General features: G+C 37.9%; 6 protein-coding genes across 7 annotated transcripts; 4 read left to right on the top strand and 2 right to left on the bottom strand.

Annotated features, from left to right (window-relative positions):
• Positions 1-4,254: 4,254 nt before the first annotated feature.
• Positions 4,255-5,288, bottom strand: LOC111890732 (PRA1 family protein B4). The gene has a single exon (XM_023886819.3). The coding sequence runs from the start codon at positions 5,129-5,131 to the stop codon at positions 4,472-4,474; it is 660 nt and encodes a 219-aa protein (XP_023742587.1). The 5' UTR covers positions 5,132-5,288; the 3' UTR covers positions 4,255-4,471.
• Positions 5,289-58,952: 53,664 nt separating this feature from the next.
• Positions 58,953-62,204, top strand: LOC111890751 (probably inactive leucine-rich repeat receptor-like protein kinase IMK2). The gene is made up of 2 exons (XM_023886838.3): positions 58,953-61,328; positions 61,424-62,204. Exons 1-2 carry the CDS (start codon positions 59,501-59,503, stop codon positions 62,047-62,049), a joined length of 2,454 nt encoding a protein of 817 aa, XP_023742606.1. The 5' UTR covers positions 58,953-59,500; the 3' UTR covers positions 62,050-62,204.
• Positions 62,205-86,473: 24,269 nt separating this feature from the next.
• Positions 86,474-92,672, top strand: LOC111890809 (protein BREAST CANCER SUSCEPTIBILITY 2 homolog B). Of its 2 annotated transcripts, none has more exons than XM_023886893.3 (20): positions 86,474-86,708; positions 87,056-88,150; positions 88,238-88,390; positions 88,484-88,648; positions 88,732-89,343; positions 89,421-89,539; positions 89,630-89,778; positions 89,865-89,987; positions 90,073-90,246; positions 90,334-90,415; positions 90,505-90,555; positions 90,647-90,722; positions 90,815-90,926; positions 91,001-91,072; positions 91,148-91,337; positions 91,417-91,605; positions 91,676-91,818; positions 91,903-92,173; positions 92,257-92,430; positions 92,510-92,672. In XM_023886893.3, the coding sequence occupies exons 1-20, from the start codon at positions 86,558-86,560 to the stop codon at positions 92,558-92,560; spliced, it is 4,152 nt and encodes a 1,383-aa protein (XP_023742661.1). In that variant the 5' UTR covers positions 86,474-86,557; the 3' UTR covers positions 92,561-92,672. The 2 variants fall into 2 exon arrangements, with proteins under 2 accessions (XP_023742661.1, XP_042751365.1); XM_042895431.2 differs by having other exon boundaries at positions 88,726-89,343.
• Positions 92,673-94,651: 1,979 nt separating this feature from the next.
• Positions 94,652-95,790, top strand: LOC111890753 (uncharacterized protein At5g01610). The gene is made up of 3 exons (XM_023886840.3): positions 94,652-94,927; positions 95,283-95,337; positions 95,411-95,790. Exons 1-3 carry the CDS (start codon positions 94,856-94,858, stop codon positions 95,779-95,781), a joined length of 498 nt encoding a protein of 165 aa, XP_023742608.1. The 5' UTR covers positions 94,652-94,855; the 3' UTR covers positions 95,782-95,790.
• Positions 95,791-95,941: 151 nt separating this feature from the next.
• LOC111890752 (40S ribosomal protein S4) lies at positions 95,942-97,735 on the bottom strand. The gene is made up of 5 exons (XM_023886839.3): positions 97,579-97,735; positions 97,044-97,121; positions 96,762-96,942; positions 96,582-96,679; positions 95,942-96,498 (listed from the first exon to the last, which is right to left on the bottom strand). Exons 1-5 carry the CDS (start codon positions 97,579-97,581, stop codon positions 96,067-96,069), a joined length of 792 nt encoding a protein of 263 aa, XP_023742607.1. The 5' UTR covers positions 97,582-97,735; the 3' UTR covers positions 95,942-96,066.
• Positions 97,736-131,756: 34,021 nt separating this feature from the next.
• Positions 131,757-133,411, top strand: LOC111890811 (zeatin O-xylosyltransferase). The gene has a single exon (XM_023886894.3). The coding sequence runs from the start codon at positions 131,861-131,863 to the stop codon at positions 133,322-133,324; it is 1,464 nt and encodes a 487-aa protein (XP_023742662.1). The 5' UTR covers positions 131,757-131,860; the 3' UTR covers positions 133,325-133,411.
• Positions 133,412-144,179: the final 10,768 nt, after the last annotated feature.

The raw sequence follows: 144,179 nt of genomic DNA, 5'->3' as shown, positions 1-144,179 counted from the left end.
TTGAATTTTCAAGATTTGATTTTTAGCTTGTTTTACTCTGACCAAAAGGCTAAACAGCAAACCAGTCCAATATAAATAACAAATGATTAATATCATAAGGTGTTCAGAAAACCCAAATGAACTAGAAAAATAGATATTATCAAAATGCACGATATTATTGTAACTTTTGCACCTAAAATATCATAGTCGTAGTGCGCTTCTTAGAGATGCACAGACAGGTTTTTCAAAAAGTATCACACCCGTTTGGAAACCCGATTTGTAGCAATGGTGAAAAAATGGTTCGGAAATATAGGACCACTTTACAAGTTGGTTGACAACCTGATTAAGAAAACTGGTTTGAAAAACCGATATTTTCGTTGTAGTGTGTTTTGCTAGACTGAATTTCAGTGTTGGATCCAGATCAAGATAGTTGACTCGTTTAACTTGGTTAAAATGGTATTGTTTTACTTTTAATTTTCATTTTTTTTAGTATTTTTTAGCATCCAGGATCATTTCAGGGGACAAAGGTTTGCTTTGATGGGAAACCAAACCTTTAGGACCTATGAGCAACAATTTCGATTTATATAAAATATTTTAGCCATTGAGTTTTTTTATGACAGGTTGGTGTTGGTTTAGCTAGTTTACGGTGGCTTTTGCAACTCCGGCAAGATTTCAGTAATCTTCTCCGGCGAGTCTCCGGCAAAAAGTTTGAATAAAAACTATTTTTTTCCATAAGTCGAATCCAAACACAGACACACACACACACATGAACTCGATTTTGTAAGCAAGAACCTCCAAATCTGCTATGCTTCAACGGAAACTCACCGGAAACTCGAAACAACTCCTCCAAATAAGTGATGAACAACAATCATCAAAGGAGATGGGTGTTGCTCCAAGGGTCGAGTGGCGCATATCATGGCATAAACCTACAAATTATTTGAGTTCTTCATCGTGATGTCTATTTTCAGTTCTGATGATGAACATAAACACACACACATGAACGCACACTAATTTCAAGAATCGATTTCATATTCCGGGTGTCCAAAACAAAAGATTTTCAAGAACTGATGGAGAATTCGGATTTGCAGATCTGATTAAGGACTCGGATTTATAGATCTGATGAAATGAAGATTTTCAAGAACCCATTTCATATGGTTGTTTGATTTGCAGAAGTACTCGGATTTCTTGTGTGTGTGCAATAAAAAAACTCATATTTATGTCCTATTTCTTGTACGTGTTTGCATATGGGGTGCGTTTGTGCATATGCATGTGTTTAAAGAACAATCCCATAAAAAGATGAAAAACACAAACACACTCATAAATCATTTATGTGTGTTCTATAAATGCACACAATTTTTGGGTTCATCATAATTTCTAAAGGGTCGTTTGATAGTTACTGATTGGGTTAGTGTTGACTGAGTTAGGGCTGAACAAGTTAGAACTTCTGACTGAGTCTGCATCTGACTGAAACCATGTTGTTTGGTTATATCTCTGACTGACTATGATTAATAATGAAAAATGACCATATTACCCCTTAATGGAAAACTTTATATAGCGTAAAAAATAACAATGAATTTTATTCTTGATTTCAGAAAAGGCAATAAACTTTGATCCAACCATGAATTCACCGTTTAGATATGTTTTGATGGGAGTTTATGATACAACAAACAAATAAATTAATTCAAGAAACATGAATATTGAAGGTATGATCAACCATAAAATGTATATTTTTTTTTGTTCAAAAGGAGCTCATTCAAATGACAATATCATTGAATTGACTATAGTTCATACATAGTTTAAACAACACAACCATTGAGCACAATTTTCTAATAATACAACTATTGAGAATTGTGGTAAACAGAGATGGAATCACAAACCTAGAAAATAATTACAAGTAACATCATCTATCTATCAATTCACATAGCTAATAAAAGGATTCAACCCTCGAGAATCATTTAGGTCTACACCAAATATAGATTGTCAAGAGGAGTGTTTGAGATGTAGTGTTTAAGCTCTGATTGTGAGCTTGATTCAGAGTATAAGTTTACAAGCTTACATATACCCTAAAATCAAATGGCACATCATTACTAAAGAAATGGAATCACAAACCTAGAAAGAATTACTACAAGTAACAACATCCATCCATCAATTCACATAGCTAATAAAAAGATTCAACCCTTGAGAATCATTTAGGTCTACACCAAATATTGATTGTCAAGAGGAGTGTTTGAGCTCTGATTGTGAGCTTGATTTTTTTGGTCAAAATGAGTGTTGAGCCTGATTACACCATCATCGGCCACTTACATCCTTATTCCTCCTTTATAGCCACTACAAAACACCATACCAACACTAACAACACCACCGGTCACCATCAAACCGACAACTATCATCACCATATTACCGCCATAAATAACAACCAAACCACCACCATCTTGATTGACATTCATCACCATTACACACCTTAACCCACCAAAATTCACCACATCTCCTTATCACCCACCACCAGACGCAACATCACCATCTCCGACCAACTTATCAATTGAAGGGAAAGAAGGTGAATATCGAATCTTTTGGGGATTGATTGGAGGACTGGTGTGTTAATTTCTAAGACCACGAAAAAGAAGAGGCTGCGATTTTGAATTTTTTGTTGGGTACCAGACACGCACACAAGTTCATCGATTCCAATACTAATGAAGCGAACACCAAATACCGATTGCAAAAGAAATCTAGACAGAGAAAGAAAATAGATAATACAAACCTAGACGCAGGGCAAATGGGTTTCCTTACTGGTCAGCTACATCTTTTTCACTTACCGGGTCACGAGATTGATCTGCTATTGCTGACCGAGTAAGCCAATTTGGGGCTCTACCAAACGGCCTAACCGGACCGAGTCAGTCAAAATTTACTGACCTGACCCGGTCAGTTCATTATCAAACTACCCCTAAGTTCATCATGATTTCTAATCAAGATAACATGAAACGAGTCGGTGATTTTCATCACAATTCTTTGTCTCATATATGATGCTCTAATAGATTTCAAAAATCCAGATCTATTGTTCGTTTGTTCTTAATCTGAAAATCAAAATATGAATGTGATATGTATTTTAGATCTAAAAATCAAAATCTTGTTTGTGTGTGTGTTACAATTTACCAGGAAAAAAAATGTTGGCCGGAAAAGATGACTGGAGCATCGTTTGGAGAAGATGACTGGAGCCTCACCGAAATTGTTAAATGTGGCAAAAATCAGCTAAACCTCCGATAGCAAGACATAAGGATGTTTTTTGAACAATTCAATGAAAAAATATAGAATCAAAAAATATTTTACCCTTTAAATCATTATCCATTTATTGAACCCATTTTTTAATACCTAGAAGACCGGGATTTTTAAAAGGAAAAAAGCCTAACCAGTTACATGCATAAAATCTCAACCCAGCAGATAAGTTCTTAACAGAATCAGTTGTATAAAACCGGTTTTATCCTAACGCGGCTTTTTTTTCAAAACCGGTTTTCTTGTGTTTTTTGTGCACCCGGCAGCCATCGATAGCTGATTTGCAGGTTGTTTGGCCACATAGACCATCCATGGTCAAAACAAAGTTCACCACCCATCACCTCCTTACAACACCACCATTCACCACATTCAGCAACTCAAAAAATCAATTTAAAAATATAACACGGGAAAAAAATCAATGAACAAAACCAGAAACTCCCTAAACCCTATACCTGCAAAAGAAAATGAATGAACCCTGACCTACAACTCCATGAAAATCCAATTTCAAATACAACTCAAAAAATCTATAACCCTCAACAGAAAAATCCCAACTTCAAAAATCAAGGAAAAAAAAAACCTCTAACACGATAATATTGAATATGCAACAAACCAAAGAAAAGCAAAATACAGGAATCGCATGCTTATTCCACAAGAATCATCCAAACTAAAGTAAAATCCGTTTCAAAAAAATTGAATTACAATTCAATTTACATCGATTTTCACAATATGGTTCCTTCAAGAGTTAACAAAAGTTAGTCGATTTTTTAAACCATTCAATCCGAAAATACAACATATTATTTGGCTTTGGTTGAAACCAGTTATCCGATACATACTATTCAATACAGATTAATAATAAAATAAATATACGTGGAAATATATGTTGATAATTCTGAAGCTAATAAATCTAAAAGACAAATGTTCTCAATCACAATTCAATCAAAATATTTTATCGCCATTTACAATGCAAGCATATGGCTGTTCAAGTTCAATTAGAATGGGATACGAGAATGACAAAGATTGAAAATGTAGATCAAAATATCATGTTTATAACAAAAGTAAGTAAAATACACATCAAAAATATAAACCGAATTGGTAATCAACTAGACACAAATTTTATGAACGATGACTCAGTGCTGCACAATCTAACAATCGATCATAATACAGTTAATCTTTTCAAATTGACAAAACAAAGCATAGTTTGGATCAAACCGATTTAGGGATCGACTCAGACACGAGCAGCAGCAACCACTGGCGCGGCAGAAACGGCCGCACTGGAGGCGGCGCCGCTTAGGAACGAGAGAAATCCGGTGGAAGCACCAGGCTCTTGTTCATCAAGGAATAGATCTTCTGGAGTCCTGAAAGCACCATGAGCAGAAACAACCGCCGTTCCAAGAAGCAACGCGGAGATCAGTACAGATCCGACACTTGTGAGAAAGATCACGACGATGCTCGAGATAATCAACAGGCCTAGGGTTTCACGCTCGGAGAATGTACGGCCGAAGATCACCAACGGCGGATCGGAGGGACGGAAGAGGTAGAGGAAGAGCCAGGCGGCGAGGAGGCCGACGAGGATGATCAGAGAGAAAGGATTTGTGAGGAGCGAGAACCCGAGGACAGCGGCGATGATGGTGATATAGTTAACGCGGAAGTATGAATAGTTCTTTCGGATCCGGCCAGCGGCGTCGGTTATGGAATCAGGTTTGGAGAACGCTGAGCGGTCGACGAGTTCAGACCATGGACGGCGACTGGAGAGTCCAGATCGGACGTTTTCGGTGACGGTGTTGATAAAAGCACGGACTGCAGGGGTGGAAACGGGCGCCTGGGATTCACCGGTGGAAATGGTCTGTTGGTTTGAGATGGGAAGAATCGCCGGTGATGAAGCCATTGTAGCCGGAGATTTAGAGGGAGAATTTGATGCCGAAGATCTGGAGAGATGATTTTGGTTGTAGACGTATGGATTTCTTGGTTTAAGGTATTGAAGAGGGTTTGGAGTCGGTGGATCTGAATTTGATTGTGTATAAAAATTGTAGGTAACGCGTTAGAGAATAGCGATAATGTTATATGACATATTACCTTTTTTATTTTTTTGATTAAACGCGTATTTGTGAACAAAGTTTTATGCTATGTATAATAAAAATTAGGTGTGAGACTCATTTATTATATAAATAAATGGTTTATTTAAAAAAAATTAAATATAAAATTTTAACAATTTGAAAAGTTTGAATTTATAAAAAAAAGAATTTTTTTGAATTATTAAAATTAATGAGACTTTAATGTATTGGATACATTACATATATAAATATTTTTTGTAATAAATATCTTACATATATATTACCTTACATATTAAATATGGAATTTTAATTTAATAAAATGAAAAATACAATAAAATACAAATAGAAAATAAAAAATTTAAAAATTTTAGAAAATATCATGTGTTCAAATGAAGAAGAAGAGGACATGTGGCAAAAAAAACTTTCATTTATTAGAGTAGATTATCTATTTTATAGGTAAAAGTTTAAATAAGACCAACTAAAGGTTAAGACCCTAATTAAGAACCCCAAGAACCCTTTCATTAATAGTATTTATGTCAAAATATATTTCTAACATTACACACGTAATAATTAATCGTAGTAAAATATGACATTTGAGTCAAGAAGTGTATATTGGCGTTAGTCAACCTCTTGGGTTTAGTCTCTTTATATATAACAAGAATTACAACTGATAATCCCTATTCTAAAGGATCTGATAAATACAAAAATCTGATAAACACAACTTATACAAAGCCTATCTATAATTTAAACTACAGCTCTATTTACGTTTATCTTTACATTCCCCCTCAATCTTAACCGGAATCAGGTTCAGATTGTATCATAACTTCTCCAACATACTTCTAGTCATAGGCTTTGTGAAACCATCTGCAACTTGATCATTTGATGATATAATCCGAACATCTAATGCTCCCATTGCTACCTTTTCTCTAACAAAATGAAAGTCGACTTCTATATGTTTTGTACGTGCATGAAAGATTGGATTAGTTGTTAAATAAGTGGCTCCCAGATTATCACACCAAAGTATTGGAGCTCGAGTTTGTTTGACACCTAACTCCTTTAGTATTGCCTGAATCCAAGTTCCTTCTGCTGTACCATTTGCTAAGGCTTTGTATTATGCTTCAGTACTTGACCTTGAGACTGTTGGTTGTTTACGTGAGCTCCATGAAACCAAGTTGGGACCTATAAATACTGCAAATCCTCCTGTAGATCGTCTAGAGTCCAGACATCCTGCCCAATCTGCATTTGTAAACACACTCAATAATGTGGAGGACGATTTTCGAATACGCAGCCCTGTAGTAATTGTTCCTTTAATATACCTCAATATTCTCTTTACAGCCTCAAGATGAATATCAGTAGGTCTAGCCAAAAACTGACAAACCTTGTTGACCGAAAAAAGAAATATCTGGCCTGGGTAGCGTGAGATATTGCAAACCTCCAACCATGCTTCTATACTTGAATGTATCCTCCTCATTCAGAGGTTTTCCATCATCGCTAGATAGGTTATTATTGACCATCATTAGGGTGGTGACAACTTTACAATTCACCGTATTAGTACGATGCAACAAATCAGTCGCATATTTGTACTGAAGTAAGGTAATTCCCCCTGAATTGTGAAGCACCTCAACACCTAAGAAATAGCTAAGCCTTCCTAGATCTTTGATAGGGAAATAGGAGCTCAACGCCTGAATGAGTTTGTCCACCACCCGTTGGGACGATCCCACAATAACTATATCGTCGACATACACCAACATAAATACAGTGACCTGATTGCAATGAAGAATAAACAATGAGGTATCAGCTTTAGAGGATCGAAAACCAAGTTGATGAAGTTGGTCTCTTAACCTAGAAAACCATGCCCTAGGTGATTGTTTGAGGCCATAAAGTGCCTTGCGTAATTTGCACACGTACTGAGGATGAGTGGAGTCTTCAAAGCCAGGTGGTTGGTGCATGTATACTTCTTCGTCCAGAAAACCATGAAGAAACGCGTTGTTAACATCAATTTGGCAAAGATGCCAGCCACGAGAGACTGCAAGAGAAAGGACTAAACGAATAGTGGCAGGCTTTACTACAGGACTGAAGGTACTTGATAATCAATACCATATTGTTGGGTGAAGCCACGAGCAACTAACCGCGCTTTATGCTTATCAGTAGTACCATCCGGATTTTGTTTTAATTTAAAAATCCATTTACACCCAACAATATTAATACCAGTGGGTCTAGGAACAAGAGTCCATGTCTGATTTGTCTTGAGTGCTTTAAATTCTGCTTCCATGGCAGCTCTCCAAGCAGGATCAGTCATAGCAGCTCGATAAGAAGTAGGGGTAATAGCAGAGAAATCTCTTTTAGAAAGATCATAGCAAATAGTGCCATCCGTGAACTGTTTAGGGAAAGTTTTTCCCAAACGAGCACGCGTGGTCATACCTGGTGGAGAAGCTTCTGGAGTGGACTATACAGGTGGCGATAGATCATCAAGTGGAAGTGACATGGACGTTGAGGTGGCTGGTGACACAGGCTCCTGAGGTTCAGCTGCTGGTGCAGTGACTGATGACAAGGTTGTTGTATCTGGCACAGCAGCAGGGCTTGTGGTTGCTGGTGTGGATTCTTCTGTGGGTACATGCAAATGTGATACTGGAACAGTGATTGGTGGAGAAGTGGAAACTTGCGGTATAACAGTGGGTGGTATTGCTGTACCTGCATCATAATTGTTAGCTAACAAAATAGATAAGTCATATATGCTCATGTGATCATTAGTAACTGCCGGTTCAGACTGGGGAAACAGGACTGATTATGAGTTAGAAGGAATAGAAGATAGAGTATGTGTAGGAGTGTATGGAAAACGATTTTCATCAAACACGACATCTCTTGAAATATAAATGCGACCTGTGGACCTATCTAAACATTTATAGCCCTTATGAAGGGAGATATACCCCAGAAAAACACACAATGTGGAACGAAAACTGAGTTTGTGAGTATTATATTTCCGTAAACTAGGCCAACATGCACAACCAAAGACTCTAAGAAATGAATAATCGGGTTTGATTCTTAACAAGCGTGTAAGTGGTGCAATATTGTTAAGAATTTTGGTAGGCATACGATTAATCAAGTAACACGCAGTCAAGAAAGCTTCATCCCAATAACGGAGGGGAAGATATGACTGAGCTAATAGAGCCAGACCAGTTTCCACTATATGGCGATGTTTTTGTTCTGCTATTCCATTTTGTGGGGACGTATGAGGACATGAGACACGATGTGTGATTCCCCCTTTTTGAAAATATCGGTGTAGTTTTTGGTATCCACCCCCCAGTCTGACTAAACACTACGGATTTTGGTGTTTAAGAATCGTTCAACGTGATTTTGGAAGGTATAAAACACTTGCTCAACATCAGATTTGTTTTTAATAAGGTAAATCCAAGTGTATCGACTGTAATCATCTAGAAAGCTATCATAATATTTAAAACCCCCGCTAGACACTTGAGCGGGTCCCCAAACATCAGTATGTATAAGTTCAAGAGGACAAGTAGAGACACGAACAAAAGTATTATATGGTAATTGATGACTTTTTGCACATTGACAAGCATCACATACTAATGAATCATTACTAGGCAAACAACCTAACTTATTTGAATTTAAAATAGTCTTGACAACTACTGAAGTGGGGTGACCAAATCTTCGATGCCGTTGAGATGAAGAAACTTTGACACTTGATAAACCATGACGTTGCGGAAGACTTTTAGAACGACTGATAGGTATAGGGTAGAGACCACCTTTGCTCCTACCTAGTAGTAGAACTTTCTTCGTGGCTATGTCCTTGACACGGAAAACATTAGGATGAAGTTCAATAAACACATGGTTATCAGACATAAGTCTCTGAGCAGATAAAAGATTTTTCTTAATGTGTGGGACATATAAGACATTTTTTAAATGGAGAGGTCTAGTTAAACCGGGAATTACTGAATGACCAACATGAGAAATAGACAAACCTGCTCCATTAGCGACTTGAACTTGATCTTTGCCATGGTAACGATCTTGGACAGTGAGGCGATCAAGCTCATTGGTTAGATGATCAGTTGCTCCACAGTCAACACGGCAGTTTGGATCTGAATTATATCGAGCTGATGTCACACTGTTGGCCCCACGATAGTCCTCTGTCTGGTAAGTATGGTTGAAACGGTTTCTGCAAGTTAGGGCTGTGTGACCAGGTATGCCACATACTTGACAGCGGGGTCCTCCATTGTTCCGACTGCGCCCATGACCTCGTCCACGGTAACCACCTCCTCTGTGGTTTCCTCTCTGATTGAAGTTGTTGTACCCACTTGTATTGTTGCGACGAGGTGCACTGTTGTTACTGTTGTTTTCTTGACGTGTGACGTTATTAGCGGACAGTGAGAACTCCACAGTGCTTCTCATGGAGGTGGCTTGAGCCTCATGTGCTATTAGATAAGAGTAAAATTCTGGAAATGTAACCTTCCGTTCATTGCTGAGAACTGTTATGGCAGTAAACAAATCGCCATGTCCTGGTCCCAATCCAGCCAGCATATAACCTATCACTTCCTCATCAGTCATCGGTTGTCCAATATTCGCCATTGTATCAGCGAATCCAGTCATTTTCTAGTAGTATTCAGCAACACTTAGGTCTCCTTTCTTTGTGGTTGAAAGTTGTGTACGAATCTGAATTGAATTTCCACGGTGCTAAGCAGAGAACATGGTGTGAAGCGTTGTCCACAGCTCCTGAGCAGTGCTGGTGCAGCGAATTAATTGAGGAAGAACTTCCTCTGTCATCGAGGATAGGAGACCGCCAATCACAGCCTGATCTTGAATGACTCAGGCATTATGTTCAGGATTTGGGGATTTTTTCGGGGGCTCAACTTCCTTTGCGATGGTACTCGTCTCTGTAGTTATCACGGCTGAAGGGGATGGTGTAGTGCCATTAAGGTGGCCGAAGAGTTGGACTCCCTTTAGAATAGGGACCACTTGCGCTTTCCATAGGAGGAAGTTGGAGCGAGTTAGCATGCAAGAAATAGCCGTAGCAATGGTAGAGGACTTGACTGGGGCTGACATCGTTGGAGAAAGAAGAGAAATACTCTTTGAAGGGGAATCAAAGAGCCGGATAGAGAACTAGGGGTTCGACTTTGGATCAAAGCTCTGATACCAAGTCAAGAAGTGTATATTGGCGTAAGTCAACCTCTTGGGTTTAGTCTCTTTATATATAACAAGAATTACAACTGATAATCCCTATTCTAAAGGATCTGATAAATACAAGAATCTGATAAACACAACTTATACAAAGCCTATCTATAATTTAAACTACAGCTCTATTTATGTTTATCTTTACAATTTGAACTAAGTCTAGGGTATACTATGTCTATAATATAATGATCATTAATGTAAATAGGCATCCATGTTGCTTCACATTCTTCCCGTACCAAACTAATATCCAAATAAGTAATTTATTGAAATCATTTTTTGTTATTTCTTTATGATTTTTTCTGTAATTTCTTTCAAAATTACTAGTTATACTTCCAAAAATGCACAACCTTAACAAACATTCATCAGATTTTTAAGAATTAGATTATCTCTCTATCTCTTTTTTTCTGGTGATATCCACCATTTTCACTATCACCGACGGCGGACTTCCTCTGGAGAAAACCACCGCCAGCTAGCACTATCGTCTGGCCTATTACCGCTCCTGCCAGGTCGTCGGATTTCAAGAGTCCAGATGTACCTGAACCTCCGATATGTCATGAATTACCAAATCTACCAGATCGTATGATTTTTTTAGATCTAGATTTGGTTGGATTTTCACTAGGATCATCCAGATCCGTTGTCAACGAGCACATACGCCTTCATCGCACCATAACCACAACCTTCTGGTACCACCAACGACGATCGCCACCACCTGCAATCATTCCAGATCTGCATAGGTATGGTCAGATCTGACATTTAGATGCGATCTCATTAAGCCTTTTGTTTTCCGGCGAGCTTCTTTGCTTCAAATCGTTGGGAGAGTCACTAATCGTCATCATCATCTCAGATCTAAAGCCAAATACATACTGATTTATCGGATTTGGCGAGATCGTCTAGTGTATTTTCAAACATAAATCTTACATTTACAAAGCATTTCATGGTGGCCAGTTGTTGTTCCACTACCACCTCAGATCTGAAAACAATGTACACGCAAGGTGTTTGATGAAATGTCTAAACAAGATCTGTAAGTTTTTATATTATAAATAAGTGTTTAAAATTTTGTATTAAGCTGTGAACTAGTGTCTGAAATGTATATTATACTATGAGTTTTGTTTTTCTTATGCATTAGTCTGTGAATTAGTGTCTAAAATGCTGAATTAAAAAACATTGAATTAAACTTTGAATTAATGTCTAAAATATTGAATTAAACTTTGAAATAGTGTGTGAAATGTATTAAACTATGAATTCTAATTTTTTTATCTATATCTGAATTTTATATTTGTAAATGAGTTATAAATGTAATGTATTAAACTGTGAATATGTGTTTTTTATGTATTAACTTGTGAATATATAAGTTATTAAGTTGTGAATGCGTATTTTTTTGATGCACTAAGTTGTGAATTAGTGTCTGAAATATTAAATTAAGCTGCGAATTAGTGTCTGAAATGTTGAATTAAACTGTGAATTCTAATTTTTTTTATGCAGATATGATTTTAGAGGGAAAGATGTTGGCGGTGTTGTCACCGATGGTCGGTGGTCGAGATGGTTGATGGTAGTGGATGTTGGTGGTGGTGGTTGAGTAAGGATCAGGGCCGACCCAATACATGGGCCAGATGGGCCAAGGCCCAGGGCAACATATAAGGAGGGGCATAAATTTAATCCACTAAGTAATATGTATATTATGTTAGCCAAAAAGATTAGTCCACGAGTAAGAAGTTCAATCGATCGTGTGGGAGCGAGGCAAGAGCGAAGGCGTGTTGGTGAGCGCCAAATAATTAAATCACTTTGAGAATTGCAATAGCCATATCGGTAAATTCAATCGGCCCCTAGAAAAACATACGAGTTCGTAGAGACCAAGGTAGGGATGTCAACGGGGGCAAACGGGACCGGGAGTGCCTCCCCCGCCCCCGCCCCTGAAATTTTCCTGTTCCCCCGCCCCCACCCCCAATATTTTCCTGTTCCTACCCCCGCCCCCAATTGATTTCAGGCTGCCTTTTTTTTGGGCTAAAAGAAATTATTTAGGTTAAAAGAAGCTATTTTTTAAGTAACAGATAATTATTTATAGCAGAATCTTACATGTTAAAAATAAAAAAGTTATGGCATCTTAAAAACATTATACTAACAACATAAAAATATGTTTTTTGATAAATTTTGGAAGATCACAATCATGTTATTGTTTAATGTATTCATATAATTAATAAATGTAAATATATGTGTAATTTATTAACGGGGACCCCATGGGGGTTTCGGAGCGGGATTGCCTACCCCTGCCCCCGCCCCCGAAATTAAAACGAGGGTTAACCTTTCCCCCGCCCCCGATTTTTTTAAAAAAATTCCCCAAAACGGGACGGGGACCCCACGAGACTTTTTGACATCCCTAGACCGAGGAGCTGGATCTAAAGTCTAAATCGACTTAACTAATTCATTGATCCCATTTACCATCCTTCTACATCAGATTTCTATTCTTTAGTGTCATTAATTTTTGTCAATTAAACCTACTATTGCACTTAATCGATCATCTCAATAATATCATAGTATTGCGATTTCAGATTTTTTATAGTATTGCGATTTCAGATTTCAGATTTGTGTGCAAGTTGGAGACTTGGAGTTCGATTTTTTTTATTGTGAGTTCGATTTAGGTTATAACCTGAAGCAAACTGCGAGGGCAACGAAAGTAGGAAGGACTTGCTGGATTTTTCGATTTTTGATTTCTCTTCAATTGATCTGGGTAAGTTTTATTTTTCTTAATTTAATACTAATTTCTTTATAAACTTGTTGCCATCAATCATCTCTTAATTTGATTTTTGTGGTTTTTTTCAGAAGTTTGATTTATACCTGAGTCGAGCATTTGGAAAGATTTTTGAAATCGATTTGCTGTTGTTATTCTTACTGTTTGTGTTTCATTTTTTGTGTAATTTCTTTTGTACCGATGGTTTTCATTTCGTTTGAGGTAGTCCTTAAAGCAGAAAGTTGAAATTTGTGGTCACAAATTATTTTCAATAGTTTATTCAATGTTTTATAGTTTTTTCTTATACTTTGTTTCTAATCTAGTGTAAACTTAGAATTTCAATGCTATTTCGACCATGTTTGGAGCTATCCTTTTACGAGGTGGTCTTTTTTGGCTATATTTTAAGAGCTTTGGATGGATGGGGTGATCTATTTTTACTGAAGTATGTGGCTAGAGATTTGGAAAGCTCATTGCTATTCTGAGTATGTTTTAATATGATTTGCTTGATTGTTGTTTACTTCAGCTGGAGATTCGCTACAATTGTAGAAACATGTTTTTACTTTTTACATACTGGTTGTCGGGAGTTTAGTTATGTAACGACCGAAAAATTCCAACCAATTTAAACTTTTCAAAAACACCCCGATTTCATTAATTTATTACAAAAAGGTTTTCATTACAGTTAAATTAAAGTATTCCCAGAATCTCATCACAACATAAACATGAGGAGCGGTACGATCACGCCTTTGCCTTGCCACGGTCTCCTGAAGAACCTGAAAAACATAAAACCACAACTGTAAGACCGAAAGCTTAGTGAGATAAACCCAAAATACCAACCACATATACCATACACGCATAACATGCCATAACATATCCGATCACAGAACAGCCATGCACTTCGGGTCTACTGTGTGACTGGTCCGCCGCACCGGCCAACAGTCCACCTGGTCCACCCTCCGAGTCTAGCCATATACATCGAGTCTATGGTGTGATTGGTCCGCCCGCACCGGGCCTTCAATCCACCCGGTCCACTCTCTGAGTCTACAGTATGACTGGTCCGCCCGCGCCGGGCCTTCAGTCGGCCTGGTCTACTCTCCGAGTCTACAGTATGACTGGTCCGCCCGCGTCGGGCCTTCAGTCGTCCTGGTCCACTCTCCGAGCCTCGGCACGTCTGGTCCGCCCTCTTGGGGCCTGCAGCCTATCCGGACCGCTCACTGGGCCTTCGGGACAACCGGTCCGCCCTGGGTATCTTGGCCTACAGCACAAAGCAGGATCCGCCTCAACCCAAATCCAGTCCAAACAACAATGTGCACATAAAAATACAATCATATAACAATTCACAGTCAACAAACCGATCAAACAGATCACATAACATATCATCATCATAACCAGGATACCGACTTAACCGATCACTAGCATAGCATCACCCTACATCTCAGGATACCGATCCCAACCAGGTCTCTAACATATACCATCCTAGCTACCAGGATGCAACATATCAAAGCAATAACATACAACAAATACCCGGATCTCAATCCGATAAAGGGCCGACCTTGGTGCCTTAGACCCTGTTGATATAGTGAGGATAACTCACCTCGAAACTGCCGACTGAACAGATAACCCAAGCTGCTCCAAACACGAACTCCTCCACTGAACAACACCAAAGCACTGAACTCAATAATCACCAATAATTACCAAAATACCCCTGGAAGACAACAGGTCAACCCTTGGTCAAAGTCAAAGTCAACCCCTAACTGACTCTACTCGCCGAGTCAACCCGATGACTCGCCGAGTCCCCATGCCCAACATTTCCTTCAATCCGCGACCCAACTTGCCGAGTCCAACAATTCTGAGTCCACTCACACACAACTCACCGAGTCATCCCTTGACTCACCGATTCTCGGCTCAACCAGAAAAGATTGGGACTTCTCGACAAGACTCGCCGAGTCCAAGAACAGACTCGTCGAGTTTAAGGCTATCTTCAACCTACTCGCCGAGTTGTTCTTCCAACTTGTCGAGTTCCATGCCATCTTCATCCAACTCGCCGAGTTCCAGCCTATCTTCAAGCAACTCGCCGAGTCCACCCATGTGACTCGCCGAGTACCACCGGGTCTGAATCCATACCGAGGCTTTCCAAGCCATGCAGATGATCCAAACTATAGATCTACCCTTCCTAAGGCCATCCATCACGTAAAGTGGCAAACTTTACGTGAATCCAAGGAGATCTAGGCATTTTCACTCTAGGGTTTGGGTTTGGGACAAGATAGCTCCTTCAATCACTCATAAACAGGGACTTTCATGCATTCTAACCCTTTTCCATTCCAGATCTGAGGTAGCAACCTCATATTTAACCTCTAAACTCCAATACATCAAAAGATATGATCTCTAACACCTCCAAAATGATGAATCTAGATAATAGCAGCTCAAACAATGAAATAATACCTCAAAAGGAAGCTCCAAGAGAAGATTAATCCGGATCCTTGCAAAGCCCTTTGATCCAAGTCTCTTATCCTTCAAGATTTCTTCAACAACCACTTCTCTAAGCTCCAATTGCACTCTAATCCCTCACAATCACGTCTTAGGGCTATTTGGACTTCAACAGAGGGTAAAGAGGCTGGGGAGAGGGCATAATGTTGTTTATATAGGGCTCATCCTCCGGAATTAGGGTTTTCTCCACTCAACGCCTACTCGCCGAGTCCATCCGCTGACTCGCCGAGTCGGCCACTTAACACGCGACCAAAGTCGCGACCCTACTCGCCGAGTCCACCCATGGACTCGCCGAGTTCCCCTTCCCAATTTACTCTTTTAGCCCTTCAACTTTACTCTTGATATTTCGGGATGTTACAATTCTCCCCCACTTAAATTAGGCTTCGCCCTCGAAGCCTGCGGTAACTCAACTCTAGAAATACTCCCGCAACGCGCCACCTGGCATTAACCAGACCAGGTTCCTCAAGGCACAACCATCGAAACTCGAACTCACTTTCTCCTTTCTTACGGTGTCCTGACCACCGTCTTAAGCCGGCCACCGGCTTCACCCTCTGATAACCCCACTTAACAACTGAGTACTACTCATGATGCAACACTGCTCCAAATCACAACCATCACTCGTCCCATATGAGCTAGAAATAACCATGCACCACCGGATTCTCGATCCGAGTCCAACTCTATCCATTCAACTGACAGAAAGACACATTCTTCAGAGCAACTCCCATGAGTTCTCCTCTTGCAATCACATACACATGCTGAACTAGCTCTAGCACCCTCGGGTTGGGAAAACCCGTTACACTGACGACATCTCCAAACATCCCCCAGGATGAACCACTATTACGTACACAATAACCTGATCATAATCACACTGAGAGCCCAAGACTCCCTCCCTGCATCCCCTCCGAGCCCTCTTGGCTCTACACCCGCAGAATTCCTTCCGCGACCTCAGCAGACATCCCAAACCGGATGTGATTCCATTCCACTGCCGCAAACACGCTGCTCAATGACCATACTTGGATTACTCCAAACATAACTCTGTGCTGCTGCTTTCACTTTCATGAATTTGCACTCCCTCTCGGAGTTACACTCCTCTCTCTTTCCTTTACCAGGGAAATCCACTTGGCCGCCTTGTCACTACGACAAGTGCCACGGTGCTCGCCCAATGCTACACCACTCCTTCATAGCGATACCGCTATCCATCCAACACACATGCTCTGACTCTACTCGCAAGGACTCTCGAGTCCATGCACCATCTCCACTAATCAAGATCAATACCCGGGGCCAGACCTTCTAATGCTAACACATCGCAACATACTCAATCCATTTCCTCGAACCGATCTAACAATACTTGCAGAGTCTTCAGAATGACTAGACCGCCTTAACAGGCCTTCCGCCAATCTGGACCACTCTCAGAACCTTCAGCCAATCTGGACCGCCCTCCAGTGCCTTCAGTCTAGCTGGATCGTTCTCCGAGCCTTCGGTCTGACTGGTACGCCTACCGGCCTTCAGTCTATCCAGACCGCTCAACTAACGTTCATCATTCCGAGCTATCTCTTCGGGAAATCCTCCCATGCATACTGTTCTAGCCCTCTAGGGGTTCTGAACTCTATCTCCATCACAAATAATCGATACCGGCCTGATCCCAGGCCCTCCACAATCAAATGCCCTAGGTCTGTATCCCGCCCCACATCCCCGACACTTACTCATACCAGCCTACACTCTGGGCTGACAGATCACTGCGGAATCCCAAACAGATAAGAAACCTCACATGATCATCGATCTTCCGTAGAATTTTCCAATTCTCCCCCACTTATAGCACTGATTATCAACCACCGGTCGCTATCACCGACCTCTCAAAACAACCCTGCACAAAACCAACACTTACACGCGGACTGATTCCCACTAGCACTAACAACCTTCACAAAAATCCCATTTCCACACTGATCATCCCGCTCGAAAGAAACTCAATCTGCAGCTAACCACTCCTCAGAAGGCAGATGCTACCCGACATTCAGACCAACGCCAGATTCCCACTAAAAACCCCATGAATGATAACCAACGAAATTCCCAACACTAACCCATAACCATACCATAATTCTCAAAGAAAAATGAATACCACACCGAAAACCACACAATGAGACTAGCAGATAAACAATACCCACAATAATCACAAGATAATCAAGACATCAAGAAAGAAACATACCCGCGACTGCCTCCGGCACTACTCTGACCTCCTCTGTTGTAAGCTGAAAAGCACGACCCTGAGCCCTTGGGGGCTCCGCTCCACCCTGACCTCCACCCGTGATCCTCAAAGTGGCCGGTGTTGGAGCCTGCACCGGTCCTGTAGCAAGCTGTGGACAATTGACCCTCAAATGTCCAACCTGATGACAATGATAACAAATCCTCAAATCCCGAACCGGCGCTGACTGCCAAAAATCCCTCGCATAGTGCCCCTCCTTTCCGCACTTGCGACATGCACTACCGGACCTACAAACTCCGGTGTGACTCCTCCCACACTTCCCACAAGTGTGGCTACTCAGATCTCCCATCCTAGAATCAATGGTCTTTGACCGTTTCGGCGCCGACTGCGACTGCACCGGAGCCTGCCTCAGCTCACATAACTGCAACTCAATCTCTAACTCACGCCGCCTGGCGGCCTCCTGCAACTCCAACAAAGTCTCGCACCTCTGCATAGACACAAACTGTCTGATATCCCTCTTGAGCATGCTCAGATATCGAGACATCTGAGCCTGCTCCGAAGCGAACTCAGGGCAGAACATCGCCCTCTCAGTGAACATCCTGGTGATCTCAGTCACCGACTCCGAACCCTGCTTCAGCTCAAGGAACTCCTGAGCCAATCTCTCTTTCTCTCAACTCGCGGAACATAACGAGTGCTAAACATCTCTCTGAACTGATCCCATGAAACCGCAGCCCTCTACGCATCCGAATATGACCCCGTGGTCAATCTCCACCAATCCTTCGCCCATAGCCTCAACAGGTTCAGAGCACACCTCACCCTTTGATCAGTAGGGCATGAACACGTGAAGAAACACCCCTCCACGTCCGATAACCATCTCATAGCAATAATCGGGTCCTGAACTCCATCAAAGGTGGGAGGCTTCGTATTATCGAAGTCCCGATAAGGATATGTTCTATTTCTCACTTATCTTCATATTCTTCACCGATTCTTCGATGATTTCAGATAAGTTATCCTCTTTTATTATTCATGTATATGTTTTTTTCTTTTGATGTTTGCTTCTGAAATATGAGATAATTTATTTATGTATTAAACTGTGAATAAGCTTTTTATACCCTAAAATATGATACTCCCTCCGTCCCAAAATTATAGTCCATCTTTTGTTTTTGGTTTGTCCCAAAATAATAGTCCACTTCTAAATATAAATAATATTTTTACCAAAATACCCCTTATTATTACTTAACCAACTAAGCAATTAATGGAACATTAAATGCAAAGTGAGGACAAAACTGTCATTTTATTATATAAAGTTAGTGGTAATTAATGTTTTTTCTTAATTTGTGTGTTTTTTGTCTGTGGACAATAATATTGGGACGGAGGGAGTATTATACTTGTAAATGAGTTGTTAATGCATTATATTAAACGGTGAATTTTATGTATTAAGTTGTAAATTTTATTCACAACTTAATAGAATAATTTCACAATTTAATACACCAATATGCCTCCAAATATGAACGTATAAATGTATGCTTTAAGTTGAGAATATGGTTGTGAATATATAACGTTTGTTTATTAAATTGTGAATTTATTGTATTAAGCTGTGAATTTTGTGTATTAAAATATGAATTAAGTTATGATTTGACTGTAATAAACTATGAATTTTTTGTTTGCTTCTGAAATATGAGAACAATGAATCATTATACACATATATGATTTTCTCTAATTTAAATTAATTGTATAAAAATTAAAGTATGAATATTGTGTAAATTAAACGTTGAATACTAATCTTATATGGCCCCAAACTTTTGAGTATGAATAAAACACCTTTATTCAATCACCATATTGATTACTCATTATTCATTTTATAATGTTTCGGATAATCAACTTATTACTTGAATTATAACAACAGTTGTCCCATGCTCCAAGAATCCACACTATGTTTTCCTATGGTCCATACTTTATGAAATAGATCAATTGAACACATTTCCAATGCTACTCATTTCACAACTCCTAATCCTTGTCATAAGTGTAAGAATACAAAATTCTTGACACTATTAGAATCTGTTAGATTCTAACATTTTATGCAACGATCTTTTCGTAATGTCACAGCACCAAAGCCACCAAGACTTTGCCAATGATATTACAAAGTGCTCTATTTGAGATTTTTACAAAGCAATTCCATAGATATGAAGTCTCACATTCAAAGTACATTCCTTTGAACATCCTTCTTTTATAAAAGTTTCTAATCTAGACATAGATTCTCGATGTCCAACTCCCAATATGGATACATTTCCATATTTGTCATACGACAACTCATTATTAATAGAATCATATCTAATCATAATAATGTCATCATGGTCCATTCGTTACTATACTTCCAACTGCCCACAAGTGACCAATCTTTGGTGAACCTTAGATTGTCCTTGACAGTTGTTTAATTATTTTAGTCAAATCCGAATCTAGTCCTTTTCCTGCTAAATGCCCGAGGAATTTGGAAAATTTAGAACAGTTGAATATTACAACATATGCAATCGATCCTATACCCAAAGCGTATAGGATGCGATACATAATGTCTTACATACAGACATGGTACTTTCCTAGTCTCTTGCTATAATATTGTCATATATAGAATGCCCCTATGTTAAATCTTTTCTACATAACACTCATGTATGTCCTTTGACTAAATTTGATTAAAAATTCTCGATCCAAGCTTTTAGATTTTTTAATGAAGTATAATATTTTCTCCCTTAATTATAGCAAAAAACAACTTTTCAACCCCTGAAATTTTGCAAACTGAAACTTTTGTTTTCTATAATTAATATTGCTAATTTGCAACACTTAAAATAATAATCATGCTCCAACTAACATGATAATTATATTCATACCATCATAACATTTATCCTCCCACTAGCTTTGATATGTATTCAGAAAGCAGTTGGACTTCTAAAAATCAATACTTATTGACTTCCAAAGTTCATATTTCTAATACGATATGCTTCGGTAAGCCTTTATCTAAGCTTCTCAAACTCATAAACCTTTCCTTAGATAGCTCACATGTGTGTCTAAACCATTTTAGAACCTACAACACTAAGTCCCGAATGTTCAGAATTATTGCTATTTCTCACAATTCGAACTATGAATAGGGATGCAGTAATCATAATCGAATTTGAGAATTCAAATATCACAATTGCTATCTTCTTAAAATATCTCTTGGTGAAAGTGTTTCCTCATAATCATTTTCATGAAGCGGAGAGAAAACTTATCACTTAGATTTTATGGTGTATGTGTTCTTATCCATGTGAATTTGTCATAACCATAATACCAAGACAATGTTTGTGACAAATCCAAACTCTTATGGATAGAACTTGTTCATTCTTAATTTTGTGTCATCATGGGTCCCACCATTGTTTCCAAGTTAATTAGCAACTCGCCTATAATGCACTTTCATTGAACAAGGTGCTTGCCTTTATGCAGTCAATTGAGAACTCGTAGAACTCATATGCATAAGTAACTTTACTGGAATGGCATAGAAACGAAATCATGTCAACTAGTGATTAACGATAGGTTTACTCTTGATTAGTTCTTGAAAATTTTCAAGATCTTTAAGACTCCCACTGACCTCTTGACATATAAGATTCTTTTTTCAAGAACCATTTCTTGTCAAATAAATATTCAAGAATTAGTGTAGTTTCTTATCAAGATAAACACCTCACACAATTGGTCCTAGTTGATCTTTGTCTTATCCAAGACATTACAACTTACCAATTTCAAATGTATAAGAGTAAGAGACTTTTCTACTCCACATTTGATGAGTGTTATAAACCTTCTTAAGATGATGTCACTCAAGTCACAATCTTGGAGTACGACTCTAAGACTTGATTTTGGAACGCAGTATGATTCACTTTTTGATTTAACCATTTCAATAATTTTTTATTCTTCTACTTAGCCATACTAGTTAACTAAGATTTACTTAGAGGATCAATTGTGATATGGTTTCATAATCATTAGGATGATCATAAAATATGATACTAAAGTACTCTCCCATCTTTTCAGATTGGAGAAACTTTTATCTTTTTGCCTTATTGATTCTTCTTATTCGTTCTGCCATACATTGAAACTTTTCAATGATTAAGAATTACACTTAATCTTGTAAGTATAACCATATTCATTAAACCTTTAGTAAATCATGACGAATACTCTTATCGTTCTTTGTGGCGGACTTGACCTAGTGCACAATAATGCGTACTAGATCCTTTATTCCTTCACTTGACTCACATACCTATGTGAACAAGGAATTAGTCTTAATTTCCCAAATACTAAGGTTCTCATCCATCATACAATACAAGTTGCATGATTCCAAGTTTCTGTCCAATTGAAACTTGGTTGATGAGAGTCTTCCTTATCTGTAAATTTATGACATTACCACAAATAACATAACTAAGAATCACATATTTTTCAATATTGCTATCAATAGAAACATACAAACATCAATTTTCATAAATGTCATTGCAAGGATATATAAATATGACAAGACAAAATTTATTTTATTTATAAAAGTGCGAAAAACTTGTCCTTACAACGCAAATTCAAATGAAAACTATGCTATTACATATTCCTAAGCAATCTATCATACCTCTAAGCATCAACTCAAAAATCCGATCATCGAACCATGCGATCAAAATCCATTTCTTCGCGATCAGACTCAATTCACTCTTCTTTTAAGCTTCCTTTCTTTTCTTCGATCCTACAACACATCAAAATGCAATCTTATCACATCATGTATTAAGAATCTAAAATAGAAAACTTAATAGAGTTAGATAGTGAATGTTACCTGAAGCAAAGTCATACACTTTGACTCTCCCATCTCTTAGATCTCTCAGGTAGTTAGGGCAGCTTCTTAACCAATGCTCCTTCTCTTGGCAGTAGAAACATATGGACTCTTCTGGAATGGTACACGGGACTATCTCAGACTCAACCTTTCTGTTGCGTAAAGAAAACTTTTCTGGACTTCCAATGTTGCCATTATCCATAGAAGGTTGGGACATTGATTTACCAGACAAATTTGCTTGACCATTCCGCATAATCATTGTTGATTCAACAACTATAAGCAAATAGGTAAGATCAATGAGGGTCACGTCGTCGTCCATCATATAGTACTCTCTAATGAACTCACTATATGAGTCACCATTGTTTTCAAGTAAGTTGATTGAGTCTTTAATAAAACACCCAAATGAGATATTAAGGCTAGGACCTAACACAATATTCTACAACTCGGAAGAGGGATGCCGTAATCTAGTTGCATAACATTTGAAGGTAGGTAAATGACGATTTACCAATTTCCACCATGAAAAACAAAAATGAAAATTAGGTTTTAAATGAATTGAAACTCCTAGATCTTTTCAATGGCATGTTTACATCTTGATCGTGCCCTTCGTGTTTGCGACTGGGATGCCGAGGATCACAAACAAGGTGTGGATAACCATGCAAATCAGCTTGGTACTTTCGAAGATGTATATCACCTAATCAATGTGCCAATTAACCACACATGCTCCGTTGATCTATGATAATCTACGAGCTACACATTGCCATCCTTCATTGGTCCCATATTAGTGTGTCGGTTAACCACACATTCTCCACTAACGACCAACAAGGTGCAATGTGCAATTTCATGGATTGGCACCAACTCCACATTTTAGGAGATTTGGGAATTTATAAGAATGTTTAGTTACTTCGTACTTCATTATACTTATAATGGAAGGTTGTGTCCTATCATACCCATTCGGCTAACGACCCTCCACTAGTCAAGAGTGCGATGGGTAAGAGTGGATACCCATTCAATCACCATTTTATAGGCAATTTCCTTAAACACCCCTTATAGACCAACTTTGTGAATGAGGCCTACTAACGGTAAGACTTACATTTTACTTTTAATTCTATATAATATACGGGTGTATTTTACACTTTTAAAATACTATGAGGTTTAATCTATTAATAAATTAGACTTTTAATTTGATTAACTTAAACCATATAATTATGGATTTATTAATTATATCTTTTAATTAAATTAATAAAATCATAAGGGTGTAATTTGAACTTTTCAAAATACTAGGGTCTTAGAATTTAATATTTCAAAATTAATACCTTTTAATTAAATTTTAAATTTCAAAACTAAAGGACAAATTTGAAACCTTTCAAAATATTAGGGTTTAACTATTTAAATTTCAAAAACTAAAACTTTTAAGTTCAAATTTAAACTATAAAATCTAAAGGGTGTAAATTGAAACTTTTCAAACTTACTAGGTCAAATATTTGACTCATAATAATCTTATATTATCCATATTTAACCAAATCCATTAATTTTGATAAGGATAGTCATTCCAAACATAAAAAATCAATTTTAGGCAAGAAAAACGAGTTTTGGTAATTATCCTTAACAAAATCTGCTAAACAAATCGAAAATCCCAGCGACAGGCCCTTAGACTCGTCGAGGACACTATGGAACTCGTCGGGTAGGACCTACTTTTCGAGTCCATACATGGACTCGGCGAGTCTACCAATCAGAAGGCAAAAAATTCGATTTTCTTGAACTTTGGTAATTCACTTTTGCATCTATTCACTAGAAAAACGACCTAGGATCTGATACAACTGATGGGCTATGAGCATAACATCATTTCTATGGTGTTCATGCAGCCATAATTGCTTTGATCTAGGTTTTTCTACTATGAACACAACAACATTGAATACCAAAGCAATGATCCTATGAACTAGCATATAACAATCAAATTGACATATAAACTAGGGTTTAGATCTTACCTTTCTTTTTATGTAGTAATAACAAGTTCTCCTTGAATATCCTTGATCTTTGAAAGCTTAGTGCCTCAAATGTTGCACCTCTAATGGAGTCACGAACACCACTAGCAACAAGATGACTTAGGAAAGGGAGGAGAGGCACCAAAACGTCCAAGATCCTCTTAGGAATGCTTAGCCACATTTTTGGGAGCCTTAGGGGTCCTTATATAGTTGAGGCTACTAAGGTTTTCAACCTGGAAACCCTAATCTAGTTGCTTAGGCTCTAAGCAGCCCAAAGATCCTTCCAGAAAGCCCCTTGGACGATTTCTATATGGACTCCCATATAGAATTTGTCCATTGCTTCCTTATGGATCTTAAGCCCAACTTTGTAACTATATTAATTATAGTATTGGTCCCCTTTATTTAATTAATCTCTTTTGATCAATATTAATTAAACAATATGATTTCTCTTTTAATATATTATTCACATAATATATTAATAAATCATAATTAATCCTCTTTCTCCTTAATTAATCCTATTAGTTGCTATGGTGAATGAAACCCTAAAGGACCATGCTTATAATCGGGTCAAGTACATACCAAAATAGTTATGGGCTTAGACACCAAATCCAACAGTTTTCCCATATATATATATATATATATATATATATATATATATATATATATATATATGTGTGTGTGTGTGTGTGTGTGTGTGTGTGTGTGTATTTGGGTCCACATATTTACATATTTTTGTATTTTGTCCTTCTGTTTTTAGGGTTTTTCATTTTACCCATTCTCATTTTTTTCGTTTTCTACCCTCAGTATTGGGTTTAGTGAATTATTATATGTGTTTTGTCAGTGGAATGAATTATAGTTCATCGGCTTAACCGATAGATGCTACGTGTTCGTCACCGTCTCTATCGGTCAATATCTATATTCCATTTATTCCTCCTCTTCCTCACCGCTCGATTATACCATTAAATTCTTCTGGTTCATCCCACCATTTCTACCCTCCTCCAGACTACCGCCTCACTACTCCATCCTTGATCGTTTTTACCACAGGGTTACACCTTTTACTTCCTAATCCTTCCACCACCACTCACTGTATCTTCATTCACCATTCCACCATCTTCGATTATCTCTGCTTCTCCAAATTCCCACCGCCTCGATTTCTTTTCCAAGAGATGATATTATCCCCTCTTTTCTTCGGATGCACTCACGCTTATCGTTTTGAATAGTATACTTTACGGTAGGTTTCCACCACCACTCTTTAGGTTGTTCGAATCTTTGTCGATGGTTGCAAATGTAAATCGAGGATTGATTTTTTTAATGGTTGCTTAGGTTTGGCGGAAAGCAGAAAGGAAGATTGGTTCTATATTTTGCTTTCATAAGTAGCTTCAATTTCGAATCTCTGTCGTGTTTGCTACATTTGAAATTTCAGGCCTTTGGTGAAGTTTGTCTTTGTCACTACCGCCTGGTCTGTAAGATTTCCCATAAAGTTTTGATTGCCTTCTTTCTCTCTTTTCTCTTCATCTACCACTTCACTTGCCGAGTAACGAAGTTTCTGTTTTTTTCATAGATTTTAGATTAATGGTGAATGATACATATACATTCTCTCTTTTCGTTGATTTTTCTCTGTTTCTTCTTCTATTCCTCAGAAAACATAGTTGATTTTCTCAGTTATTCACTTATGGTGGTGAATGTGCAAATGCTTTTAAAGAAAATAGGATGTGGTTTGATCAAGTTGGCACTCCAGGTGTTCGTTGAAATGTCATACAAATGCCTTTCTCTTTTGCCTGCCATTGAACATTTTGGTATCCAGTAAGTTTCCATTCGTTTCCTATGTATTTTAAAATATGATGTTTGTGTTATATATTGGCTTTTAGTTGATAAGAACAATTTTTCTATGGGTGAGCATAATAACCGAAAACCGAACCAAAACCAAATTAACTGATATAAGCGAACCATAATAATCAAACCATTTTAAAAACCGTTGGTTCAGTTTCTAATTTTTGTTAATCGATAACTAACGGTTCGGTTATGGTTCTATATGTTAACCGAACCATTATTAACCAAACCGCTAACTTTATATCTTAATATATAAAAATTCTAGATTATATATAAAATAATATAGTCTAACTTATTTAAGACCCATTAAACTTTTGAAAATATAATCCATTAATCCTCACTTATCGGGAGACGAATGAGCAATCAAACCACCAAAGGCTGATCATGCAGACACACACAATCTTCCAATGATGCATTGAGTTAGATTATTGCTTAATGTTTTAATTCCTAATTGGCCAATTCTATAATTTGTAAACATGCAGACACACACAATCTTCCAATGATGCATTGAGTTAGATTATTGATTAATGTTTTAAATCCTAATCGGCCAATTCTATAATTTGTAAATATTATTCACAATTAATTTAATCTTCACACTGATAATCATAATGGAAGGCTTCTCACACCGTTAATCCTAATCAAAGATTGCTTGAACTTTATAGTCATATTCGAAATATATTTTGACTTTATAATCAAGACTTTTAGGCAAGTTAAGTTTTTGGTTCTTTTTGACTCTATGATATATTAAGAATGTATTTTTTTGAATTTTTTGGCTTTTTTTATTTAGTGTTTTTTACTTAATCACATTAAATGTATATGAGTGATTCACTTTTTTTATCCAATAACACATAATATGAATGTTTGGCTCTTTTATTTTATAGTTTTGATTTAATCGTATTGAACGTGTATGAATGTTTGGCTTTATTTTAATATTAATATTAATTATCAATATATGAAATTATTAATGTCAATTTTTTAATGTTTATATTTTTATTGAATGTTTTTTATTTTGAATGTGACTATGTGTTATCTCACTCTAAGTATTAAAGGTACACATTTTATTCTATTACTATAAGTTAGGTTACAAACATCGGCGTCAAGGACTTTTTGGTATTATACTTTCATTTTTTATGTCAATGTACTTTCGTCGTTTATATTATTTGGAACATTATGGTTATCCAATATTAATCATTAACCAAAACCGTTAACCATAACTAATATTAACTATACCCAATGGCTACCAAAATGCATTAACCAATCATAATGGTTATGGTTCAATTTTAACCAATATCGAACCAAACCGCCCCATACACACCCCTAAATTTTTCATCTATATCTTCCATGTTCCAATAAATTTATACCTCATGTTATCCTAATTTTCTCCAAATTAAATTTGTCAAGATTTTAAATGTTGCTACTAAATTTTATTGATGAAATATGTATATGGGAATATATGCAATGAAAGATTTGATAAGTGTAATGTTATACAAGAGAGAATTGGAGCTCACAATGTATGTATGATGGTTTTTGTTATGATTATAGAAAATACTAATTATCCACTATGTCTATTACCCTCTTTTTTCCATCAAGAAGAGTGTTATGAGTCTTTCTGTATTATCATCTGAAGATGTTATTCACAGGGAAAGGAATCTTATTTGGCATAATTTTTATCAAATTACAGTATATATTGGAATAGAAATCTGATATGTATGGCATAAAATTAGATGAATGGTGCAACAGGATGACCAAATATTCATGGATATTGTCACTTTGATCTAGCCTTGCGGGTGCTAAGGACCAATGGATGTGAATTATCCTCTGGTACATTTCTCAAACATATGGCAAGTCATTACATGTATTTGGAAGACAATAACAAGTATATATACTGAAAATCTATTTTTATTATTTTTCAACTATGAAAATGTACTCATATGAAGCTAATTCATATGCATATATTACTTATCTCAATACCCATATCAAAGTTGTCTGGGTCAATTTACAAACAATCGATGCTTGATATGTAAGTTGGCCACGATTTCTTTGGGTTTAATGTTTTTTTTTATATTATACAGTTTACCAAATGAAATTATGTTCCCATTAAATAAAAAATATTTTTTTCCAAAGTTTAGAGGAAGATGAAAATAATCATGTTGTACATGCCATCTCTATTGAAGAGGGTTCTGAGTGTACACATGTTATTACATCTCTACCAAAAGTGAGTGAAATAAGTTTGATCTGATGACATGACAGAAGATAACAAGTTTTTATATCATGTTTAATATGCTGCTAACATGGAAAAAAAATGTCATGTAAGAAGCATTGGTTGAACAAATTTACTAGAAAGACAACCACTTGCTTGCATGGATGCAGTTTACTACATCTAACCAACAAAAGAAAAGTAATTATTATTATCTATATTATATAAAATCAACAGTTGATGCTCACTTAATTGTATTCTTTTATGCCTTTGTTAAATTTACTTACATTTTTTAATACGTTCAATGGTGGGTTGTATTCAATTGTAGGTTGTGCAAAAGAGAAACTCAAGAAACTTGGTGTTGAGTTGATGTGAAAAATATCAATGGCTATTTGGTAATTTTCATTTGAAAAACCTAAAAAATGTGTATGTTATTTTGTAATTGTGTCATTGTTTTAGTTTTCAAGGTATGATTTACTCTTTTCTTTTTACTTATTAATTTTGTAGGATAACTTGTCTGAACCTACACTAGGATTTAATTGTGTTGGTGGTAACGCTGCTTCTTTGGTTCTTAAATTCTTAAGGAGAGATTAGATCTTTTTTTAAATTTCATATCATTTTAAGTTTTATTTCAAATAAAATATGAATAATGGTTTCAGGCAGGGCGGAACAAGGGTAACCAATAGCGGAATTGTAACAACCCAAAATTTCAAGTAAAAATTTTCATTTAAATTAACAATCCATGTTTAATAATTAGAAATTCCCATCATAATTTGTTTCCCAAAATTCGATACATCAACATATTATTCAGAAATATCAAAGTGTCCATAATAACTAATAGGGAAAATGTTGGAGAGTGCACACTGCGCCATCAAGTCGGGCCCTTGCCCTTATAGCTAGAAGTACCTGTAACATCCAACAAAACTATAAGCACACGCTAATGAATTTCCCAAAACACACAAAACATATAACCATATAATTTCATACACACATACATATAAGGTTGCCATGGACTCCCTCCATGGTCATAACTTGGAATGCCATGGGCTATCCCCGTGGTCTTATATCCCCGAGTCATGCGCTCCTCCCATGGTCTTGTCAAATGTCATGGGCTCCCCTATGGTCTTCACATGATTCACACATAGATCAAAAAGCAAGAATTACATATTTCCATGACTAAAAATTTCATATCAGTAAATGGGTTGGCCTTGGTGCCTTCGGCCCATGACTGTAGTGAGAAGACTCACCTCAAATACTGAACGATAGTTGACTAGGTCCCGACTCCAAATATCATATCAACTCAACCCATAAACAAAAACAATTCCTTAAATATAACCCAAAATGCCCTAAAACCCCCCCTTAAAGTCAAACTTGGTCAAAGACAAAAGTCAAATGTCAAAGTCAACGGTCCGAGTTGTCCTTAAACTCGTCGAGTTTGTCCATTAACTGCACAGATCGGGAAAACTCCCATCAACTCGCCAAGATCACTAATGAACTTGCCGAGTTAGCCAGAAATCCAATAGCTTAATGCATTAAGTTGTTTCCATCGAATATAGGAACACCAATTCTCAAATCTCCTTCAAAAAGATGTTTAGAAGGGTAAAGTTTCCAACTTTAACCTGATGAACCATCCAAAACGAGTCAAACCCAAACCCTAGACCCATTAGAGCGAGGCTTAACCCATTAAGCCCTTAAACTCTCAAAACATAGTCCCAAAATACAGATCATACCTCCTAAGGCTGGAAAAACACGTAAAGTTTCCAACTTTACGTCCATGTATGCTAAAAAGAAACCTTAGGACTCAATATGGGCTTAATAAAGGACTTGTTGCATAAATGGGACCTAGGACCTAGTAAAGCTTGCAACTTTAAGCCAAATGAGGCCATAAAATGGCTAGATCTAACATGACAACCCCTGGAACCCTCAATGTCTTGAACAACTCAACCAAAAGTCCAAAATTAAGATAAACCTCCAAATAAAGAGATCTAGATGATAACAAAGCAAGGTATAAGCTTGATACCTCCAAATGGCTGAAATGAATGGGGAGATTTTGGATCTAAGTCTTCCCTCCAAGTTATGCACCTTCTACTTCGAAGATTCACCAACGATGAGCAAAATATATGTCACACCCCCGAACCATACGACGGAAACGTCTGGGGGCTTGATGTGACTTCATCTTTGTAGTATCATTACAGAGTATATAACTGAAACATAACATCATCATCATCACACATGTAATATTTCAACATTCACAGTTTACATCAAGTATTGTATTTCAATTTTACGTGCCATAATAGTTAAAGTATGATGATAACAAAATATCCATGAATTCGTTCTGCCCAACCTGCTCAACGGTTTCCTGAGAATACAAGTTAATTTAAAAAGGTCAACATAAAAATGTTGGTGAGTTCATAAGCACGTTTGAGAAAAGATTTGTATTACTTTGTAAACACCAGAAAATCCTATATTTTTTGAAAGCAATTTGATATATTTGTGTCCGATCTTGTATTAATGCATGTGTGTTATTGTTTACTAGAATGTAAAGAGAGTATGGAGAGAATATCAAAGAGAACATAAAGAGAATATAAAGATAATGTAAAGAGAATGACCCCAGACAACCCGATGTTGTGTGTGAAAGAGAATGCTGGTATCTCAACCCCTGAGGTTGAGTACCAGCGTGAGTATGTTATCGAGTAATCTGAAGAGAAAAGAGAATGGTTTCCTGCAAATTTTATAACGTTAATTCCTCTAAGTGAGTCATTATAACCATACTAAATAATGACAATTTCGCCTATCTTGGCGTTACAGACGCTGATGGAATTAGGTAAGGTTTTTGTCACCCTAGACTGGCCTAGTCTAACTGTAGCGAACACCTTAGGTGTGGGGTGTCATCCCCGTATAGATCTATACATAAACCCCCGCTCTCCCTCCAAGAGACTTTGGTCATAAATACAGGCTACGATTGTACACTCAATATGTGTCAACCAACACGTCTCACTAGATCCTTAATCGAATTTCCACGAAAAGAAACATATAAGGTACATTCCAGGCCCAATGAACATGTAAGTGGACAACTAAGGCCCACTAAGCATGTAAATTATTTCTTGGCTCAAAAGGAATGAAAAAATATATATCCCGGGCCCAATATATATGTAAAAGGACAACTAAGGCCCATTTAATATGTATATTATTTACGGACCCAATAAGCATGTAAGGAGTATCCAAGGTCCGTCGAGCATGTAAATGGGTCAACAAAGCCCAATAAAAATGTAAAGAGTATACAAGACTTATCAAACATATAAATGGGTCATTAAGGCCCAATAAATATGATAGTGGCGTAATTAGTCCATTTGTTATTATATTGCTTACTTTAGCTCAATTATTTACCAAATGATGACATAAAATGCCCACTTTTTGTAAAAATGACATTCTTGGCGCATTAAGCCGAAAATTTACAATTAAGGCACATTTTTTTGTAAAAATAACATTTTAGACCCCTTTTAAGAACAAAACTTGCATTTAAGGCTAGTTTTTGTAAAAATAACATTTTTAACTCCCTTTTTGTCAAAATATCATTTTTGGCTTGATTTTTATGAAAATGTGCATTCTTGGCCCATTTGTAAATAATTTTATCTTTTTGGTCCAAGTTCTAACAATTTCATATTATTAGTTTTTCTTAGCAAAAATTAACATTTTTGACACAACTATGTTGAAAATGACACTTAAGCCCACAAAAGCCCAAAAAGTTACAATTTTAGCCCAAGGCCATAAGAAGCCCAAATAAAGCCCAATTATGAAAAATTTTACATTTTTAGTCCTTGTAGGGTCTCAAATGTCGCAACTAACCATGTTTAGAAAAAATAATCCTTTTTGAACTCCTACTAACCGTGAGTTACATAAATATACCCATTTTGGTCATTTTGTCACTTTTGGCCCTCTTATGCAATTTTCTTAGATTTAAGTAACTTGGATGTATTTTAAAACCATTTCCTTGTAAGATAAGTTGAAATGAGTGTTATGTTCTACATATAGCCTCATCTTTTAGTAGATCTTTAAGTTTATGGAGTTTATAACACATAATCACATATATAACATGAAAAACACACAAAATCATGCATACACATAGATCTACACAAAACAACTTGTATTCTCCTCCAAAACATAGTAAAAACCGAAAATAGGGGGTATGAACTCACTTTGCTTTGAAGATTTTGGTTTTGGAAGAAGATTGGAGAGGTTTTCGGCTTTAACAAGCTTCCTTGGAGAGATTTTCGAGATCTATGAAGTTCTAAGAGCATGGATCATGAAATGATGTGGGTTAAGAAGAGATTTCTAGAGTAAACTTGAATAAAAAGTTATAGAGTTTCACAATAAATTACCAAGAATGAATGAGCTTTGATGGAAGATAAAGGAGAGGATTTCTTGTGCTAGAGAGTGTTTGAATTAACTAGAATTGAGAGTGAAGGTAGTGTAGATGTATCTATGTATACGTACTCATGTAAGTGTAATCATGTAAATGTATTCATTTAAATGTAATCATGTAAATGTACTCATGTAGATGTACTCATGTAGATGTATCTATGTATACATACTCATGTAAGTGTATATATGTAAACATATTCATGTAAATGTACTCATGTAGATGTATCTATGTAATAGTATAGTAATGTACTGTGTGCACTAGCTATAATGTGTGTTCTCTATCTATCTAGCAAGTATTGACTCATGAATGAACTGACTCGTTGTAAGATATCGCGTTCTAGTAATAGTTCTAGTATCTTCCTAAACCACCCATATGGTAGCTTACTAGTAATGTAACTGGCTCGTATGAACATGGAAGTATACCCTTGCTACCCAAGGGTACTGAATGGACTGGAAGAACCTTTATGACCATATATGTACACATGATATATAACTAATATTTAAACGACCTTCGGACGGGTACCCGATATCCCATCAGACCACATCTCAAGCGCGAAAAGGAAATAGGGTGGATAGCCTTCCTAAGTCTTTTAAACATTTCTTATATACCTACACATATATAGGCATGCAATTGATAATATAAAAGCATAAAATAAGTTTTGTAAAACCTTTGAACATAATTATTATCTAAGAAAAGATCGACTTCATGTCAATCTATAAAACGGTTTGAAAGCATGGGTTTGATAAAACAGTTTAAGTATAAAGAAACATTTGTTTGAAACACAATTGTAAATGAGTTTGAAATGAAACATACAGAGTAAAATGTATAGTTTAATAAGGAGTTTTAAACATATAAAGTATTTATGAAAATCATTTGAAGGAAACTGTTTGGTAAAACGGCTAATGAATAGTAAATCATTTGAATGCTGCTTATTAATCACATGTGATTGATATAATAAGTAGCATGATTCTACTTGTATCCCCCCATAAAGCATTTAAAAACATTTAAAACATTGATTAAGGGGTATGAACTCACCTGTAGCAAGTGGATCGGAAGGAAGTGTCGGATAAGTGCTTGGTGTCAAGTGAAGACTTAGACACGCACAAAGATCCTAATAACATATAAAGACATATGTATATAAACAAATAGTCTTTAAACAATTAATAAACAAGTCATGACACTCTAGGACATGACAATAACTTTGTATAAGTGTTATAAGTGCTAATAAGTGCATCTAAGTGTTGTAGGGAAAGGCTAGTATGATTGGGGTTCAAGGAACACTCTTAAAATGAGTTTACTCCCTAAGGACCAACACCCCTTGAGTTTATGGTCGTAAACTCCTAACCTTTTGACCATTTGTTGTTTTGAAATCTTCTAAGCTATTCCAAGCATTCCTACTTCATGCTTTAGCCTTAGGAAGTGTTGTGTGGCATCAAAACACTCCTAAACGGAGTTTACGGTCTAAGAACCATTTCTCCATGAGTTTACTACCTTAAACTCATGAGTTTACTACCTTAAACTCATGAGTTTACTACCTTAAACTCCTAAGTTTGGTATTTGGCGGTTTTCAAGTCCTTAGCTCAAACATGGCAATAGGCTAGGTTAGATTTAGACATAAGGAACCACCGTGGGACATTTATGGGACTTTTACACATCATTTGGGGTGTTTATGGTTATGGGAGATCCCAAAACCGTAAACACATAAAAATGCATGATTTTGGTGTTTTTTGTTTGATAAAATCATCAAGGATGAATCTAGACAAGTCCCTAAGGCATTGTGAAGCATCTAGGCACCCTATCACACCACTTTGGCCCTATTCTTGGTGTTTACGGTTTTGGGACCTCCCAAAACCATGAACACCTTTAACTTGGTGTTCTTGGGACTTTTCTGATATAAATATGTATAGCAAGCTTTAAATGACTCTAGGATAGAAGTACTTACATTGTGGAAGCTTGAAATGAACTTAAAGTCCAAGAACACTAGTGTGTGTTCTTGGTGTTTTTGGAAAACTAGTCAAAACACAAAAATGGATGGATTAAAGGATGTACAATCACAATATTAAGTGATATACTAACTTGAAAGGGCTAGAAACACTTACTAGATTGAAGATCTTGAATAATTTCTAGGATGATACTTGAGAGGATTTTTGGAGTTTACTCTTTTGGTAAATGGGGAGTAAACACAAATGACTAGTTTTTGGGGAGTAAACTCATGCTTAAGGCATGAGTTTAAGTTTTTTGGAAGATTTTTCGACCCAAACATAAAATTTTGGTCGTGAACTTCTAAGACACGAGGTGTTTGCGGTTTTTAAATTTCAAAACCCGAGACGGCACTTTCTTTCACCCGTTTGTTTAAAGAATAATATTAAAATAATCAAACGGACTTTAAATTTGCTAAAATAAGTAATAATGTAATTGACCTATAAATCGAAGTGATTGAATTTTAGGGTTTAACCGAAAGAAAATTTCGAGTTGTCACAGGAACTGATTGATGAACCCTAGAGAGTTTACGGCCAGAGAGACAGAAGAACTATTGTGTGTGTGTGTGTGTGAATCTCTTGTATCCAGATCATCATTCTATTCATTAATACATTGAGATTCATCATCTACTTCTTCTCATTCTCTTCTATTTGATCTGACATCATCCGTTTGATTGGGATTCCGCACCATCAAGCGGATCTGATTGATACACAGGCAAATTAGGGACTTACATATAAACAAACTTTCTATATTAAGTACCTAGCTGAATTTATGATTTTAGAATTGAACAAAAAGTTATTCAATAAAAACATACTTTTTGGATAGCAACTTACGAGATTATAGAAAAATGGAACTATTGAACAATAAAGAAAGGGTAAACAAGAGAAAGGGTGTTTTACTAAATAAGTTGAATAATGTTTTATTAAGAAGAACAAGAAAGCGTGTTTTATTACAATGTCTTCATCCCACATCGATGGTGAGAGTAAACAAGAGAACGTTTCATCTTCTATAAATAGGAAAGGTTGTGAAATGTTTCAAAGGGACCAAACCATGAGAACTTCCTTATGCCTACCTATTTAGGATGTTGAGGGTATTCTTTGGTGATATTGTCTTTATTGGAAACTGTCCATTTAAGTTTTAGAATCCCGAAAATGGCTTTGAACAAGACTTTTTTAGGTTCAAACAGAGTTTCAGTTGAAAAACCGTTATGTAGTTTGGTATATTGAGTTGAATCGGTATAAGTTTGATCAATTTGGACCGATAAAAGAAGCATTTTCCTTTCAGCACATACATTTGAAACTCCCATGATTTCTCAAATTGTTTCTAATAATATTATATATAAGTTACCTAAACATAAAATTATAATTTTTTGACAAATAAATTTGATTAAAAAACACAAAATATATACAAACCGGGTTTCAATAGAAAAAATGTTATTTAGTTTGGTATATTAAGTTGAATCAGTCCGAGTTCGATCAATTTGGACCAATAAATGAAACATTATCCTTTCACCACATACATTTGAAACTCCAATGATTATTCAAATTGTTTATAATAATATTATAAGTTAGATAATGTTATATAAATATAAAGAAAAAATCTACCTAAACATAAAATTATAGTTGTTTGAAAAATCACTTTGATTCAAAAGCACGAAATATATACTCGATTATATTTTATAAATGAATTCATTTTATAATGACATTTTGAATCATGAAAATACATATAAACAAACTTTGTATATTAAGTACCTAACTGAATTTATGATTTTAGGATTTAACAAAAAGTTATTCAATAAAAACTTAATTTTTTATAGCAAGTTACGAGATTACTGAAAAATGGAACTATTGAACAATAAATTTTTTGGATAACATTTTATTTTTATTATTTAATATTTTATTTAACAAAATAAAATTTTGGCAAATGAAGAAATGAGTTTAATTAAAATGTCTTCATCCCACATTGATCGTGAGAGTAAACAAGAGAATGTATTCTCCTCTATAAATAGGAAAGTGTCACACCCCGAAACCCAGGACGGAAACGTTCCGGGGTGGAGGTGACTTCATGTTGAGTATCACAACCAATGTATATAGTAAGCGAAGTAAACAAACATTACATTACATATTAGAATTTACATTTGTTTGGAAACCAAGTATTACAGTTGTTATACATATGTATATAAGAGCAAAAGTAAAGACGCATCTTCTACGCATTCCGTCTTCGCCAAAAAGGATCACTGGGTACCTGTCTAATGTGGACCTGAGAATACAAGCAGTTTGAAAATCAGCATAAAGCTGGTGAGTTCATAAGTGGTTTTGTTTTCTGAAAATGTACAAGTTTCCTTTCTTTTTCTGAAAATGTTACACACCCAAGAAAATCCCGTATTTTATTATATGTAAAGTTTGGTTATCTGTTTCGTTACACAAATCTGGTTATGAACAACTGTTATCCCAGGAAAATCCCATATTTTCCTAAAAATTGGTTACCGACCCGAAATGTAATGTAAAAGATGTATACTGAAAACCTGGTTATCCTTGTGAAATGTATTAATTTTATCATATACATAAAACTAATAAGTGTAAAGTAAACTGATTACTAACCCATTATTACTAACAAGTAAATCTCTGTTATCCAAATAGCGAGTTCCATAACCATACGATAGACTAGATATGGCAATAAGTAGTCCACATCACCTTTTGACTTTCGTCACCCTTGAACCTTTCGGTTCGGCTGTAGCTAGCAGCCAGGTGTGGGGTAGTCATCCCCGTATAGATCTATACACTCAAGTCACGCTCTCCCTCCAGGAGATTCTGGTTACGGGGGCGGTCCTCCACTCGCGTATCTCTGTGGAGTGTTTCCAAGGACGTGTCTCTAATTTATAGGAATAACAAATTTACTAATAATAATACAGAAAGATACTATTACAAACGATGATCCTCCACTCGTGTATCTCTGTGGAGTGTTACCGAGGACAAAACAATGTACTAGGTTTCATGTTCAAAGTTCAAAGGTCATGCTTTTAACTGTTATAATGTGGAAAACCATTTGTGAAAATATAAAATACAACATTTTATAACGTTTTTCACAAATAATATGATAGTGTGTTCTGTAATTTCTAACTGTTATCTTTTAAGATTATCAGTGCTAAAAGCATATGTAATATGGAACGCAACACATGTAAAACAAGTTTTGAGTACAAGTATTCCTTGTACTTTGCTTGTATTCCCCCCTGAAAACACTGAAAAACATTGAAAAAGAGTAGGGGTATGAACTCACAGTTTAACGTAGGGTTCGAGTGTCAACGGATTCCCTGAACGCCAATGGCACCTATTATTCATGTGATGACACATAAATGAGTTAGAACTAAGGTGTTTCATGACTAAACATGATGGGAAAACATCCTTAGGGCTTGGAATTACTAAGAATAAGTGTCTTATGATCCAAACTTAATGATTTATGCAAGTTTAGGGCCAAATATGGGCATTAGAGTGGGTGTATGATCTTGAAAATGAGTGTGCGGTTAGGGAGTGCGGCCAAGAGTGTGTGTGAGGCTGCACACAACAGTGTGCGGCCGTACAGAGGGCGTGTGCGGCCGTACACTCCTCATTTGAGTCCATATGATGATTTTTGAAGTGTATGCTCTTCATACTTGGGAGTTTTAAATGTGTGCTGCCCCCATATGAAGGTGTGCGGTCGTACACCTTCAAGGGACGATGAATATGATGAACATGATGAGTTTTAATCTTGGGATTCAAGTTTTTACCACTATAATCAGCTTGAAGATGGAGTAGATTACGAATATGAAGCCTTCAAAGTGTTCTTGGTTGATGATTTAGAGAGAGAAAGTAGAGAGAAGGAAGAGAAACATCTAAATGAATGAATGAAGGGGTATCCATCCATATATTGGATTGGGTGTGAGGTTGAAGGTGTTTGCGGCTGGGTGTGTGGCCGCACACACCCTATTTGGTGAGTTTGGACCGATTTTGTGATGCTAAACACTCTCCAACCCTTCCTAAGACTCATATCTAGATTATACTAAGTCTAGAGCACCCATATGGAACCACAAGATTTAACAAAAGATAATGAATTCAGGTTTTAGTGCTGATACGTGGATCAATTACATAGGTTAGAAGTTTCGGGTTGTCACATTATCCCCCCGTTAGAGGGAATTTCGTCCCAAAATTCAGAATTAAGATACAAATCATGGATTTGGAAAGAGATGCGGATACTTCTGTCTCATCGAGTCTTCGCGTTCCCAAGTGAATTCCGGTCCCCGCTTGGCATTTCAGCGAACCTTCACTACTGGGATGCGAATTTGTTTCGTACGTTTGATCTCTCGATCCATGATTTCGATTGGTTCTTCCACAAAGTTCAGGTTTTCGTTGATCTCAATTTCATCAAGAGGGATCACAAGGGTTTCATCGGATAAACACTTCTTAAGATTAGAGACGTGGAAAACAGAGGGGATCTTGTGGCGATCTCAAAGGGTCCAATGTACCTCGGATTAAGTTTCCCGTGCTTTCCAAAGCGTACCATGCCTTTCCAGGGCGAGACCTTCAACAGGACATGGTCTCCAACCTGGAACTCCAGAGGTTTCCGTCGGTTATCAGCGTAACTCTTTTGGCGATCTCGTGAAGCTTTCAATCGTTCCCGGATTTGGATGATCTTTTCGGTGGTTTCACGAATGATTTCAGGACCAGTGAGAGCACTATCGGGGAATCGACTCTTGGCTAGTTGCGTGTCCCCTACCTCAGCCCAGCACAGAGGGGATCTGCACTTGCGACCGTAGAGGGCTTCGAATGGGGCAGCCTTGATGCTGGCGTGGTAACTGTTATTATACGAGAACTCGATCAAGGGTAGATGAGTGTCCCACGACTTTCCGAAATCAATGACACACGCTCTCAGCATGTCTTCTAGAGTTTGGATAGTTCTCTCACTCTGTCCATCTGCCTAAGGATGGTAAGTCGTGCTCATGTCTAGTTTAGTTCCAAGAGCCTTCTGGAGAGATTGCCAAAATCTCGATGTAAACCTGCTATCTCGATCGGAGATAATGTACGCAGGTACACCGTGCAATCGAATTACCTCCTGGATGTAGATTCGCGTAAGTCTTTCCATCTTGAATGATTCTTTGATCGGAATGAAGTGAGCGGATTTTGTCAAACGATCAACAATTACCCAAATGGTATCATACACACTCGGAGATTTGGGTAACTTGGTGATGAAATCCATGGTAATCATCTCCCATTTCCACTCGGGTATTTCGGGCTGCTGGAGCAGACCCGAGGGTTTCTGGTACTCAAATTTTACCTTGGCACAAGTCAAGCACTTGCCCACAAAAGTAGCGATATCGGCTTTCATGCTTGGCCACCAGTATTGTTTCTTAAGATCCAGGTACATCTTATCTGAACCTGGGTGAACAGAGTATCTGGTCTTGTGTGCTTCCTCCATGACAATCTCCCTGAATCCTCTGGACTTTGGAATCCATATTCGGTCCATGAAACAGTAGACTCTGTCACCTCTTATCTCAAGTTTGTTGTCCATTCCCCTCAAGGCTTCGCTTGACACGTTCTCAGGTTTAAAGGCTTCTAACTGGGCTTCTCGGATTTGCATGGATAAATGGGAATGGATAGTCAATCAGGGTCTTCACTTTGCGGCTCGAACTTTCCTTTCGGCTAAGGGCATCTGCCACCATATTTGCCTTGCCGGGATGGTAGCGAATCTCGCACTCGTAGTCACTGAGTAGCTCTACCCATCGTTGTTGCCTCATGTTTAAATCTTTCTGATCGGAGATGTGCTGCAGGCTCTTATGGTCAATGAAAATCGTACACTTGGTTCCATAAAGATAATGTCTCCAAATCTTCAGTGCAAAGACTACGGCTCCTAACTCCAGGTCATGAGTGGTATAGTTGACTTCATGTGCCTTCAGCTGTCTCGAGGCATATGCAATCACTTTTCCCCTTTGCATAAGCACACAGCCTAAGCCCTGGTTAGATGCATCACAATAAACAACGAAGTCCTCTGTTCCTTCGGGCAGGGACAGGACCGGTGCGCTACACAAGGCTCGCTTTAACATTTGGAATGCGTTTTCTTGCTTTTCACTCCAACAAAAGGGTACACCTTTCTGTGTCAGACTGGTTAGAGGTTTGGCGATTCTGGAAAAATTTTAGATAAATCTTCGATAATAGCCGGCGAGACCCAAGAATTGACGAATTTCTGTGGGTGACTTCGGTGCCGACCAATTCTCTATCGCTTTGATCTTGGATGGATCCACGTGAATACCCTCTTTGCTTACCACGTGATCAAGGAAAGTTACCTTCCGAATCCAGAATTCACACTTGGAAAATTTCGCGTACAGCTTTTCGGATCTAAGGGTTTCCAATACTGACTTCAAGTGTTGCTTGTAATCTTCTTCACTTCTGGAGTAGACAAGTATGTCGTCAATGAACACGATGACGAACTTGTCTAAGAAAGGACGACACACCCGGTTCATCAGGTCCATGAACACAGCCGGTGCATTGGTTAGACCGAAGGGCATCACTACGAACTCGTAGTGTCCATATCGAGTCCTAAAACCTATTTTGGAAACATCACTTTCATGAACTCGTAGCTGATGGTACCCTGACCTAAGGTCTATCTTTGAGAAGTAGCTAGCTCCCTGAAGTTGGTTGAAGAGGTCATCGATTCGAGGAAGAGGATATCGGTTCTTGACGGTCAACTTATTAAGTTCGCGGTGGTCGATGCACATTCGGAAGGATCCATCTTTCTTCTTCACAAACAAAACCGGAGCTCCCCAGGGTGAGGAACTCGGTCTGATGAATCCTTTGTTGAGTAACTCGTTGAGTTGGTTGGATAACTCCTGCATTTCAGCTGGAGCTAAGCGATATGGAGACTTGGCTACGGGGGTAGCTCCAGGAATTAGGTCAATGCGAAACTCAACTTGACGTTCGGGAGGAATTCCTGGAAGCTCTTCGGGAAAGACATCAAGAAAATTACAGACTTCGGGGATGCTTGCGAGGTCTTTAACTTCCTGTTTCGCGTTAATGACATGGGTGTGACAACCCGATATTTCAACTCTTTGTAATGACCAAAAAGGGTCAAGTATTGTAACTACTTTTGAGTAATAAAATTTACTTTCATAATAAAATGTACAAATAGTTCTATTTAATTTCCTTCTATGTTTAAATGGCTTTGAACCATAATCGTACGTGAAAAGAACGCCCAAATCCGACTTCATATAGCGAAGTTATAATTTTTCCAAGTTCGGCTTAGCAACAGACAGCTAAAAACTCGAATCGGAGATCGAGCGACTTTTGGCCGGAATGACCTAAACGAGAATCGAAGGTCTCGACAATGGTATTCCAGCGGTGAAAAGTCTGGTAAAAACCGACATCAGATAAAGAAGTTATGAATTTTCAAAGAAATTCCTTAAACACGATGAGTTTATAATAAATAATAAAAAAAATAATTTCGTAATTTGCCGATGGAGTCTAAACGAAAGTTGTAGAGCGTAGTCTCACCTACGCGGGGATATAAAGACCATCGAAATCGGAGTTCGTATGAAGAAGATATGAATTTTTGAAGTTTATTAAATAAATTAATTATTTATTTAAATCAAAATTCGGACAATATCCGAAGGGGAGTCAGCGTCCTCATCCGAGGTACGCGCTGCGTACCCCTGTACGCCCTGCGTAACCGAGAGGATTGGCCTCTGATCGTCCACGTCGCCATATCCGAGGAAGCCGACCCGTCCGACCCCCCGTCCCGTACCCAGCAACCCGTCCCATCCGACCCGCGTACCCAGCAACCCGTCCCATCCGAAGCCGAGGCAGTCGAGGCTTCGGTCATGCATGACGTATGCGTACGCGCTGCGTACGAGCGTACGCCCAGCGTACCGAGGCAGACCAGCCTTACTATAAATAGGATGCGAGGGCTTCCAAGGAAAGGGCTCATTTCTCTCCTCTCTCTCACAATCTTACCTCGTTTTCCGTGTCCGTTCAAACCCGAAGCTCTGGTCTTTTTGGCTCAAGTCCCGAGGGTCAATTTTACTCCCGTGAATCCCGAGGAAAAATCCGTTTCCCGAGACGAAACTCTGCCCGGTTTTCCATCTCACTATCTTCAAACTTTCAAGTGAGTTTCATACCCCTTAATCAACCTTTTTAAATATTCTAAATGCTTTTATATGCTTTCAAGGGGGGGATTACAAGTAAAACACACGAGTATTATCGTGTGTTGCATAAAGAAACTCTTTTATATGCTGTTATATATTCAAATCACATGCGATTTATAAACCTTTACGGAACTTATATATATATATATATATATATATATATATATATATATATATATATATATATATATATATATAACATATGTTAAAATAGCATTCTATCTTGGGAAATATAAATTTGTTGTAATGCATATATAAACTAAACTTTTCTTAGATTATTCTTGTCTATCTTAGACTCTACACTAAAAATCTATGCTTTCATAAACAAGTGATCCTTTTTCTAGGTATTTCTAAATAAACAAGACACACTTTTTGAAAACTATAATAGGTATAGTTTTACGAACAGATTTCTAACTCTTATGTACTAGAAACATAAATTTCAAGAAGTTTACTTTCGTATACAAGAACAAACGTAACATTTTAACAAGTAGATCTGTTTTTATACCACGGTTTTGTGAGACACTAACTTCATGTACGTTCGAGTACACATTTCAAGTCCTGTATTATATACCAGAATCCCTTGGAGGGGGAGCATGGTGTTTGTGTATAGATCTATACGGGCTTGACAACCCGCGCCCTGACTGTTAGCTGCAGTCCACCGTTTGGGGTGACAAACGTCATAACATTGCAACGCCTGAAGAACGTTGTGTATAGGCATTCCGAGTCAATAGTATGGTTATAAAACTCACAAGGGGTATTAAAAATGCATTGATTTACAAGGTTTTCAAACTCATTGGTTATTTTACACTTACCTCCATTTTGGAAACAAACATTGGTCTTGAGTGAAGGATACTTTTATACTAGTAGAAAATATAGGATTTTCTAAACACATACAAACAAAGATAAAACATTTCATTTCATTCAGACTTTGTCACTTAAATACTTATGAAATTCACCAGCTTAAATGCTGTTCTACTCTTTCAAAATTACTTGTATGTCCCAGGAAATCAGTAATTTCAGGTATTCATTTCGCTTTTGATGAAGGGATGCTGCGGCGCCAGTTTAATCTCGTATTTTTGACATCATATTGTAATTGAGTTTTGAACATGTAACTTTTGACAAATGTAAACTTTCAGTTATATATATGATGGTTGTATTGCTTTCTTTACTATGTATTCATTTGTTACGTTACCACATGAAGTCATCCGCCCCCGAACGTTTCCGCCGTTCAGGTTTGGGGGTGTGACAGATTGGTATCAGAGCAATGTTTATAGTGAACTAAGTATATCGAACCACATAAGATATACAAACTATAAATGCTTAAGGGACTAATACTCTCTGACAAAACAAATTTTCTTTTTACGCTTAAGCAGCTTTGCGTTCAACTTAAATTGATAGTTCATTTAAGTACAATTACATGCATACCACAAATTATTTTCATGTTATACAACTATACAAGTATTTAGACAAGTTGACACTACGATTGAGACTCGATATATGTAATCAGATTTTGGACAAATATAGCGTGATCAACTATATTTGCCCGAGATTGGACCAACGTATATCGAGGAATGATCGTAATAAGCAACAAGTCAAAACTTAACCAAACCATTACAAGAATCAAGCACAGGAATTTAAATACTATAGGAGTATTTGCTATCTAAACTAGTTTAACTTACATGTTTTGCATGTCCCGACTTTACTCAATTCTTATAACCCTATTTCTCGTACAGTCAAATGGCTGGATTTCACCACCCTGGCGACCCCTACTTTCCCAACCAAGGCAACGGAGGATGGATCGAAGATGATCCCGAAGAGGACGAGGAACCCATAGAAGTGGGTGATGACTCCGGTACCGACTCAGAGCTGGAAGTTATCGATCCACCACCCATTCAACCTCCCGTCTTCGTAAGGAACTTTCAAGGACCGACTCCCGTCTGGGGAAGTCACCTCCACCATTAGAGCCAACAGCAAAACCTACGCCCTCCCTACGGCATGTACGGGGACTTCTATGATGTCCGCGGCGGAGGTTCGGCTGATCGAGCACTCCCGGTAATGGTGGGTAAGTTAGCCAATCAGTCCTATTAGTATGGAGTTCAAGCTAGTCGACTCCGGGATATCAACGTGGAAGTGCAGATTCACACTTCTGACATCCGTAGACTGGACAAGATGCAAGACAACGCTCAATTCCAAACCGAAGCATTTCAAGCGCAAATGATTGCAGCCCTCGCCGAACTAAGGGAGCAACAAGCCGCTTTTGATAGGCGTCTAATGGAGTCAAAGCAATCAGATGCGGAGTCAAGCTCCAAGCGCAACCTTTGACGCAAGTAGTGCTTGTCAAGGACTCAAATTTTGTTATAGCTTAGGACCTCGGCTAAAAGTCTTTAAATTTCTCGAACTTTGTAATCGGAGACCCTTATAGGGGTCAAATTTTCATGATCGTTGTAACAACTTTTATATTAATATAAGTGGCACTATTACCACTATGTTAAGTATTTCGTTCGAACCCTGAATGGTCTTTGTGAACCCAAATACTTGTTTCATACCTTCAGTCTTACAAATAACTTTCATTCTTCTATTTTAAGACTCATACTATCATCTGTTGTTGAACTATAGCGATTTAGTTCATGAGACACATACATTTTCCATTCTATGAAATTCTTATCCTTGTCTTTTCAATCTATAGTTGAAGGATGCCTCCGCGTAGGAATCCAAGGAGAAACAACGGTGAGGAAGCACCTATACCACCACCACCTCCACCACCCCAATTTGATGCTGTTATGTTTCAAGCAGCAGTCACCACAGCGGTGGCAGCTGCCATGTCACAGATCAATAACTCGAGTACTAATGGCTCGGGATCTGGCACACACCTATCCAACCATGGCAAGAGTCATGGACCACCTCGAGAATGCACCTATAAGGACTTCACTAATGCCAAGCCCCGGATGTTTTATGGAACTGGTGGTGTGATGGCCCTGAGGCAGTGGATTGAAAGGACGGAGGCAGTCTTTGAAATCTGCTCCTGTCCCGAGCACAGCAAGGTCAAATTTGCAACTTTCACCCTTCTCGATAAAGCTTTAACTTGGTGGAATGGCCACGTTAAAGTACTTACCCTAATCGTGGCAAACTCCATAAGCTGGGAGAGCCTGAAAGCCATGATGATGAGAGAATACTGCCCACGGGGAGAGATTCAAAAGCTTGAACACGAGCTATGGACTCTCGGAATGGTTGGTACCGACATCGCTACTTATACCAACAGATTCTGCGAGCTGGCAATCCTTTGTCCAGATATGATTGCTCCCGAGAACAAGAAAATAGAAAGGTACATCTGGGGACTAACGCCCCAAATGCGATCAAGCGTGTTAGCTTCTAAACCTGACACCTTTGAAAGTGCTAAGGAACTGGCACAATCTCTGATTGACTACGGAGGTCATCAGAACTCAACCACTTCCGCACCAGCACCACAGAAAGGAAACAACAACAACAACAACAACAATGGCAGAAAGAGAGTGTGGAATAACGGGAAGGGTGGGTCTTCCCAAGAATCCGCAAAGAAACAACTGGTTTCAGTGAATGCTGCCACTGTACCTACTACAGCCCCTACAAATACCTACCCAACAAAGCCTTATATAGGTAACCTCCCAAAGTGCACCAAATGCAATTACCACCACCATGGACCTTGTCGAGAAATGCAGTGCACCAACTGCAACAGGAAAGGACACACAGCCCGTTTCTGCAAGGAACCCGCAAAGCCAATCACTCAAGTTCCCTGTGCGGGTGTAGGGCAGGCTTGCTACGGTTGTGGCGAGGTGGGCCACTACAAGAGGAGCTGTCCTAAGACAGCAGGCACCGGAGGTGTGGGACAAGTTTTGGCAATAGGCCACGACGAAGCTATAGCTGACCCAACTATAGTTGTTGGTACGTTCCTTCTCGATAATTCATACGCATGCATATTATTCGATAGTGGAGCGGAGAGAAGCTTCGTGAGTCAAAACTTTATTCATTTACTTAAACCTAAGCCTAGCAAGTTAGAAAAATCATTCACTGTAGAGATGGCCAATGGAAAAACAGAAAACACAAATTGCATATACATGGGCTGTACGTTAACATTAGACGGCCATTCTTTCCCAATCAATCTCATGCCGGTTCAAATTAAAAGTTTCGACGTCATAGTCGGCATGGATTGGTTGAGTCTTCTTCGCGCCGACATCATGTTCTTTGAGAAAGCAGTCAGTCTTAATCTTCCTAACAACGAAACACTAGTTATCTACGACGACAAATCTAGTACAAACCTTCGCATCATTTCGTGCATCCAAGCTCGAAAGTGCTTGCGGAAGGATTGTCGAGCATTCCTAGCGCACATCGTTAATACAAGTCAAGAACTGAAGGACATCAAGAGCATCTCGGTAGTACGCGACTTTCCCGATATCTTTCCAGAAGAACTACCAGGATTACCACCGCAACGCCAAGTCGAGTTCAGAATCGACTTAGTTCCAGGAGCTACCCCAGTGGCGAAGTCGCCTTATCGTCTTACACCAGCAGAGATGCAGGAACTTTCCAGTCAACTTAATGAACTCCTTCAAAAAGGATTCATAAGACCAAGTTTCTCACCTTGGGGAGCACCGGTCTTGTTTGTAAAGAAGAAAGACGGATCGTTCCGTATGTGCATTGACTACAGAGAGCTGAACAAACTTACTGTCAAGAACCGCTATCCTCTACCCCGTATTGACGACCTATTCGATCAAATTCAAGGAGCTAACTACTTCTCAAAGATAGACCTACGATCCGGATATCACCAACTACGAGTTCTAGAGGGGGACATTCCAAAGACAGTTTTCCGAACTCGTTATGGACACTACGAATTCGTAGTGATGCCGTTCGGATTAACCAATGCACCAGCAGTATTTATGGACCTAATGAATAGAGTATGCCGTCCTTACTTGGATCAGTTCGTCATCGTCTTTATCGATGATATACTTATCTACTCTCGAAGTGAGGAAGAGCATAGTCAGCACCTACGAAGAGTCCTAGAAACACTACGAACGGAGAAACTCTATGCGAAGTTCTCTAAATGCGAATTTTGGATTCGAAGAGTCGAATTTTTAGGCCACGTTGTTAGCGAGAAAGGTATACACGTGGACCCCTCCAAAATTAAGGCTATTGAGAACTGGTCGGCACCAAAGACACCTACAGAAATTCGTCAATTTCTAGGTCTCGCTGGCTACTATCGCAGATTCATAAAGAACTTTTCGAGCATTGCGAAACCTCTTACTACATTAACCCAGAAAGGTGTGGCCTTTGACTGGGAAGCGAAACAAGAGAAGGCATTCCAGACACTGAAGCAGGCCTTGTGCACTGCACCGATACTATCCCTCCCCAAAGCGATAGAAGACTTAGTAGTATATTGCGATGCTTCAAATCAAGGACTTGGTTGTGTTCTTATGCAGAGAGGGAAGGTTATAGCTTATGCCTCCCGACAGCTTAAGACACACGAAGTGAACTATACGACACATGATCTTGAGTTAGGAGCAGTGGTATTTGCTCTGAAGATCTGGAGGCACTACTTATACGGAACAAAGAGTACTATTTTCACCGATCACAAGAGCCTTCAACACATTTTCGATCAGAAGGAACTCAACATGCGACAACGACGATGGGTTGAGTTACTGAATGACTACGAATGCGAAATTCGTTATCATCCTGGCAAGGCCAACGTAGTAGCTGACGCCCTCAGTCGAAAGGAATACACTGGTCGGAGGGTCAAATCTCTTACCATGACCATCCATTCCCACTTATCCACACAAATTAAGGAGGCACAAATGGAAGCTTTGCAACCTGAAAATGTGGCGGGTGAATCCCTGCGAGGAATGGAGAAGAACCTAGAAGTCAAGGGTGGCGGAGCCTACTATCTCATGGACCGAATCTGGACCCCGAAACATGGTGGTTTCAGAAACGTAGTCATGATCGAGGCTCACAACTCAAGATATTCAATTCACCCGGGTTCAGATAAAATGTATCTGGATCTTAAGAAACTGTACTGGTGGCCTAACATGAAAGCAGAAATTGCTACCTTCGTGAGTAAATGTCTTACTTGCGCTAAGGTTAAGGTCGAGTATCAGAAACCGTCAGGATTACTACAACAACCAGAGATACCAAAATGGAAATGAGAGCGGATTACTATGGACTTCATAACCAAGTTACCCAAGACGACAAGTGGACTCGATACCATATGGGTCATTGTCGACAGATTGACCAAATCCGCGCATTTCCTACCAATCAAGGAAACTGACAAAATGGAGAAGCTTACAAGAACTTACTTAAGGGAAGTAGTGCGACTGCATGGTGTTCCGATATCCATTATCTCCGATCGAGATAGTAGATTCACTTCAAGATTCTGGCAGTCACTACAAAGTTCCCTGGGAACTAGGCTAGACATGAGTACAGCCTACCACCCACAAACAGACGGACAAAGTGAGAGAACAATACAAAATTTAGAAGATATGCTGAGAGCCTGTGTGATTGACTTTGGAAAGGCATGGGATATTCATTTACCCCTTGTCGAATTTTCATACAACAATAGTTATCATACAAGCATAAAGGCTGCTCCGTTTGAAGCCCTCTATGGTCGAAAGTGCAGATCCCCTCTGTGCTGGACTGAAGTTGGCGATACCCAGTTAGCTAGAGGAAGAGTTCCTGAAAGCACTCTCACAAGTCCGGAGATCATACGTGAAACGACAGAGAAGATCGTCCAGATTCGTGAACGATTGAAAGCCTCTAGAGACCGGCAGAAAAGCTACGCTGACCAAAGGAGGAAACCTTTGGAATTCCAGGTAGGAGACCACGTCTTATTAAAGGTCTCACCATGGAAGGGTTTAATACGATTTGGAAAGCGTGGGAAACTAAATCCAAGATACATAGGGCCTTTCGAGATTCTTGCCAGAATCGGCCCTGTGGCTTACAAGCTTAACCTACCGCGCGAACTTAGTAACATCCATCCAACCTTCCACGTCTCAAACTTGAAAAAGTGTCTGTCCGACGAGACTCTTGTTATTCCACTCGACAAGATCGAGATCAACGAGAGCCTCAACTTTGTGGAAGAACCAGTAGAAATCATGGACCGAGAGGTCAAACAAACAAAACAAAGTCGCATACCCATCGTGAAGGTTCGCTGGAACGCCAAGCGGGGACCCGAATTCACATGGGAACGCGAAGATCAGATGAAACAAAAGTACCCTCATCTCTTTCATGTTCACTAGTATCTTTACTACATTAAATTTCGGGACGAAATTCTCTCTAACGGGGGGATGATGTGACAACCCGATATTTCAACTATTTGTAATGACCAAAAAGGGTCAAGTATTGTAACCACTTTTGAGTAATAAAATTTACTTTCATAATAAAATGTACAAATAGTTCTATTTAATTTCCTTCTATGTTTAAATGTCTTTGAACCATAATCGTACGTGAAAAGAACGCCCAAATCCGACTTCATATAGCGAAGTTATAATTTTTCCAAGTTCGGCTTAGCAACAGACAGCTAAAAACTCGAATCGGAGATCGAGCGACTTTTGGCCGGAATGACCTAAACGAGAATCGAAGGTCTCGACAATGGTATTCCAGCGGTGAAAAGTCTGGTAAAAACCGACATCAGATAAAGAAGTTATGAATTTTCAAAGAAATTCCTTAAACACGATGAGTTTATAATAAATAATAAAAAAATAATTTCGGAATTTGCCGACGGAGTCTAAACGAAAGTTGTAGAGCGTAGTCTCACCTACGCGTGGATATAAAGACCATCGAAATCGGAGTTCGTATGAAGAAGATATGAATTTTTGAAGTTTATTAAATAAATTAATTATTTATTTAAATCAAAATTCGGACAATATCCGAAGGGGAGTCAGCGTCCTCATCCGAGGTACGCGCTGCGTACCCCTGTACGCCCTGCGTAACCGAGAGGATTGGCCTCTGATCGTCCACGTCGCCATATCCGAGGAAGCCGACCCGTCCGACCCCCCGTCCCGTACCCAGCAACCCGTCCCATCCGACCCGCGTACCCAGCAACCCGTCCCATCCGAAGCCGAGGCAGTCGAGGCTTCGGTCATGCATGACGTACGCGTACGCGCTGCGTACGAGCGTACGCCCAGCGTACCGAGGCAGACCAGCCTTACTATAAATAGGATGCAAGGGCTTCCAAGGAAAGGGCTCATTTCTCTCCTCTCTCTCGCAATCTTACCTCGTTTTCCGTGTCCGTTCAAACCCGAAGCTCTGGTCTTTTTGGCTCAAGTCCCGAGGGTCAATTTTACTCCCGAGAATCCCGAGGAAAAATCCGTTTCCCGAGACGAAACTCTGCCCGGTTTTCCATCTCACTATCTTCAAACTTTCAAGTGAGTTTCATACCCCTTAATCAACCTTTTAAAATATTCTAAATGCTTTTATATGCTTTCAAGGGGGGGATTACAAGTAAAACACACGAGTATTATCGTGTGTTGCATAAAGAAACTCTTTTATATGCTGTTATATATTCAAATCACATGCGATTTATAAACCTTTACGGAACTTTTATATATATATAACATATGTTAAAATAGCATTCTATCTTGGGAAATATAAATTTGTTGTAATGCATATATAAACTAAACTTTTCTTAGATTATTCTTGTCTATCTTAGACTCTACACTAAAAATCTATGCTTTCATAAACAAGTGATCCTTTTTCTAGGTATTTCTAAACAAACAAGACACACTTTTTGAAAACTATAATAGGTATAGTTTTACGAACAGATTTCTAACTCTTATGTACTAGAAACATAAATTTCAAGAAGTTTACTTTCGTATACAAGAACAAACGTAACATTTTAACAAGTAGATCTGTTTTTATACCACGGTTTTGTGAGACACTAACTTCATGTACGTTCGAGTACACATTTCAAGTCCTGTATTATATACCAGAATCCCTTGGAGGGGGAGCATGGTGTTTGTGTATAGATCTATACGGGCTTGACAACCCGCGCCCTGACTGTTAGCTGCAGTCCACCGTTTGGGGTGACAAACGTCATAACATTCCAACGCCTGAAGAACGTTGTGTATAGGCATTCCGAGTCAATAGTATGGTTATAAAACTCACAAGGGGTATTAAAAATGCATTGATTTACAAGGTTTTCAAACTCATTGGTTATTTTACACTTACCTCCATTTTGGAAACAAACATTGGTCTTGAGTGAAGGCTACTTTTATACTAGTAGAAAATATAGGATTTTCTAAACACATACAAACAAAGATAAAACATTTCATTTCATTCAGACTTTGTCACTTAAATACTTATGAAATTCACCAGCTTAAATGCTGTTCTACTCTTTCAAAATTACTTGTATGTCCCAGGAAATCAGTAATTTCAGGTATTCATTTCGCTTTTGATGAAGGGATGCTGCGGCGCCAGTTTAATCTCGTATTTTTGACATCATATTGTAATTGAGTTTTGAACATGTAACTTTTGACAAATGTAAACTTTCAGTTATATATGTGATGGTTGTATTGCTTTCTTTACTATGTATTCATTTGTTACGTTACCACATGAAGTCATCCGCTCCCGAACGTTTCCGCCGTTCAGGTTTGGGGGTGTGACAATGGGCTAGGAATGCTTGGCACTCCTTCCACAGAAGCTTTTGAGCTTCGATGCAGGAAATGATATGAAGATTGGAGCTAAGCTTATCTCCATAGATCATGAGAGTCTGACCAGAGGGGAGGTTGAGACGGATGACTTTTTCGAAGCAAAGGATATCAGCATCAATTTAACTAAAATATTTCTTAAAGATATTTTTATAATCATTAAAAGTTTTCAAATAAGTAGCTTAAAATAACTTACAATAACAATAGTTAAAAATAACTATATATAAATGATTATATTGTTACCTTTAAAATCAAAAAACAATATTTGATGTTTTAAATAATTATAATGATAGAAATTAAAACATTAAGCAAATAAATTTTAAAAACTTTATTAACAATAACAATAACTATAAATAACATTAAACCTTATATTATATTTTTTTTTATGTGTAACTCGCGAGTAGAAGTCATTCAAACGATTGAGATAATGCAGTTATAATAAATGTATATATTATCATATAATTCAAAATAATCAATATATTATATCAATTTAGTATACAAATTATTATATCAAATTTAATACCAACATTATTGTTATATATATATATATATATATATATATATATATATATATATATATATATATATATATATATATATATATATATATATTGTAACGACGTCAACTATATAGGTGTTTCTGCGCAATGCGCGGACATTCGCCTAGTATTATCATAAAATTATGATTTTGACATCAAATTTTTTTTCCTGCAATTTTGTCACTATATTTAAAATTTTGTTGTAATATCAACCAAAATGATCGGTTTTACTTGTTTTTCCGGTAACCATTTTTTCTGAATTGCAATAGAGTCACTATGTTTACCAAAATTGTGATTTTGACACTGTGTTTTTTTCTCAATTATGTCACTATATTTACAGTTTTGTTGCAATATCAACCAAATGACTGTTATCATCAATCTAGTATGTTACCAAATAAATGACATGACAATATTGTGACATGGAAGTCACATCACACCTCTATTTGTTGTGGCGTATTTTATTAAATGCATCTGACTCCACACCTCCAACATTGCGAGGCAAAAACCTCCCCATAAAAGGAGGGTCACACCTCCTCATTTCTTCCTACCAATTCTTCTAACTCTCTCTCTCTCTCTCTCTCTCTCTCCCTCTTGAGATTTTGATGTATCGTGATTCGACTTCTCGTTCTATAATCTAGTTATCGAAGCTCTGGAAAATTTGGAAGGATAACTAAGGAAAGGAAGTAGACATTGAAGTTCTGCTCACAACTATTTGGACCTCCTCAAATCGAGTAAGTTACACTTACTCTTATCTATCCTACTTAGTTGTTTCAAAAATATCCAGGTATATTAGTCTATTTATGTAACTCTATTCCAATAGTCCTCACATTCTAGCATATAAAGGACATATACTGCCACACATATTATAGTGATATAACTCACATGAATATGGGACGAAGGTAGTAGTTGAAATGTAATTAGTATGTGTGTAGGAGGGGTCATCGTATACGATGTAAGATAAATATTTATCTAAAATGATATTAACCACATATATGTATCTGATAAAATCTTTAAATTCTATTTATCTTTACATCTGACGAAAGTCTCGAAGATAAATAAAAAAACCACAACACATTTCTTTCTCTTTAGTAATATTTGTCATATTATTGGTATGTCATATTTTTCTATTGTATTTTAGATGTTGAGCTAATTCATGTAAACATGTTTTCTTGTGTTTTAACATTATAAGGCCCATCTCTTTCGAAAAAATATGGTCCATATATAATACATAGATACTATTGGATGTGTTGTTGATGTTGGTTAAATCAACATGTTGATACTATTAGTATAAAATAGGTTATTATGATATTTTGTTTGATTTTATGATGATAACTATAATTGATAGATGATATGTATTGTGATAGATATATTTATAATTAATTGTGTATATTTAGATTATATCTAATGTTTTCATGTTGTTATATGATATGTATTATGATGATATATTTATAATTAATTATGCATATTTAGATTATATCTAATTTTTTCATGTTGTTATATGATATGTCAATATTCGTTACCAAATATTTGTATTCATACGCAATTGTCGAGCATACATGTAATTATTATATCAATGGTTAAATAGTTTTATTTATTAAGTTTGACATAAACCAAATCCATAAAGAAGCCTTTCCAAAAATACATTTTTTTGTAAGTTTGAAGTTATTTCAACGTATTTCACAAAAGTTAGTAAAACCACATGGACTATTTGGCATTTTTCTCTAAAAAAAATTCAACACCCGACAAAAACTATTCATCATTGTTTTCATAAACATATACAAGAAGACAAAATTCACAGGATTATGTTATTTTGTTTTCACTATCTATTGTGTACATGTATGATTGATTCTGAACCAATCATTTTAGTTATTTTAAGAAAATAATTAATGCATATTACATGTTGAAGATATAATGTATATTAATTACATCTTCAACATGTAATATGCATTAATTATTTTCTTAAAATAACTAAAATGATTGGTACATAATCAATCATACATGCACACAATAGATACTGAAAACATTTGAACCTAACTCAGAATTCACAAACAAATATGATCTGGTGCTACACAAACCTAACTTTTTTCGATTTGGATCATTTTCAAAACTGGATTAAATTTCGATCGTCATAATAGTCTTCAATTATTTTCAATAAATTATTACTTAAGATATATTATTTTAGTTATATAGAATTATAATTGTTGATTCAAATAAATATGTGAAGTTATATCACCTTATAATCAATATTGATTTTATTTTATTTTTTAACTTAATGTTATTAATTTAATATAATTAAAATGAAAAATTTTAAAATTTAAAATTTAAAATGAAGAATCAATTATTAATTTAATATAATTAAAGTTGAAATTTAAAATTTGAAATTGATAATTAATAATTTAACAAGTGACATGATATGTTACATATAGTTATTAATGAACAGTTTTAATAGTATGACACTTGTCAATAGGAGAATAAATCTATTCATTTATTAGAATAGGAATATATATATATATATATATATATATATATATATATATATATATATATACACACACACACACACACACTAGACGAATTCTCGTATGTTGCGCAGCACAGGTTAAAAATATATTGTTAGAATATAGTTTTCAAACACCTTCTAGTTAATTCAATTCATCAATTTAGGTTCTTTTATTATTATTATATTTAATGTTTTCCTTTTAACTATGTTAAAAAATATATATTGAATTTTTTTAAACATTATTTGATATTTTACTTTAGGTTTTAAATTTTACACTAAAATTTAAGCTTATTTGATATATTAATGTAGGTTGTTTATTTAACTATATATTGAAGTTAAAAATTAAGTATATCATAGGGATAAGTCACAAATTCTTCCATTTATGATAATGTTTACAACTAAAAGCGTATTTAAGTTAATAAATTAAGTATATTGTATGCAAATATGAAAAGTTTGGAGTTTCAAATGAATGTGGTGAAAGAAAAAATGTTTCCTTTATAATATAGTATGATATAATGATTGTAGTTTTAATTTGTAAGTCATTGTGATATATACAATTATTTGATAATTTTATAAACCGTTTGAAATTGTATAAATTATATATCAAATGTATGATAATCTATATATAACGGGTAACAAAATGTATGAACAAAAATATTAACTACAACTTTTAGTAACATAAAAATACAAAAACATCTATTATAACATTTATATTAAAAAAGATATATATACAGCGAATAATAAAAAAAATATGAAAAATAAACACTACAACTTTTAATAACATAAAAACACTAAAACATTTATTATAACATTTATATTAACTTTTCATATTTAAATCACAAGTCTCTTCAAATACATTAATGTTTTTAATGAGCAAAACTTTACAACTTTATAAAAGAAAGGAAAATAAAAAGTTATTAGTGATTAATAATCATAAGTTAAAAACTCTTGAGTTGTAACTAATAAATATACATAAATTAGAAAACTCTTGAGTTGTAGTGTGAGTTTCAAATGAATACGGTACTTAAAAATGTGTATTTATTATTATTGTTGTTGTTATTATTATTATTATTATTATTATTATTATTGGTTTTGCTGCATCATTTTAATCCCTTCAATTATTAAACATAAAAATATTTAATTATAAATTTATAACATACATAAGTGCATATATATGTTAAACAAATAACATATAATATATATTTTTGTAAATGTTAGATGTAATTTTTGTCATACTAATATGGATAAATTACTTTCATATGAAGAACATATCATGATAAGTCATCATAATTACATATCAAATGTTAAAAATTATATTATCTTTTAAATATTGTCTTGTAAATATGTTGTATAGGATAACCCAACAAAAAATAATAGAAAATAAACATAATCAAAATAGAAAAACTACAATCAAATAAATAAGAACATTAGGTGGTTTAATATATAAATAAAAATGTTACAAAAATATACGTTTAAATCAAAAGAAAAAACTAAAATTCGTCTACTTTGCTCAAACAAAAAAAAAAACTTATATCCATTTTCTGAATCTTCTTTATTTATTTAACATCATTCAGCCATAGAAACTTGATGCCAATTCTTCACTAACCTACAATCAAAATGTTTTTCTTGAAAAAAAAAAGAATGAGAAAGATCTTCCAAGCAAAACATTGATGTTTGGAGAGTTACATTCAAGATTGAGTAATACATACAAATCACATATAAAGATCAAATGAGAAATTGAATATAAAGAAATAATAGAAAAGCTTCATTTGTTTTGGTTGAAAGAAAAAAAATCATACTTCGTATTACAATTACCATCGATGCGACATAACTCTTTTCTTCAAATCATCATATTTGGATCGTGAATGCTTCAACTATATGAAAACTTTTGAATCATAAAATTTTCAACCAAATGACGACTTTTGTAAGCAAAATGTACTAATATAACTACATATATAATGAAGGTGAAAGGGTGTGGGAGTTTCAAATGCATGAGGTGTTGAACTTATAGAGTGTGTGATTTTCTTAAAATGAGATTATGTGTGATTAATTACTTTGAAGGTGAAAAGGTGTGGGGGTTTCAAATGGATGAGATGTTGGCAAATTTTTATGGAGGTTTCAAATGCATGAGATTTAAGAAAAAAATGTTAGCTTTATAAGTATATATATATATATATATATATATATATATATATATATATATATATATATATATATATATTAACTCACAAGAAATTCTGGTAAATTTTTAAGTAAAAAGAAAAAACCAGAGAGTGTATGTATTACAAGTAAGTGAGTTTTCATTCATAATGGAATCCTATGATTCAATACAGTGTTTTTCTAATTTTAATTTTTATAAAAAGTGTTTATGTGACATAATGGATAATAATACAAAAGGGTGGAAATTCGAATTAGGAAACCTGTAAAACTTTTGGGAAAATGACTTGTGAGGGTAATTAACTTTTCAGAAAGTTCACATCTAGGTAACTATTTTTTTTTTTTACACATCTAGGTAACAAACTTGTTAGAAGTGTTCACATATGACCATTATAACCGATTGTAGCAGGTTACATCCTAGATGCGAACACTTTCAACAAGTTCGTTACCTAGATGTGTCCAAAAAAATTAGTTACCCAAATATAAACAAAACAAAAAATAAGAGTAAATTACACAGATGGTCCATACTGTTTATTTTGTTGTGTGTTTGGTCCTTGTCTTATCTAAAAAGATTATTAGCTTCAAACCGGTTTTTTGTGTACCTCAAATATGATCGACATCTTTTGATGCAACCAAATAAGTTATATTCACAACAAAATTTGATACATTTCTTGGATTTGTTTTATTTTATAACTAAAAAAAAGTAGATTTAATTGGAAAAAAGAAACGGATATATGAAGTAGAATTAAATATCAAATTATGTAGATTTTGATAAAACATTACACTTTTTTATGAAAATGATTGATAAGGGGTACAAGACTACAAGTTGAAGAACAAAGGCATAACGTGAGTGAGGGCTACAAAGAATATAGCCGTTGGAGACGGTCAAAGCATCTGTATATGGTGCATGTGCGGTGCGACCATAATTTCTCACTAGCCGTTGCCCCCTTCTACCCTCAACGTAAACCCAGGACTTCTTCTGAAAATGGCATCTTCTGCCCCTTTTGTCTTCGATCTCCTCTAAAACCCTAAAATAATACTCGCATCACCTCTTTCACCTACACTCTCTCTATTAAATATCCACCTCTTTCGTTGCTCAGTTTTTCATCAATTCTCTCTCACCTTCTCTCTCTGTTTCTTATCTGGGTTTGGAAGATCGATATCTAAAATAGTTTGATTTATCACGAATCGAAGAGAATTGCGTTCATCTTTTTAGTCATTAATACCCAGTTTTTTTTTTATCAATCTATTTTAGTATCAATCTGAAGAAAAAAGGAAACATTTTCAAATAAGGAATAGATTTTGGTTTTGATTTTACCAAGTGTTTGTTTTCTGATTTTCGATGTTTCTCTGCATGGAAACTCGAAAGGGCTCATTGAGTCATTTTCGCAAACACTTGGACTACATAAACGAGCTAAAATCCGTTTGTTTCAACAGGAATTCAGCCAACATTAGTGCACTCTTTTTGCTTACTCTTCTTATTCTCTCTTCTCATCTCGTTTCAGGTAAGTCGTCCGATGAAGTGGTAGCCGTCACACTTTCAGATTATTCAGCTCTCCAATCCATCAAACAGGATCTCGTTGACTTCAGAGGAGTCTTGAGGACCTGGAAAGACAGAAATGGCGTTTGTTCAGGTGGATGGGTAGGCATCAAGTGTGATCAAGGTCAAGTCATCGCGATACAGCTTCCATGGAAGGGATTAGGCGGCACGATCTCGTCAAAACTGGGTAATCTCCAATCACTCCGAAGAATCAGCCTCCATGACAACTTATTAACAGGCCCTATTCCGCAATCTCTATGGCTATTACCAAATCTACGAGGCGTTTATCTCTTCAACAATCGGCTTTCAGGTTCAATCCCACAATCTATTGCTCGATCACCATCGTTGCAGAATCTCGATTTGAGCAACAATAAGCTCAATGGTAGCATCCCTCATATTTTCTCGAATTCGAGTAAAATTTACAGATTTAACCTCAGTTACAATGCCTTTTCTGGCTCCATACCTTCAAGTTTTACCCTTTTGCCTTCACTCACATTCCTAGCTCTCGAACACAACAATCTCTCTGGTTCCATTCCTGAAGCCTGGAGCTCTGGTCAACTCACATCTTTGACTCTCGATCATAATTTTCTCACCGGAAAGATTCCAACTTCATTGAGTAAGATGGGTGATCTCGAAAAGATTAATCTTAGCCATAATCACATTGATGGGATTATACCAAATGCACTTGCTAATCTCTCTAAGCTTCAAATCTTGGATTTGTCAAACAACGCCATTAATGGAAGCTTTCCTTCTTTTCCTTCTTCTAATCTTTCGGTTCTGATATTGGATAACAACAGATTGAATGGTCCAATCCCTGATACCATTGGAAACCTTTCTTTTCTCACCAAACTCAGCTTATCCCACAACAATTTCAATGGCGAAATCCCTAAATCCGTTGATAATTTAAAGAAACTTGATTCTTTGAATCTTTCTTACAACTCTCTTTCCGGGGCTGTTCCTTCTTCACTTTCAAAGAAATTCAATTCAAGTTCTTTCGTGGGTAATCTCCAGTTATGTGGATACAGCATTTCCACACAATGCCCTTCTTCCACCATTTCACCTTCTCCATCTTCTCCACTTGTTCTTCCTTCAAACAAAAACAAAAAAGGCCGAAAACTTAGCACAAAAGATATCATCCTCATAGCAGCAGGAGCCCTTTTGCTTGTTTTGCTTCTCTTATGCTGCTCACTTCTCTGTTGCCTAATCCGAAAGAAAGCAGCAAGATCCAAATCCAAGAAGGGCAAAACCGACATTTCAATGCCAGTAACAGTTCCATCCGGGGGTGAAGTAGTTGAAACAGGAGAAACCGGGGGTAAACTGGTCCATTTTTCAGGCGCTTTTGTGTTCACTGCTGATGATTTGTTATGTGCAACTGCTGAAATAATGGGAAAGAGTACATATGGAACATCTTATAAGGCCACATTAGAAGATGGTAATATGGTTGCTGTTAAAAGATTAAGAGAAAAAGTCACCAAAGCACAGAAAGAATTTGAGAGTGAAGTTTCTGAGCTTGGAAAGATTCGACATGCGAATGTTTTGGCCCTTAGAGCATATTATATGGGACCTAAAGGAGAGAAGCTTCTTGTGTTTGATTACATGCCACGTGGCAGTCTTGCTTCCTTCCTTCATGGTATGTTTGCTTATTTATATAACCTTTAATCCAAATTGTGACAATCATGATGAATATCTTCTGATCGAAGTTTATTTTTGAATCTATTGTTACAGCTCGTGGGCCTGAAAGTGTGATAAACTGGTCAACAAGATTGAACATAATCGTGGGTATAACAAAAGGTCTTGTGTTCCTCCATAGCCAAGAGAATATAATCCATGGAAACCTAACTTCAAGCAACGTGTTACTCGATGAACAGACAAACCCCGCAATTGCAGATGTGGGTTTATCGAGATTGATGACAAACGCAGCCAACACAAACGTGATTGCAACCGCCGGAACCCTAGGTTACAGAGCGCCGGAGCTTTCAAAGCTGAAGAAATCAAACACGAAAACCGATGTATACAGTTTGGGTGTGATTATGTTGGAGATCTTGACCGGAAAATCTCCCAGCGAAGCAACAGATGGACTGGATTTGCCTCAGTGGGTGGCGTCGATTGTGAAGGAAGAGTGGACGAATGAAGTTTTTGATTTGGAACTTATGGGGGATCCGGCGAATGTTGGTGGTGATGAGTTGTTGAGTACTTTGAAATTGGCTATGCACTGTGTGGATCCTTCGCCGGAGGAAAGGCCGGAAGCAAAACAAGTTCTTGAAAAGCTTGAGGAGATTAAACCGGAGGTTGGTCAGACTTCTGATGATGCTGCTGTGGAGGTCGCCGGAGTTGCATCAAAAAGTGAATGAAGGATAGAGATTATGGACAAGAAGCTAAATTATTCTTTTGTAAGATATATACGTATATGATTTTGATTGTATAAGTTATAAAGTGTGTAGATACATTGAATTCGTTGATTCTTTTCGTAACAATAAAACATCATTCAGTTTGAATGTTTTTTCAACATATCCTCTTAATTATTCATTACATAGGAAACTAGTGGTTTACATATAGTTTCATATGTAATAAAAATGTGAATCTATCAATAAGCATGACAATGTGAACCTACCATACAAGCATAACCATAAAACTTAACCATTTAGTATTTAAATGGTTCAAATATCTTAATGGTTCAAAGAAGAGTTCCTTAACCGTTCAGAAGCTTTTGATTTGTTCAAAGATCATTCAACGACTCTACAAGACATTCAACAATGCTAACTGATTCAAAATATACGTGTTGGGAACCGATCAGGTGGAATGCACAATATGGAAAATCTATGATGCTTAGGATGGATAGCGTCGAAAACAATCTATTTAGTAAAAGATTTGTTTCGGATGCTATCCCTCCTGAGCTTCATGGACTTCTTCCACATACAAAGATGATAAATTGATATGAAAGATCCGATGATATGAGGTGAGAGTGATGATAGAGAAACAAAGTTATGTATTTATAGATGCCAATGGGAGGAACCTAATGAACATGTTATGTATTCCACTCTTTGACCCTATGCCATCATACAAAATTATTTCCTTCTCAGTTTCATGCTTTGTGTGTGCCCACATAACTTATACAAGGTAATATAATACAAATTGTTGAGTAGTTATATGTGAGTTCAAGATACAATAAATAATAAATTTTACGTGTTTTAGCATGGTTAATTTGTGTAAAACATATTCATTATCGATACAATAAATAATAAATGTTAGATGTTCTAACCGATCAACATAACTTTTGATTATTTAATAATGGTTTTAAATAGGAGACGTATATCTTATATTCTTATACATAAAGTTAGTATCTTGGTTTATATTTTTATAACTTTTGATTATTTAATACTAGTAATGGTTTTAAATAGGAGCCGTATATCTTATATTCTTATACATAAAGTTAGTATCTTGGTTTATATTTTGGAGTAAGATATTGTGTGATGGATAATGAGGGTCAATCATGTTGTCATGGTAGACAACGCTATAGGAGAAGTTTGGTGAGAGCAATTGTTAAGCATGTTTCTGACAATTGGGTATTATTATTAGATTTTGTGAGATTTTGTTAATAAATGTAATATAGGGAAAAAAAATTGTGTATACCAATTTTGTGTGAGATAGATAACATGTAAAAACGAATTAATATTTTATAAATGGTGTGTTTGGCAAAACTAGTCGATAACGGATAAAGGTTAACAAGTATCTGGTAGCATTTTGTTAAACGCTACGTGAGGTAGCTTTTAGATTTAGAGCGTTTTGTTTAACCTAAACGCTAGAAGCTTGTATTGTCAAACAATACTTTTTGTTCAAAACAAAATATTTTGTCAAATGCTAAAAGCTAGAAGCTCTCAAACGCTTTAACCGCTCCATGCGGAACACACCCAAAGTGTGCAAAGTGATAGACCATACATCATATCTATATGGATGCAAACTTTGTGATGCAAGTGAGGTTGATGATTTTATCTTAAAAAATGAATCGGTTAACGACCCGTTTCAAAATCGATTTTATGAACCTTTAGTTAGTAAATATTAGGAAATTAGGATATTTTTTCCCCGTCGTGCGCTGTAACGGTGCAAATCCGTTTTGTAAGTTGAATTTTGATAATTGTATTGATAAAAGTTAGATATTGTTGCATTTGTTAGTTGATAAATATACAAAGTCAATACTACTGGCTAAAAAATAGGGAAACATACATAAAATAAGCACGATAACGTAAAGGAACTGGAAGTTATACTGATACGTACATAAAAATAAGTAAGTGAGTTTTTTTAATTAATAAACGGAAATTTAAATCATAAAAAACGTATTATATATGATCCAACTCATACGTAGGAAACATACATAAAAATAAGCACGAAATGGATCTCAATCTAATAAGTGTCTAGGAAAACGCTATGCATAAGATGAACAAGTGCTAGGTCAGACAACCATATTGAGGGTTGGACCCTGATATAGCTCTATGATGCCTAAGTTATATTGCAAATCTTAGTGTTGTCTTAATGATATATATACTGTATTTTTTGCCTTATCTTGTTCCTTCGTGGATATCATATGTTTGGGGTATTTATAGGTCACTCGTTGTTAGAAAGGTTTATAGTTCTGTATGGTCCTTCATCTATTATCCAGTCTATAGGCAGCCACGTCTCTTGTCCATTTCTTTTTTTTATTGTTACGTATCATCTATTTTGCATGTTTTTTGGGATATGGTTCTGAGCCTTGTGTACGGTTTATTCGATTTTTTTTTCAACGTCATAAAATTATTAAAAAAAAAACTAGCAAAGAGCTAGAAAGAATCCATTACAACATAATAGAAGCTAAAATGGGATTATGGAGCCAAGGGGTCCAACCTAACTTAGCTTTACTACTTCTATTAGAAATTTAGAAAAACGATATATCAATAATATCATCAAAAAGAATGGATTTCCTAGGATTAGCCGTTCCAAAAACTATGGAATTACGAAAATTCCACAAACACCAAAAAGTCGTTAAAATAGTTGCATCCAAAGCCTTGCGTTGACCTTCCTTCATTTTAATCGAATCAGCCCAAGAACAAAGAGAATGTGGTCAATCGTATTCACGACATCGTGACAAACTGGACAGAGGATCGACTCCACATCAATACCTTGTGCGATAATCTCTCCCATATAGGAATACCAAGATAATTGATTCTCCATATAAAATATTAATCTTAATGGGGACCCAATGATTGATTCTCGATATAAGAATATTAATCTTAACGGTTTATTCGAATTTAGATTCATTCGCGACAGATTATGGTGTTTTCATTGCCAACTTGGTAAGTATCGAGTCAATAATGGATTCTCTCGGGCTACTGGCTTGGTACACCATTAAGCACCCCAGTCTAAAGAGTGAAAGAATATTACCAAAATATTTTTTCTGTTCAGACTTGAAGGTCCGCCTTGGGTACCGAAACGTCCGTCACATGGGGCGCATTAAATGCTTGCTCCGTCGGAAGCCATTTCTCTTACTTTGATTAGACTGCCCTTAATAAATGTTTTAACCGGTCTCTCTTGTTATTTAGTTGATAAGCTTGGTTTGTTTAGAAGCTTCTTTATCTTTTATCCTCTTTTTGACTCTCACATTATGACTGCCATGGGTGATGACATGTTGACAGTTGTGTCCGAAGTGGACAATTGTATGCTTGATCGATACACGTAGGTATATCACTTGTCTCCCATACTTGGTTTCCAAATTCCATCTTCGTTGTCATCTGTTCTTGATGCCCCGTTTGGTAAGGTTGGGTTTTATCTTAGTCATCTTGTTTGCGGTTTAAGGTTAACTTCGTCTTCCTTCTTTTTGGAAGTTTTTCGTTTTTATAAAGTTCATCTCGTGCAACTGTTCCCTAATGCAATATCGAAGGTGCTTACTTTTGAAGTTTTTTGTGTTGCTCACGAAATACCACTCGATGTTACTTTGTTTTGCTACTTTTATCGTCTGAAGAGATATGGTGATTGGCATTCTTTTAGTAGTCGTCATTTCCCCCCCCCCCCCTCTCTCTCCCAATATATCGTGTTCCAATGCTAACTGGAAGATTAGGTTTTGTTGGGTAGGTGTGCACAACTTATGTTTTCCTATCACTCCGTGTTATGTCCCGCTTGGAGATGATTTAGTATCTTTGTTTGACGACTTACTTTCATTTCGTACCCTTGTTTTCCCATTTTTACGTAAAAAGTTTGTTCTTATCAGAAGTTGTACTTACTTTGTCTCATATGATCCCCTTTTGGAAAGCTCAATGTCAACTTCCAATGTTATCTATGTGTCCTACAAGTTTGTCTAACTATTGTATCTTTTTACTGGATCTGGCATAATTTCTTATTTACTTTGTCTTATGTAATCTCCTAATATAAATGCTGCCTTCGGATGTTTTCTTTTTGCTCATTTATTGTTGTATATGGAAGTAAATGATCCTTTCAGTTGACGTCATATTTGGTTGGTGACATTTCTCTTGAATCTATTATGTTGGATGATGTAATTCTAGACCGAGATGTAGACCCAGTGATTGTGGTTCCTGAATCTCCTATTAGACTTTCGGGGTTTGGACCGGATGCTTTTTCTATTGATCAACTTATGGATACTTCTTTTCCTTTGATTGGTCCTTCGCACGATGGTTCTCCAACTTAGTGGAAGGTGTGTCCACATATGTTTTCTCTCCTAGTTGGAAGTGTAAGCAACTTCTCACGCCTTATTAGTTCGAGAAACTTTTACATGAGGTTTCCCAAGTGGGCCTTCAATGTGCATCCCCTCTGTCTTTGGGTCATACCACTCCTAAATTGGTTGGTATGTAAACATTTTCCTTTCTTTGTAGGCATCCCGTTGTCATATGCATGTATATTTGTGTTTTTGGCTTCGTTATGGTAGTTTTTGTAATGTTGATGTTATTTTCCTGTTTCATGTAGATGGGTGCCTTTCTTGCATTCTATTTGAGGATGAATTGGACGAGGCATGCCGTTTTATAGCCCGTGCTAAAAACATCATTTCTACCGTGCTCATGCGATATCTTAAGTTTTGTGATGGGTTGTTGACCTTAAGAGATCGGTTTTTAGTTACCGATGAGAATCTACGGGTTGTCGAGGGTATGAAGCTTGTGAGTGAAGAGATGTTGGTGAGTTTATGTCGACCTATTGATTCGTCGTCGAGACGTTGTGGCCAAGGTTGCCTTGCTAGAAAATCAGAAGTCTTTTGTTCAAGATAACTGCGAAACTTGTCTTTAGGAGAATGATGTACTTCATGCTTAGCTTGTCCCTATATCCTGATGGTGTTGTAGGTGTGTGTAACATCCCAAAATTTAAGACCAAAATTTTCATTTATAATTAAGTTAATATACAACCAACAGTATAAAAACATTCATAATAACATCCCATGTCAAAACCAAAGTGTCAATAATCAAAACATGTTATCATAAAACAATATCAGAGTGTAATCCCAAAGATCTCATGTGCGGAAAACATAATGTGATGCGTTGCGATCGCCGACTCCTTTCCTTTGAAAACGAAGTACCTGAAACCAAACTGAAAACCGTAAGCACAAAGCTTAGTGAGTTCTCCAAATACCACATACCATACATATCAACATACTGCCTAACATATCTTGGTGTTGGCCTACCCCTTCGGTCTCTTTCAACTGGATACTATCATAAATATATGTGAGCCATACATATCATTCATATATCATAATCAAATAAAATGCTATGTGCCAAAACCTAGTCTTTCCATTATGTCACAGACCGCCACGTGGTCTTTCTTGCCATGTCGGGGGCCACCCCCTTCGGTCTTACAGACAAATGCCAAGAGCCACCTCCTGGTCTTCCATGCAAGCATCACAAATATAACTAGCATACATATTGTTCTACTTAGCTAATCAGCATACAGTATGCCAGGAGCCACCTCCTGGTCTTTCATACATATCGCCTAGGGGTTTAACCCCCGGGTCGTCCTACCATACATAATAGCATATAGTGTGCCATGAGCCACCTCCTGGTCATTCACACATGATGCCTAGGGCGAACCCCCGAATCTTCCTACCATACATAATAGCATACAGTGTGCTAGGAGCCGACTCCTGGACTTTCATACATGATGCCGAGGGCTAACCCCCGGGTCTTCCTACCACACATAAACTAAATGGGCCGACATTGGTGCCTTAGACCCATACAAACAGTGAGGAGACTCACCTCGCACTGTTGGAGTCCCACGAATAAATCTCTGGCTGTTGGCTGACAAACCTCTAAACTGTCAATCATCAAAACAACACCCATTTAATAATTGGGTTTTAATACATAACCATAAGTACACACTTAGGGTAAAATGACCATTTTACCCCTAACCTGGCTTGGTCCAAGACCAAAGACCAAACTCATACTTTAAGGCCCAAAAGCCAAATAATCAACCAAGGCCCATTTATGGCCCAATTTTCCAAATTGAGCCCAAACTTCCTTCCATGGGCCTTACCCTAAAGCCCATTCAAAATCCTAGTCCATACAAATAGCATTTCGATGGTCCAATATCTCATAATCATTTAGGCTCAATTATGGCCCATCTATGGCCCAATTTTCCAAATTGGGCCCAATCCTTTCCAATGGGCCGTATCCTAAAGCCCAATAACTTCCTTAGTCCACAAAATTGTTCCCATTTAGCCCACAAAGGCCCACCACAACCTAGTCCAATAAATTTCCCAACAAGAACCCAAACCCAATTAGGGCTTTTCACATAAAATGTCGATTAGGGTTAAGTGTTCCTACCTAACCCATTAAGGACTTAATCCATTAAGTCCACCACTCAAGTAGTCCAAACATATAATGTGGGTGGGTGTAATTCGAAATTCCAAATCCAATGGTCCAAACGCGGGTCCCGACAAATCCAAAACTCACATTTCCAAAATTAGGGTTTTCTAAACCCTAATTAGGGTTTCTAACCCAATCGAGTGCCAATTAATCTATTGGTTAAGTTTTTAGATCAATTAGCGTTTCATTAGGTCGAGCACCACCCACTACCACCTCGGGCGATGGTGGTCGACGGCGGCTCACAACGGCAGCCACCACCTTGTGGTGGTGGTGGTTATGATTTTAAACCAAAACTTGTCCAAACATCTTAAAAAAACAATTTAATCACACATGAATGTACACCGCCGCCCAACATGGCGGTTGGTGGCGGCAGAGGGAGGCAGCCACCACCTCATGGTGGTGGTGGTGGTGGGTTTTCCTTGATTAATCTGGCCATACAATATACATACATCATAACACCACAAATCTCACACAATTTACAATAAACACACACACATACAGTCACCCATACACGGTGGCTGAAAAGAAAAAGTGGCGGCAACCTCCATGGTTGGAAGCCATGGTGCTTTTTCTCGTTCTCCGGCCAACAACACCCATCGAGGATACTAGAACACACGTACACACGAGCAGAAATACCCACCGCGTAACTGCACAACGGTCTTGAAGGAGGACGGCGACGGAAACGGCTGCAGCGGCGACGTCGGCGACTGCTAGGCAGAAAGGATGGAGGAGGCGCGTCCGAGAATGTCAGGACACATCTAGACCTGACAATGGGTCGGGTTTGGAGCGAATCTGTGACATCCCCAATCTTACGACCAGAAAAGACCGATTTGTTTATGCTTTGTTTTAAAATCAGAGTTATCTTTTAAAGAAAGCAGTTGCGGAATTTGTTCCCAAAACAAAATATGATAAAAATTATCAAAGCATTTCTTTAAAGAAATGTATTTTCATTATATAACAAAATCTCGGGATGTCATGTTCAATACAGACCAAAGGCATAAACAGAACAAAATAGACCTTACAACAGTTATTTATAACTATTGATCTATAATCCGAAATCTCTCGTCAAGTCCACCAACTTATACTCTTGTGTCATTACCTGTAATGCAACGAAAATTGAGTGGGTCAGGCTTGGGAGCCTGGTGAGCATATAGGGTTTTCAACCCATAATAATATAATTATTATAATTAATTATCAAACAATCAACTCAATTTCCCATCCCCATTATCTTCCTTACTCTTAAGGGTTTACCCTAAGAGTTATCTATTCGTTTACTCCGTATTAGGCACTAAGACAATAGCTGTCAAGGTTCCTTCATAAAGCACTAATTTCATAGCTGCTATGGTTCATTCATCGGGTACTAAATCCATAGCTACTAGTGTAGGTACTAAGTCCATAGCTACCAACGTTTATCTAACAGTACTATATCCATAGCTACCAGCGTTCGTCTTTACGGTACTAAATCCATAGCTACCAAGATTTGTCTATACGGTACTAAATCCATAGCTACCAAGGTTTGTCTATACGGTACTAAATCCATAGCTACCAAGGTTTGTCTATACGGTACTAAATCCATAGCTACCAAGGTTTGTCTATACGGTACTAAATCCATAGCTACCAAGGTTTGTCTATACGATACTAAATCCATAGCTACCAAGGTTTGTCTATACGTCTCATCCTCAAGCTCATCCGTCATCACACACCAACTAATTTGTCTACTCATGTTCTACCCAACGTATTTGTAGATATAACATACATATACAGTTTAGATCATTTAAAAACCTGTATAAAACAATCATTAAACAACCATCTCAAGTAAACCAACAACATATAAACACATAGCACGTATTTCATAGCAAATACTTCATATCTATGTGGTAGAAGAAAGTAACCACACACTCACACATATAAACAACAATATACTTAATACATTCAATCAATACTTGTATTATTATCGTGTTTATGAAAGGGACTATACACTCACTTGATCAGAAGATGATCGGACAGCACTACGGCTTGTAGAAGTAGTATTCTTTGGTGAAACCAGGATCACTTCACACACCGGGTTTCTCGCGGGCAGAGCTTCGGCTCGGAAACTCTTTTCTTCTCGGGATCTTCGGGTTTTGAAACTTGATTCGGGTCTCGGGGTTGATATCGGGGCTTCGGGGGGTTAAAATAGGGCTTAGAGGGTGTATCGGGAGTGGGAGAGAAGGGATGGAGCAACCATAGTCAGCTGGCCCTTCAAATCTATTTATAGGGCAAATTGGCCCTTGCCACGTCGTGGGATCCTTTTTCCACGTTGTGGGCTTGGTCGTCATTGCATACGTCATTGCAAGTTGCATCTGGGGGACTCCCGGAGGTGTCAGGAGACTTGCCACGTCGTGGTCTCTGACAGTTTTGGGGTTTCGCGCCCCGAACTTCAGAAATTCATAACTTTCGCATACGAACTCCGTTTTCGACGTTCTTTATATCGATGCGAAGGTGAGATTATGCTCTACAACTCTTGTTTAGACTCTATTGGCTAATTTTGACTTTATTTTTAATATATTATAAATATATTACTTATATATTATCTTTAGTAGGCCGGGACAGGAAAACTCCGTTCGAAATTCATAACTCCTTCATCTGAACTCCGTTTTCGTCCGTCTTTCCGTCATTGCACTAATATAGATAAGATCTTCAATTCTCATTTAGATCAATAAGGATAGATATATATCTACCTTAAATTCACTATTTACGTCGCGCTGGGTCGTGCCGGTTCTGTCGCGAAACTTCGACAAGTCATAACTTCTTCGTTATAACTCGAATTTTGGCGTTCTTTATATGCACGGAAACCCTGTGACATATACTACAACTTGGTTAAGATTAATCCTTATAAATAATCTTCCATTAAAAAGTCATTTTTGATGCTTATTGTCTCTAATTTGACTAGCCCGGATCTACGGGCGTTACAATTATCTCCCCCTTAGGATGATTACGTCCTGGAATCATCAACGAAATAGGGCTTGCATAATGATTCCACATGTTATCCCTTCATCCTAGGTAATAACCATAACTTCTATGTTTCCTCGAAAGAGTATTTAACTCTATGGCTTTCTTGACCGCAGACGATGCCCAATCTTGCATCTGCTTATCGTACTATGTTGTACTTTCAATCATAACTTCCAAGTTACAAAATAAGTCCTTATTATGGAATCCTTCTTCTTCTCAGGATAAATACTTTTATTTATATATTGTAACAAACCGATGGGTCGTGTTCTAATGACCTCTCATCGTATGATGCAACGCTTAGACTAAAGTCTCTTAGAGTCAAATTCCAAAATGGAATATACCTTCATATTCTAACGTGATATAATCACATTTTTACATGTAGCATTTCTAGCTACAAGCTTCCTTAACAACGAGCGCGATGCTATCGATCGCATTGATTTCAATCTTTTGACTTAGGTCAGATGTTACATCGAACTTGGTTCCATGAACCACTTAACAAACTCCTCGTAGTAGGACTCAATTTGATATGACCACTAGGGTCAGAATAACAACCATCTTACTAGTAATTACCGAAACAAGGGTAATGACATATCCAAATAAAACGGAATCAATCACTAGCTTCTTGGTAACCTTGTGACTTTCCCTGATCCAAGTGTGAGTCCTATGCTTCCGGTAGTATATGCATCTAATACCTTTCACACATACTCATACTCGTCCCAAGTATTGTCTCTCAGTCGAACCAAGTCACTATACAAAAATCACACAATCATTTAACACATAATGTATTAAAACCATAAATATCAAAACCAGGGTTTTACATTATAACTTGAAATGATTACACAAAAGTTCAAGTTCACCCTATACTATGCCTTTAATTAGCTACATCATAAGTTGATCCTTGGATATAAATTCCTCATCCTTGATTCGCTTCATTAAGGATCATGTGGAATGCCCTTGGCTTTTGCGGTGCCTCTAGCCTTGTTGCTTCATTTTTCTTTGGGCAGTCTCTATGTGCCCCTTGCCTCCGCATCCGTAGCACACCTTATCATTGTGTGTACAGTTCTTAGAATAGTGGCCGCTCCTTCCACATTTGTAACATGTTACTTCTTCATTGCACGTTCCAAAGTGCTTCTTCTTGCACTTTTCACACCACTTGGGTCCATACCTTTGGTCATCTAGGTTAGACTTTGCGAATTTCCCCTTAGTATCAGGTCTTGAGGATCCTTCAAGCTTCCTCTTTTCTCCAATTTCAACTTTCTCCAGACCCCGTTCCTTATGTTGGGTCTCTACATTCTTAGCTGCTCGAACAGCTATTTTCAGAGTGGTTGCCATCTTGACTGTTGGGCCAAAGTCGGCCGACAGTCTATTCGCGAACCTCTCAATCTTGGAGAGTTCAGTTGGCACTAGGTATGGAAATAACTTCATCTTTTCGGTAAATGCAGTAGCATAATCACCAATGCTCATTTTACCTTTCTGCAGGTTCTGGAATTCATTATTCAGATCAATCAGATCTATCTCTGAGCAATACTGCATCTTTAACTGCTCTAAGAATGATTCCCAAGACATCCTTAGTGCTTCCCCTCGGGGCATCGTATATGCTAGCAACTTCCACCAGCTCAATACTCCAGTCTTTAGTTGTCTAACTGCAAAGACAGTCCTTTGCTTGTTGCTACAGTCGCAACTTTCAAACACCATCTCCATTTCAGAGATCCAGTCCATAATCTCTACGGGCTTTAGGCTCCCAGAAAGACTTGGTGGTTTGGCGCACAAGAAATTCTTATACATTCGCCCATCCTTGTAGTTTCCCCTTTCCGGGTCATTCCTTCGTTCTTCTTGAGTCTCAACTTTACTCATAATGCGACTATCGTTCCCTTCCTCTGATTGCTCGGGACTCAGTTTGGGTTCCTCAGTGAGTATGATAGGTTCGTCCCTATTTTCATGCAACATCTGTCGCATTTCATCCCTTTGTTCGGCTAGCATAGCCCGAATCATGGCTTGCACTCCAGCCATGGTGACCTGTTCTGGTGCAGCAGCTTCAACAGCTATTTGTTCAATCACAGGTGGTTGATTCCTGTTTTCATCAGCATTTCCAACTTCACTTCTTGTTCTCACCATTTTTGATCTACACACCCAATAAGGTGAAATTAGATCCTTATTCACGATAGATATTCAAATCATCCTTATCACTCCGAAACGTTTACATGCTAGTTCTAATATCGTAGACGTACACTTAGAATCCTACACACATAAGGTTTCCAGATCCGGTTGACAACAGACCATAGATCCAAACAAATAATATCATATATGACAAACATATAACATTTAGCACATAAAAGCATTTTAGGCAATTTTCCTAAAATAAACCAGTGCTCGTGTCAATTTAGGTGTACTACCTAACATATTTTAGACTCACTCCTCACAATCATTACTTAGCATTCTAAGTTTAAGTCTATAAATTTTCTACAATTTCCTAGTTCGCTTAAACTAATGCTCTGATACCAACTGTGACATCCCTAATTTTACGGTCAGAAAAGACCGATTTGTTTATGCTTTGTTTTAAAATCAGAGTTATCTTTGAAAGAAAGCAGTTGCGGAATTTGTTCCCAAAACAAAATATGATAAAAATTATCAAAGCATTTCTTTAAAGAAATGTATTTTCATTATATAACAAAATCTCGGGATGTCATGTTCAATACATACCAAAAGCATAAACAGAACAAAATAGACCTTACAAAAGTTATTTATAACTATTGATCTATAATCCGAAATCTCTCGTCAAGTCCACCAACTTATACTCTTGTGTCATTACCTGTAATGCAAAGAAAACTGAGTGGGTCAGGCTTGGGAGCCTGATGAGCATATAGGGTTTTCAACCCACAATAATATAATTATTATAATTAATTATCAAACAATCAACTCAATTTCCCATCCCCATTATCTTCCTTACTCTTAAGGGTTTACCCTAAGAGTTATCTATTCGTTTACTCTGTATTAGGCACTAAGACAATAGTTGCCAAGGTTCCTTCGTAAAGCACTAATTTCATAGCTGCTATGGTTCATTCATCGGGTACTAAATCCATAGCTACTAGTGTAGGTACTAAGTCCATAGCTACCAACGTTTATCTAACAATACTATATCCATAGCTACCAAGGTTTGTCTATACGGTACTAAATCCATAGCTACCAAGGTTTGTCTATACGTCTCATCCTCAAGCTCATCCGTCATCACACACCAACTAATTTGTCTACCCATGTTCTACCCAACGTATTTGTAGATATAACATACATATACAGTTTAGATCATTTAAAAACCTGTATAAAACAATCATTAAACAACCATCTCAAGTAAACCAACAACATATAAACACATAACACGTATTTCATAGCAAATACTTCATATCTATGTGGTAGAAGAAAGTAACCACACACTCACACATATAAACAACAATATACTTAATACATTCAATCAGTACTTGTATTATTATCGTGTTTATGAAAGGGACTATACACTCACTTGATCAGAAGATGATCGGACAACACTACGGCTTGTAGAAGTAGTATTCTTCGGTGAAACCGGGATCACTTCACACACCGGGTTTCTCGCGGGCAGAGCTTCGGCTCGGAAACTCTTTTCTTCTCGGGATCTTCGGGTTTCGGAACTTGCTTCGGGTCTTGGGGTTGATATCGGGGCTTCGGGGGGTTAAAATAGGGCTTAGAGGGTGTATCGGGAGTGGGAGAGAAGGGATGGAGCAACCATAGTCGGCTGGCCCTTCAAATCTATTTATAGGGCAAATTTGGCCCTTGCCACGTCGTGGGATCCTTTTTCCACGTCATGGGCTTGGTCGTCATTGCATACGTCATTTAAAGTTGCATCTAGGAGGTGTCAGGAGACTTGCCACGTCGTGGCACTGCTTGCCACGTCGTGGTCTCTGACAGTTTTGGGGTTTCGCGCCCCGAACTTCAGAAATTCATAACTTTTGCATACGAACTCCGTTTTCGACGTTCTTTATATCGACGCGAAGGTGAGATTATGTTCTACAACTCTCGTTTAGATTCCTTTGGCTAATTTTGACTTTATTTTTAATATATTATAAATATATTACTTATATATATTATCTTTAGTAGGCCGGGACAGAAAAACTCCGTTCGAAATTCATAACTCCTTCATCTGAACTCCGTTTTCGTCCGTATTTCCGTCGTTGCACTACTATAGACAAGATATTCAATTCTCATTTAGATCACTAAGTAAAGATATATATCTACCTTAAATTCACTATTTACGTCTCGCTGGGTCGTGTCGGTTCTGTCGCGAAACTTCGACAGGTCATAACTTCTTCGTTATAACTCGGATTTTGGCGTTCTTTATATGCACGGAAACCTTGTGACATATACTACAACTTGGTTAAGATTAATCCTTCTAAATAATCTTCCATAAAAAAAATCATTTTTGATGCTTATTGTCTCTAATTTGACTAGTCCAGATCTACGGGCGTTACAGAATCGACCTTGATCCAAACCCTTTTAATAAATTTCAAAACCTAATCCAAACCCGCTCCATAACCTACAGGGTTTTGAATAATCTAACCCATACCCTTATCCACTGAATCAACAGATGTCCAAACCCGCCCCGTAACCCGTATGTTTTTTGAATAATCAAAAACATTTTACTTAAGTCATAAAATCACAGTAGTTAAATAAAACAAATGTTGATTTAGAAAACACATTAAATAAAACAAATGTTGTTAAATAAAATCACAAATGGTTTTTGACCATCAATTGCATTGATAGAGAATAACTATTACAAACTTTCTTCCAGTTGATAAATGAATTTATTGATTTATAAACGAAATTGGTGTTTACATGATGAAATATAAATGAAATGACATCATGATTCTTAGGAGAATACTGGAAGTCTAGAAGTTGAGTCCCCGAGTCCTATGTATAAATAGTTTAGTCTTTGGTCTTTTCTCTTTGGACTTTCGATTGGAATTTAAAGTAAAATTTAGGCAGTATAAAATATATCTGTATAATTCTAAAATTTATATTGGGCGGGTTATAAATGGAGTGGATCGGTGATGATCCATACCTGACCCTTTTAATAAAAGGGTTAGCGGGTACGGATCGTTAACGGGTAAATGGATCAAAAACTATGCTCCAAACCCATATAATTGTTAAGGGTTTGGATCGGATCAGGGTCAAAACCCGCTCCATTTTCAGGCCTACACACAACCACGGCATCGTCTTCAACGACCTTGTCTTCGTCAGCAGCACCTGCGGTGGCAATGACTGGTGGTTTGCGGCCTCAACAGCGGGGGGTGGCGGCTTCGGTCGTCTACTTCCGACCTCCCTAACAGGCGCAACTTCAACTCGATGCTCACTCCGTCAGCTGAGGAAGATGCGGTAGTTCACGGTGGCAGCTATGGAAGGGACGGCGGCTAGAGACAAGGCGGGAATGGTGGTGGATGAAATGGTAGAAGTATGGTTAAGGTTTACATCCTTCAAACGAGAGGGAAAGAAAACACGGGTTAAATCACGCTTCCATACACTCTTCATACAATTGGACACTTCCAGTCCCTCCTAATCACAGTCTTCTCAACTTAAGTACCAATAATTACCATGTAACCCCTGCCCTCATAAATCTTTACAAATTGAATCCGGATTTTACCTTTTAGCCCTTGCTTCCTAAAAATCTATTCACAATAAGTCCATAATTTACCAAACACACCCTTACTTCTAAAATCATTTTCAAATTAAATCCATAATTTACTAACAACACTCAACCTTCAAAATTCTTTACAAACTAATTCGTAAATTACATTTTAACCCCCAAACTCTCAATTATGGCTTTTAACTCCCGAAGACCAGCACCCCACTAAGATATTACGGATTTAGGGATACAATAAATTATATTATATATCTTGGGGTTTAAGGTTGATTAATTATTTACTTATTTATTTAATTTAAACGGAACGTTACAATTCTCCCCCACTTAAATTAAATTTCGTCCTTGAAAACATTCCTTACCATTCCTGTCACACCAACAACTTGAGCAACATGGCCACAATCCCGAGCATACCCTAACCTTCCAAAGCCAACCAGAACCAACCCGAAGATGAACAAATTCCTTACATCACTATCACATTACTCAATCTGAAATTTGAAGTCTCAAGATGGTCTGACTCCCTGACATACCGACCATATAAAATCATTATTTTCAAACCCAATCTACTTAGCTCCTAACTAACCATTCAACTTCTGATAGCTGGAGGTTCCCATTTGAAAATAGCATCACAGACCCAATTATCCATGTATATCACTTATACTTGACAGAAGGCTCAGATAATCCTTCGAGTAGGAGACTCATCCCTGCATGAGCTGCACAACAGGGTCAAATCAATTACTTTGAGATTATTTAATCCCAATCATAGTCTTCTCAACTTAAGTCCCAATAATTACCATGCAACCCCTGCCCTAAAAATTCTTTACAAATTGAATCTGAATTTTACCTTTTAGCCCTTGCTTCCCAAAAATCTATTCACAATAAGTCCATAATTTACCAAAGACACCCTGACTTCTGAAATCATTTTCAAATTAAATCCATAATTTACTAAACAACCCTCAACCTTCAAAATTATTTACAAACTAATCCGAAAATTACATTTTAACCCCCAAACTCTCAATTATGGCTTTTAACTCCTGAAGACCAGCGCCCCGCTAAGATATTATGGAGTTAGAGCTACAATAAAATATATTATATAACTTGGGGTTTAGGGTTAATTATTTATTGACTTATTTATTTAATTTAAACAGAACATTACATAGTGGATCAATTATGCTCTCTTGCTGGTTTTTTAGCAAACATAAATTTTGTGTATTGCTTGTGTTCCTAACCAATTCCTATCATGTAATTGGTCTTTTTTGGACAATAGTGTTTACTGTATGAAGTGTCATTGTGTTATGTGACTGTTATCGTCGATGGTTGTTGGTGGTGGAAATCTTTAATTTAGTGATGGATTTGGATGAGTACAAACTTTGTGGTTAACTAGTTGGGTTGTGTACCTCATAAATGTATTCTTGGGTCGGACAGGTAGAATATGTCGGAATATTGATATTCGATGTATTCAATGATGTAGTATGCAGGCCAGAATACATGTGTATAAAGAGTAAGTGTATTTTTTTGGCTAAGCAAGTAGCCTGTGTCGAAGTAATGATACTCGACATATGCATGGATGTAGTCGGTGGCCGAGCTACATGTTGTATAAAGAATAAGTTTATTCTTTGGATAAGCGGGTAGTCGGTGTCGGAGTAATGATACTACGCATATGTGTAACACCCCGATCTCCAGGTATGAAAATTATTCCATTTTGCATGATTTTCTTCCGAAACACGGTGTGGTGAAGCCTCACCACGGCGTGTTGAGGAACTTTTAGACCACATGTTTTTATAGACCAACATGGCGTGTTAGTGGGCAAACACAACCTATTGGCGGCTGGATGAGAAAAATCCTAACTTTGGGGTTTTACACCTTATATAATCTACTTAAGTCCCATGGGGTGGTCTTTTATAAACATCTAACTCCGCATATCGACTCTTGAGAACCCTAATCATCTTTCCCTTTTATTTGTGAGCTAGTGTGGTGTTTGTGGGGCCAAAGAAGGAAGAAGTTGGAAGAAAGAAGTAAGGATCCAACAAGCAAGCCCTCATCTTTGAGTTTGGCACTCTTCTGGACCTTTATAAGTGTCCAAGATCCAATTATTATTCCTTTATGTTGTTGGATCTTGAGTTTTGTCCCTTTTTCTTGTTGTTCTTGAGTGAGGGAATGGTCGGATCCCATAAATTTAGCAACTTTATGGATCTCCAGGTCTAAGTGACCCTGTCGACTCTTTGATCTGACCTATAGTTGAGTTTTGATGCCATACATGGAGAGTAGGTCATAAATCCCCATTTTTGACCTATTTTGGGTTCAATACATGCATTGGTCATGCATGTCTATAAAGCACCGACTTTTAGGATGGTTTTGGTGCCAGAATATCTTATAGAAATGATGGGTTTCAAACTTCAAGGATTTAGTGCTTATTAGTTAAGCCCTTGAACCTTCAAGCCTTGTGGATGGGTTTTGGGACCCTTGGAGTAGTTCAAAAGGATAAAGTTGGAAGCTTTATCCTTTTTGATAGTATTTGGTTCTAGATCTAAGCCTTGGAGTCCCTAGAATCGAAGAAAACAGCTGAATGTATTAAGCTGCTAGAGCTCGGGCAAACACGGCGTGTTGGCTAGAGTTTTCCCGATCGTCTGGATGCTATCGAAGCACAATGTGTTTTCTAGTAACCACGGCGTGCTGGGTCAACATGGACTATTGACCTTGATCTTTGACTTTGAATTTGACCTTAAGGGTATTTTGGGTATTGCTTGGATTTCGATGGAATTGGTCATTTGATGGTTGTAGGCATTTGAGTTGAGAGCTGAGATTTGGAGTCAGACTTTATTAGTTTCATGCTGCTTGTGAGGTGAGTTTTCCTCACTATACTTTCGGGTCAAAGGCACCAAGGCCGACCCATTGGTTTGATAATCTAATATTGTTGATATGCCGAGTATGGAATATATATGCATGCTAGTTTTGATATACTACATTAAGAGACCGACGGTGATCCTTGATTGGAAGACGAAAACCTTGAGGAACAAGGTTGTGGGATTGCTGAAGGTACAACGGCAGCACCAGAAGGATTCTTAGTGGACATGGGATCCTGAGGAAGATATGAGGGAGCATTACCCATGATTATTTGTGGCAATTGACTTCGTGGATGAAGTATGATTCAAGTGGGGGGGGGGGATTGTAGCACCCGATTTGGCAGGTAAAACTCTTAATCATATATCTCATTATTTTTGTCCTAGGTAGTATGCTTGCATACACGAGGTACGCACAATGTACTCTTATGCATGTGCAAAGCGGGGATGTCCCCTACTTACGTTGGACGTACGAGCCAGGTACGCCGCACGTCCGTCCGTCTGTGGGCCTTTGGAGTTTTGGGTTCGGGGTTAGTTGGGCTTTTTCTTTGATTGAGTTTGGGCCTTAGGCCTTTTGTGATATCAGGTCATTTGTGGGCTTTAGGTCATCATGGAGCTCGTGGGCCTATGTTGTGCCTTAAGGTCTTGTTTGTTGGACTTGGAATACCTTTTTGGACTCGTTTGGATTTAGGCCTTGGTGGGTTAGGCCCAAAAAGGCAAGGATTAAGCATCCTTTATGCCCTTAAAGTCAGGATTAGGGTTTGGACTCTTGAGTTGGGTTAACGACCTAATTTCCAATTAAGGTTTTATCACTTATGATTTAGTGAGAGGTTTTCGCGAGTCAGCAACTCGAGTATGATTTGATACCTTTGGTCTTAGGTGAGTTTCCTTCACTGTACTTGTGGGTCGGAGGCACCAATGTCGGCCCATTAGATTATGTTGGTAGGATGATAGATGTCTTCGTGACACTTCCATGTTATGTATGTTTATGCTTGTTATCTTCATGATTGTTGCTGATATGATTGTATGTTTAGTTGTAGGGGTGATAGAGGACCAATATCGACTGAAAGATACCGAAGGGGATGAAATAGACATAGTACTGGTTCAAAGATACCGAAGGGGGTGAAATAGACCTAGTACCGATTGAAAGATATGTATGTATGGTATGGGGTATTTTGGGGGAGCTCACTAATCTTTGTGCTTATAGGTTTAAGTTTATGTTTTAGGTACTTCAAGCTCGAAAGGGAAGGGCCTAGACTGACCGCTGCATCTGCCCATATTTTCCACATTATGTGATTTTGGGATTTGTACTCTGATATTATTACGCTATGATGAACTTTTGGTTGTTTTGACATGTTTAATAGACATTTTGGAATGAATTAAAAATGAAATTTTTATCTGTAAATTTTGGGATGTTACAGAATGTCTCGGTCAAATTAGAAGATGTTATGAAGGTGTTTAAACATTCACTTAATGAGTTATAGAACGAGAATACGGACCATGTATGTCTTCTATACCTGTTATAGAAGGGTTTCAATGAGCGGTTGGCTAAACAGCCTATTATAGAAGGGGGTGAAATAGACATGATATCGGTTGAAAGATACCGAAAGAGGTGAAATAGATCCAATACAGGTTGAAGTTCATAGGGCACCTTCCCTAACACCATCACCCAAAAAATCTCCTACCCATAAGCATCAAGAAAAAAAGGCATGAATAGAAAATCCATCTCACCCGCTACCACCACCACCGCCGACCGCTGACCCATCAGCTGACAAGGACCGAATTATTAGTGACTTGCAAAACGAGGTCCGTTAATTAAAAAATGAGATCGGTGAATGTTGCGAGCAGTTGCGGTCTCAGGATGAGCGTTTAGTAGAACATGATGCTACTTTAGCCATGGTTATGAAACTTATCAATAAGACTCTCGTAGATGACGTTGGTACCTCGAAGGGGATGGATGTATATTTTTAATTATTTTATCGTTTATGGTCATTATGTTTATGCATCGTTTACAAGTATACATTATTGAACCGTACATGGATACTACAATGACAATGAGTTATGGGAGCATGATTATGTCTTAACCACCCTCGAACAACCGCTGAATGACGACCTTGAACAACCGCTGAATGACGGTTGTGAGCAGCCGTCTCTGGTTATTCAATCGTCAAATGTAAAAGAAATTATGCGGGATGAATACAAAACAACGTCACCAACACCTCTTAGGTGTTCTAAGTATCGAAAAGTTATGTTCATATGGTATAAGTCGCCATGGATACAAATGAAGAGGAAATGTGTCACACGACAACAACCAACACCGTTGGACAATATTTTAGAGCCTACCATACACAATGTATATAAAGAACGTGATGGTTCATTGTTGTTTGGTCATAATTATTTGACCGGTTTTACTACGCTTGAGTTTTGGACACGATTATATGCGGATAGTCATGGAGGATGGTTGTCATGTAATGTAAGTAATATAATTATTTGCTCATTACATACTACACTTTTAATAATAATAGTTCCTTTACTACAAAAAAAATGGCAGCACATTATGACGTGGATCTCATTGCTGCTAGAACGTAGAGCGGATGATGTCGGTGGACAATTGTGTCGCCGACTTTCATTACTGATACATTTCACTGGAATGGCATGGCTGACGCAGTGGTGGAGCTACATGGGGCGGTGGGGGTACTGCAGTATCCCCAAAAAATTATTTTATATATATACAAAATTATTTGTATACATGTTTTATGTTATTGTATCCCCCAACTAAAACGATTGTACCATGTTTTTTTAATGCAAGGGATAACTACATGAAATATATCTTGATAATGTTTGTACACTCATATCAAAATTTATGGTTCCGCCACTAGGCTGACAAATCCGTTTACCTAGCTTGGGCAGAATGTGATACGGTATAATTTTGTTTGGATTACATTATCTGAGTATTTATATACTAATTAATTATTTATAACTTTTTTTTGTAGCTTTACATCCCAATCAATATACCACATGCTCACTGGTTTTTGGGTGTTTTGGATTTGAAAACATTCAAGATGACTATATACGATAATCATTGGAAGGGCGACTACTGTTTGGAAAACGAGGATTGGTTTATAGGTATGAGAGACCGCGTCCACATACTACTAGTGGGAGTACACTACTAGGGTACTGAACCAACTTATTCAATCTCGCTTGAGAGCTTAAGATACCATCGCAAAGCCCCAGACGTACCATAACATATTGGCAATAGAGGATATTGTAGTGTGTTTTTGTGTTCGTTCCTGAATGCGTTGATCATCGGAAAATTGATTTTTATAGAGGTTAAAACCACCAGTCCATGGGTTATGGGTTATCGAAAACGACTACAGAATTTTTTTGGGGTACAATGACAAAGATGTTTCAGAGCAACTAGAAAGAGATTCTTTAACTAGAAAGAATTTGGTTCGGATGTAGGACACCTATCCAGAAGTTTTCGCAACTCAATCATAGATGATGGAATCATCAAAGATTTAACCTTTTCGAACTTTGTCTGTAACTCACTAGAGGCCTCGAAAACAAAGAGAAGACGTGTACAAACGAGATATGCAGCAACAAGAAGAAGGAAAAGGATTGCATAAAGGAACTCTTGAACATTTGTCAGATGTGTCGATATCAATGGTGACTCATTATTTTGATGAATCATTTCTTCGGACAGAATAAGATTATGCAAACACTTACTCGAAATCTTGAGCATTGTATTTGTAATATGACCTACATATACATCATTTATTTAATTTATGTATTTATTAGTTGTTTGTTGATTTTAATTGCATTTTATATTTTATAAAACCAAAAGTTATAAATTTTATGAAAGCAAAACTTATAAATTATATAAAACCAAAACTTATACTAAACGAAAAACCACATGTACATGCAAAAAAAATAAAAAATAAAAAAACAAGTCAAATGCATTCCGAAACTATGGTTCGAAATCGTACTTCGGAATTTAAAAGTCGGATCCGGAACGATGTGTTTCGAAAAATATGGTTACTTACAAAAAAAAATGATCATTTTTGTCGCTTATAAACGTTAGATTATTCATTTTTCCTTGTTATAAATTTAAAATTGCCAAAAATACATCATGACAGATTCAAACTTGAGGGATACGTTGCCGACAAGATAGCGGCCTCCTTCCTGTCGGTACGGTGGGCGTTTGGCTTCAAAATCATTGGTCATTAACCCTCTAGTCTTCTTTCTATAATCCTCGTCTTTACTATCATAATCGCAAGGTTTACATACATTGTCATTTTGTCAGTTAGCTTTCTTAATTATTTTTATTTCACTTTGTATAAATTAACCTTTTTTTTTTAATTATTTTTATACCATTTTGCATAAATTAACTATTATTTTTATAAGACTATAGTCACTATACTGATAATTGACAACGTTAAGGTTGCCTATTTACGATTACATTATATCTTATTTGTATAAAAAGAAAAAGACATGTTTACATTATATCTTATATGTATAAAAAGAAAAAGACATGTTTTGTTAACCGTAATCTTTTTTTTTTTTTTTTCCAAATATTTGAATAAAATATCAACATTTTCCGAAATAACCACAAGTTTCATGGACATCACCCATCAAACAATGATGAAATATATAACAAGGATACAAAGGATTACTCAATGTCAAATCAAGCTAAAGATGAATTTTAGGCTTGGGGTGAGTGTGGTAGAAGATGTATTTTTTTTTGCCACATCGGCTTGGAATGCTGCCTCCTCCCTGTGGTTTTGGTGCGACTATGACACTCCAAGGGAGCACCCATCTCTTCCTATTACTATTCTAATTGATTGTTGATCGGTCAGATTTAAAAAAAAAAGTTCTTTTTTTTTTCTTTTTAAACATTTTAAATTGAACGTGACACCACTCATTGGGTGTGACATGAAACCACACTTTTGTGGTAATGGTTGAAGTGTTGCCTACGTGACAGTGAAGGAAGTGTAACTTTTGTGGTACCACTCCCTTCAGTCTTATTTATTTGAGCTAAACCTAAATATCACATGTTTTTTTTTTTCTTTTTAAACATTTTAAATTGAATGTGACACCACTCATTGGGTGTGGCATGAAACCACACTTTTGTAGTAATGACTGAGGTTTTGTCTACGTGACAGTGAAGGAAGTGCAACTTTTGTGGTATGGGTACCACTCCCTTCAGTCTTAGTTATTTGAGCTAAACCTAAATATCACATGTCATTGGTCACGTCGACTTGTTTATATCCTTACGTCTGCTTTATCGTCTCCTTCAATTCATACCCTTATATATCAATATAATTAGAGGTATAAAAATCGGTTTTTTATACTGAACTAGAGGGGTTTGAAACAATTTGTATTTTTTTTTCAAGAATGGCAAAACCAATTCAAATTTAAACCAGCTTGGGGAAAAAATGTTCGTACATATAAAACTGGTTAAGAGTTGGATGAAAAATGTTTTATGAAAATCGATAACCTATACTTTCAACATTTTTGCAAACTTGATTTGGGTGTTAGCATTTAATGGAATTTTCATTGTTGATAAAAACAACTAAATAAGGGAAAATGGGTTTTCAATGATGGAAGATGTTTTCGTTCACTCGAAATCGTTTAGGGATTCAAAACGATATTTTTGTTCTTTTAGTTATTTAAAAAGTGTTGGGCACCCAAAATCGTATAAAGGGTCAAAACGGTATTGAGAACTTCAAAATTTTGTATCCACAACAAAATGATGGATGAAAGCAATATTTTTTTAAGGATTTAAACATGTTTTTAAAATCACCACTAGGCCTGTCAAATCGAGCAATTATGTTGTGTTTTTGTCTGACACGACAATCTTTTGTGTAATACGAACACGACGCAACACGATGTCGTGTGTTTTCTCACTAATACGAAAACGAACCAATTAAAATATGACAACACGACAAGACACGACACGAAAAAGATAATATTACATAACTATTAGTTTATTTAATCATATATAACACGACAAAAATGACAAACATGACAAACACATGCTTAATCGTGTCACTTTCGTGTGTATTTGTAAACACGAACACGACATGACATCGTGGTTTTTAAACTTGACACGAATATGAATTCGAATTTTGATTTCATCCTGATTTTGTTTCATCCCGATTTTGACACCCCTAATCACCAGTCTAACCAAAACTAATTATGTCTAATATCTTAAATGGCAGTAGACCGGTGATTGATTTCAAACTGAATCAGTTTGTACCAAAGTGCATTTTCCATAAACCGGATTAGTTTGTTTTCATTTCTTTCCGAACAATAGTAGTAGTTGTTGTTGTTTTTTTTAGTGCAAAATGCAGTTCAATTTTACCAAAAGTGTAAATAGAATGAGACACGAGGGTTATATTTGAAACTTTACCAAATGAAACTTCCCGCCTTCTTATTGTTCTCTCCGTTTTTAGCTCAAAATTAGATGAACAAAAAATATCGTCTGTTTGGATGATTTTACCCTCGGAAAATTCACATATCGGCCGCTCACCGTTAGATGTCTACGTGGCAAATCTTCTCAGACGCCGGGAATAGTTTCCGGTGGCAATGCTCCCACGTCAAGCTCTCAAGTGAACCACAAAAAGCCCTAATTCAGAAACCTAGCTCTCCTCACCATCTTCCATCTATCGCCGATCTCTTGGTTCAAGGTATTATCTTCATAAATCGCAAGTTCACATCTAAAAGTCCAATATTTTTTGTTTAGCTTTGGCGACTAAATTTAAAATAGGAGGGAAATGATGGAGTTTAGCTTGCAATAAGTATCATAAGTGTAGGATGAATACTAAACACTGAATTTATACATATGAAACCGAATGAACACATACATATCTATGTAAATTGGCGTCTACAAGAACTACCTCAATCTAAGAGTCTGTTCAAGTATTTGTATACAGATATACCTAGTAATTGAGTTGAGTAGGTGACTATGTAAATTAATGGAATGAGCACACATAGTAGGTGTTGAGTGATAGATTATTGTTTGTTTCCAAAACAGGATTCTCAAAGCTATACGAGGATCAAAATGATGAAATTGAGACCCCTCCTTCTTTCCAAACTGGATTGAGGAAACCGGTTGTTGTGAAGCAATCTTCCTTGGTAAAAGCATCATCTATTCTTGGAGATCACGATGATGAAGTCACTGTTCTTCCCAAATCAAATCAAAGTGGTGAGATTGAGACCCCTCCGACTTTCCGAACTGGATTGGGGAAACCGGTTGTTGTGAAGCAATCTTCCTTGGTGAAAGCATCATCTATTCTTGGAGAGCAAGATGATGGAGCCACTGTTCTTTCTAAATCAGGATATTCAAAGCTGTACAAGAATAAAAGTGGTGAGATTGATACCCCTCCTTCTTTCCGAACTGGATTGGGGAAACCAGTTGTTGTGAAACAATCTTCCTTGGTGCAAGCATCAGCCATTCTTGGAGATCAAGATGATGGAGCCACTGTTGGATATTCAAAGCTACATGAGAATCAAAGTGGTGAAACTGAGACCCCTCCGACTTTCCGAACTGGATTGGGGAAACCAGTTGTTGTAAAGCAATCTTCCTTGGTGAAAGCTTCATCCATTCTTGGAGATGAAGATGATAGAGACATTTTTCCTTTCAAATCAGGATATTCAAAGCTACATGAGAATCAAAATAGTGAAATCGAAACCCCTCCAACTTTCCGAACCGGATTGGGGAAACCGGTTGTTATAAAGCAATCATCATTGATGAAAGCATCAACCATTTTTGGAGATGAAGATGATGGAGCCATTGTTTCTTCCAAATCAGGATACTCAAAGCTACATGGAAATCAAAGTGATGAAGTTAAGACCCCTCCGTCTGTCCTAACTGGATTTGGGAAACCAGTTGTTGTGAAGCAATCTTCCTCATTGAAAGCATCATATGTTCTTGGAGATCAAAATGGTGGAGCCTCTGTTCTTTCCAAATCAGGATATTCAAATCCATATGGGAATCAAAGTGATGAAGTTGAAACCCCTCCAGCTTTCCGAACTGGATTGGGGAAATTGGTTGCTGTGAAGCAATCTTCCTTGGTGAAAGCATCATCTATTCTTGGAGATCAAGATGATGGAGCCATTGCAGATACAGGTTACCTTGTTTGTAGTCTCCTTGTAAGAATTATATACTGAATGAATTTTAGCATTGAGTGATGGAATATTAATTTTTATGAAACAGGATTGGTAAACCGAGAGGAAAATTCAAAAATAGGTGGCACCCCCTTCACATTTCGTACTGGATCTGGGAAATCAGTTGCTATAAAGCAGTCTTCCATGGCAAAAGCACTATCTATGTTTGGATGCCAAGATGATGATGCATTTGTAGACACAGGTCTGTCTATTATCTACTTATTTAAGTTTCCAAAGAATCTTGTATGTCCAAATCATTGTTATGTATATCTTTTCTTATAATACTATTTTACAGGTCGAGATGATGGAACCAGTTGCTCGAATTCCATGTTCCAAACAGGGTCAGGGAAAGCTGTAAACATATGCTCAACAGGTCTTATGAAAGCAAGAACATTGTTAGGATTGGAAGAAAATTCTGATCATAATGAGGTTTCTAAAGGCCTTGAACATGCGAATACAGGTGAATTCTTCTTCACACATTTCAATCTTCTTTGAGTTTCCAGATGACTAGTGCTAGAACTAATTTAGGGTTTCAAGATGTAGGTGAAATCAGGGAGGTTGCTCGAGGGTCTATTCTTTCTTCTTCTAGACCACCACCTATCAAGTTTCAAACAGCTGGTGGAAGATCTGTGAAAGTTTATGGTGATGCATTGAAACGAGCAAGGAGCCTTCTAGGAGATCCTGATGTAGGGAATTTGTTAAAGGAAGGGGATGCATGTTATCCTGCATTTTCATCTAATAAGAAATTGGGGAATAACATGTTGAACAAAGAAAATAATGTGTGTAATTCTTTTAGTGATGGCATACCAAACGCAAAGCAAAAGTCTAATAACTTCATATTCCCTGTAAAATCAGTTTTATCTGATAAGAAGACTGTATCCAGGTTAGAAAATATAGGTTTGAGAAGTAATTTGATCAAAGAATTTGATGCAGCTGAACATGATATCACTACCAAGGAGTATAATAATCATATCCCTTTGGTGGATATTTCAAATACTATTGGTTTGAATGGAACTGGAGAAAAGAGGAAACCATCAAGTCGAATATATCCATCTCCATTCAAGAAGCCGCGAAATTCCAAATTCGTCCCTCCATTGAACAAAAAGTCAACATTCATCCCTCCATTGAACAAAAGCTCAACAGTAGTCTCTAATGGTAATTTCAAATACAGTTTATAACTTCTCAAAAGCTCTTTTATTTTGTTATGATTATGAAGTATATGTTTGCATTAGGTACAATGCCCAAAATGCCTGAAGGATCATGCTGCAAAAAAAAGGTTTCCACTCGATACCCTTTTCAGTTTCCTCGCAAGTACATCAAGGAATACTTTGTAGAGCCTCCATATAATATGGTCAGTATACAACAACTACATTCTTTCAAATTTTGGTATATGTTTTAGTTTCAGCATTTGACACAATTTGTAATGTATTTATGTGAATAGTTTGAGAACATACCTGAATGGTTAAGAAAGATAAACCCAGAAAATGCAGACAAACACATGTTTGAAGATGAATGTGGTTTAAAATGCATTGGTGTGGATACCTTCTGTCACATGTTGACTCAATCAGGATGTTCAGCTCTTTCAAAAGAGTAAGTAACATATGGTTTTATTATCATAATAACATTTTCTCTTATGTTTGTCTTTGAGATTTAATCCTTTTTTTTTGTCACTGTAGGTGGATTGCAAATCACTACAGATGGATAATCTGGAAACTTGCATGCTATGAGAGATGTTATCCTGCTAAATTTTCTGGGAAACTTTTGACTGTTTCCAATGTGGTAGAGGAATTGAAATATAGGTAGTTTCAGTTTCACTGATTGGATTTCTTATTGAGTGACTTAATAGAAGCAAGTAAAGAATTATTTATATATGTCTTTTTGTAGATATGAAAGAGAATATAACAATGGTCACAGATCAGCTCTGAAGAGAATTCTAGAGGGAGATGCTCCTCCTTCTTCCCATTTGGTACTTTGCATAGCATCTATAAAGTTAAAGTGTAATGAAGAACAAGATGCAGAGGCTCCTTCTACATCAAATATAGAACTAACAGATGGATGGTAAAGAGAAGTTAAGATATAGTAGATTTGAATCTGTATTCTGTGCTCTTTGTCGATGTTTAAATTCTTGTTCTTTTTTTTATATAGGTACTCAGTGAAAGGTCTCTTGGATGATTTACTTTTAAAGCAACTTCTTGCTGGAAAATTGTTTGTTGGACAAAAACTAAGGGTAACTTGGTCATTTCCCTAACTAGAATTCTCTTGTTCACCACAATATTCTTTCTGCTAACTATTAATAAATAATAATCCTTTTTGAAGATTTGTGGAGCTGGTTTAAGCGGTTGGAATGCACCTGTTTCACCCCTTGAGGTTTGTCCCAATCTAATCTTTGACCCTTAACCATGTTTATAATTATTGTAAATTTTATATAAAAAAAAAAAAAAAAACTTATTTTTACCAGGCATCAAGTATGATTAGCTTATGCTTGCACATGAATGGGACATATAAAGCTCATTGGGCTGAACGCTTGGGGTTCTGTAAGAATTAGTTACATTTATAATTTATTTGCTATCTTCTCTTCTTCTGTTGTCAACTTCTCATGCATGGTTGTTGTGTTTTTTTGTTTCAGGTAAAAGTGGTTGTGTTCCATTAGCCCTTAAATGCATTAAAGGTTCTGGAGGTGTAGTTCCCAGCACATTAGTTGGAGTCACACGTATATACCCTGTTCTATACAGGGAAAGGTATGTTGAAGCTTATTATAAAGTATAGTCTTGTGACAAGTAATTGATACGTATTTGTTGTTTTTCAAATTCAGGTTAAGTGAGGGAGGCTTTGTGGTGAGATCAGAGAGGATGGAAAGCAAAAGAATGCAACTGTATGACTACAGGTAAATAAATTTACACCAATGACTTTCTGTATATATGGTTTTAAATGAATATTGAGATAATTGGGTATTTTGTAGACGTTCAAGCATTGTGGAGGGGGTTATGTCGGAGTTTGAAAGAGGATCCAAAAGTTTTGAAACTGATGATGATGATGAAGGGGAGAGGATTTCACATCTACTAGAAAAAGCTGCAGAACCAGAAGTTTTAATGGCTGAGATGACTTCAGAACAACTCACTTCCTTTGCTTCTTATCAAGCAAAAATCGAGGTAACCTAATCTCTTGTCTTTACTGTGTGTGTGGAAAAAGATGTGAATGCCCTTCTCATCTCAGTTTTTGTAATTGTAGGCAAGTAGACAATCAGAGATGCAGAAATCAATCAAAAAGGCATTAGATGAAGCTGGATTAAGTAGGAATGAAGTGAACACGCTTATGAGGGTTAGAGTCGTTGGTTTAACTAGTAAAATTCACAATCACAAGGCATCCCCACAACCACAACAAGCCTTGATAACAATATGGAACCCAACTGAGAAACAGGTTTGAAATTTGTTTTTGTTATTCAGACATTGGGATTTGAAAAATTCTTACCATTGTAATTGCATTGCAGCAATCAGAGTTGGTGGAGGGGCAAGCATATACTGTTTCAGGTCTTACACCGATTAACTCTGATTCATGTACTATTTATATGCGTGCAAGTGGATCTACAAACAAATGGCGTCTGTTATCTCCATCATCAACTCAACACTTTCTGTAAGCCACACATATACGGAATCTACTTTTCGATATTGGGATGCGTATTTATATATGTAAAGGAAAAAAAATGTTTTTTTTCAGGCCGTTTTTTAGTCCTCGAAAACCGGTGTTGTTATCGGAAATGGGTGAAGTTGGAATTTCGAGTGAATTTGATGTTGCTGCATTTGTGGTGTATGTGGGTGAGGTGCATAAGTTTGGTGATGAGAAGAGGCAATGGGTTTTTGTAACAGATGGCACTACCACTACACATGACCTCTCTCTCTCGGATTCATTGCTTGCAATCAGTTTCTTTTCACCATCTGTTGACTGTGATTCCATTGTACCTATCAACTACAACCTTGTAGGATCAACGGTATGTATATTTATTTGTTTTTATTAAAATATAAAAATTGACAAAAAGGAAATAAAAATTGAATTTGATTTGGATTGCATTAGGTTGGGTTTTGTAATCTGATAAAGAGGGCCAAGGACCAAATGAATCGTATATGGGTGGCTGACGCCACTGAAAACTCTACTTACTTTTTAAGTTATGATGGTGGGAATTCAAAACACTTGAAGGATGCAGCTGCTTCTGCTGATCGATGGGCGAAAGCAAAAGCCTCTACTCTGGTATCAATTTCGAAATTTACTTTTCTCACCCTCATACATACAGGTATAATGATAATAATGTAAGTTTTCAAACATGCAGATAATTGAGAAGCTAAAGGGAAAAATATCGTCTATGGTTGCTAGAAACTAGAAAAGTATAGTTTTCATCTTTTCATCAAATGTGGTGTATATCACATTCTTTTGTAACAAATATTATTTGTGTACAGTAGATAAAATGAAAGCTCCATTTTCTTTCTCTCTTATGACTATGACTTTTATGCTTGAAAAAAATTATAAAGGTGTTGATTCTATAACGCTCAAAATAATATTATACTATAAGACAAAAACTTTCATTGGTTTCAATAGATGAGTTATAAATAACATTATACATTTTTGTCAAATTATATTAAAGCTGGTGTAACAATATTTACTATAGAAAAGACTTCAATCTTTTTATTTTAATTGTGTTGTTTACAATTTTATTTTATTATATATATTTTTTAGTCTTTTGATCCATACATAAATTTGTTAAGTATCTTGCATACAAATTCATTATTTAGTAAATCTTAGGGTGTGTTTGGGGTTCCTTTTTTAAGTTAAAAGTCCTTTTGTAAAAATAACTTTTCTTAGAACTTTTTTTAAAAGAAAGTATTTAAAATGTGTTTGGATGGACTTTTAAAACTTTTAAGAGATAAAAGTCAAAAGTCACAAAAAGATGAGATTTTATGACTTTTTAAAAAGCTTCTTTTTAGGCATGGTTAAAAGTTAATTTAAAAGGACTTTTCTATTTTGGCAAACATTTTTTGGACTTTTTTAATTTTTTGAAAAAATTAAAAGTCCAAAAGTTGTTTTAAAAGCAAAGCCAAACACCCTCTAATTGAGATCTTTAATAATAATAAAATTTTCATCATCGTCAAACCCACAAACAATCCCATATGACACAAGCGGTATACACGTGGAAATAAAGACGACCCCAACAATACCACGCAAAGAAGTTCAAAAAACAGCTACAAGTAATATAAGAGGGGGACAAATTATACGCTCTAAAAAGTTATGTTATATTCTATTAGAAATATTGATATTGACCTAAAAGAACAAATTATGTATATATACCATCTTAAAAAATGCAGATAACAGCACCTTTGGCAATATGATTTCAACTTTTAAAACAAAACTAATAGTGGAGGGGAGCATAAGGTTGATAATGACAAATTTTTTAAAAAAATTGCAAACCATCTCAATCTCCTTGTATCAACAACCTTCTCTATCAAGTATCAATAGTTGAGTGAAATGTTAAAATCCCGATGATTTCAGCCACATCATTTGCAAAGACAAGGCGTTTCTGTATTTTAAACAAATGATGAACCATCTTTAGGGAGCCTATTGTAAATATGAATGCCCATTTTTTTAAAATAAAATAAATATTAATAATATCCATTACTTGTAATATTCGGAATGTATTGTGCCGTACTTATCTAATAATATAATATGTTAAAATCTACAAATAATAATAATAATAATAATAATAATAATAATAATAACAAATAAAATAAATAAATAATTTAGTTTATAACTTGGTAAGTGTGTAGAACAAATAAAAAAATCTCCAATTTCCATATTATCCATTACAGATGGTTATATGCTATCTTCGGTTTCCTTTATATTATTTGATTTTTTTTGTTGTTATATGGTAGCTCATGAACCTGTACTAGTAGCTTGTATGATTTTAGACTATAGTACTGTAATAAAACTTACATTGGATTACAAAAATAGAAAAAACCAAAGCCGCAAAAGCAAAGCTAAGATAAGAGGAAATCCTAGATGGCCAAATGCCATCTGCGATTTCATCATTTTATAAATAAAAGGAAAAAAAATATAAAGTTGGCCGAAGTTGAAGATGAGGCCATTAAACCGCAGCCCAGCAGACAAATTCAAAGACATGTTTATCCGGATTTGACAAAACTAAAGTTGAGTACAAGAAATCGCGGATGAGCTTCCGTCATATGTGAAGCTCATCCGCAGTTTCTGACTATTTTATGAAAACTCTTAATTTTTGGCTGTTTTATAAAAAAAAAACATTAAAAAAATTATGCTAAATTTGTAATTACCTCCAAATTAAATTATTAACTTATAAGGGCAAAATATAAAATAAACAATGCCAAAGAATGTGAATGAAACATGGACCAAAAAAAGATGGAGGTTTATTTGCACCCTTATTAAATTAATAACATCTCAACTCTTAAAAGGCTAAAGCAAAAATAAAAATTGGAGGGAGTATGAAATCGATAACAGCTGAAAACTCGCTGAAATGTAAATCATCATCATAATCTCTCAAATTTCAACCCAAAACCCAACATTCTCTCTCAAAACTTGAAACTTGGGAGAGAAATTAAAAAAAAAATCCAAAACCATATTCATATCCAGAACTTGATCAAGAAAACAAAACATGGATTCGCTTATGGGTTTTTGGTTTAATAGCCAAGCCAAAGAGATAAGTAACGTCGGCAAAGATATCAATGTAACTTCTTCTTTTAATCTCTCTCTACACATAATTCATTTCCATTTTATGTATCCATGTAAAACGAAACCAATGATTGTATTTCACGATTTGGATTAGAATTTATGATTGAATTCCATAATTATTTAAATAATAATTATCATCTGATTTTCGATTCTGGATGTACATTCAATTGCTATCTAATTCAATCTCTTCTATGAATGAATCTGTAATAATCTTTCTTTTATTTTATGAATCAAAATGAGGTTTCCATATACACGGAAATAATATTAATAATACTCAACAGATTTTATGAATTTGATTACAATTTATTTCTTAGCCTCAAATACTAAAAGCTTTCCTGTTTTCTGGTTAGGATGTGCCAAAAAATATGGGTAAAGGAGCAAAGAAGATAGTGAAAAATGCGACAGGTTTGTCTCAATGACAATTAGGGTTTTTTTTTTTCTTTTGTAATTTTGAATTATGATTTGCAATTGCATACAGAAAAGAAGCAAAAGCCATTGCCTGAAGTGCTAAAAGAGTATGATTTACCCTCTGGTTTATTCCCTAGAGAAGTGAAAAAATATGAATTGGACGAAGCAACAAAAAAGCTTACAGTTACACTCCCTAAATTCTGTGAAGTCACTTACAGAGACTCGTCTATTTTAAGGTTCTCAAACAGCGTCACAGCTCATCTTGAGAAAGCAAAACTAAGCGAAATTGAAGGACTCAAGACTAAAGGAATGTTATGGGTCAAAGTCACATGCATTGCACGTGAAGATACAAAGCTTCATTTCACTGCAGGGTTAGGAAAAACCAGGGAAACTAAAGTTTATGAAATGGTTAGAGATGGAATCCCTGTAGACAAATTCTAAAACCATCATCTTCTGTTATACATCAACACCATGTATTCATGTAACATATACAACGCATTCTAAAATGTACTATATGTATATTGTATATCATTAATCATTAATTAATTAATCTACTTCATTTCATTTATGTCATGGAATTAGAAACATACCAAAACAAAGGTAGCAAAATTCAACACTTCCATAACAAAAATTGTACCAAATGCAATTGAAAAAAGTTTAACAATGATAATTATAACATAACAAAAACTATGAAAAGCAATAAAATCTCGAAAATCATTAAAAGATCTAAGCAGTTGCAGCAACAGCAGCTTGCCTCTTCCTAGCTTCCTCAATGATGGTCAACTTAATACCCTTGCCCTTGGGGAGAGACACCCATGGCTTTGTTCCCTTTCCAAGGGTGAACACATTGCCCAAACGAGTAGCAAATTCATGACCTGTTGAATCTTGAATGTGAACAGTTTCAAAGCTTCCCTTATGTTTTTCCCTGTTCTTCAAGATTCCAACACGCCCTGTGTTTCTTCCTCCAGTCACCATCACAACATTTCCCACATCAAATTTGATGAAATCAACAATCTTGTTGGAATCCAGATCAAGTTTAATGGTGTCATTAGCTTTGATTAAAGGGTCAGGGTAACGGATTGTTCTTCCATCGTATGTGTTGATGTATGGAATCCCCTTTGACCCAAATTGGACTGATCTTACCTTGCACAATTTAAACTGCAAAAAAGAAATATCTTTTTAGACAAAAAAAAACTTTTACTTTGATCAGATAATGTAATCTGAAAAAAAAAAAAACAAACCTTGGATTCTTCATCCCTGACTGAGTGGAGTCTGAATCTTCCTTTGGTGTCATAAAGAAGACGGAAGTTCTCATTTGTTTTGGGAATGGAGACAACATCTATTGTGTTAAGAAAAGCAAAGAATTTCTAATCAGTGTCTGTATCCATTCAGTTGTATAAAGCTGTGAATAGTCTACTCACCCATGAAACCAGCAGGGTAAGTTTTGTCAGTCCTGACCTTGTTGTCAACAAGCACATGCCTTTGCATCAGAATAGATTGAACCTCACGATAAGTCAAAGCATATTTCAACCTGTTACGAAGGATCAGGATCAAGGGCAAGCATTCCCTTGATTTGTGTGGTCCAGATGAAGGTTTGGGAGCCTTGAATACAACAAGTAAGAAGATTAAATAACATGTAATCACCAATGAGAAAATCAATTACAGAAATGACAAGAACTAAGAGTTCAGAAAGAGTAACTTACGAAAGCACCACCAAGTTTATCGAGCATCCAATGCTTAGGCGCATTGAGCCTCTTCATGTGCTTCTTCAAACCCCTCGCCTTTAATAGAGAACAAAACAATGTCAGTAAACATATTCTAAGAGTTCAAATGGCATAAATCCCAATACACGACCTACAAATCCATAAATGTCAACTTCACTTCGAGTAGAAAGATGTTTTAACACAAACATCGCATTTGTTTTAAGTAACAGACTCGGCTAATTTCAAGACAAACTATCATAAAACCTAACAGATTCACGATGGATACGAAACTACGTAAAGTGTATAGTTGAAGGCCTCGAAGTCCAACAGTATGCCAAACAAAACCAAAACTGTTTGTAGATCGCATAACATTTTCATAATCGAACGATAAACGGATCATCAAGATCAAATAACTTGCAGATTACAAATAATGGATAAATTTCATGAACTGGACATAAGAGCAGAAGCCATCAAATTCAAAATGGCATTCGAATGAATGTTTCTGTAAGTAAGATACAGAAGAGAAGGAGCATACCATGGTTGCGTTGTAGTGACGACTTGGAGATCTCCGGTAGTCTCGTCCGGTTGAACTGCGCCTCTCCTCCTCACTCGCAGCCGCACACCCTCTTCGATGATCTCTTTTTATTGAACCCTAAAACATATGTTTATATAAGTTGCAGAACCTATTTCAGATGGTGGAATTTGAATGGGCTTGAATCATATACGGACTGGGCCTGGTTTAATAAGGGTACTAAAATTTATATGTATTTTACTTTAATCCATCACATAAATGGATTGTCTATGTAACTATGTAAGAGACGATAAGGTTTTCTTGATTTATTTATGATGTTATTTTACAACTTCAATTTTTTTTTTCAGAATAATATAGTTCAATACATATTGATGGAAGGCAAACGGGCAATAAGTTGCGCCACTAGCCCTTTCTGGATGACAAAACTAATTCATTTGAAAACAACATTTGTGAATCTAGGAGATATGACATTAGAATTAATGACCTGTTGGACTCTGTTGAGGAGCTCCATCGCCTCTGATGCGAGAAAACCAAATGTATCAAATGCAAAAGGTACAAACACATGTTGATTTTCTATACATGCATTCTCGTGCTTTGCCACTTTGCACGCATCGGCTTTCAAAGCAGCGTGCCCTGCTGTGAAACCCCTACTCCTCAAATCGACGAGAGGAGAGACCCCAGTAAGATCCACACATGTGTGCTTCCCTCCTACCCATCTAAAGACCAAAATGTCAGCCGATTTAAGTGTGGATCTTTCATCTTGTGGGTCCGTCAAAAAGTTCGTTGGCGCTTCTTTCTTCGTAGAAATACCAGCACACCGACAAGCATCAAAGAGAACATCCCTAACCACATCATGTCTGTATTTGAAACCAGGGAACTCTCTACAATGAACTGTATGTTTCATAAAGGTGTCCAAACATGCATTGTGGCAAATTGGGCATATCTTGTCAATTGAGAATAGAGGAATCATGAGGCAGTAACGAAGGATAGTTCGGTACTCCACAAGAGACATATGCTGGTCAAGGGAATCAATGAGGATAGTTAGCAGAAAATCCTGAGCATGAGGTGCTCGAAGACACTCAAAACTACTTTCTGTCTAACAGTCATGTCGAAGTCGATTTCTATATCTTTGACGATTTTGCTAAAAAGGGCACACGCCAATGCTTTTTGGGATTTAGGGGACGATGTCCTTATTAGTGAAACCGCTACAGTCGAATCTCGGAATCGTATCGCGCAGACGAGTCATAACACATAGGTAATCAGATTCCATACCACATATGCCATTGTTACGTAAGATGTGGTCTTGTAATGCCCAAGATTGGACCTTCAAGACTACAAATGCGTAGGAGGAAACATCGTATGCCAAGGACAAACCCAAACCACCGAAACGAATAGGTAAGGAAGCCAGAATCCATTGGATGTCTCCAAAGAAGGGGCCTCCACATACCACCATATCCTCGATAGACCTGTGCAATCCGTTGTCAAAGAACAAAGTTGCCTCTTCTATGTGCACCGAATGACATGTCCTTAAACCAAAGAAAAGTTTTGCAATGCCCATACATGATCGAAGCAAAAGGAGTTCACTTTGCGGGTCACATAGTTGTGGAAAAAAACCCATCAAATCAACAACATTGACCGCTCTCTTCATGGCCAGCCCGCTAATAAACCATGTGTCTCTGCTAACAGCCCCCCAAGGAGCTTCGCCCCCAAAGAAGGTCTCCCTATATCCGTTGGGAATAAATCGGCACGAAGCTTCCTACCATCTCAAAAGGGCCAAAAAAATCTTCATTTGCTTGATGTTAAACTCAAGACCCAAGCCTGGACCGTTCACCCGAATAACGTTCAACACTTTAGCCACCTTCTCTGAATCCCCAATAACAGTCCCATTATATAGATACCAAGCATGGAGAAGGAGCTTACAGTTGTCTCTAATCTTGTGCACAAGTGAGTGCAAAACGAGGGCAAAAAGAAGAAGGCCTAAGGGGTCGCCTTGTTGCACCTCAGTGGCAGACCATATATGTTGGTCTCCGATATAACGTCTCGTTGCTTGCCCGTACAAGAAATTCACCCACAAAGAAATAGAAGAGCACATCCTCTTAACCTCATGGAACAATATTGATCTATCCACTAGGTTAAAAGGCATTCGAGAAATCCATTGTCAGCATTGCAAGAGACCCATCAACATGGTGTCGACTCAACACCCTATTGGCATTGTGTAACACAACCTCAGCACCCCCGGACACACCAACCCCGAACCGAGAATCATTAAGGTACTTGTCTATTTCTTTACCCACACCTTTCATGGCAACCTTGGAAACCAGACGTCTCCTTATAGTGCCTATTGCAATTGGACGGATCTCATTGTCAGGTTTAAGCAGGGGCGTGAGAGGAGCGGATGCAACAAACTCTGCCAAAATGGCCGAATATCTCAAAAATCTTTTTACGAAACTGTCTTTTCATTTTTGAAAACTTTTCATCCGACCCCTCAGTTTGAGTTCAGGTACACCCGAGAGCATGCCCGAAACCCTCAAACCAAGGCTCTGATACCAACTTGTAACGTCCCAAAATTCAAGACTAAAAATTTCTTTTAATAAAACATTACATTAAGCAAATTCATCATTTCAAAACATAAACAAAGTATTAGTTTCCAAAATACATATTCGTTATCAGAGTAAATATTCCTAGGCTGTCTAAACTATGGTGTGTGCCATGCGATCACCCCGAGCTCTTCCCTCCGCTACTGGAAGTACCTGAAAACAAAACTGAAAACTATAAGCACGAAGCTTAGTGAGTTCCTTACCCTACCACATACCATGCATAACCACATACTGCACATACCGGGCCACGCCCGCTATCCTGGGCCTCGCCCCCTACCTCGGGTCTCGCCCGCTACAACGGCCCCGCCACCCCAGGCCCCGCCTGGCTTCGAGCCCCGCTCGGATACATATCTGTTTCACTTAGGCCTCGCCTGTCACAGGGCCCCGCCCACTGACATATAATAGCACATACACATATCACATAACATCACATAAGCTAAACATATACTAACGACTCTTGTTCTAAGGCCTCGCCTATCTCTGGGCCCCGCCCTTGTCCTGCTACTGATGAGTCATGGAACCCCGTCCATACTCCTGATGATAGTGAGGTACGAGCCCAGCCCACCCTCACTCCTTCCCTAACTTGGGCCTCGCCCCTGCTATGCTGCTACTGAGATATGGAACACCATCCACACTCTGCTATTGGTGAGGTACGGGACCTCGCCCACACTCACCTCCCTACCAGGCACATACAAGTATCACACAGACAACAAGTATAAACTATCATTTAAACCATTCCTTGGGCACCCGCCCTCTATCATTGGACCTCGTCCCGAATATCATACTAGCATACTGTGCCTAGGGCTAACCCCTGGGTCTTCTACTCATAACTACATGGGCCGACATTGTGGCCTTAGACCCATTCACACAAAGGGAAACTCACCTGATACCGCTGAACTGTTGCTGCTAATTCCTTTGACCGCTACCTGACCACTAACTCCGAACTGCTGCTCCACTAGCTCCCCGAGCTACCAATATCAACATAACACTTAGTCTAACTATCCTTCAAAGGTCAACTAAGTCAACTCTTGTCAAAGTCAAAGTCCTGGTCAAAGTCAACCTTCCAGGTCAACCCTACTCGTCGAGTCCACTTACTGACTCGCCGAGTTCTTATGCTCAAAGTCCTTCCAATCGCGACTTGACTCGCCGAGTCAGCCCCTGACTCGCCGAGTCTACTGATTCCCGAATCCTATCCTGTCCAACTCACTGAGTCCTTGCTCGACTCGCTGACTCGAGTCTTAACTCAAAAGGTTTGGGACTACGCGACCTGACTCGCCGAGTCTAAGAACAGACTCGCCGAGCACAAGGTAATCTTCATCCAACTCGCCGAGTTGTTCATCCAACTCGTCGAGTTCATGCCCATCTTCATCTGACTCGACGAGCTGTTCATCCCACTCGTCGAGTTCCTCCTCATCTTCAAGCTACTCGTCGAGTCCACTCGAAGGACTCGTCGAGTCCATTGAGATCTACATACATGCATAGGACTTTCGAGTCATGCATGGACTCCAAACTATAGATCTACCCTTCCCAAGCCTATCCCCCACGTAAAGTTGCAAACTTTACGTGTAGAGAGGGAGATCTAGGCAAAAAGCACCATAAACTAGGGTTTAAGGCCAAGGGGCTTCAAAATCGACTCAAGGGCTGATACTTTATGCTTCTCCAGTCCATAACACACTTGGATCTGAAGTAGCAACTCCAGATCTGTAACACCCAAGATTTTGAAAGCCAAGAAAGTAAAGGAAACCCTAAATTTAAGAGGGACTCGACGAGTCAAAGGAAGGACTCGGCGAGTCGGAGCGGGATCCGGGTCGATAAGAAAGTGACCAACTCGACGAGTCGGCTAAGTGGACTCGGCGAGTCTGGTCTGTGCGAGGAAAACCCTAAATCCGGGGCTTGGAGCCTATTTAAGCATCTTAATCTTCTTCCTAGGGCTCCTTTACAGCCTCTTGCACCCAGAACGCCGCACTTTAAGCCCCCATTGTGTTCATTCAAGCTTTTAGCCATTTTGAGTGGTTTTAAGGAAGAAGAAGGAGTGGGAATCTTGGAGGCATCAAGGAGTGGCCTTGGATCTGAAGTTTGGGGAACATTTCAGAGCATTGGAAGGTATCAATTCGTTTCCTTCCTTTAGATCTTCTTTGGTTATGAGTTGTGGGGCTTTTAAGCCATGTTTAAGACCAATCTTGAGCTTGAGGTCCAGATCTGAGGTTGCTACCTCAGATCCATGTTTATTTTGGTATGTAATCCCATAAAGTATCAGCCATTGAGTGGAAATTGGAGTCTCTTGGTCCAAAACCCTAGCTATGGGTGTATTTTGCCTAGATCTCATTCTCTACACGTAAAGTTTGCAACTTTACGTGGGAAATAGGCTTGGGGAGGGTAGATCTATAGTTTGGAGCTCATGCATGACTCGGAAGTCCTCTGCATGTAAGTGGATCTTAGTGGACTCGACGAGTCCTTCGAGTGGACTCGGCGAGTAGCTTGAAGATGAGGAGGAACTCGACGAGTGGGATGAACAGCTCGTCAAGTCGGATGAAGATGGGCATGAACTCGGCGAGTTGGATGAACAACTCGTCGAGTTGGATGAAGTTTGTCGTGTGCTCGGCGAGTCTGTTCTTAGACTCGGCGGGTCAAGTCGAGTGGTCCCAAACCCTTCGAGTTAAGACTCGAGTCAGCGAGTCGAGCCAGGACTCAGTGAGTTGGTCAGGACAGGAATCGGGAATCGGTAAACTCGGCGAGTCAGGGGCTGACTCGGCGAGTAGAGTCACGAGTGGAAGGACTTTGGATTTATGAACTCGGCGAGTCAGTGGGGTGACTCGGCGAGTAGGGTTGACCTGGAAGGTTGACTTTGACCAGAGTTGACTTAGTTGACGGTCAAACTAAGTGTTATATGTATATTGATAGCTCGGAGAGCTAGAGGAGCAGCGGTTCAGGGGATTGTCGAGTAGCAGCCAGAGGTTTATCAGCAGGGCTCAGCAGTTCAGGTGAGTTTCCTTCCAGTAGGAACGGGTCTAAGGCCACAATGCCGGCCCGTTTAGCTAGCAGTAGTTTCGGATGTTGATCTGATACAGCAGTTAGTATGTTTGATGCCTTCGTGGCTCAAACAGGAATTATGTGTTATGTGTTCCGGGCTACGGCCCGATGTAGTATGCAGTATATGTGAGTTTATGCCAGTTGATATGCTATGATATGCTGTAGTCAGTTAGCTTCGGACTTCGGTCCGATGCCAGCTTCGGACTTCGGTCCGATGGAGGGGACAAGGTCCCAGATAGTCAGCTTCGGACTTCGGTCCGATGGAGGGGGCAAGGCCCCAGTCAGTTAGCTTCGGACTTCGGTCCGATGTCAGCTTCGGACTTCGGTCCGATGGAGGGGACAAGGTCCCGGATGGTCAGCTTCGGACTTCGGTCCGATGGAGGGGGCAAGACCCCAGTCAGTTAGCTTCGGACTTCGGTCCGATGCCAGCTTCGGACTTCGGTTCGATGTAGGGGGCAAGGCCCCGTTAGTCCGGACTTCGGTCCGATGCAGTGGGCAAGGCCCAATATGTGTTTATATGTTTTGTGTGTTATGTGGTAGATTGGGGGAGCTCACTAAGCTTCGTGCTTACGATTTTCAGTTTTGGTTTCAGGTACTCGGTTTTCAAAAGAGGAGCTCGGGAAGATTGCAGAGCACACACCATAGTCAGTTAGCCTGGGAATGTTTGACTCTGATAATAATATTATGTTTTGAATTTAATACTCGAAAGTTATGTTTGACTTATGATACGTTATATAAATCCAGTTTTAGTAATGTTTTAAAAGAAATTTTTAGTCGTGATTTTTGGGTCGTTACAAGTTGGTATCAGAGCCTTGGTTTGAGGGATTCGGGCGCACTCCTGAGTGTGTCTGAACTCAAACTAAGGAAGTGGTATTTAGTTTCAAAAGAAAAATCGTAATTACAAAAGAATTTTGAGAAAAGAAAACAATTTTAGAAAAAGCAAAAAGAGTTTTGAAAAGAGAAAAGGGTGTGGTGCATGCAATCAGCCGAGCTCAAGTAAGTACTCCCAATTTACCCATACAAGTTATATTATGATTATCAGTATCAGTTTCAGTTTCAGTTTCGGTTCCAGCTTCAGTAGAACAGCATGCTAGAATAGGACTAAGGATCTAGGATGATGCCTTATGTGCCTGCTTTATGTGTTCAGCTTTATGAGAATTGCATGCTAGTATTGAGTAGACAGCAGTAGGATAGCCTGTGTAGGTTATGCCTGATAGCATGAGCTTAGCATTGTATGCTAGTGCAGTTTCTTGTTATGAGAATTGTTTTGCCTGAGTATGTTTCCTTTATCCGAATGCTGCTTGCTTTGTGCTTTGTGGGACTCTGAGCGATGGGAGTTAGCCATTAGGTGAATACATCACATCACATGTGATCAGGGTCGAATAATCTCAGAGTGCTGGATTTGGCCCTATTGCGCAGCTCTTGTCTGAGTCCAACCGTTGTAGGGACAAGACTTTTACTCGAAGGATTATCCGAGCCTCGTTATATGTGATGGTATTCAGGTGGTGGCTAATTGGCATTACAAGGAGGCCTTCAGCAGCTGAGGACTGTTTGGGTAGAATCGGAGGTTCCCTAGGGCAAGCCTAGGATGAGAGTAGCAGAGATCAGTAGAAGAGTAAAGGGGACTGGGTGGAGTTGAGGTAACTCTTGAGGAAAGTATGGATAGATGTGGAAGGTAGTAGGGGCCCATACTACTGAAAGCAGAGGATCCGTACTCGATTCAAGAGGGGCCAAGACGAAACCTGGAATGGGGTAGTGAGTGAGAAATTCCTCAGCAGTAGTATGTAAATTGATCAGGATTTTGTTATATTTTCAGCATGGTGACGTTGCGCGAGATACCAGTTAGCGGTTCAGGTGTCGAGGAGGGGTCTGGCTCGGGCTTTAGAGCCGGGCAGCTTGATGATAAGATGAGGGATTTCATTTCCACAGAAATTGTACGCAGCATCATTGATCAGACTCCAGTGATTTTTGGTTCAGTTAGAGAGGCCATCGTGGAGCTTATGGACAGTCATCTTGAGGCCTCTAGGCCCGAGATAATTTCAGGGCAGTTTGGGGCTCGTCTAGAGCCCGGTTCTTATGGAGATCGGAGATCCATCCGAGGGGGGGATTCCATTTCTGACTTTTGCCATCAGGGGTCAGGAGTGAGTGGGGCACCCTGCCTCCGGGAGAGACCCTTGCATGATTGGGTATCTAATGAGGTTTCGCTAGTCATTCGTGAGGAGTTACCCAACATCATCGAGCGGGTCACTAGTCGTATGGCCGTTAAGTTCCAGGGACAACCAGCTGCTCGTCATGCGGTTGATGGAGTAGTCGGGGTCACTCAGGAGCAGGAGATTGGTTTGGTTGGGCAACTCGGAAAAAGGAAGCGAGCATGTGCCGCAGGGAGATTGGGGAGAAGTGTGGAGTCCTACTCAGCTGACTTGGGCGCTGAAGGTCAAGAGGATCTAGAGGTGTGTGGTAAGTGTGGAGGAACTCATGGGTTTGCTTGTCACAAGTTCAGGTGTTTCAAGTGCGGGGAAAGGGGGCATGTTTATCGGGATTGTAAGCAGGATCAGAGATGTTTTCATTGTCATCAGCCGGGTCATTTCAGGTCTCGCTGTCCCGTCTTGGTGGTGGAGAGAGTTCAGGGGCAGGCACCCATCGTTTCACAGGAAGTCAAGATCGAGCCACACTAGATCTTAGGTATGATGTTGAATTCCTTCCTTTGTAGTAACTCTATGGTTATGGTATTGCATCGATGTTAGTAAGCATGTATCTATGAGTATTATGCTACCTGCTGGTGAATGAGTTATATGCCTTTTGCATACCTTGATTTTAGATTAATAGTCAGCGGTTGCTCCCCAATAGAACGGGTTATCTAGGTTGCGGTAAGTGTAGCATGCTTGGAAGGGATTTGGTGCGTCTCGCTAGTTCGGAGTGGCATAGTGTTAGAGATGGATTGGTTAGATCCCTAGCTATGGCAGGCCTGGGTTCCTTAGCAGAATGATTATAGAATGGCAGCAAAGATCGGGATCTCTTTTGAGTGTGAAGCAACAAGGGGTAAGCAGGATCGAAGTGGGGGAGAACCCTCCGGGGATACATGGATAAGAGTCTCGTAGACTCAGGATGAGTGTGCGGCCTCTGAGAAGAAATGGTAGTAGCACAGTTTTGGATGGATTGAGAAGTTCAGAATTTGGGGAGTTCGAGAACTTTTCCCAGCAGTTAGTTCATGTAATCGAGATGGTTAGAAGCTGGTTGGGAATCCAGGATTGGAGGACCACCTGTCGGACGCATGAGAGTCGGAATGAAGATCCTGAACGGGTAACAAGAGATGTTTTCGTATTAGTAGCCAGTGTCTGAGGCAGCATGCAGGTTGCGTAGATTCAGGACTTGGGAGGTTGGAAACTTCCCAACAATAGCTTCTTGTATCCGGATTAGTAGACGGTTGGTTTGGGAACCAAGCCGAAGGATTCCTCGACGAAGCGCTAAGTATATCAAGGATATAAGATGTCGAGGATGATGCAGAATTCAAAGTCTAAGGACTGTTTTTTTCGAAATCGGGATGAGGAATCACTAGCGGGACTAGGGATAGTCAGGATGTTCTTGAGTCAGTAGTAGTGTTGTAAGTCTGCGGGGGTAGCCGTAGCATTCACTAGCAGTCAGATGGTAGTAGTGGTGTTGTAAGTCTGCGGGGGTAGCCGTAGCATTCACTAGCAGCCAGGTAGCATCAGAGAGTTGTAAGTCCGCGAGCGTAGTCGCAGTCTTTTATTGGTAGGTAGCATGAGCGCGTGTTAGACGCGGGGAAGCAGTAGTACTCACCAGTTCGGGTGCAGCAGTGAGGATATGGGAATCCACGGGTTAGCTTTCGGATTTCCCCAAAGGGATCAATTATGGCTAAGTCAGCAATTTGGGCTATAGATCGTCACATCAGTTATGAGATCAGAGTAGCAGTGGACCGTTGGGGGTTCGGGTATATCGCGGGCTACCGTCAGTCTGAGAGCCATCATGATTTTTGTCGTGGAATTGATGATGTCAGGATGTGACGTATGGACCCGATCGGTTGGATCGGAAGGTTGCTAGAGCCGCAGTGACAGAATAGCTAGTGGAAACTAGTCCTAGAGGAAGATTTCGTTCAGAAGTCGTGGAAGCGACTAAGGGAGGAGTCCCTTGACTCCACAGTTGGGTTGGAGTTCAGTGTTTCCGGTAGCTCAATGTTTCAGTCAGTTCAGTGTTTCAGGCCGTTCAGCGTCTCAGTCGGTTCAGCGTTTCGGGCAGTTTAGTGTTTCAGGCATGTTCAGTATTGCAGGAAGTTCAGTGTTTGGAAGGTTTCAGGGTTCTGGGTCAGTATTGTTTTTGCGTTGGAATGCAAGTGCTGACGGTATAGTTGGTTGATTTGGAATTGGCAAGTCCCTCTCAGCAAGATCAGTTGAGCCTTCTGCCAAGCGTAAGTGATCTATAAGGATAGCTAGGCAGGTAGCTTTTCTTTCAGGATGGAAGGCTTGAGTTAGTAGGAGTTGAGTAATCAGATGGGAGATAAGCAAGTTGGTTCCAGCAGCATCGTTTCAGTATGAGCGGCAGAATGGATAGAACAGTTATAGATAGTCGAAGTATCTTCAGGAGTCGCTGGAAGCGACTAGGAGATAGTGATGGAGTGTAGTGACCGGTGGGAGTCCGGTAACTCAGATATCGGTGGATTAATTGGACCGGGTGGAAGACCAGCGCAGGTAGGCGGCTGGTGTTGGGTATTGGAGGCAGATCGCAGGCGGTGGGCCATAGTAAACTTCGAGGACGAAGTTCAGTTTAAGTGGGGGAGAGTTGTAACACCCAAGATTTTGAAAGCCAAGAAAGTAAAGGAAACCCTAAATTTAAGAGGGACTCGACGAGTCAAAGGAAGGACTCGGCGAGTCGGAGCGGGATCCGGGTCGATAAGAAAGTGACCAACTCGACGAGTCGGCTAAGTGGACTCGGCGAGTCTGGTCTGTGCGAGGAAAACCCTAAATCCGGGGCTTGGAGCCTATTTAAGCATCTTAATCTTCTTCCTAGGGCTCCTTTACAGCCTCTTGCACCCAGAACGCCGCACTTTAAGCCCCCATTGTGTTCATTCAAGCTTTTAGCCATTTTGAGTGGTTTTAAGGAAGAAGAAGGAGTGGGAATCTTGGAGGCATCAAGGAGTGGCCTTGGATCTGAAGTTTGGGGAACATTTCAGAGCATTGGAAGGTATCAATTCGTTTCCTTCCTTTAGATCTTCTTTGGTTATGAGTTGTGGGGCTTTTAAGCCATGTTTAAGACCAATCTTGAGCTTGAGGTCCAGATCTGAGGTTGCTACCTCAGATCCATGTTTATTTTGGTATGTAATCCCATAAAGTATCAGCCATTGAGTGGAAATTGGAGTCTCTTGGTCCAAAACCCTAGCTATGGGTGTATTTTGCCTAGATCTCATTCTCTACACGTAAAGTTTGCAACTTTACGTGGGAAATAGGCTTGGGGAGGGTAGATCTATAGTTTGGAGCTCATGCATGACTCGGAAGTCCTCTGCATGTAAGTGGATCTTAGTGGACTCGACGAGTCCTTCGAGTGGACTCGGCGAGTAGCTTGAAGATGAGGAGGAACTCGACGAGTGGGATGAACAGCTCGTCGAGTCGGATGAAGATGGGCATGAACTCGGCGAGTTGGATGAACAACTCGTCGAGTTGGATGAAGTTTGTCGTGTGCTCGGCGAGTCTGTTCTTAGACTCGGCGGGTCAAGTCGAGTGGTCCCAAACCCTTCGAGTTAAGACTCGAGTCAGCGAGTCGAGCCAGGACTCAGTGAGTTGGTCAGGACAGGAATCGGGAATCGGTAAACTCGGCGAGTCAGGGGCTGACTCGGCGAGTAGAGTCGCGAGTGGAAGGACTTTGGATTTATGAACTCGGCGAGTCAGTGGGGTGACTCGGCGAGTAGGGTTGACCTGGAAGGTTGACTTTGACCAGAGTTGACTTAGTTGACGGTCAGACTAAGTGTTATATGTATATTGATAGCTCGGAGAGCTAGAGGAGCAGCGGTTCAGGGGATTGTCGAGTAGCAGCCAGAGGTTTATCAGCAGGGCTCAGCAGTTCAGGTGAGTTTCCTTCCAGTAGGAACGGGTCTAAGGCCACAATGCCGGCCCGTTTAGCTAGCAGTAGTTTCGGATGTTGATCTGATACAGCAGTTAGTATGTTTGATGCCTTCGTGGCTCAAACAGGAATTATGTGTTATGTGTTCCGGGCTACGGCCCGATGTAGTATGCAGTATATGTGAGTTTATGCCAGTTGATATGCTATGATATGCTGTAGTCAGTTAGCTTCGGACTTCGGTCCGATGCCAGCTTCGGACTTCGGTCCGATGGAGGGGACAAGGTCCCAGATAGTCAGCTTCGGACTTCGGTCCGATGGAGGGGGCAAGGCCCCAGTCAGTTAGCTTCGGACTTCGGTCCGATGTCAGCTTCGGACTTCGGTCCGATGGAGGGGACAAGGTCCCGGATGGTCAGCTTCGGACTTCGGTCCGATGGAGGGGGCAAGGCCCCAGTCAGTTAGCTTCGGACTTCGGTCCGATGCCAGCTTCGGACTTCGGTTCGATGTAGGGGGCAAGGCCCCGTTAGTCCGGACTTCGGTCCGATGCAGTGGGCAAGGCCCAATATGTGTTTATATGTTTTGTGTGTTATGTGGTAGATTGGGGGAGCTCACTAAGCTTCGTGCTTACGATTTTCAGTTTTGGTTTCAGGTACTCGGTTTTCAAAAGAGGAGCTCGGGAAGATTGCAGAGCACACACCATAGTCAGTTAGCCTGGGAATGTTTGACTCTGATAATAATATTATGTTTTGAATTTAATACTCGAAAGTTATGTTTGACTTATGATACGTTATATAAATCCAGTTTTAGTAATGTTTTAAAAGAAATTTTTAGTCGTGATTTTTGGGTCGTTACAAGATCCGACTCCTAACTCAAAATAATATCATTATGGCTAAAGAGCCCCAACAACCACACATAAATCTAGATGCAAAACGGGTCCAGGAACTAGTTTATACCTCCAAAAGCTCAGAAATGTCTTCCCAATCCCGGATCTACTGCCACCTTCTTGTACTCTCAAGATTCTTCTTCTTTCTCCAAGCTTAATGCACTCTTGAAGGCAATCAATGGCTCAAATAGAGGATATGGCGGCTAGGGTTTGATATCCAGGGCTTAAGAGGCAGTAAGGAACCCTAGGAAGAAGATTAAGACGTTTATATAGGCTCCAAGTCCCGAATTTAAGATTTTCCATGCACAGACCAGACTCGCCGAGTCACCTTGGCTGACTCGCCGAGCCGGTCACTTACTCCTCGACCCGGATCCCGCTCTGACTCGCCGAGTTCCTCCTTGGACTCGCCGAGTCGCCCCTTAACATTAAGTTTTTCCTTTCTTTTCTTGACCTTCAAAACTTTGGGTGTTACATATATATATATATATATATATATATATATATATATATATATATATATATGTATATATATATATATATATATATATATATATATATATATATGTGTGTGTGTGTGTGTATGTATGTATGTATGTATGTATGAGAGTGTGTGATTTCAGAACTCACGTATATATAATGTGTGTTGTGTATTATAAACCTATTGTATGTTTAAAAAAATGTTTGTTGTTTATATAAATAATCAACCCAAACTGATAAATAAGTTACATATGGTTGATGTTGGTAAAATCTATTTTTATTCATCTTCAAATTTCAAATTATAAGGAAAAGTTTTTTTTTACAATGACCATTTTTGTAAAAAAGCAAAAAAAAATGTACCACAAATAAACCGAACTGCACGGTTTCTAAACTTCAAAAACCAATGTTGCAGTTTTCAGCTATGTTTCAGCCAAAAACCGCATTGAACCACATTATGTTCACTCTCAAAAATTACTATTATATCATATGGTACGAGGGTGTTAAGGTGGCGTTATGGCTAAGGTGTTGAAGACAACGACGTTATGGCTGAGGTGTTGACGATAACGACGTTATAACGCCATGAATAGCCCCCTCCCCCTTTATTGTTAAGGGAGGCATTGTGGAGTCTCTCATTGTGAGGAAGACGGGGTGAAACGCGTACTCTGATTGTCTGTTGCTTTTTTGAATGTTGCACTCCACTAATTTTAAAAAAATTAATAAATATTTTTTTACCTATAAATACCTAAGCAATTATCTTAGTTGAAATTACAATAGCGTTTACGTGCCGCTACTTGAAATTGCGGTATCGATGTGGTATAACGGTGGTATAACTTTTTTTAATATTATGTACAATTTATATTATACTAGAAGTATACAAGCGCGATGCGGCGTCAGCTATTAGTTTCATTTCGAAAATTAGTTTCTAGGAAACGATTAGTTTCATTTTGGGAATTAGTTACCAGATGTAGATGAGTTTCTAACAAACACGTTATGCATATCCAAATATCAATTACCATTAAAATATATCTATAATACCTATTGTTTTTGGTTGAAAATAAGTGGTTTGGGTGTTAAAAATACAAATATGGTTGAAAATAAGTGGTTTGGGTGCTAACAAGACGTGCGATGTTAAACAAAAATCGTGAGGAAGGACCATAACGTCTATATCGCGATTACTTTGCGGATAATTATGTCTACGAGTCAAAGGATTTCAAAAGAATATTTCGTTTAAGTAGGAATGTATTTCTACGGATAGCCAACGCCTTGGAAAACAAATATTGTTTCTTTAATTTTAATACATATTTACTATATATTTATACAAAATTAATACATTTTTTTACATAATTAATATATGTTTAAGTATAGATTTTTCTAATTGATATATGATGTTGGAGGTATGCAAGGATTCGCATTGTTGCAGAAATGTGTTGTGACCATTCGTTTGATGGTTATAGGGGAGTCATCCGATACCATGAATGATTATATGAAAATGTCTGAATGAACTGTAAGGGAAAGTTTGTATATACTGTCAAAAGGTGTTGTTGAAACATTCTGTGACGTTTATTTGCGGAAACCTTCATTACATGATATGCAAGAAATGTACGAGACATGTGAAAAGAAGACATGGATTTCCCGAAATGCTTGAAAGCATTGATTGCACCCACTAGAAATGGAAATGAAAAAATTGTCCAGTGGCATGAAAAGGGAAATATGCAAGTGGTCATCATAGTGCACCTTCGTTGGTATTAGAGGTTGTTGCTTCTCACGATTTATCGATTTGGCATGCTTTTTCGGGTTTGCGGGTTCCAAATACAACGTCAATGTTCTTGATCACTCACCAATATTCGACGATCTTTTGTCAGGAGAGGCTCTATATGCTCCTTTCATAATGAATGCAAACGAATATAAGTTTGGGTATTACCTTACAAATGAAATATAGCCTGTGTATTCCACATTCGTGAAGACATTCTGACACCGATGGAACTAAGAGAAAAATTATTCAAAATAAGACAAGAAGGAGCACGTAAGGATATGAAACATGTTTTTGGAATTCCAAAGTCAAAGCGAGACATAGTAAAACATGTGACAAGACCATTGTACTTAGATCTATGATATATTATGTATGCATATTGCATGTATTATAATGAATAACATGGTAGTAAAAGATAAATGACAAAATATGGAACATTATATCCCAACGGAGTCCTGACACGTTCAATTTCAACCAGGAACATCAAAATATTATATTTGCACAGAGTAGTTGATATTCAAGATGCATAAAAACCTAGGCAACTTCAAGAAGACTTGACAGATTATATCTACGACGGTAACGATGATGATGAATAATGTTATTTAGGAAAAAATGTATTTTTTGCTTTAAATTTAAATGTTATGTTTAATTTAAATGTTATGTTTATGTAACATCCCCCTCTGGCACGTATCACAACATTGTCCGCTTTGGGTTCCCGGAGAGAAAACTTCTTAGGGGGTCACCCAGTCCTGGATTTCTCTCGCCTAGGCACGCTTAACTGCAAAGTTCTTATGGGATCTGCTGCCCCACGACTTTCAAACGCGTTGTGACGGGGAGGGTATTCACACCCCTTTTAAAGAATGCTTAGTTCGTCTTCCCAGCCGATGTGAGATTAGGTGCAACCTACCTTCACCCCCCCCCCCCCCCCCCCCATTATAGGGTTCAACGTCCCCGTCGAACACATCAATCCGTGTCCTAGCTCTGATACCATTTGTAACATCCCCCTCTGGCACATATCACAATATTGTCCGCTTTGGAGGCCCGGAGAGAAAAATTCACAGGGGGTCATCCATCCCTAGATTGATCTCGCCCGGGCACGCTTAACTGCACATTTCTTATGGGATCTGCTGCCCTCACGAATTTAAAATGCGTCGTGACAGGGAAAGTGATAGGTTTTAAACAATCTTATGTGTGCATGCAACCCTAATTAGGATCTATGTTTTCACAATTAGATACAAAACATTATGAACACATGAAGAACCCTAGCATGCTCCTAGGTATTTCGAAATCTAGGTAGTATAAGGGATTACATACTTCTTGTTGTTATATTGTAATAACAACTCAAATCTTCAATCTTCTTGTCTTTGAAAGCAAGTACCACAAGTGTAGTACCTCTAATGGCTCACAAACACCATGAGCAAATGGAGAGGCAAGAGAGAGAGAGAGAGGGGAGAGGTAGAAAATTGGCTCTAGGATATTCTAGGATCAAGTGGCCGATTTTCCTAAGCCAAGGGGTCCTTATATAAGTGTAGGGATTAGGGTTTCAGTCCTTATCCTTATCTGATTACTTGCCCACCAAGCAGTCCAAAGGATAACCCTATAAACCTTAATTATCATGGTCGAATTCTAGGGCCTTATCTCCTTGAATTCGTCCACCCTATCCATAGGGCATCCATTGCCCTACTTTGCAACTATCACATAATTACAATTCAGCCCCCTAGTTTAGTTAACTTCTTTTAATCACAAAATTTATTCTTAATTAAATTTTGACCAATGTCAACTAAATAAATATGATTTCTCTTTTAATATATTATTCTTATAATATATTAATAAACCATAATAACCTATTTCTCTATCATTTCTCCAGTCAAGTTGCTTTGGTGAAGGCAACTCAAAAGGACCATGCACAACCGGGTCAAATACTTACCAAATATGGTTACAGGCTTAGACACTAATCCAACAGTCTCCTACTTGGGTAAGTCTAGTAACCATAAATGCAAGCACAACTAGATAAGCAATCGTAGCTCTCAAAGACGCTGTCGAACTCTGATCTTATTAGCAACCTGCCCTTTAGATAAGGGAACGCATGATCCTCTGTTATAGATATCGTGTGGACAATCACATGGAACATAGTCATACTTATTGTCCAGCAGTTTTTTTTTTCTCGATCTCAGATCCGTTTGACATAGAACTTAATTGAACACATCAATTTAGTCCTGACCGGGCCCGACACATAAGTTAAATCAAATCATCGAGGGGCCCTGATATCGCTTTTGCCCTCTTAGGATAAAAGGAACAAATAAACTTTGACTTATATGCATTTACTATTCACTAATCAAACCATACACAACAATGCGTTTTATAACATCAAGTTACTGATGCGTTTTCGCATTATCAATGCATAACCAATTAGCAAACAATAAACCATATATCTAGGTTGTAAGACCATATGATATTATCGTCTTGCGATCACTCGTGATAAATTCCATGAAGTGATTCCAGCAAGCGTGGGTTTATTCTAATGCTCAAAACTTGTTCATAAGCACTCATGAACGTTGTAGCAAAAATTTGTTGTGTCTAATACCTTTCATACAATCTACACACTAATTCATGACAGTCTTCATTCATACCTACTTCCAACATATGAACGACTATGGACCGTTCGAATAATTCGACTATTCTTAAATAACTCAATTATTCAGGAAGTCAAAACATGCAAAGTGAAACAATAGTTAAACAATTAACATAAGACAGTAAATAATACTCCTTTATTTAATCATCAAATGTCAATTACATTTATCTATTACACGTTTCTAAACTATCTAATCTAAACTAATATCGTCCTTCAGCCCAATGCTCCTAGCGTGCTGCAAGTGCTTAACCCTACTCAGTCCCTTTGTAAGTGGATCTGTTGGGTTATCCTCTGACGACACCCTCTTTACTACGAGGAGTCCTTCTACCCGATGTCGAATAAAATGATTTTTTTTGTCGATAGGTCGAGATCTACCATGATCCCTCGGTTCCTTGGTCAAGGCAACCGCTCCTTCATTATCACAAAAAATTTCCATAGGCTCATGTATGGCTGGCACAACTCCAAGGTCTCCAATGAAATTCTTCATCCATATTGCCTCTTTTGATGATTCGCTCGTTGCAATGTACTCTGATTCGCATGTTGAATCAGCTACTGTCTCTTGCTTGGAACTTTTCCAAGTCACGACTCTTCCATTAAGGGTAAAGACCCAACCCGACTGTGAACGGTAGTTATCCCTGTCGGTCTGAAAACTGGCGTCACTATACCCTTGCACTTTTAAGTCATCACTCCCACCGAGGACTAGAAACCATTCATTGGTCCTCCGAAGGTACTTAAGAATATTCTTGACTGCGGTCCAATGTGCTTTGCCAGGGTTCCGTTGATATCTGCTGACCATACTCAAAGCGAAGGCCACATCAGGGCGAGTACAAGTCATAACATACATGATCGAGCCAACTACGGAAGCGTAAGGTACTCGGCTCATCTCTGCTATCTCGGCTTCGGTACTCGGACTTTGAGTCTTACTCAACTTGGCATTACTTTGGATTGGTAACTCCCCTTTCTTGGAATTCTCCATACTAAAACGTTTTAGTACCTTGTCAAAGTAAGTATTCTGACTAAGTCCTATTAGTCTTGTACTCCTATTTCTCACTATCCTTATTCCCAGAATATATGCATCTTTTCCAAGGTCCTTCATAGCGAAGCACTTCCCGAGCCAGGATTTAACTTACTGCAGTGTCGGGATGTCGTTTCCTATGAGCAGTATGTCATCGAAATACAATACGAGGAAGATCGTTATACTCCCACTGGCTTTGACATATACACATGATTCATCCTCGCTTCGTAGAAAACCAAACTCTTTGATTTTCTCGTCAAAACAAAGATTCCACCTGCGAGACACTTGCTTAAGTCCATAAATGGACTTCTCAAGCTTGCACACTCTATTGGGATGATTTGCATTGGCAAAACCCTCTGGCTGGGTCATGTTAACATCATCAGCCAACTTCCCATTAAGAAAAGTGGTTTTGACATCCATCTGCCATATTTCATAATCATGAAATACAACAATGGCCAGCATCACCCTTATAGAATTTATCTTCGCAACCGGTGAGAGGGTCTCATCATAGTCAACTCCGGGAGTTTGAGTAAAGCCCTTCACAACCAATCATACCTTATATGTGTGCACATTCCCATCCATGTCGATATTCTTCTTGAAGATCCATTTGCACCCGACCGTCTTACGTCCGGGCACATGGTCAACCAAATTCCAAACTTGGTTGTCATACATAGACTGAATCTCGTTGTCCATCACCTCTTTCCATTTCGCAGACTCTGGGCCTGCCATAGCTTCCTTATAGCTGTTAGGTTCGTCCAAATTCACTAGTGTGCTATCACTAATGAACGTATCCCCTTCTACAGTAATATGAAAACCATAAAACTGGGGTCGAAACCTAACTCTATCAGAATGTCTAAGAGGTAAGGACCTGTCAATTGGCTCAACCGGAGTTTCCTCCTCAGGTTGAGTGCCAGTGTAAGAGATTCCTTCATCGCTCGACTCTTGAATCTCTTCAAGATTGATTTGCCTACCACTGTCCCCTTGGCTTATGAGTTCTCTCTCTCAGAAAAACCCATCTCCCCGCAAAAAAGACAACATTGTCACTTGATCTATAGAAGAGATATCCAAAGGACTTCTGTAGGTAGCCGATGAAAATACACCGCTCACTACGAGGTTCGAGCTTGTCGTGAGCCTCTCGTCTTACAAAAGCCTCGCAGCCCCAAACCTTGATATGTGCCAACGATGGAGCTTTCCCTGTCCACATCTCGTGAGGTGTTTTGGCAACCTTCTTCGTAGGGACTAAGTTAAGGATATGGGCGGCAGTCTGTAAGGCATACCCCCAGAATGAGATAGGCAGTGAAGCACGACTCATCATGGAATGAACCATGTCCAGCAAGGTTCGATTACACCTCTCAGCTACACCATTCAATTGTGGTGTCCTCGGTGGCGTCAATTGCGAAACTATTCTGCATTCCTTTAGGTAGTCGTGGAATTCAAGACTTAGGTACTCTCCTCCTCAATCAGATCGAAGCATCTTGATTTTCCTGCCCAATTGATTCTCCACTTCTTGTTTAAACTCTTTGAACTTTTCAAAGGCTTCTGACTTGTGCTTGATTAAGTAGATATACCCATGTTTGTTATAGTCGTCAGTGAAAGTCACATAGAAGCGGTTCACATCCCTTGTGGTGGATCTAAAGGACCCACACACATCGGTGTGTATGAGATCCAATAAACCCTCACCCCTCTCATAAGTGCCAGTGAAGGGTGACTTGGTCATATTTCTAAGTAAACAAGACTCACACACGTCATCGTCCCTAAGGTCGAATGACTCCAACACTCCATCCTTTTAGAGTTGGGCTATGCGTTTCTTGTTGACATGTCCAAGACGACAATGCCATAATCATGATTTATCCATACTATTGGAAGAATCGATACACAATACATCATTTCCTAGGTTATCTACAACCATCAAAGTTTCATAAATTCCATTACAAGGCAATGCTTCAAAATATAAAACACCATTTAGATAAGCATAAATAGAACCTTTCTCATTATTAAATGAATATCTAAATCCTTGTCTAAACAAACCATGAAATGAAATGATGTTTCTTGCCATATTTGGCGAATAGCAAAAATTATTTAAATCTAATCCTAATCCATTACTAAGCGCTAGAGAATACACTCCAATCTTGGTGACAGGCGACAATCTTCTGTTCCCCATGGTTAGATTTATTCTTCCACGCTCCACATCCTTATCTCTTCTTAGACCCTGCAAATCATAACATATGTGAAAACCACATCATGTATCAAGAACCCAAGAAATAGCATGTGATTAATCATTAGATTTAATCATGTAAATACCTGAAAAATATGGCTTGATCTTCTCTTCCAATGCCCTATCTTGTGGCAGTGGTGACACTCTGCCTCCTTCGGGTTAGAGTTAGGCTTAGCAGAACCAACTTTGGTTCCACTAGAAGAGGTACCATCTTGGGATTTTCCCTTGTGGTGACTCATTGAAGGAGCCTTCCTCTTCTTGCCCTTCCCTTGACCTATTGCCAAGACAGGCGCAACAGTGGGAGTGGGATTTGATGCAACAGACTTGTCCTTGAGATTGCTCTCAGCAGTCCGCAACAAGCCTTGGAGCTTGCTCAAGGTGACCTATTCCTTATTCATGTGGTAGGTCATGCGGAACTGGTTGTAGCAGGGAGGCAAAGAGTGAAGGATAATGTCAATTGCCAGCTCTTCATCGAAGTTAACATTCAACTTCAGCAGGCGATCAACATATCTCTGCATCTTTTGCAGATGAGCGGTAAGGGACTCTCCACTACCCATTTTGGCAGTGATCATCGAAGTGATGATCTCATACCTTTCTTGCCTCGCACTTTGGTGGTAACGGTCCACCAAGTCTTGATGCATCTCGTAGGGATAGTAGTCCTCATAGGACTTTTGCAGTTCAACAGTCATGGTCGCTAGCATGATGCAATGGACTTTCGTGGCATCACACTTATGGGCCTCAAAGGCAGCGATTTGTTCAGGAGTAGCAGTGTTGATGTTCACCTTCTTCAGCTCCTTATCGATGACATACTCTTTGTCCTCGTAACGAGTGACCATTCGGATGTTACCGATCCAATCATTGAAATTGGACCCGTCAAAGATCACTCTCCCACACAAATTCATGAGTGAGAACGAGCCGGAGGAGTTCGAGCCGGAAGCATTGTTGTTGTTTGAGTTCGACATCTGAAATAGAAAAGAACAAAGTTGATTAGAAATGAATCCCTTATTAAACACCCAAAATGAGAAATTAGGGCTAGGATCCAACAACAGTATTTACACATTAGAAAAGGGATGTCGTAATCTAACATGCAAATAATTTGAAGGTAAGTGAATGACGATTCACTAATTCTCCACCACGAAAAACATAAAAGGCTTAAGTTTTAAATGCATTAAAAATTCCTAGATTCCTTTGAGATTCATTGAACTTTTCATTGGCATGTTTAAATCTCGATATGCCCCTCTAGTTTGTGACTGGGATGCCGAGGATCACAAAGTGGGTGTGAATAACTATGCAAATGTACATGGTGCCCTCATTGTTACACTCACCTATTTGATGTGTCGGTTAACCACATGCACTCCATCGAACTATGACAAACAATAAGTCACCATTTGCCACCTTTCCTTAGAACCAATTAGCATGCCGGTTAACGACACATGCTCCACTAATTTTTTAGCAAGGGTACAAAGTGTAATTTCATGGGATTGCATCAATTCACTTTTCCTAAAGTAACTAAGATTGGGAATTGTTGAAAAAACATTTAGTTACTTGTATAATTCATTATACTTTTAATGAGGAAGAGTTTGCTCTATCCTACCCGTTCGGCTAACGACCCTCTACCAATCAAGGAAGCGGTGGGTGAGAATGGACACCCATTAAATGACCATTTTATAGGTCATAACCTTATACCTCCTTATAGATTGACTTCGTGAATGAGGCCTACTAACAGTAAGACTAGCATTTTAGTTATATATATATATATATATATATTAATATTGTAATAATATAATAGTATAGGGTGTATTTTAAACATTTCAAAATACTAGGGTTTTAATTTCAATTTTAAAATTTTCGAAATTTAAAACTTTCAAAATTTAAAATTTTAAATATTAAAACTCTTAATTTAATAATTATCCTTAAATTAAACAAATAATTTAAATTATCAAATCTAGAAGGATTATCTTTTAAATTAAGCAATTAATTTAACCTAATCCCTTAAAATTCAAAAATATGGGATGGGATAATTCAAAATCTTTAATTACAAGATATGAGATTATCCAAATCCCTAAAATTTAGGATCTTATCTTGGGGAGGAGGCACATTTCGAAAAACCCTAGGGTTTGCAAACCCTAGATTTCGAAATCTTGGGGGCTAAGAAAAGGGTTTGAAAACCCTTATCAAATTTTCGAAAACCAGGGTTCAAGAACCCTAATTTCGAAATCCTTGTGTCCTAGGGTTTATTGGCCATAAACCCTAAAGTGTCAAATTCATACAATTGTATAATTCTAATTGAAAACAAAAAACCATATGCTCTGATACCACTGATAGGTTTTATATAAACAATGCTATGTGTGCATGCAACCCTAATTAGGATCTATGTTTTTACTATTAGATACACAACATTATGAACACATGAAGAACCCTAGCATGTTCCTAGGTATTTAGAAATCTAGATATTAGAAGGGATTACATACCTCTTGTTGTTATATTGTAATAACAACTCAAACCTTCAATCTTCTTGTCTTTGAAAGCAAGTACCACAAGTGTAATACCTCTAATGGCTCACAAACACCAAGAGCAAATGGAGAGGCAAGAGAGAGAGAGAGAGAGAGAGAGAGAGGGGAGAGGTAAAAAATTGGCTCTAGGATATTCTAGGATCAAGTGGCCAATTTTCCTAAGTCAAGGGATCCTCATATAGGTGTAGGGATTAGGGTTTCAGTCCTTATCCTTATCTGATTACCTGCCCACCAAGCAGTCCAAAGGATAACCCTAGAAACCTTATCATGGACGAATTCTAGGGCCTTATCTCCTTGAATTCTTCCACCCTATCCATTGCCCTACTTTGCAACTATCATATAATTACAATTCAGCCCCCCCCCCCCCCCCCCCCCCGAGTTTAGTTAACTTCTTTTAATCACAAAATTAATTATTGACCAATGTCAACTAAATAAATATGATTTCTCTTTTAATATATTATTCTTATAATATATTAATAAACCATAATAACCTATTTCTCTATTATTTCTCCAATCAAGTTGCTTTGGTGAAGGCAACTCAAAAGGACCATGCACAACCGGGTCAAATACTTACCAAATATGGTTACATGCTTAGACACTAATCCAACAGTCTCCTACTTGGATAAGTCTAGTAACCATAAATGCAAGCACAACTAGATAAGCAATCATAGCTCTCAAAGACGCTGTCGAACTCTGATCTTATTAGCAACCTGTCCTTTAGATAAGGGAACGTATGATCCTCTGTTATAGATATCGTGTGGACAATCACATGGAACATAGTCATACTTATTGTCCAGCAGTTTTTTTCTCGATCTCAGATCCGTTTGACATAGAACTTAATTGAACACACCAATTTAGTCCTGACCGGGCCCGACACATAAGTTAAATTAAATCATCGAGGGGCCCAGATATCGCTTTTGCCCTCTTAGGATAAAAGGAACAAATAAACTTTGGAGAAGGCAATTTAGTCCAGTCAAGTTGCTTTGGAGAAGGCAACCCAAAAGGAACATGCACAATCGGGTTAAATACTTACCAAATATGGTTACATGCTTAGACACTAATCCAACAAAAAGTATCCACACCCATTTTAAAGAATGCTTAGTTCTCCTTACCAGCCGAGTGGAATTAGGTGCAACCCACCACAACTTGTGAGATCCCAATATTCAAGGCCAAAAATTTCATTTTTACATAAGTTATAATAAAACCAGCAGTGTAAGAAACACATCCATAATAACATATCATGTCAAAACCAATACATCAATAATTAAAACATGTCATCATAAAATAATATCAGAGTATAATCCCAAAGATCTCATGTGCGGAAAACATAGTGTGATGCGCTACGATCGCCGACTCCTTTCCTTTGAAAACGAAGTACCTGAAACCAAAACTAAAAACCGTACGCACGAAGCTTAGTGATTTTCCCCCATCATACCACATACCATATAATTCACATACTGTCAGGTGATTATAGGGTGCTTGACCTATCCTGCCAGGCAATTTGGGGTGCCCGACTTACCCTTGTCAAGCCATTCTGGGGTGCTCGACCTACCCATGTCAATCCATTCTCGCGTGCTTGACTTACCCTTCGGTTTATCTCAACCAGCTACGTGGACTATTTTACCCCTACCATTACCACATAATAACATAACATAAACATGCTGTCAGACATTTCTGGGTACCCGGCCTACCCATGTCAAGCCATTCTGGGGTGCTTGACCTACCGTGTCGGGCCATTTTGGGGTGCCCGATCTACCTTGCTGGTTAGTCATAACTAGACCCGAGGATTCGTCCCCTACTACCACTAACACGTATAACAGAGAACCCTAGCACATAAAGTATATCAAATAGTGGCAAACCAGACAATTATCACAAAGACAATCATCTCATACATAATCACCTACTGGTGGGCCGACATTGGTGCCTTAGACCCACCTCTACTGGAAGGTAACTCGCCTTGCACTGCTAAAGTCCCGTAGATACAATCCCAGCTGCTGGATGACATATTCCCGAACTGTCAATATTAAAACATCACCCAATTAATAATTGGGTCCCAACACATAACCATAAGTTCTTGGAGTAGCAGGCTACATTACCCAATCTTGGCTTGATTCAAGCCCAAGGCCCAATCCAAAGGCCCAAAAGTCAAACTAGGTATCAAAGCCCAACATATGGCCTAATTTTCCAAATTGGGCCCAAACCCTTAAATGGTCTTACCCTAAGGCCCAACCATTTATTTCAGTCCAAACATGTGGCATTACAATGGTCCAATATCTCATAACCATCAAGGCCCAATTATGGCCCAATTTTAAAAGTGGGCCTAAATCCCTTACATGGGCCCTACCCTTCAAGCCCATTAAATCACTCTAGTCCATTTGCTTGTTCTTGGATGACCCATTAATAACCCAATCACCAAAGCCCAATATAAAGGCCCAATAAAAATTAGGGTTTCACATAAAGTGACTATTAGGGTTAAGTATTCTTACTTAACCCATTAAAGACTTAATCCAATAGCTATTAAATAGATATTATCTTAATTCACACAACTTAATTAGTCGGTAAACTCATATTATAAATAATTAAACCACCACCTATCTATATAATATTTTCCATGATTTGAAATCTTAATAATCAAGCAATTGGATTTAATTAGCCCATATAACCATGCCTCCTACATATTAACATTCATATAGCCCAATCAACCCTAAATCGATAGTCATAATTATGAAGCCCACTAAGTCAAGCCTAAATTCAAAAATAGGGAATAGAGAGTCAAACAGCCGAATATCTCTTAACATCAGCGTCACACCTGAGCTTTTTCATGTGCACAAACTCTTCCTCCACCGGTGTCTGCCCTTCTCTAGTGCAACCTTCTTCTCGCCGACACACCTTTTCTGGTAGGGTGGCAATTGATGACACGACACGACAAAAATACACGAAACGAAATGAAATTGAGACGAAATTGAAATTCGAAATTTGTGTTCGTGTTCAAAAAATTGACACGATTTAACATTTTTTTGTCGTGTTTTTCCTGTTTTTCGTGTTATGTACGAATAAATGTTAATTAAATACATTAATTTTTATTTCATGTTACGTGTCTGTCGTTTTTTAATCGGTTCGTTTTCATGTTAGTTAAAAAAAACACGAGATCGTGTCGTGTTGTGTTCGTGTTACATAAAACCTTGTCGTGTCGTGTCGTGTCAGACAAAAACACGACACGATGGCCCGATTTGCCACCCTTGTTTTTTGGTGACACCTCTCTTCCTAATGACTATGACGCCTCCAAGTTTCCCGCTTAGCACCCCGATGTCTCCACAGGTGACTGATTAACCCTCGATTGTTCCTCAAACTCCGATATCGTTTCTTTCTTTCAAAATCGACCCAGCACAGTTCGAGTTTCGTCGTACTAGAGGCAAAACGAAACTAAAATGAAGATATGCTGGGGAGGATTTGTTCACCGAGAACATCATCAGGAACAAACAACATCACAACTCTATATCTTTTCTACAACAATCTCTAATTCTTACTGTCTCGATCTCTATTTCTTTCTCTATAAGATGGCGAGTGAATTCATACATGAACGATTGTTGGAGACGACTGAGAGTACCATCGGATCACACACACACTCTCACACACACACATCTCAGCCTCTCTTGCGACTCCCTCTCTCACTCTCCCCAAACCCTAATACCTTGAATGCTAGTATTTATATCGATAATTTTGGTTGAGTTGGATGCCCTTCGGGTCGAGTTCTTACAGGTCCGAGAGAGAAAGTGGGGAAGAGCGACATGCTGCGCTTCTGTGATGGTTAACCAGAAGAAGACAATGAAGTTTTGAAACTTGGCAAGTCTAGTCCCGAGGATTACGCATAATGACAGAATCTACCATAAATTCAACTTAATATAACTCAAGTGGTTTTCTGAAATAAGAATTTGCACCCTAGACATTCAAGTATACATTTAATCAACATACTCTAGTTTATTTAATTAATCACTAATAGTAATATTTATTATTATTATTATTATTATTATTATTATTATTATTATTATATATCACTGTTATTATTATTTATCCGAATAGATAATTACTTTACCATTAGGTTGTAAAATCCTATAATTATATTTTGAATCAATTAAAAGCGAAAGACTCCTAGTTTCAATATAATTAATTATTCTAATATTTACACATCGGGATAAAATAATACTTGCAAATTAAGTCCGGATTTTACACTTTTAACCCCTAATCTCTAAAACAGTGACAATTAGCTCATCGAGACCAACACCTTGCTATATAATTATTCATTTTTAGGCCTACTATACGATCATTAATTTATTTATTCATTTAATAAACGGGGTGTTACAACTATCCCCCACTTAGATTAGATTTCATCCTCGAAATCATTCCTTACCATTCCTTACGCGCCAAACCACTCAAGTAACATGGTCACCATCCTGGGCATACCCTAGCCTTCTCAGGGTAGCCGTGATCAATCTTTGCAAAGCCCTAAAATTCGCAAGTGCGTGAATTCCTCGCAACAAGATCACATCTACTCGTCTGAAATCTGCTGTCTCGAGGTGGTCTAACTCCCTGACAGATCGCTCATACTTAATCAGTATCGTTGATCCCAGTCCACTTATCCCTCAACTGACTACTCAACTTCTGATAACTCGAGGTTCCCACTATAAACAGGATCACCAACCCAAGTATCCCTGCTGGTCACTTATACTTGGCCAAGGCTCAGCTAATCCCGCTATGAGTGACTTGTCACTTCCCAATCAACCAGCTATTCCGACCGTACTTGCAACCTAAAACACAAATACTAACGCTACCCAAATGCTAAACTGCCTGAAGCAGTATGATGCCACATAGCTGCTTTCCAAAATCTACCGAGATCTTCCTGGTCCCAATTCTTTCGTCAGTCCTCGAAAATACTGGGTTCCGGCCCGGCTGCGGAGCCAAAGGGCTCCCACCTAGTCGTCTCACACGAATTCTGAACGAAATCCTTCTCTGGAACAAGTTGCCACTGCGACCGATGGTAACCTTATATCACAAACGATCGGGTCCATGCGTCGAATGCTGACGTCACCAATTCCAAGGCCAAAAGTGATTGCTACATGACTGATGGTAGCCTCATATCACAAACGACCTCATATGATACATTGCTTATTCGTTCCAATAATTGTAGTGGCGTTCCTACGGTTGTATCACTGGTTCAACCAAATCTAATCCATCTGGGGAAATTCATAAACCAAACTGCGGATTTGCCACGCCCTCACTGCTACACCCGACTCGTAGGTACTAGTGTTCCTTCCGCGTCCTAACAACGCACTCATGCTATCTATTAACCTAGTGAATGCTACGGCTACACCCGCAGACTTACAACACTCTATCACTATCTGCCAACCCCATGAATGCTATGACTACACCTGTAGACTTACAACATCCTAGCACTATCTGACCGCTAGTGAATGCTATGGCTACCCCCGTAGTCTTAGAGCACTTTCCATGCTAACTGACTGTTAGTGAATGCTACGGCTACACCTGTACTCTTACAACACTATCCATACTGGGTCGAACACGCACTCGACCTAACACTCAACTGAACTTGAGTCCTAACTGGAGCTCTAACCTGGTTCCTGAAACCTGCTAGCACGTGACCCCACTGAATCAGTACCGCACCCATGCCCGTGATTGAAGCGTCATGGTAAACCACGAAATCATCTATACCCACTGGCAGGGTGAGAATCGGTGCCTCGTACAACCGCTATCTGAGAGTCTCGAAGGCTGCCTGCTGCTCAGGCCCCCAACAACAGGCCACCAACTTCTTGGTCAGTCGGGTCAAAGGAACTGCAATCTCGGAGAAGTCCCATATAAATCTCCAATAATGACCCGCTAGACCCAGGAAACTCCGAATCTCAGTTGGAGACCTCGGAATCTCCCACTGCATCACGACCTCTTTCTTGGCCGGATCGACCAGAATACCCTTCTGGTTGACAAGGTGCCTAAGAGATTGCACCTCGTGCAACCAGAACTCACATTTGGAGAACTTTACAGAAAGTCTCTCCCTCATTAGATTCGACTAGGTCTTCAAGGTACGTGAGAATCGAAGGATTCCCCATCCTTCTTACTTCCTAACAGTCCACTGCCGACAATCTGAGCTTACCAATTCTAACGATTAATCACTAGTCAAACCTTAAGATCGTTCATCCTATGAAATCGTGAAGAGTACTCTTGAAATCTGGTCAAGTCTGACACCTCAGTCCATCTCCCGTGCTGTTAACTGAAGGCCTTAATCTTCACTCTGGCTGACGAATCCTCATTCCCACTTCCAATCTTATAGCACCACTGAACTCTATCCGAATACAACCCATGCGAGAATTACAATTCTCTTGAACATTCAATAACCGAACACCTATGTGCCTAACACTCGGAACTAACTCCACTATCTTGATGCTACTAGTCCTTCCCTAGCAACGGTAGTGCCTTGAACTCCAAAGTTCATCCATAGACAATTGTCGACCATACCTGAACCATGATAGAACCACTGAACGCTGACTTCACTGGAGAGCTATTACTCTAACCCTTACCGAGCATCCTCTAAATAATACTCCTACACAGATCCCAACAAAGATCCAGAATGATAACAGTCCATGTGGGACCCACTCTGCAAGTTGCGTGCCTCTGTGGGTTCATCAAGGACTTTTCGGCATGTAGGATGACATATATGATCCTTGATAACCCGGGCACTAGTAGAAACCGACCCGAGATATGACTTATCCCAACTCACTCACAATTCCAAAGCGATGCATACTCCCAAAATCCACCTAATAGCAGTAGAAGATGACATACCCGCAACATCTAGAAGAATCCTGATCACCTTCTGCTGACATGACCAACCCCTCTACCCTATAGCAGCCTAAACCCTTGGAGCGACAAACTCACTTGTGCACTATCATGTACGTGCTGCACTGACTCCGGCCCTGCTAGCCTTTCGCCCAATGATCAGAAGTCATGGGTCTCTTCCCGAGACCCTCTATTATACGCACCCAACATGACCCGTTCTTTTCAAAGTACTCCAAATCGATCTCGCATCCTCGGACTTAAAAGTCATATCCTCCAGGGTCTGACACCATGTCACGCTCACTAGCTTACTTGCCAATGGCTGAGCTGCAACAGCTGGAATATCCTTTGTCCCTAAACCGGGTCATAATCTCCTCCCCGAAGCTTCTCAGATTCTCCAAGACTCTCACTAATTCGAGTATGGATCCTGTGCTTTCAGTAGTACGGTCCCAATACTACCTTCCACACCTATCCATACTTTCCTCAGCAATCCTCCCGAACCCGAATCCTCCAAGTTACTTCCTCAAACTGATACAACCAGTCTCACTAAACCTCACTACTAACCCACTGAAGTATATCCTAGGCTTTCTTAGGTTCCCGAACCCACCCAGTCCTTAGCTATTGAAAGATTCCTAGTAATGTCAACTAGTTACCTCATGAATATAGCCACATGCAACAGAGATTAGATAATCCTTCGAGTAAGAGACCCATCCCTAGAAGGGTTGAACTCAGATAAGAGTTGTGCAATAGGGTCAAGTCCATCACTCCGAGATTATCTGGCCTGTGTCCCATGTGACTTAGCATATTCACTTAGTAGCTAACCCACATCACCAAAAGTCCCACAAAGCACAAAGCAAACAACATTCAGATAATGGAAAATCTAACCATCATAATCCAATCAAACCATTCTATCCTCTAATCAAGAATCTATACATGCAATTCAAAGGCTCATACAATCAGGCATAACCAAAACAGGCCATCCTATCACTGACAGGTCAATACTAGCATGCAAGTCTACAAGCACATACAATAGGCGTATAAGGTATCCTCCTAGATCCTCAACCCTAATCTAGCATGCAATTCTCATAACCATATCATAACATAACATATCGTAACATGTATGAGTATCTTGGGGAAAACTTACTTGAGCTCGGCTGATTGCACGCATCACGTACCGTGTTCTTTTCACTTTTCAAACTACTTTTTATAAATTGATTTTACTTTTGAAATTTTTTCATACCAAGTCCTTAGTTTGAGTCCAGACACACCCGAAGGTATGTCCGAACCCCTCAAACCTGGCTCTGATACCAATTTGTGAAATCCCAATATTTAAGGCCAAAAATTTCATTTTTACATAAGTTATAATAAAACCAACAGTATAAGAAACACATCCATAATAACATATCATGTCAAAACCAATACATCAATAATCAAAACATGTCATCATAAAACAATATCAGAGTATAATCCCAAAGATCTCATGTGTGGAAAACATAGTGTGATGTGTTGCGATCTTCGGCTCCTTTCCTTTGAAAACGAAGTACTTGAAACCAAAACTGAAAACTGTAAGCACGAAGCTTAGTGATTTCCCCCATCATACCACATACCATACAATTCACATACTATCAGGCGATTATGGGGCGCCTGACCTACCCTGCCAGGCAATTTGGGGTGCCCAACCTACCCTTATCAAGCCATTCTGGGGTGCTCGACCTACCCATGTCAAGCCATTCTGGGGTGCTTAACTTACCCTCCGGTTTATCTCAACCAGCTACGTGGACTATTTCACCCCTACCACTACCACATAATAACATAACATAAACATATTGTCAGACATTTCTGGGTGCCCGGCCTACCCATGTCCAGCCATTTTGGGGTGCTTGACCTACCCTGCTGGGCCATTCTGGGGTGCCCGACCTACCTTGTTGGTTAGTCACAACTAGACCCGGGGACTCGTCCCCTACTACCACTAACACATATAACAGAGCACCCTAGCACATAAAGTATATCAGATAGTGGCAAACCAGACAATTATCACAAATACAATCATCTCATAGATAATCACTTATTGGTGGGCCGACATTGGTGCCTTAGACCCACCTCTACTGGAAGGTAACTCACCTCGCACTGCTAAAGTCCCGTAGACACAATCCCAGCTGCTGGATGACGGATTCCCGAACTGTCAATATCAAAACATCACCTAATTAATAATTGGGTCCCAACACATAACCATAAGTTCTTGGAGTAGCAGGCTACATTACCCCATCTTGGCTTGATTCAAGCTCAAGGCCCAATCCAAAGGCCCAAAAGTCAAACTAGGTATCAAAGCCCAACATATAACCTAATTTTCCAAATTGGGCCCAAACCCTTACATGGTCTTACCCTAAGGCCCAACCATTTATTTCAGTCCAAACATGTGGCATTACAATGGTCCAATATCTCATAATCATCAAGGCCTAATTACGGCCCATTTATGGCCCAATTTTCCAAATTGGGCCTAAACCCCTTACATGGGCCCTACCCTTAAGCCCATTAAATCATTCTAGTCCATTTGCTTCTTCTTGGATGGCCTATTAATAACCCAATCACCAAAGCCCAATATAAAGGCCCAAGAAAAATTAGGGTTTTTACATAAAGTGACTATTAGGGTTAAGTATTCTTACTTAACCCATTAAAGACTTAATCCAATAGCTATCAAATAGATATTATCTTAATTCACACATCTTAATTAGTCGGTAAACTCATATTATAAATAATTAAAACACCACCTATCTATATAATATTTTCCATGATTTGAAATCTTAATAATCAAGCAATTGGATTTAATTAGCCTATATAATCATGCCTCCTACAAATTAATATTTACATATTAACATTCATATAGCCCAATCAACCCAAAATCATGCCCATATAATCATGCCCACTAAGTCAAACCTAAATTCAAAAATAGGGAATGGAGAGTCAAACAGCCGAATACCTCTTAACATCGGCGTCACACATGAGCTTCTTCATGTGCACAAACTCTTCCTCCACCGGTGACTGCCCTTCTCTAGCGCAACCTTCTTCTCGCCGACACGCCTTTTCTGGTGACACCTCGCTTCTTAATGACTACGGCCATTCCAAGTTTCCCGCTTAGCACCCCATTGATGTCTCCATAGGTGACTGAAACTCCGACATCGTTTCTTTCTTTCAAAATCGACCCATCACAGGTCGAGTTTCGTCATACTGGAGGCAAAACGAAACTAAAATGAAGATATGCTGGGGGGGGGGGGGGGGTCTGCAACAATCTCTAATTCTTACTGTCTCGATCTCTCTTTCTTTCTCTATAAGATGGCGAGTGAATTCACACACGAACAATTGTTGGAGACGACTAAGAGTACCATTGGAGCACACACACATCACAACCCGTCTTGCGACTCCCTCTCTCACTCTCCCCAAACCCTAATGCCTTATTATTATACATTTAATCAACCTACTCTAATTTATTTAATTATTCACTAATAATACTTATTATTATTATTATTATTATTATTATTATTATTATTATTATCTATCCGAATAGATAACTACTTGACCATTAGGTTGCAAAATCCTATAATTATATTTTGAATCAATTAAACGCGAAAGACTTCTAGTTTCAATATAATTAATTATTCTAATATTTACATATTGGGATAAAATAATACTTACAAATTAAGTCCGGATTTTACACTTTTAACCCCTAATCTCTAAAACCGTGATAATTAGCTCCTCGAGACCAACACCTTACTATATAATTATTGATTTTTGGGGCTACTATACGATCATTAATTAATTTATTTATTTAATAAACGGGGTGTTACAGTTTAATTTAAATAATATGTTTAAAATTATATTTGTTTTAATAATTATTAAAAAAACACACACAAAAAAAAAACGAATGCTTAAACTTTAATAAATAAGTAAAAATAAAGATACATGAAAATCATTAACCGTAGTTACATATAAATTAACCTTAGTTATATATGGTTATAGAATATTAGTCTTGGACTCTTGGTCATAAATGTGGATAGGTCACAATTCTATGTGTTTCTCAAAGATGGTGAAGAGACGAGCTAGTGGTCAAGTTGAGTTCGGCCAGATGCTAAGATTTTTTTTTCTTTTTCTTTTTGACGATTTAATAATATTTTAAGATGAAAGAGATCTTTTTGTGTAACATTATGTCTGGATATAAGATATTGTAAAGTTATTGTTTTTTTTAAGATTTCAAGAAATTAAGACGTCATTGATGATGTCTTCAATTCCTTTGATATATAAAATATCTCACTCAACTAAGTACACAATTGACAATCTAACTATTAAGATGGAAAAGAAAGACGTGGTGGTGTTAGTGGTGCCTTTTGTGCTACAAGGTCATCTCAATCAACTCCTCCACTTCTCCGGTCTCCTATCTTCCTATAATCTACCGATTCATGTCGTCGTCACAACCACCCACAGCCGTCAAGCAAAGCTTCGTGTCCACGGTTGGGATCCCACCACCGCCACAAATACCCATTTCCATGAATTTGAGACACCCAAATTCGAATCCCCTCCTCCAGATCCTAATGCTCCCGACAAATTCCCTTCACACCTTCTTCCATCGTTTCAAGTACCATCTCATCTTCGCGAACCTTTTGCAAAACTATTGGCTGATATTGCTCCCACGACCAGTCGAGTCATCGTCATTCATGACTATCTAATGAGCTCAGTCGTTCAAGATGTAGTTGCATATGAAAACGCAGAAGCTTATGTCTTCTATGGTGCTTCGGCTTTTACGACGTTCTCGTACCTTTGGGAACAGAAAGGAAGGCCATGTTTAGATGATGCTGAATCCTATATGCAACTTACAAAGATCCCTGCTTTTGAAGGCTCTATACCAGCAGAAATATTAGAATCTGTTGCGTGTCATAATGTCTGTCAAACGTTTAATTCAGGCAATATTCATGACACATGCAACGTTTTCGATGGGAAATTCATTGACTTTCTTGCGAAAGAAGGACTAACTGGAAGTAGAAAGCAATGGGCTATGGGCCCTTTCAATCCGGTGGCCATAAGCGATAACGAAGACCTTGGAAGACGTCACATGTCGCTAGAATGGCTTGACAAACAAGCTAAAGACTCGGTGATATATGTTTCATTTGGCACAACAACTTCATTATCCGATGACGAGATCCGAGAACTTGCTAATGGATTAGAGAATAGTCAACATAAGTTTATTTGGGTTCTACGAGATGCTGATAAAGGAGATATCTTCGATGGCGAAGTTAGGAGAGTTGAATTGCCAAAAGGGTTTGAAGAGAGACTTGGAGCACAAGGATTGGTGGTGAGAGAATGGGCACCACAGTTAGAGATACTAGCTCACCCTGCAACAGGCGGATTTATGAGTCACTGTGGTTGGAATTCGAGTATGGAGAGCATCACCATGGGAGTTCCTATAACTGCATGGCCAATGCATTCAGATCAACCAAGAAATGCTACGCTAGTAACAGAGGTGCTAAAGACTGGTATAAGCGTAAGGGATTGGGAGAGTCGTGGTGAGCTAGTAACGTCTTCAACTATTGAAACAAGTATTCGGAAATTGATGGCTTCTGATGAGGGAGATGCGATGAGGAAGAGAGCTGCTAAACTTGGTGATGATGTTAGGCGGTCTGTAGAAAAAGGTGGGGCGACACGCACGGAGATAGATTCCTTTATTGCTCATATTACTAGATAGGATAGGATTCGTGTATTTACCTTTAAAAAAGGTTGGCACCGATGTTGTAGGAGACAAAAATAATACTATAATTTAGCTTAAATTTCATATTACAATATCTTAATAAGGAAAAGTTTGAAATTATAGTGTTGTAGGAGACAAAAATAAAAGTGATATCCTATTATAATCAAGCATCTGATATGGTCACATGAGTGAAGAGGCCATCAGTGTTTGGGATCGCTTATCCCAAACATTTTTTTTAAAATGTTTAATCGAAGGATAACAAATAAGAAAAACTTATTTGTTTATTATTTCATTTTGTTCGGCTAATTTAAACGAATGAACATTAACAACCCTGTTCGTGTAATTCGGTTCGTTTATAATTCTATATATATATATATATATATATATATATATATATATATATATATATATATATATATATATATATATATATATATATATATATATATATATATATCTTTTTTCAACTTATAAGTTCATTAAAAAGTAACTATAATCTATTGAGAAAATTACACATAAATATGTTTTATAAACTAAAAAATTAAACATACGTTATTGGACAATTGGATCTTTTAATCGATGATCGGCTCTCGGTTTTATATGAAAAGAAAGTAGTCGCAATGGTGGATCCTAATAGATTAGGAAGTTGAAAAGTGAAGCAATACTGCAAATTAAGAACACAATATATTTACAATAATCAAGAACAATATATTTACACTAGTCATTTTTTCACATAAAAGGGCTTGAGCTAAATGGATATGGATAAAGAAAATGGTACAAGAATCAACTTAGGGGTTGTTTAGGATTTCTCATTTAATATATATAAACAAGTTTATTAGCTTATGGTATCTCATATTATTAATAATTTTTTTTAGTGTTTGAATAAATTAAGATTAAGAGGCTTATTTATTTAAATAAAGAGATCTTGAACGGTGGGTTTAACGTATCGAAAATAATTAATAACTTATTAAATATATAATTAAAACATAGTATTCTTATGAACAACGGTTTCAATAAAATAAATTAGGGTGGAGCTCAACGTCGTCTTCTTCTTGACAATGGTGTCCTCCACTGTTTTTATTCCCAATTAAATTACTCCACCACACCACCACCGACTTCAGTCCGATGTTTGGTCCACTGACTTTCCTTTATCTCTATTTCCTCGTATACGTATTCTCATGCGAAGATGCTTGTAACGTCCCAAATAAAAGACCCAAAAAGGTCCATTTTTAATTTAATAAAATCAGTATACCAAATACATTATCATTACAATCCAAATAATCAAGTGTATCAATTGCCATATGAAATCAGAGTAAATCACAAAACGTGGAACGAGATGGTGTGTGTTCTGCAATCATCCTGAACTTTTCTATTTGAAAACCGAAGTACCTGAAACATATATTGAAAACCGTAAGCATAAAGCTTAGTGAGTTTCCCAAGATGTCACATACCATATATATCATATAATGGGCCCTCGCCCGACATCGAGTCCACCTCGGATTACAGATCTGTCATTCATTAGGCCCCGCCTGGCTTCGGGCCTCGCCCGGTACACACATAATCATATAGTCATATAATCATACAAATACATGCGATAATCACAAAGACAATAGCATACCATACAGTCATCGAGCCCCGCCCGACATTGTGCCTTGCCCGGTAAGCATAAAACACATACTGAGAACTAGCATACAATATACTCATCAGGCCCCACCTAGCATCAGACCTTGCTTGGTAAACATATAGTCCATAAAACCCATGCAAGAGTCACACAGACATCTTTCATCCTAAGCATAACAATCATGGGTTGGCATTGGTGCCTTGGACCCGCTAGACATAGTGAGAAAACTCACTTCGCACTGCCGAATCTCACTGAAAGAATCTTCGGCTATTGGCCCGCAAGAATCCCTGCGCTATCAATCACAAGTTAATCATCCATCAATAATCGGATCCGACCCACATCAAGTGTCCAAACTAGGGTAAAAGACCTTTTTACCCTCTTCATAACTTGACCCAAATCCAAGGCCCAATTCAACAATCCAAAAGCCCAAAATTCCAATCCTAAGGCCCAAATATGACCCAATTTTCCAAATTGAGCCCAAATCCCATAGCAGGCCTTTCAAAATAATTACCAATTCAAAACCTGATGGCCAACAGGGCCTAAAGCATCTAAGCCCAAAGGTTAGCCCAAAACGAAGCCCAAACACCGAAATCTATTCCTGCTGAGTACACGGGGCGTACTCAGCTTGTATGCTAAGCGTACTGGTTTAAGGGCTTCTCCAATACTTAAAATCACTATTTCAAAGTACTCGTGAATATTGTAGCAATTACAATTGTAATGTATTAACCTCAACTGATAATCTACAATCAATTCATGACAATCTTAATTCACTACTTACTTCCAAAAGTATGAACGACTGTAGAATTTTGTATAATATTAAAACTACTCAGGGATATAAGACATGCAAAGTGAAACACATTAATAAATTAATTAACTATGACATAATACCCATTGATTAAAATTAAATACCTATTATTTAATCACCATAAAAGTTACAAATTTATTTATTGTATAATGTTTATTTATTGTATAATGTTTCTAATAATCAACTAACCACTTGAATTAGTTGACATCAATCATGCATACTATGCCTCTCGATGGTTCTTCCTTTGTGAATAGATCGATTAGACATTAGTCCAACGATGCTCAATTTAAGATTCAAATTCTTATCACTATCTAAGATGTAGTGGAATTTCATATTTACATACATTGTCTTTCTGTGATATCAAGGTTCTTAAGTCACAAAGAACGAGCCTTCGACATTACCAGAATGTTCCAGTGGAACTTGTTACTAGAAACAATTCCATGGTTATGAAGTTTCAAATTCAAGCCACACTCCTTGAACACTTTTTTTCATTAATGTTTCCAATTCACATGTAGATTTTACAAACATCTCCCATTATGGAAACATTTCCATATTCCTACATGACCATCAATTCTGACAAAGAATCATCTCAATCCAAAATGTTTCACTATGGTCCTTCCCAAATAATGTCATACTTCTAACTGGCCACAAGCAACCAATCTTCGGTAAAACTAGAATGTTCTTGATAGTTGTTTAACAACCTTAGTCACACGCAATCTTAATCCTTTTCACACAACGCTCTAGGCATTTGAAAAATAGAATAATCGAATATTATAGCATATGTAATCGATCCTATATCCAAATCATATGAGACTTGACTCATTATTACAAGGGTCTAATATATGTTCAATTCTTTGCTATAATATTTACATATATAGAATATCGAATATCAAAACATTTCAACATGCTATTCATATATGCCTTGACTAGGTTTTATTAAACTATACAAACTAAACTTTTAGATTCGTAACGAAGTAGGAGTGCCCTCTCCGTAAGTCCACTATAGCAAAATAGTTCCCAACTTTTATAATGTAATGTCTGGTTCCTGGTATGTATTTGATTTATTTAATTATTCAATTTATAAGGGCAACTCGACGAGTTGGAATCCCCAAACTCATCGAGTAGAGATCATATGGGCCGCGTGATTTAAGTAACCTACTCTACGAGTTGAGAGGCCTAAACTCGACGAGTAGGTGGGTAGAGGAGAACGCTAATTTCCAGGATTTGCACCCTCTTTATGTTGGATTAATGTCTAAGTCCATAACTATATTTGGTAAGACTTGACCCGACCCGGCATGGTCCATTTGGGTTGCATACCATCATGCACTTGAATGAGAGAAATAAGACACTTATGGTTATTAATATATTATAAGTTCTAGTATATTAATAATAAGAATAATAAGATTATTTAATTAATATTGATCAAGAATTAATCTAGGATTAATTAAGTGATCAAAAGAAGACTAATTAAATATATGTGTTGATTGTGTAAATCATCCATACTTGTATAGTGGGCTAATGCTCCATGGATAATCAAGTTGGGCTAAAATCCATAGGATGGTCCATGGATGCTCCATGGTGTATTTGTACCCATGGATCCAAGGAAATGGAAAGCCATGACAATTAAGAGTTTACCCTAATTGTGTAACTATATAAGCATCTTATTATTGAGGAAAAATCGGCCACTAGAGATAGTGAAGAAAGGGCTAGCCGATTTTGAAGAATGTAGAATTCTCTCAAGTCATTCCAAGTGTTTTGATGATTGTGATTCCATTTGAGGTGTCACACTTGGGGCACTAGGCACTCAAGCTACATGAAGATTGTCTACACCAAAGAGGTATGTATTCTATCTTGCTATAGTTATTGTTTTGTATGCTAGATTAGAATAATACCTTGGAAGTTCTTATTTGCATGTATAATAGAGAAAACATAGATCCAAGGTATTTAGGGTTGCATGTACACTTAGGAAGTGTTAGAATGCTCAAAACCCAACAGTGGTATCAGAGCCAGGTTGTTTTTTTTTGTTATATTGATGCAAATATTTTATTTTCAAAGTTGGAAAAAAAAAACACATGAAGTTTGTCAAATTTTAAGATAATTACTTGTTCTTGTGAAAAACTAATTATTTGTAAAATTTGAATAATTTGCTTTATGAGTTGAATTAGGTCAAATTTAATAAAAGATAAAATAATATGATTATTTTATTAGTTTTAAAAGTTTGATCTAAAGAGTTTTATTTTTTTTGAAACCTCCATAAGTTATGGATCACCAAAAGTTTTTTGTGTTAGCTTGTTTTATGAGTGAATTTAGATTAATGAATAAAATTATGTGATAGTTGGTTTTAATCCAAATTAATCTAAGAATTGATTCTAAAATGTGTTTTTGTAACTTGTCCTCAAGTTATATGAAAAGTCACATTTAAGAATCATAAAACTCATAAAAATTGGCAAAGGTTACAAAAATGAAGAGTCTAGTTCTAATTAAATGGTTTTATGACTCCATAACTTGTCCTCAAGTTATGGAGGACCAAGAGTCTCTTCATTTAATAAAATAAAATAAAATAAAAAAAAAGGTGTAACCTTAATTAATTCCATAAGTTATAAAATAAAGAAAAGTTAATTCTTTTATTAGTTTAAAGTCTTCCATAACTTGTCCTCAAGTTATGGAACTTGAAGAGTTTTTGGATTAAAACTACTTTAAACACATAAGTTATGGAATTAATTAGTTTTGAATAGTTTCAAAACTTGCCCTCAAGTTTTGGAATTTGTAAAGTTTTCTCTAATGAATACTTTAATTCCAAGTTAGCCCTTAGAATTTTAAAGAGTTAAAATTCAAACCTTATACTTTATAATATTATAAGTTTATAATATATATATGTATAAGAGTAAAGCCAGTCTTACCGCTAGTACGCCTCATTCACGAAGCCGGTCTATAAGGTGGGTATAAGGTTGTTGCCTATAAAATGGCAACTTAATGGGTGTCCACTCTCACCCACCGCTTGCTTGACTGGTGGAGGGTCGTTAGCCGAACGGGTTTGACAGGACTAGAATTCTCCCTTCATTAAAAGTATTAATGAAAAATAATAAGTAACTAAACTCTTAATAATACCCAATCTTAGTTACTTAGGAAAAATGTGAATAAGGTGCTAATCCATGAAATTACACTTTACACTTTGTCTAAGTCGTTAGTGGAGCGTGTGTGGTTAACCGGCACACTAACTTGGACTTAACAAGGTAGGTAAAGGGTGACTTAATATTTATCATAGTATCGATGGAGCGTGTGTGGTTAACCGGCACATCGATTGAGGGGTAATTTATTAAGGGTACCAAGTGATTTGCATGGTTACTTCACACCTTGTTTTGTGATCCTCGGCATCCCAGTCACAAAACCTGAAGGGCACACTCGAGATTGAAACATGCCTTTGAAAAGTTCAATGAATCTCAAAGATCTAGGAGTTTCAAAACCAATTAAAACCTAATAATACATTTCATTTATCTTGGTGGAAATTGGTGAATCGTCATTCACCTACCTTCAAATATTTTATAGCTTGGATTACGGCATACCTCTTCTAGGTTATAAAATAGTTTGTTGGGTCCTAGCCTTAATATTTCATATTGGGTGTCATATTAAGGACTTTAAATCAACTATCTTGAATATCTCCCAAAAGATGTCTGGTTTGGACACCTATGATCTTCCCAAATCTAGTGAAACAAGATTTCCTAAATGAAGATGATGTCCTTTGGAAATCATACTTCTTTCACCTCCTCCAATTATTCTCCCCAACCCACAAGTTCTTGAAAAGTTTAAGGTCACTCAAGCCCTATTGGCAAGGCAAGGTCTAGGTGTGATCACATCTTGGAGATGTAGTCACATATTGACAAGCCGGGAGAGTTGGGTGTCAAAGTCTTGAGAAAGTTGGTGGTTCAATCACTTTCTAAGTCACATAGTGAGTTCCTTTGGGACACCTATGAAACAGACTATGACAAGACCCTTAATGATCTTATCTATTTGCTAAGATCAACTTCCTAAAACTTTATGGACATTGATAATGATGACATTGGTTATCCAGTAAAGCATTCTCTTCCCAGTGGATAGGGATCGGCCATAGTCAACTCGGTTGACCAAATGGTAAAGAGAAAAGCTAAGTCTGTGATAGTCCCGTGTACCATTATCAAAGGGTCCATATGTTTATATTGCCAAAGGAAGGGGCATTGGTTGCGAAGCTGCCAAATTTACCTAAGGATGTTAAAGTCAATAAGTTTGACTCTACTTCAGGTAAAGTCCACTATCTAACTCTGTTAAGTTTCTATTCTGAGATTCTTGATACATGATGTGACTGGGTCACATGGTGATGTTTTAAGAATCAAAGAAAAAGTGAAGAAACTTAAAGAAAGAATATGCTGAATCTGATGGCGTAGATGGATTTCTATCGCATAGTTTGAAAAATCGGATTCTTGAGCTACTTCTTAGGAGTTATGAGATATTGCTTAAGGAATAGATAACAACAAGTTTTCATATGGATTGTAAGGATAAGTTTTTCCGCAAAGTTTTAAAATAAAAAGAAAATTTTTGATTTTATTTATTTTAAAATATCCTTACAATGGCATTTGGAAAGAAAATTGTTGCTTATAAGATTCCATTAACAGCAAGAGTGGAAATATGAAATTGATTCTTTCATTTGTGGTAATGTCTAAATTTACCAAATAAGGAAATATTCTCATCATCCAAGTTTCAAGTGGACCGGAACTTGGAATCATGCAAGTTGTATAGCATGATGAATGAGAACTTTCAAGTTTTGGAAAATTAAGACTAATTACTTGTTCACATGGATGTGTGAGTCAAGTAAAGGACTTAGGGATCGAGTACACATTCTTGTGCACTGATTAAGTCCACCACAAAAGATCGATAAGAAGAATCAAATAAGGCAGAAGGATAAAAGTTTCTCAAATCTGAAAAGATGGGAGAGTACTTTAGTATCAGCTTTGTGATCATCTTAATGATTAAGAAACCATATCAAAATTAGTTCTCTAAGGAAATCTTAGTGCATTCTTATGACTAAGAAGAGGAACTTGAATTGTTGAAATGGTTAAATCAAGAAGATGAGTCATACTTCGTTCCAATACAAGTCTTAGAGTCATACTCCAAGATTGTAACTTGAGTGACATGTCTCAAAAGAAGGTTTAAAACACTTGTCAAATGTAAGAGTAAAAGTTTTCTACTCTTGTACATTTGAAATTGGTAAGTTGTGATGTTTTGGATAAAACAAAGACCAACTTAGGCCAATTGGGTAAAGTGTTTTTCTTGATTAGAATCCGCACTATCTCTTGGATGTTTGACAAGGGAGTCTTATATGTCAAGAGGACAGTGGGAGTCTTAAGAACTAATCAAGAGTAAAACCTGAAGCTCTTCACTAGCACACGACTTGAGGTTTATAACCTATCGTGTTGACATATCTGTGCCCATTCCAGTTAAAGTTGGCTTTGCATATGAGTTCTTAGAGTTCTCAATTTGTTGCACAACAACTTGGAAGCAATGGTAGGCCCTTGAGCTGCCAGGTGGCAAGAAGTTAAGATTGAGTTCAATCCATATGGTTTTGGATTTGTCATTATCTTTGTCTTATTATTATGATTTTGACAGTTCATATGGGTAGGAACTCATACACCATTAAATCTAAGTGTCATAAGGTTTCTCTCTGATTCATAAAAATGATGGTGAGGAAACACTTTCACTAAGTAGATTTTAGCTAGATAGCAATTGTGATATTTGCATTCTCAAAGTCGTTAGTGGAGCGCGTGTGGTTAACCGGCACACTAATATGGACTTGTGAGAAGTGGCAAAAAAGGTCTAGCCATTATGATTACGGCATACCTCTTCATAATTGTTTAGACCCACAAGTGTGCTATCTAAGGGAAGGTGTATGATTTTGATAAAGTCTTATCAAAATAATCTAGTATCAGAAATCTGAACTTTGGTAAGAAAGTCAATGAAGTATTGATTTCTAGAAGTCCAGCTGATTTCTAGGTACATGTCAAAGCTAGTGGGAGCATAAGTGTTATGCTAATAATCATCATGTTAGTGGGAGCATGATAATTATGATAAGTATTGCAAGTTAGCAATGTTAATTATAGAAAACAAAAGTTTCAATTGGGAAAGAGTTGTTTTGCTATAATTAAGGGAGAGGAAATTATACTTCATCTCAAATCTATAAGCTTAGATCGTGAGGTTTTAATCATTTAGTCAAGGATATATATGAATTTCATGTTGGAATGGCTCAACATAAGGAAATTTTGTATATGGGTCCATTATTTGCGTTCTAAAATTCGATTATGATTACGGCATCCCTTTTCATAATCTGAATTATGAGAACTTGGCAAATTGAAATGGAAATATTATAGCAAAAGACTGGTTTAGTCTTTATGTAAGACATCATGAATCGTGTCCCATATGCTTCGGATATAGGATCGATTACATGTGCTATATTCATCCGTTCTAAAATTTTCCAAATGCCTGGGGCATTAAGAAGGGAAAAGGTTTAGAACTGGATATGACTAAAAGGATTAAACAATTGTCGAGGACAATCTAAGGTTTACCAAAGATTGGTTGCTCAAGGACAATTGGAAGTATAGTGATAATTCTGGAAGGACCATATTGACATAGTCTGTAAGGAGGCAACTCTTGTTCAGAAGTGATAGTCAAAATGGAATCTGGAAATGTTTCAAAGTTAGAATTTTCAATCTGTTTAAGATTAGGAAACTTAATGCAAGAAGGATGTTTCCAAGGAGTTGATCTCCTTTGGAATACTCTGTAATGGTTGTTGTCAAGTCTTTATGACTTTGTACATAATCATTACAAGAGGATCAATGCATATAAGTTTAGAATCTAACAGATTTCAGTAAATGGCATGAATTTGGAATTCTTGCATTTGCAGTAAGGATTTGGGGGTGTGAAAAGAGAATCATTGAAGTTATGTTCAATTGATCTAGTTCACAAAGTAAAGATCATAGAAAAACATAGTATGCATACTTGGTGTGTGGCATGACTAGTGTTTTGAAAAAAACATAGTGTACATGCTTGGAGCATGGGACAACTATTGTTTTAAATTCAAGAATAAAGTTGATAGCTGAAACAGTGTACAATGAATAATGTGTAATCATATGGTGATAAATAAAAGGTGTTTTATTTATGTTCAAAGGGTTGATACCATATTGGATTCAATTATTATTGTGTTTCACTTTGCATGTTTTGACTTCCCGAATAAACTGGGTTATTCTTCCGGAATGACTAAGTTATTCAAACCATCCACAGTCGGTCATATTTTGGAAGTAGATATGAATTAAGACTGTCATGATGGGTTGTAGAGGTCTAAGGTGTTGGACAAGGCTACAACAATCATGAGTGTTCATAAGTTCTGAGTATTGGATTCAACCCGCGCTCATTGGAATCACTTCATGGATTTTATCACGAGTGATCATGAGACGATAATATCTTATATTCTTCAAACCTAGAGATATGAGTTGTTACTATGAGTTGATAGTACATTGATTGCACGAAACCGCATTTGGTAACTCTGTGCTATAAAACGTGCCTTTGTGTATGATTCAACAAGTAGTAGAACAAGCCATATGAGTCGAAGTTTATCCGTTCCTTTTACCTTCGGGATAAAAGCGATATATGTGGGCCCCTCGATGATTTGATGATGACAAATGGAAGTGCTCGGCCGGGCCAGGACTGATTTGATTTGTTCAATTAGTCAGTTGTCATAAATCGGAAATCGGGAAACAACAAATGGACAGAGAGAATGATTATAATCCATGTCTCAGTCCATATGATATCTAGAATGGAGGAATATATGATCCCTTATCTAATGGACAAGTCACTGACAAAGGTCAGAGTTCATCTACAAGGTCAGAGTTCGACAGAAGCTTTTGAGAGCTACGATTGCCGGTTGGTTCCTGAAGTCATACGCAATAATAGTTTTAGACTTATCCAAGTGGGAGACTGTTGGATTAATGTCTAAGTCCATAACTATATTTGGTAAGACTTGACCCGACCCGGCATGGTCCATTTGGGTTGCATACCATCATGCACTTGAATGAGAGAAATAAGACACTTATGGTTATTAATATATTATAAGTTCTAGTATATTAATAATAAGAATAATAAGATTATTTAATTAGTATTGATCAAGAATTAATCTAGGATTAATTAAGTGATCAAAAGAAGACTAATTAAATATATGTGTTGATTGTGTAAATCATCCATACTTGTATAGTGGGCTAATGCTCCATGGATAATCAAGTTGGGCTAAAATCCATAGGATGGTCCATGGATGCTCCATGGTGTATTTGTACCCATGGATCCAAGGAAATGGAAAGCCATGACAATTAAGAGTTTACCCTAATTGTGTAACTATATAAGCATCTTAT

The sequence above is a fragment of the Lactuca sativa genome, chromosome 5 (genome assembly GCF_002870075.4).
Source record: "Lactuca sativa cultivar Salinas chromosome 5, Lsat_Salinas_v11, whole genome shotgun sequence".
NCBI classification, from domain to species: domain Eukaryota; kingdom Viridiplantae; phylum Streptophyta; class Magnoliopsida; order Asterales; family Asteraceae; genus Lactuca; species Lactuca sativa.
The sequence above is the reverse complement of the archived record's forward strand: the minus strand, read 5'-3'. Positions and strand labels throughout refer to the sequence as shown.

What these genes read in the sequence shown, in the direction of transcription:
- LOC111890732 (XM_023886819.3), bottom strand. Translation starts at nt 5,131, where the DNA reads ATGGCTTCATCACCGGCGATTCTTCCCATCTCAAACCAACAGACCATT.
- LOC111890751 (XM_023886838.3), top strand. Translation starts at nt 59,501, where the DNA reads ATGTTTCTCTGCATGGAAACTCGAAAGGGCTCATTGAGTCATTTTCGC. An exon ending in TCTTGCTTCCTTCCTTCATG is followed by an intron (nt 61,329 to 61,423) that starts GTATGTTTGCTT and finishes CTATTGTTACAG; the next exon opens with CTCGTGGGCCTGAAAGTGTG.
- LOC111890809 (XM_042895431.2), top strand. Translation starts at nt 86,558, where the DNA reads ATGTCTACGTGGCAAATCTTCTCAGACGCCGGGAATAGTTTCCGGTGG. An exon ending in CGCCGATCTCTTGGTTCAAG is followed by an intron (nt 86,709 to 87,055) that starts GTATTATCTTCA and finishes TTTCCAAAACAG; the next exon opens with GATTCTCAAAGCTATACGAG. An exon ending in TGTTCAGCTCTTTCAAAAGA is followed by an intron (nt 89,779 to 89,864) that starts GTAAGTAACATA and finishes TTGTCACTGTAG; the next exon opens with GTGGATTGCAAATCACTACA.
- LOC111890753 (XM_023886840.3), top strand. Translation starts at nt 94,856, where the DNA reads ATGGATTCGCTTATGGGTTTTTGGTTTAATAGCCAAGCCAAAGAGATA. An exon ending in ACGTCGGCAAAGATATCAAT is followed by an intron (nt 94,928 to 95,282) that starts GTAACTTCTTCT and finishes TTTTCTGGTTAG; the next exon opens with GATGTGCCAAAAAATATGGG. An exon ending in GATAGTGAAAAATGCGACAG is followed by an intron (nt 95,338 to 95,410) that starts GTTTGTCTCAAT and finishes AATTGCATACAG; the next exon opens with AAAAGAAGCAAAAGCCATTG.
- LOC111890752 (XM_023886839.3), bottom strand. An exon ending in TTACCCTGCTGGTTTCATGG is followed by an intron (nt 96,680 to 96,761) that starts GTGAGTAGACTA and finishes TTAACACAATAG; the next exon opens with ATGTTGTCTCCATTCCCAAA. An exon ending in TCAGGGATGAAGAATCCAAG is followed by an intron (nt 96,499 to 96,581) that starts GTTTGTTTTTTT and finishes TCTTTTTTGCAG; the next exon opens with TTTAAATTGTGCAAGGTAAG.
- LOC111890811 (XM_023886894.3), top strand. Translation starts at nt 131,861, where the DNA reads ATGATGTCTTCAATTCCTTTGATATATAAAATATCTCACTCAACTAAG.